This window comes from Artibeus jamaicensis, unplaced genomic scaffold, assembly GCF_021234435.1.
Source record: "Artibeus jamaicensis isolate MK-2021 breed Jamaican fruit bat unplaced genomic scaffold, CSHL_Jam_final scaffold_474, whole genome shotgun sequence".
Classification (NCBI taxonomy): domain Eukaryota; kingdom Metazoa; phylum Chordata; class Mammalia; order Chiroptera; family Phyllostomidae; genus Artibeus; species Artibeus jamaicensis.
In genome coordinates, this window is record NW_026522046.1 from 42,178,703 (window position 1) to 42,318,572 (window position 139,870).

The 139,870-nt window shown below is 53.1% G+C and overlaps 5 protein-coding genes across 10 annotated transcripts in view; 4 read left to right on the plus strand and 1 right to left on the minus strand.

Moving 5' to 3' along the window:
- Positions 1–7,562: 7,562 nt before the first annotated feature.
- TMPRSS3 (transmembrane serine protease 3) lies at positions 7,563–26,298 on the plus strand. Of its 2 annotated transcripts, XM_037144642.2 has the most exons (13): positions 7,563–7,671; positions 12,149–12,259; positions 13,113–13,229; positions 13,623–13,746; positions 15,691–15,816; positions 16,966–17,009; positions 17,679–17,844; positions 18,484–18,653; positions 20,651–20,746; positions 20,905–20,907; positions 21,762–21,904; positions 22,586–22,738; positions 25,676–26,298. In XM_037144642.2, the coding sequence occupies exons 1-13, from the start codon at positions 7,578–7,580 to the stop codon at positions 25,691–25,693; spliced, it is 1,365 nt and encodes a 454-aa protein (XP_037000537.2). In that variant the 5' UTR covers positions 7,563–7,577; the 3' UTR covers positions 25,694–26,298. The 2 variants fall into 2 exon arrangements, with proteins under 2 accessions (XP_037000537.2, XP_037000536.2); XM_037144641.2 differs by lacking the exon at positions 20,905–20,907.
- An 11,076-nt stretch (positions 26,299–37,374) lies between these two features.
- Positions 37,375–40,387, plus strand: TFF1 (trefoil factor 1). The gene is made up of 3 exons (XM_037144632.2): positions 37,375–37,573; positions 39,531–39,683; positions 40,130–40,387. Exons 1-3 carry the CDS (start codon positions 37,393–37,395, stop codon positions 40,144–40,146), a joined length of 351 nt encoding a protein of 116 aa, XP_037000527.2. The 5' UTR covers positions 37,375–37,392; the 3' UTR covers positions 40,147–40,387.
- An 11,409-nt stretch (positions 40,388–51,796) lies between these two features.
- TFF2 (trefoil factor 2) lies at positions 51,797–55,574 on the plus strand. Of its 3 annotated transcripts, none has more exons than XM_053657993.1 (5): positions 51,797–51,885; positions 52,691–52,791; positions 53,448–53,597; positions 54,493–54,639; positions 55,525–55,574. In XM_053657993.1, the coding sequence occupies exons 2-5, from the start codon at positions 52,719–52,721 to the stop codon at positions 55,536–55,538; spliced, it is 384 nt and encodes a 127-aa protein (XP_053513968.1). In that variant the 5' UTR covers positions 51,797–51,885; positions 52,691–52,718; the 3' UTR covers positions 55,539–55,574. The 3 variants fall into 3 exon arrangements, with proteins under 3 accessions (XP_053513968.1, XP_053513967.1, XP_037000528.2); XM_053657992.1 differs by having other exon boundaries at positions 51,832–51,885; positions 52,670–52,791; XM_037144633.2 differs by lacking the exon at positions 51,797–51,885 and having other exon boundaries at positions 52,635–52,791.
- Positions 55,575–75,231: 19,657 nt separating this feature from the next.
- Positions 75,232–77,797, plus strand: TFF3 (trefoil factor 3). Its single transcript, XM_037144563.2, has 3 exons — positions 75,232–75,328; positions 76,621–76,767; positions 77,633–77,797. Exons 1-3 carry the CDS (start codon positions 75,250–75,252, stop codon positions 77,644–77,646), a joined length of 240 nt encoding a protein of 79 aa, XP_037000458.2. The 5' UTR covers positions 75,232–75,249; the 3' UTR covers positions 77,647–77,797.
- A 9,975-nt stretch (positions 77,798–87,772) lies between these two features.
- The window catches only part of ABCG1 (ATP binding cassette subfamily G member 1), a 60,720-nt gene continuing 8,622 nt past the window's right edge, over positions 87,773–139,870 (minus strand). Inside the window, exons 1-15 of one of the 3 annotated variants that reach the window (XM_037144596.2) lie at positions 135,048–135,252; positions 128,624–128,867; positions 105,854–105,971; positions 104,733–104,865; positions 102,348–102,398; positions 98,367–98,512; positions 97,958–98,081; positions 97,393–97,507; positions 96,589–96,737; positions 96,318–96,419; positions 95,324–95,492; positions 94,406–94,506; positions 94,133–94,291; positions 93,267–93,385; positions 87,773–92,133 (exon numbers count right to left, since the gene is read on the minus strand). In XM_037144596.2, coding sequence (XP_037000491.1) covers positions 91,905–92,133; positions 93,267–93,385; positions 94,133–94,291; positions 94,406–94,506; positions 95,324–95,492; positions 96,318–96,419; positions 96,589–96,737; positions 97,393–97,507; positions 97,958–98,081; positions 98,367–98,512; positions 102,348–102,398; positions 104,733–104,865; positions 105,854–105,971; positions 128,624–128,867; positions 135,048–135,089 — 2,001 coding nt within the window. In that variant the 5' untranslated portion in view covers positions 135,090–135,252 and the 3' untranslated portion in view covers positions 87,773–91,904. Of the gene's footprint in view, positions 92,134–93,266; positions 93,386–94,132; positions 94,292–94,405; positions 94,507–95,323; positions 95,493–96,317; positions 96,420–96,552; positions 96,738–97,392; positions 97,508–97,957; positions 98,082–98,366; positions 98,513–102,347; positions 102,399–104,732; positions 104,866–105,853; positions 105,972–128,623; positions 128,868–135,047; positions 135,253–139,870 lie in introns of those variants that run through there. The other 2 variants (XM_037144595.2, XM_053657711.1) reach the window with 2 other exon arrangements.

A 139,870-nucleotide genomic window follows, 5' to 3' on the forward strand; every position in this document is an offset into this window, starting at 1 on the left:
ACCTCAACCCTGACTTCACATCATGCACAAAAAATAACTCAAAATGTATGGTGGACCTAAATGTTAAAACTTCTAAGAGAAAAACTCTTTGCTTTGTTGAAGTTTGCAAAGCTTTCTGAGGATGTTAAAAGTGCAAATCATAAAACATTTTAATTGGATTTCATCAAAGTAGAACATTTCTACTCTTTAAAAGATACCAAAAAAAAAGATGCAGCCACAGACTGGGAGAGACTATCACTATATATACACCTGAAAAAGGACTTGTATCCAGCATATTTATAATAAAACATAATGTATATATGTATTTATTGTGTGTATATATGTTCTTATAATCAATAATAAAAAATCCAGTTTAAAAAAGATAAAAAGCTCTAAATGGACACTTGACGAAAGAAGATGCATGAATGGCTAATGAGGATGTGGAAAGATTTCAACATTATTAGTGATCAGGAAAGTGTGAATTGAAACCACAATGTGGTGCCACAACACACTTGCTAGAAGAGCTAAAATTGAACAGCTGATGATACCAAGTGTTGGCAAGGCTGTGGAATAGTTGGAATACTCATACATTGTTGGTGGAAATGCCAAATTGTCAACAACCTTGGAAAATGTTTTGACAGTTTTCTTTTGAAGTTAAACATACATTTTCTATATGACCAGTTCACTCTTATCTGCTCACCAAGGAGACATGAAGATGTATGCCCATATGAAGACTTTTACATGAATGTCCATGGTGACATTATTCACAGTAGAGCCAAACTGGAAAGAAGCCAGATATTCATGAACTGGTAAACAGATAATTAAATTATGCATTTTCAATCGATGGTTAACATTCATCAGTAAAAAAAGCACACTGTTAATTCACGCAAAAACATGAGTGAATTCAAAAGAACACTATGTTGACTAAAAGAAGCCAGATACAAGATTACACATACCATATAATCTTATTGATATTAAATTTTACAAAAGGTAAAAACTAATTGATATAAACAGTAGGAAGATAATGGTGGCCCCAGGCTAGGGTCTGAGAGAGTTTTGGGTGGTGATGGGCATGCTCCGTAACTTGATTTGGTGGTGACTGTGCAGGTACACAGATCTTTAGGGTACATGTGGGTACATAGGTCTGGCTGAACCGATGGGTGCATTTTACAGTGTGAAAATTAAACCTCAGTAAAACTGATTTTAAAAAGGGAAAGGGAAGAAATACGAGGACAATGAAAAGCAGTATGTTAATTTTCACACAAAAAAAGGCCTACTGGAATTTTAGTTGGGATTATGTTGAATCTATAGATAAAATGAACAATACTGAGTCTTTCAATCCATGAACATGGTATATCTTTCATTTTATTTCTCTTAAAAATGTTTTGGAGTTTCCAGTGTCTTGTACTTCTGTCACTAAGTTTATGCCTATGCATTTATTCCTGTTTTTGATGCTATTGTATAAAATTATTTTCTATTTTCATTTGTTTGTTGCCAATATGTAGAAACACAGTTAATTTTTATGTATCAATGGCCATATAATCACTTATTAATTCTAATATTTTGTAGATTCTTTTGCATTTTCTATGTATACAATTATGTAATCTTCAAACAATGACAGTTTTTCCTCCCTTTCTAATATTTATAAACTTTATTTTTCTCCTCTTGCCATATTGTTCTGGCAAAGACTTCCAGTGCAATGTTGAAATGAAAGTGCCTTTTTTGGTAGCTACCCTTAAACAATTTAAGGACATTCCTTTTTGGTCCTAATTTGTTGAGGTGTTTTCAAAGATTCATTAGTGGACATTGAATTTTATCAAATGCTTTTTCTGTATCTATTGAAATGATCATACTGGTTTTCTTCTTTATTCAGTGAATGAGGTAAGGTATAGTAGTTGACTTTTGAATGTTAAATCAACCTTGTTCTCCTAAGATAAAACCTGCTTGGTCATCAGATGTTATCCTGGTCATGTATTGCTGTATTCAATTTGCTAATAGTTGGTTTAAAATTTTTGCATCGATGTTTATGAATCAGCTTGGCCTGTTGTTTTCCTTTCTTGTAATTTTTTTGTTAGGTTTTAGTGTCAGTAGAGTGAAAACTTAAAAATATATAATTTACAGTGGCATGAAAAATGACCCAATACCTATGCATAATCTAATAAATACTGCGAGACCTATACACAAAATATAGGTAATGGAATTGAAAGAAAATAAAGAACACCTGGCAATTCTATGCCAGGAAATTTAACAACTTAGATAAAATAGTCAAATTCGGTGGAAAACAACTTAACAGATACACGAAGAACATTTCTATATCTGTTACATAAATTAAATTCATAATTTAAAACATCCAAAGAAAATTCTAGGCCCAGATGACTACATTGGTAAATCCTTTCAAACATTTTAGAAAGAAATTATACAAATCTTACAAAAACTCAGAAAATTGGGAAATACATGGACTTTTGGCCAAGATGGAGGCATAGGTAGACACACTGTGCCTCCTTGCACAATCAAAAGAAGGACGACAACAATTTAAAAACAAAAACCAACCAGAACTGACAGAAAATCGAACTGTATGGAAGTTCTACAACCAAGGATTTAAAGAAGACACATTCATCCAGACCAGTAGGAGGAGTGAGACAGGTAGCTGGGCGGAGAAGACTCGTGGCTGGGCAGTGGCTGGCGGACCAGGCAGTCCCACATTCCCCTGCAGATAAACCAGGAGGAACAACTGGGGAGTGAGACAGAACGCGTAACCCAGGGCTCCAGCATGGGGAAATAAAGCCTCAAATCTCTGATTGAAAACACCTGTGGGGGTTGAGGTGGCAGCAAGAGGAACTCCTAGCCTCACAGCAGAGTTCGTTACAGAGACCCACAGGGTCCTAGAATGTACACAAACTACCCACCTGGGAAGCAGCACCAGAAGGGCCCAATTTGCTCGTGGATAGCTGGGCAAGTGACTAAAATCTGGCAGAGAGCAGAGCAAGCGCCATTGTTCCCTTTCTGACCCCTCCCCCACATACAGCATCACAAGGCAGCTTGTGGGTTGCCCCACCCTGAACACCTGAGGCTCCGCCCCCTCACTATGTAGCAGGTGTGCTGAGACCAAAAAAAAAAAAAACAAAAACAAGGCCCAAACAAGAGAACAGATCAAAGCTCCGAAAAAATGCAACTAAGCAAAGAAGAGATAGCCAACCTATCAGATACACAGTTCAAAACACTGGTAATCAGGATACTCACAGAATTGGTTGAATTTGGTCTCAAATTAGATGAAAAAAATGAAGGCTATGCTAAGCGAAATAAAGGAAAATGTACAGGGAACCAATAGCGATGAGAAGGAAACTGGGACTCAAATCAATGGAGTGGACCAGAAGAAAGAAAGAAACAAGAATTCAAAAAAATGAGGAGAGGCTTAGGAACCTACAGGACATCTTTAAACATTCTAACATCTGAATTATAGGGGTACCAGAAGGAGAAGAGGAAGAGCAAGAAATTGAAAACTTATTTGAACAAATAATGAAGGAGAACTTCCCCAGTCTGGCCAAGGAAATAGACTTTCAGGAAGTCCAGGAAGCTCAGAGAGTCCCAAATAAGTTGGACCCAAGGAGGAACACACCAAGGCACATCATAATTACATTACCCAAGATGTAAAGGAGATAGTTACCTACAAAGGAGTTCCCATAAGACTGTCAGCTGATTTCTCAAAAGAGACCTTGCAGGCAAGAAGGGGATAGAAAGAAATATTCCAAGTCATGAAAGGCAAGGACCTACATCCAAGATGACTCTATCCAGCAAAGCTTTCATTTAGAATGGAAGGACAGATAAAGTGCTTCTCAGATGAGGTCAAGTTCAAGGAGTTCATCATCATCAAGCCCTTATTATATGAAATGTTAAAGGGACTTATCTAAGAAAAAGAAGATAAAAAACCTGTTTACTAAAATGACATCAAACTCACAATTATTAACCACCACGCCTAAAACAAAAACAAAACCAGACTAAGCGAACAACTAGAATAGGAACAGAAACACAGAAATGAGATCACATGGAGGGTTATCAGTAGGGGAGTGGGAGGGAGAGGGGGAAAAGGTACAGAGAATTAGCATAAATGGTAGGTAGAAAACAGACAGGGGAGGTTAAGAGTAGTATAGGGAATGTAGAAGCCAAAGAACTTATATGTATGACCCATGGACATGAACTAAAGGGGAGGAATGTGGTCAGGAGGGGGGAAAACGAATTGGGAAATACTTCCTAACTCTTTTATGAGGGGCCAAAATAATTCTGATCCGTAGGGTGACCAACTGTGCTCCTGTACCTGAGACTGAGAGGGCTCCTGAGATGGGGACTCACAGTGGGGACACTAGGAAAATCACAGAAAAATCAGATGAGCTCGGTGGAATGGATTTGTAGGTGACCACTCAAGGGGCTCCTTTATGGAGGTGGCACCCTCATGGGTCCCCTCCCTGCTTCCTGTTGCTAAACTAGCTCCCTCCTTGACCTCACTTGACACTCATCCCAACATGGTAACAAATGTTGACACATGTTCATATGACCCCGCGACGGCTTTTGGTCTTCTGCGTGTTACAAAGTATTGTTAGCCCCCCTTGGTTTAGGACCACCTAGCGGGGGACACGGAGCCCCTGCTCACACTCCTTGCAGTGGCAGGCACCGGGAGAGCACCTCCGGCTCAGATGAAAGCAACGGAAGTCACGGTTCTAGGTTTCCTGTCCCTGTCTTTGAGGCAAACGTTCGTTCAGGGAACAGAGAGTAGTTAGGGAAGAGGTGAAGAAGGGTCATGAGTTGAAGGATGACCTGTATTAAATCCAAGAGACGGGGACAGGTGCCTGGGCAGGTGCTGGAGGCTGAAAAAATGAGGCTGAATTTAAACCATGATTGGCTGACTCTGCCTTTCTGGTTGTTGTTGCCACGGGCAAATTCCACCTACTCTGCCTTGGAAACAATCCCAGATCCAGCCTTCATCTTCATCTGCACCACTAGCACCTCTGGCCAAGTCACAGCCAAGGTGGCGGAGGTTTTCTGCAGCCTCCTCCGGACTCTCCCTGTGCTCATCCCCTGGCCCCGACCCCTGGCTCCTGCACTCACTGCACATGCGCAAATGTGGACTTCGCCCTGCTCCGCTGCTCCGTGGCTTTCCACAGCACAGAAGTCCATCAGACCCCTTCCTTCCAGGGGCCCGGGCCCTCCATGGCTTGCCCATCGGCCTCTCCAGGCACAGGGTCTTTCTCGCCCCAGCCATCTTCTCAGGGTCTTCAGTGTTGATGGTCCTGTGCTTGGAACACGCTGCCCTCTTAGCTTACCGGGCCCGCTGCAGCCCATCGCCGAGGCCTTGCAGGAAACGTCGCTTTGTCTGGAGGGCTGCCTCCTCCACCCTGTCCCATTCCTCACTAGCCTCTCCCAGCCTCGGTGTTTGTCATCCCCTGTTAGTGTTTGTCACCAGCAGAGACCACAGGTAAACGCTCTGATCACCTTGCCACCTGCCTTGAGTCCGCCTCGTGGCAGCTGGCCCGGGAACGTTCGCTGAGTAAATGAGAGCCTGGTTCACAACCACCCGCCTTCCACAGGGGCTCTTCTCGGTGCCCTGGCCCCCAACGGCAGGGCTGTTTCTCTCCCGATCAAACATCTTTAAGCCACATTGTACGAGGAAACACCCTCGGGACACAGAGGCCCCTGAAGAACGCGCAAGCAGTGTCTCTGCGGGGTGCTGGCTGCGAGGGCAAATCGGCTTCCCAGCTTTTGTCTTCAAAGTAGCTGCGGGTCTGCACTGGGCTCAGTCGCATGGTGGGGGTGGGGACAGAAACCCCCCAGTGGGGCGTTCTCCCTGTCCTCTCCGTGTGCTTGCTGGGCAGGGCCGGCCTGTTCTTTCAAATAAGAGCAGTGCCTGTGTTCCCAAGACTCTCTTCTGTGAAGTTTCTGCAAAGGTTTGCTCGCCTTACTTACTAATTAAAGGGAAGCCACATTTTCCCCTCCCCGGCCCCCTCGGTCCTACCCCCTACGGCTACCTGATACCACAGGCAGCTTGGGTTACACAGTCGCCCGCGATCTTGCCATTTGCTGTGATGACCGAGTCGACAAGGCTGAGTGACTTGGTGGAAATATTTCCCGATTGGACTGAACCGTTGGCAGCCTGCTCACCATCCCGCTTGCTTTTATAATGAAAAAGGAAATTATCTCTGCTTTTGATGATGGCGGCTCCGGAAATGGTGAGTAGATGTGATGAGAGAAGGTTCTACGAAGCGATGACTCTTCCACATTTCTCAGTGTGTGAAACCGGCCGGCTAAGGCCTATTTGGGGAGGGACTTCCTCCCCCAGGTTCCACGATTCAGGAAGCGTTTTGTCTTTCGTCGTACTCTAGTTATAAAGTTAAGCTGTCTAATTTGCTTCTTGCTGATAGTCCGTCAGCCAGTATTGGCAAGAATCAAAGTCAAAAACGCTGAGTGTGAACTGAGTAGCTTTCTAAGATACTCTCCAAAGCTGCTCCTAGGATGGGAATGAAATCACCAGTTTTAGCGTCCAACTCTTGCTTAGATTTTCCCGTGACCACGTGAAGCAGCATGAAGACAAAGTTTGTCTTAAATGGCCTGGTAGCTCCCTTTTCAGTTTCAAACATTACAACAGGGAAGCAAAAAGAAAATAAAAGGGGAGCTCCACGTGTCTACGTTTCTGGGCCTGTTGGAGCCGCCGGATTTTAGTGCCTTGAGGAAGCGGGCTCCTGGCCACGTCACACCTGCTGCCCTGGAGCGTGACCCGTGAAGCTGCCAGGACACTTGGCCACCCCCTCGCTCCCTCCGCCCCTCTTAGAGCTGCTGGGAATGCCTTCCAAAGGCTCTGGCCCCTGGGGCCTGGAGGATTCTGGAGGACACAGAGCCCCAGTGTCGCTCTGGTGCCTCCTGCAGCCGCCGGCCACTCCTCCCTTTGCTGTGAGTTGGGGCGGGGACCGGGCACCCCAAGGGCCCGGATACTTTCATCCTTAATTAGGTCATGGCTGTGGGAGCCAGGAAAGCTACAAATACTGTGGGCGAGTGTCCCTTCTCTGGTGCTGTTGACATTGGAGGGGTGCAGACATTATGTGAGTATCAGAACCTTGTACGTTGAGGGTGGGTGTATCACAGACACAGGCAAAGGGTTGAGTTGATGTGAGACAAATGGCAATGGCAGGAAAGGGAGGGAGTGTGCTTTGAAAGTCATTCATCTGCTGTAAAATCGGGGTTTGGGGACTTCTAACAGGCAAAAGGGCATTATCTCTAAAGATGTGTGCTGGGTTGATTTTAAGACGGGTGGAATGAATGTTGGGAAAGTTCTTGTTTTAGCAGAATTAAGTTCGCTGTTTTTCGCTAACTCTAGAAGTTTCTCTGTTATCTGCTATGGCTTGGGGAGAAAAATGCGTCTCACCAGACAAATAGTTTTGATTAAATGGTGCTGAGTTCCTTCGTGTGGATTGTCAGATTTCAAAGATTTAACACAACAAAGATGTATTTGATGCTGAAACTGTAAACAGGGAGGCAAACTCTTTCTGTTCTTCCCGGCCAAGGAGGTGGAGGTGGAGGCGGAGCCCAACCTCAGAGGCCCTGAAATAGTCACCATGGGGGAGAATGACCCGCCTGCGGCCGAAGCCCCCTTCTCCTTCAGATCCCTTTTTGGCCTTGACGACCTGAAAATAAGTCCCGTCACACCAGGTAGGTGGAAGCAGGTGTTGTCTGCACCCCGACCCCCATCTAGATGACGAACGTGGCTGAGGGCCGAGTCTCCCACTGAGGAAATATCTCACTAGGCGTCCTTACACCTCACATGTTGAACACGTGTGATTCTTTGGCTTATAGACTATGGGAAAGAAGGGGCATCAGAGGGGGGAGGGTTGTCCAGCCCCTCGTTGACTTTGTGCACACAGGGGTTTGTATTCTCTGGATGGAGATTTTCAGAAATGGAGGCTCCCGCTGGCCCTGGGGGTTGAGGGTCAGGGGCCGGCCAGACTCTCTGAGCCCCCCAGGAAGTCCTGGGAACATGCTGCTCACCAGCCCTTCCAGGAAACTTAAAATAAGCTGGACTTCCCTGAAGGATCTGATGCCTAGATTCAAATCCAACAGCTGTGCGACAGAGTTGGTTTTGTAAACAGGTTACAAATATTTGGAGAGACAGGGGACTCCATAATGCCTATGCGGCCGGGGTCTTTTGGGTAAGAGCCCACGAGGGCTGGTCACAGTGATCGGGGCTCGCTGCTCCTGGACGCAGTCAGGATTGCTGGCCCCTGGGGCTGGGAAGGGAGGCCTGGGGGCTCTGGCTGAGGTTTTAGAAAGCATGATAGGGGGTAACCCCAATGATTCCTTTTAAACCACGATTGATGGTGGTTGGGGGAGAGGAGAAGATGGCAGATGGGAGGAGATATTTCTATGAAAGATACACAATTTAAAAATACTCCTCCAAAATTAACACAAATGTGCATTTTAAAAGTACTCTGCAATCCCCTGACTCCCAGATTTTACCTCGTTTTTATATCTGCGTTCATTTTCTTCCCATCGTTGCCTATAAATATGCATCCATCCTTGGTGCTGGGAAGCAGGCATCTTCCATGTGCTGCCTGGCTTTCACAAACGTCTTTTTAAAGATGGCATTATTCCACAAGTATGTGTGTAACTTATGTAACCATTTTATCATCATCTGATGTATGATTGTTTCTAGTATTTTTATAATATCATCTGAACATGAATAGCATTATACATTTTTCTCTATGCTAATTTTTATTATTTTTCATGATTAGTTCCTGGTGAGGGAAGAAACAAAAGGTGTTTAAAACTTTTCTTTTTAAATAAAGCAATGTATTGTTCATTATAGAAATTTGGGAAAATATAGTTAATCAAAAAGTTTTTTTAATTACCCATAGTTTTACTGTTACTCAGGGCTAACTCTATTAGCACTTTATGTGGGATTTCTTGCCTTTTTCCTACCAATATCTTTATTTCCCTTTGGAAGTGACGTATACTATTTGTATCATTTTGAAGCTTTTTAAAAAACTTAACAGTATTGTGTTAATTTTTCCATGGCATTTAATACTTAAATATTCTTCGGGGTTTGGCAAACTATGGCCCATGGGCCAAATGTGGCCTTCTGCCTATTTCTACCACTACAGTTTTATGGGAACACATCGATGTACTCACACATTGTCCACACCTGCCTTCACGCCGTAGTAGAGTTGAGTGGTTGCGACAGAGGCCATATGGCCCATAAAGCTTACAATATTTACTATCTGGTCCTTTGCAGAAAAAGCTTGCTGACCGCCCTTCTCTACCACTTGGCGTCCATCCCATTCGGTATTTCACCAGGTTCTTCCCTTGGTCGTAGAGGCTGTTTTCCATGTGTAGATATTATCAATGCCACTCCCCTAAGTGTCCTTATAGGCAGGCATCTGTGTGTACCTATGGTGACATCATAGGATAAATTCCTAGAAGTGGATTTGCTAGGTCAAAAATTCCATCCAGTTTTAAGCTTTTGGTGCATGTATCAAAATTGACCATCAAAAGTTCCCACAATGCAAACTCCTGTTGACTGTAAGTGGAGGACCATCTCCTCTCACCTTGGGTGGTAGTGATCATAACAACAATAAACAGCAACAAGTGCAACACTGTGTTGGGGAGTTGATAGGGAGTTGTGTCTAACTTGTGTTGTGTCTTTTTCATCTCCAGAGAGGCTGAAGGGCTTTTTCTTTATGCTTGTTTATCATTTGCATTCCTCTTTGGAGGGATGCTATGCATCTTGCTTTTTATTCTAAGACCACCCTCAAAGACAGAGTAAGGGGGGTGGGGCCATGGCAGCGCCCAAAGGGCACCAGGGTGGAGTGGCGAAGTGGCCAACGTGAACCGATGCAGAGGTTCTAACTGAGCAACAATCTTTGACTCTACAATACGGGTTGTTTCCTAATTTAACTCTTAGAGAATAACTGGGATGATATGAGGTCATTCTTGGGGTTTCTGCTGATTTTTACATTGTAAATGGAGAGAACACATCTCCATGGGAGACATTTCTGGGGGGTGGGGGAGGGTGAACAGGAGGCATCCGCTCTACCAACTCAAGGCTATGCACTTGATACCTTGAGAGGAATTGGTCTCTGACCCTGAGATAAACAACCTTCGTTATCACGATCTCATCTGTCCATCCATTCATCCATTCATTTATCCATCCATCCATTCAATTTACCAGTATTTACCCAGAACCACCAGGTGCCAGGTGCTGTTCTAGGTGCTGAGAACACGACCTTGAACAAACCCCTTGAGCATCCAGGCCAAAGCAAAGAGCCTACTGTCCGTCTCTCTGTCTGTCTGTTCTCCTTTCTTGCTCTGTATCCCTCATGGTAACTGAAGACTATATGTTGCACGTGTTACCTTATTTCTCTTGGCGTCTTCCCTTTTCCCCCTTACCTTTTCTTTTGCTTACTTTTTCCTCCTTTCCCTCCTAATCCACCTCTTCCTCCGATATATTTGTATTTAAATTCTCTTCTTTTTAAGGCGGCCTGGAATGATAGTGACCATTTTATAATCACACTATTGCCAGAAGGAGAAGCTGTGTGTAGAGACAGGCAGGGTGAGATCCCTTTGATTCTTCCATGGGAGACCTCTTGTCTCAATGTCTCCAAGACCAAGAGAAGAGGGGCAGAGGCAGTCTTTGTCCCTAGCAGTGGTGTGACCCTTGGAAGGCTTTCTGCCCTTCCTCCATTCCAATCTTCCCAGTTTCAGGGAAGACAACTTGGGCATGGATGTATTTTCAGGATTGATGAGATCATTTGCATGAAATGGCCTGTTCTTTGGAGAGTAAAGGGTACTAGTGAAACCTCTCCTGGTTGCACAGAGAGACTTGTACTTCTGGGTATCTTAATGTTCCTCACATCTTCTTTCCCCCCCAACTTCCTGGTGCTTTAGGCAAGAACTGGGGAGGGTCTGGTGCAAGCTAACAAGCCAGCCTATCACGGTTCCATGGATGCTGGCAGAAGACACGAGACTCCTGGGTCAGACACAAAGGACTTTATTACTCACGGCACAGGTGGCACATGCATCCTGTTTGAGTTGCTGCTCTTGCCCACCTTGCCCCACGGGGGCGATGTGGAGCAGCCCAGGTACACGTTGCACACCGGTGGGTCTGCATTTCTGCTGAAAAACCCACAGTGAAGGGAACCTGAACCTCTGTAAGGGACACAGGCCGACCTGCACAGACTTGGCTCTGTCTCCATCTTCTTAGGCTTTGCCAGTGTCCTTGGAAAGGTGTTCTGGACTCAAGGCCATCGGTGCCTCTGTGCAAAAGACCTATAGAGAATGGCCTGCTACGTCATCTGGCGATTCTCTCAGGGGGCCCAGCTCTCCCTCTCCTGAAAGTATGCATTTTACACGTCACCCTCCTCTGTGAGAAAATGACCTTGAAAGCTGGCGTCCCACTTTCCCTTTGTTTTGGTTTCCTGGGGCCACCGAAACAAAGAACCACAAACTGGGTGGCTTAAAACAACAGAAATATTGTCTCACCATTCTGATGGCCAGGAACCTGAAACCAAGGCGCTGACAGGCCCCGCCCCCTCTGGAGCCTGCAGGGGAACCCTTCTCGCCCCTTCCTGGTTCCCAGTGCTTTGCTGGCAATCTTTGGTGTTCCCTGGCTGGGGGACTCATCACCCTAATTTCTGCCTTGACCTTCACATGGCCTCTCCCTGTGTCTCTTCACATCACTCTGTGTGTGTGTGTGTGTGTGTGTGTGTGTGTGCATCAGCCTCTGTGTTCAAAGGTCTTTTTGCAAGGACACCAGACAGGTTAGACCCCCATACTGATGATGTCATTTGAAGTTGATTACCTCTCTAAAGACTATTTCCAAGTAAGATGACAGTCTGGGGTGCTAGGGGTTAGAACGTCAACATATCTTTTTGAAGACCTGCAGTTCGACCTATAACACCATCCCTCAGCCCAGGGCGAACAGAATTGGGTCAGAGCTGGAGGGCGTGGGGCTGGGCTTCTAGAGAACGTGCCCCTGGTTGGTGCCCTTTTCACCACACGAAGCTGCCGTCTTTGAGCAGAAACATCCTCTTCATGAGAGAGAGGGAGAATGAATAGCTACTCTTTAAGTTTCTTTATTCAAACGCGTTGCTCTGTGGCTTTTGGCTCCTCCCACTTCTTCTTTGGCTTTCAGATGCGGATGCTGTAGCCGCACAGATCCTGTCCCTGCTGCCCTTGAAGTTCTTCCCAATCATCGTCCTTGGGGTCATCGCATTGATAGTAGCTCTGGCCGTGGGTCTGGGCGGTGAGTTCGATTCATTATTTAGCAGGCACTCGGCTACCTCTTCAGGCTCTTAAACTTTCATGAGCTCCCTGGCCCTTATGTGGCCACCTGGCCTTCATTACTGGAGGCAAACAGCATTCGGTTTTGCTGGCTTTGAGTTTTATTTGCCTGTGTGAATGTAAAGCCGACCTGAGGCCCGACAGGGGCTGTTGGCCATGCTCCGGGCTTCGTCACCACGGAACCTGCCCAGTTCGAAGCCTCCAAAAGCAGCTGATGAAATAGAACCCGCAGGCCGGGGTGGGGCAGGGCTGGGGGCAGAAGACAAGGAGGCCATTCAGGCCGGGCCAAGAACGCCTGCTATTTTTAAAAGCAGGTGCCTGTGGCTTTTGAGAAAGTGAGTCATTTGAATGGTCTCTATTAGAGAACAATTTCTCATTTTCTCTTTCAAATAACTGGAATGCAGATCGGTGTAATTCTCTACCTGCCCGGGTGTGCGCCTGCAGTCCCTTCACTTGCTGCTCTGAGTCAGCGACAGCAGGAGGCTGACGAACTGGGGATTCGAATCCTCACTCGAGGATTCAGCCAGCCAGCCGGTCTGCAGCCACCCACTTTCTCTCTTGACCTGGACCCCTGCAAGGTCTAAATTCACCTCTGGTTGTGTCTCAAGGCCACCTAGTGAGACAGTGGGGGGTGCGGGGGCAGCAGCTCCACCCCCTGGAGTTTGGAACAGACGCTGGGCTGCTGACACAGGTGCAGTTTCAGGGCGGCCTTGTTTCTAAAGGGCAGGCTCAAGGCCATGGGGCCAGTGGATAGTTGTCAGTGTTGAGCACTGCAGGGACCCTTTGTTCATGCCGCTGTCCTCGCCTGTCCTCAGTCCACTTCGACTGCTCTGGGAAGTACAGATGCCGGTCGTCTTTCAAGTGCATTGAACTGACGGCTCGATGTGATGGTGTCTCAGACTGCAAGGCCGGGGAGGACGAGTACCGATGTGGTAAGGTCGTGCCTCTCCACTGCGGACTGCAGGGGTCAGCACCACCCAGCCCTGGCCTTTCCAATCTGGGAAATGGGTCCAAGTCAATGCCAGAGTCAAGTCATGCCCTTGACTGTGATCCAACCAGCCCCCAGGAGACCCTGGGCTGGGTGCTAAGGGAAGGGCATTCCATGAAGCTGAGATTCGGTCTGGGAGACTCCCTGAGCAATACAAGGTCTCCGAGAGAGCTTGGGGGTCCCCGGCAGTCAGTGGGCCCTGTGAGGGTGGGATGCTGTGGGCAAGGAGCAGGCCCGGTTGGGCAGAGGAGGGTCTGAGCTGGCTGCAGAGGAACCTCTGCCCGGCCTCAGGGCTCTGCTGGCTGCTCACACATGGTCATGCCCGTGCGTCGGCCAGTCCGCGTGAGCGGTCAGAACGGCGTGCTCCAGGTGTTCACGGAGGCTACCTGGAGGACCGTGTGCTCTGACGACTGGAAGAGTCACCACGCTACCGTCGCCTGTGCCCAGCTGGGGTTTCCAAGGTAATCTGAAGGGCACTGCAGGCAATGGGTAAACATCTCTAGTGACCATGGTGAAGAAAGACAGCCGCTGTTCAGTTGGGTGCTCACAGGGTGCTTTATCTCCAGTCACGCTGCACCCTCATGGCAACTCCATGAGGCTGGACATCACCCGCACTTTAAGGTCACAAAGAAGTGGCATTTTGGGCTGTGTCTGAGGACAGACGTAGAGGCAAGCATGAGGTAAAAGAGCTTCTGAGAGGAAAATCCTTCATGAGGATGAGCCCCCGAGTGCCTCAGGCCACAGCCGCAGTCACCGCCTGACACCGCCCCTCTTGGTCCTGGGCGTCACGTCCTCATCCGAGCACACACTCCCCGAGGAGCCCCAGAGAACCAGGTGCAAGCAGTCAGCAACTTGGTGAAAACACCATTATTCGAACATGGTAGTTTCACGACACATGGGAGAAAGAACTGTTGGAGTGGAATCTTCGAATGGCACTGTTCTCTCTCGGCCGTGGGGCTTTGTGCATGGAGACAACCCGCTTTCCCCGTGATGCGGGGCCCCCTCTCTCTCCTGCCCCTTCCTTTGGTTCACGGCAGCCGCCGTCTTCCAGGAAACCCTGGGCTGTCTCCCTTCCCTCTTCGCTCTTGATTCTGGGTTCAGAACAGGGAGGCTCACTGCCTCCCAGGAAGTGAGCACAGTGACGAGGGGGAACATGAAAACCATTCCTGTTTGTTTCTAAGGAAACGAGTTGGGCGGCAGCACCCTCACTGCCCTGAGTCCCCCAGGAGCCCCCAGCTTCAAATCTGATGGGTCGTGTTCTGCGCTCCTTTCTCTGAAGCCAGTGAAACCCCCAAGGACCCCCGCCTGCACCCCCGAGATCCGCCTCCATCTCCCCTGGTGACTCAGAAATCAGCTGCAGTTCAGCTCAGCGACAGCAGCACACATCACCACTCAAGTGCCTGTAGACCCTCCTCTTCACAGACAAACACGGACACAAGCCGCACACGCTACACACAGGTCATGCACAATCACACATTACACACTTGTACATACAGAGGCACACCCCACACACATACTCACATGCCACAAACATGACACTGTAGGCACTATACACACATCACACACACTTTTGTGCACACACGTCACACACAAACATTCACTCGCTGACCCCAGCGTGTGCACCGCAGACACCTGTGTGCTCACACACACTCCACCCCACCACCGCAAACAGGGTGTGCGTTCCCCGTGGAGGCCCTTTTTCGGGCCCGCCAGAGGGCGTCCTCCACCTTGTCGCCCCTCCTCTCCCTCTTGGGGCCTGACCCCCATCCCCAGTCCCCAGGCCTCTGTTCTGCTCCGCACAAGGACTCAGTCACCCCTTCCTTCTCCACCTGCTCGCTCTTCCTGGGCAGCTCTCGGGTCTCTGTCCACCCCAGCCGCCTGGTGGGACAGTCCCCCCTGCACTGAACTGTCCTCTGGAGGGAGTTGTCCCTCAGCATCGCCCAGTTTCTTCACTGTCAGCTTGTCCCCTTCTTCCTTGACTGTTGCTTCAGTTCTGGGACTGGCTTCTGTGTTCTCTTTTGGTTCTTTCTCCTCTTTCTTTGGAGCCTGCCCTTGACCGCCACTGCTCTGCTGTGTCCCACTCCAGCAGGAGTGGTCCCAGGGGCCCAGAGCCTGTGCTCATGGGTGGAGCCATGGGGTAGGGGCTGAGGAGTCCACCACTCCAGACTCCATCAGGTTTGGAGTGTCTCCACACGTTGGCAAGAGGAAACCATTGATGGTTTTGAGGAGCGCAGTGACATCCCCCCCGGCACACCAGTAATAGGGTGACTTGGGCACACTGGTGGTTTGGGGGGACACAGGGGCGTGTCCCTCAGGAGGATCCTGTAAAGCTGTGACCGGGGCACAGGCTGATCTGAAACAGAGAGTGAATTTCACGCCACACCTGGGTTTCCCTGTGCTCGCAGCTACGTCAGTTCAGACACCCTCAGAGTGACCATGCTGGAGGAGCAGTTCCAAGAGGACTTTGTCTCTGTCAACCACCTCTTGCCAGACGACAAAGTGACCGCTCTGCACCAGTCGGTGTACCTGAGGTAGGCGCCAGGCGGCCTGCACGCCATCCCAGCGCGGCCGCGTTTGTAGGGCTGTGAGCCAGGGGGGCGTGTCCACATGGCCATACTGGGCGGGGCACCGGCTGGTCAAGGGAGGAGCCTGGCCCCGAGCCAGCCAATGGGGCCGACAGAGGAAGGGAGGAGAGGGCTAAGGGAGTGACAGTGGGGGCGTGTCATAAGCCAGCACTGCACCTCAAAAGGCAGGCGCTGCAAAGTGTTCGGAAGGAAGGAGGGAGGGAGGGAGGGAGGGAAAAACCAGGAAGAGAGATTTAGAAAGAAACATACCTGTCTTTGTTCACGAGACCCTGTCATGTTTTCCCCAACACTCATGAGGGAGGTAAGACGAGTGTCCTCGAATGACACTCGGGGTACCGGAAGCTCGGAGGGCTCCCCTGCCTGGTGAGTGGAGACACCAGGTGCGCTGGACCCAGCTTCCCGGATCCACCCACTTTCTGGCACCTTGACCGAACCCCAAGAGGAGTGTGTTCCAGGCTCCGGGAGACCACAGTTCATCAGCTGGTCCATCTCGTCACGGACAGCCACCCTTGGACACACGTGCATTCCACAAGGACAGCTTGTCTCGTGACAGGCCTGGGGCTCTGAGAGCAGGAAAAGTCACAGAGGGACCCGGGTGGCTTAGGAGAAACACAGGGGCCCGGCTCCCACCCACGCAGGGAAATGCCTGTCATTTCCAGCACAGTCACCTCTGGGTGGTGTCCTCCGCTCTGGGAGGTGTCCTCTCCCGGGTGCGTGTCCCAGGTTGCAAGGACTTCGTGCCAGGAGAACCTGCCTCCGCCCAGAGGGCACTCCAGTCTCCGGGGCCAGTGAAGAGCACGGGGTAAAACAGATACACAAATGCCCCAGTGCACGTGACAGGCTTGTAACGCGTCTCTGATCATCTGCTCTGCAAAGTCGAGAAATGCTCCGTGCCTGTCCCTGACACGGGACCGCACCGTCGTCGAGTGGTTAAAAAAAAAACAAAAAACATTCTGTGACTTAGACTAAAACTGTAATCTCTATTCCAGGGCAAGGGAATAGAGTTCATTTTTCTTTTAATCCAAGATTAAGTTAAACAACATCCGCTTCACAGGCCTTGGGTGTTTATCATGAACTCACTTTTTTTCACTTTAGGGAAGAATGCGCTTCGGGTCGTGTGGTCACCCTGAAGTGCACAGGTAAGAGTTTTAGAAGCACAGGGGCCAATGGGAGCAAGAGCTCGCTCCAGAGTCCTGCACCCCCCCTCTGGCTGCCCGGAGTCCCATCCTTCTAGGCTCCAGTGGGCTCTCTCTCAGAGGAGGGTGAGCTCCGTTAGATGGGGGAGGTGGCCCAGAGTGGCTTCTCAGCAGGAGACTTGACCGTGGAGTGTCATGTCCTATCACTGCAGTGGCCCTGGGGGCCTGACTTTTTCTTTGCCCTGCTCCTCAGGGGAAAGCTGTGACAGGCTGCTCAGTGACCCAGACTCCACCCCCGGGGCAGGCAGGCAGGGGGTGGGGGGAGTGGGGGTGGGGGGAGCGGGCACACTGCGGGGGTGGGGTCTGGAGGAGTCAGGCAGCTACACACCAGCACCTGTGAGGAGGGTCTGCGGGAGGCGCCCCGTACTCCTGGGCGCTGTTGTCATCCCGGCTCATGGGCATCTGGGGGAGGGGCACTGCCAGCGTCAGGCTATTTGCCCACCGAACCCCCACAAGACACCCCTGTCCCACATCTCAGGTGAGCTGCCCCCCCCCCACCCGGTGCTCCCCCTCCAAGCTCTTTTTCCGGGCTGGGAGCTCTGTGTGGGTGGCAGGATGTCAGGGTGCAGGAAAGCTCTGTGGGATGGACCCCTAACCCTGTTTCCCCGGCAGTCTGTGGTCTGAGGATGGGCTACAGCTCTCGCATCGTGGGTGGAAACATGTCTTCACTCGCGCAGTGGCCCTGGCAGGCCAGCCTCCAGTTCCAGGGCTACCATTTGTGTGGAGGCTCAGTCATCACCCCGGTGTGGATCGTCACCGCCGCCCACTGTGTCTATGAGTGAGTGCTCCCGACTCCTGGCGGTGCTCCTCGCCTCCCATAGACCCGTCCAGCCCGGGCCCCTTGGGATGGGGGTGGGGGATGTGAGTGGTCAGCAGCAGGTCCAGAGAGCAGGAAACAGAGCCCATCATCACAGTCATATTTGTGTGGGGGGACCCTCCCTCCTCACCAGGAGCCACCCATCACTGTCGGCTGTGTAGATCTTAGACAGCGGCTGTTAGAGAAAAGGTAGGAAGAGAGGAGGAAACCCAGCAACGTAGAGGTCTTACACCCACCACCTGTAGCTGCCTGTGGTGGGACAGGCTGTGCCAGGAAGGTGGGAGACTCTGCAGGGTGGGGGGGGGACAGAGTTGCCCCCGGGCAGTCTCTTTTTTGGGGGACGTTAGCATAGAAGAAAATACTCAGTTATTTTTACTCCCTGTCATTTTTACCTCCCTCAGAGCTGCAGGGGGGGGGGGCAGCCGCTGTAGGAAACGTGTGGGGTGGGTTTGTGCTTCTGCCAGGCAGCAGGGCTGATGTAGATTCGGACGTAGGCAAGCAGGACCGTGACACTTTGGCCACCTCCCTGGTGCTGGATGGGGGACACCGGAGGTCCAGGCTGGGTTTTTCCTGCGTTACCTCTCAGTCTTCCCATTGCAGCCTGTACCTCCCCAAGTCATGGACCATCCAGGTGGGCCTCGTTTCCCTGCTGGACAGCCCAGCCCCCTCCCACCTGGTAGAAAAAATTATCTATCACAGCAAGTACAAGCCGAAGAGGTTGGGCAACGACATCGCCCTCATGAAGCTGGCGGAGCCGCTTGCCTTCAATGGTACACCTGGGTTTCTTTGTTGTTCTGTTGCTTTCATTTGTTTCTAGAGAATTTGTGGCTGCTTGTGGAAGCATTGTGATGATAGCGCTTTCCAGGTGTCTGGCAATCCAACATCTGACTCATGTCAGTCTTGGCCTCAGCCGATTCTCTTCTCGTGAAAGTGGGGGTTCTCCTGGTTCTCGGCATGACGTGAAGCCCTCCATCGTATTTGGATGTTTGGGCGAGCCTGTTGAGAGGCACTGGTCCTGCGTACATCCTCAAGCTTAGCAGGTGGTGGCCCTGCTCAGGGTCACTGTGCAGGTCTTGATGATAATTTGGTTTTAGAGACTTGGAGGCTCTGTTTTGGTCAGTTTGGTTTGTCTGGTCCCTCTGGGGCTCCCACTGGTGCCACTTTCTCCCTGGGGGTGCTGCCTGGAGATAAAAGGGACATGCCCAGGGCAGGCCACCTGGTGTGCCTCTAGGTGGAGAAAGGGCGTCTCTGGCCTGTGGGCACAAAGAGCTTTGTGGTGAGGTCCCCTGCCAGTGCCACTCACTGGCCCAGCATTTCAAACTTGGCTGATACAGTGAGTGCTTCCCAGGCCAGCCAGCTGGTTGCAGTGCGATCCTTCCTGCAGCCATTTCTTTAAGATCTGGTGGATCCTGGGCATCTTCAGCTCAGTATTCAGTATACGCAGTATTCAGAATACTCAGGAACATGCTTTCCCAATTCAGCAGGCCCTGTTTCTCTTGACAAGGGAGATATCAAGACCTGACCTCTGGAGGTCACAAAAAGCCACATGGGACAGAACTGTCAAACCTTCTGCACCTGCAAACAAAGCATTATGAGCCTACTCCCAAATCAACTGTAGCCTCCCTCTCCTTCCCAAGGGTTACGACAGCTCTGAGTGCAGGCAGAGTGTGGTGCCCAGGCCCCGGATTGGAGTGGAGTCCTAGCACAAGACCAGGGGCAGGTTTGACCCGAGGGGAGGTCCTTCACGGGCTTACCGCGTGAACACTCTGCACACAGCACTCTGCATGCAGCACTCTGCACACCGAACTCTGCACACAGCAGTCTGCACACCAAACTCTGCATGCAGCACTCTACACACCAAACTCTGCACACGGCACTCTGCATGCAGCAGTCTGCACACTGAACTCTGCACACGGCACTCTGCACGCAGCAGTCTGCACACCGAACTCTGCATGCAGCACTCTGCACGTGGCACTCTGCATGCTGCACCGTGAGACAAAGCTTCTCGAGAAACAAAGAGGGATTGAAGTGGCGATGCTCATGGCTAATTATTATGCACGATGTTTGATCATACCAAACGAGGCATCAACATTTGGACTGTGTTAAATTAACATGGACCCTCCCCTTGGTCTCTGCCTTCCATTATTGTCATACCCAGAAAAGTGTAGCGCATGCCAGACTGTGTCCGGTGAGAGTCCCGTGAGTGTCCTGTGGCAGCCATGACGCTGATTGTGGCGGGGGCTTATGGGACAGCCCACAAGGACAGGCAAGCCTGTTGCCTCCAGGGCTGTCAGGACGGACAAGGATGTTCATGGAGGTGTGTTCTGTACCACAGCCTGGACCAGGAGTGGGCAAACTGCAGCTCATAGGCCAAATTTGGCCCTTTACCTGTTTTATAAATAAAGTTTTATTAGAACACAACCAGACCCACTTGTTTACCACTGCCTGTGGCTGCTTTTATGCTCCTGTGGCAGAGTTGTGTGGTTGCCATGGAGACCACTTGGCCTGCAAAGCCTAAACTAGTCAGCACGTGGCCCGTTCCAGAAGATATGCTGACTCCTGGTGCAGACTCGCTGAGGTAGCCACAGTCTAGGGTGGTTTTGAAGTTTTAGGGCTCTGGTGGGGGAGAGGTCCCTGCTCTGAGCTGATAGCTTTCCAGTGACCCAGGGCTCGGCCTTTCTTCGGGATTCGCCAGCGCCCCAGGGAGGTGAGCACTGATGAGGCTGGTCGTCTTCCCGGATCTGAGCATTGTTTCCTCTTTGCACAGAGATGATCCAACCAGTGTGTCTGCCCAACTCCGAAGAGAACTTTCCTGATGGAAAAGTGTGCTGGACGTCGGGATGGGGGGCCACTGAGGAAGGAGGTCAGTGGTCCGGAACCAGGATTCTGAGTCCAGGGCGCTCGGAACAGAGAGGGCCGGGGTGGACGTCCACACCGACCTGTGCCCTCCCCCAGCCTAGTGTCATGTCCCCGAGGGACACCCATGCGTCCCTACTGGGGGCTCTGAGTCCACTCGGTCAGCTGGTCACTGTGGGTCATGAGTCACGGTTCCATTTGTCCTGGGTTGTGGAATCGCAGATTTTCATAGGAGAGAAATAAAGCATGAAGGAGAACTGTTTCTAGGCCTCCGTGGGGAGGCCTTCGCCAGCGCGCCAGCGCCAGGAGGCTCTGGGGGGGAGTCGGTTCCCTGCCTTTGCCAGGTTCTAGCGGCCGCCTGCTCTGCTGGGGGCTCTGCCCCTTCTCCGTCTTCACAGCCAGCGGCTCAGCATCTTCCACCCCTCTCCTCTCTGACCTTTGCTTCTGTCCTCACATATTCTCCTCTGAAAGTTCCAAGGGTCCTTGTAATCACCTTCAGGGTCCACCTGGCTAGCCCATGATCATGTCCCTACCTCCAGGTCTTAGCACATCTGCAAAGTCCCTTTTGCCATGTAAAGTGACACAGTCGTAGGTACTGGGGATTGGAATGTGGGTGCTTGGGGGGCTGTTTTCCCTCTGACTACCCCGAGGTTCCTCCAAGAGCTGTGGGTGACCTTCCTGGGGCTCAGTTTCCCTTCTGTGACCTGGGTTGCTCTGAGAGCCAAACAGGCTGGTGTGATCAAGCATTTGACTCAGGGTGGGCCCCAGAGAGGTCCATGGTGGTGACAGTTGCCCCCACTGCTTCCCACATTGGTCCCCTTAGGGAAGAGGGGGACTCCAACCTGAAGCAGCAGGGACTGCGTGGGACATCGGGAGGGAGAAAGCCCTAGGGGCGGCTGGTACTCAAGGCAGACCCCTCACGGTCCACTTGCAGGCGTGGCTGTGTCTGCCATGGAAGTGTCAGGGGCGTGGCCCCAGCCCTCTGAAGTCCTCACCGCATGCCCCCTCACCTTCTGACACAGGTGACGCCTCCCCAGTCCTCAACCACGCAGCTGTGCCCCTGATCTCCAACAAAATCTGCAACCACAAGGATGTGTACGGTGGCATCATCGCCCCCTCCATGGTCTGCGCCGGCTACCTGAAAGGCGGTGTGGACAGCTGCCAGGTGGGGACCCATGGTGACCTCCAGGGGCTGTGGCAGTGGGCAAGGCGAGGCTCTGTTAGGGTGACCCAGCCTGTGGGACAGATCACTGCCAGCATTTCCCTGTGGCTGACTGAAAAGCAAATTTACAGGGTGTGGGGAGAAAGTTTGCTCAAGATACCACGTCCTTTCCTGGCCAGCCCGTGTTTACCCAGTGCTCCCACTACGCCCGGGTGCCCGGGGGGAAGGAGGGGGTCTTGAGGATGCGTTCCTCCTGACCCCGGTTCTCAGAGTTTGCAGGGGATGGAAGAGGCAGAAAGCAGGTGGGAACCCATGAGCGTGGGCCTGCAAAGCCACAGTGGGTGAGACCCCAATTCTGCCTGGGTCCAGAGGTCAGTTGAAGCCCCTGGGCAGGTAGACAGACCCTCCCGTGGAGAGACCCCTTGCTGCACACAGCTGCCCTGACCTACATGGGTTCAGTGCGTGGGGAATCTGGCAGGGAGATAGCTGGGGTGACCATCCTGAGGGATAAAGGGCCCACTGTCAGGGATGCTGAGTCAGTTCAGGAAGGGCTGCGGGGGTGAACACAGGGCCGTCCCCACGCTGGATTTTGCGACGTAGTGACAGGGGAATCCTGCACGAGGACAAGGGACAGCAGGGGTGGTGCCTGTTCTGTTGGCCTCAGTCTCTTTCCTTGCTGTCTAGGGAGACAGTGGGGGACCCCTGGTGTGTCAGGAGAGGAGGCTGTGGAAGTTGGTGGGAGCAACCAGCTTTGGCATTGGCTGTGCGGACGTGAACAAGCCTGGGGTCTACACCCGGATCACCTCCTTCCTGGACTGGATTCACGAGCAGTTGGAGGTGGGGGCAGTGCTGGCCCAGCTCACGGGGTCCCTCTCAGTTCCCCTCTGGCGACCCTGGTCCTGCTGTAGAGAAGCCAGGGAGGGACCAGTCAGTGGATGACTCATCGAGCAGGGATTTGGTGGCTCTGGGGTATCAGGTGTGAGCAGGTGCGCCCACGCCAGGCTCTGTGTAGGTGTGGCCCTGGCGGGGTAGGCACCAGTGGTGACTGTCTCCACAGATCTGGGAAAGGAGGAGAGGCAGCCCAGAGGATCTTGGGGGTGGGGACAAGCAGAGCTGGCATGTGCACACATGGAATAGAGGGTAGACTCGAGACAGACGGGGATGGGGGAAGGACCGCCAATGCCCACTGAGCGGTGGGAACCTTGCCAGGAGCCAGGGATGCAATGGAGAGTCTCTGACCGGGAGAAGCCTGGGCAGCTCCGTGCTTTGGGAGGGCCTCCCTGGAGGGGGGACCTGGAGCAGGGACGCAGGTCAGCGAGGCTGGCGGGGGACCATGGAGATGGAGGGGAGGAAGAATTCGCTACCCAGGGAAAGGGAGGGAGCGCCACAGACAACTGCAGGGGACAGGCGGTACGCCTGCCCCAGGGAAGCAGGTGGGGAGGCTTCAGGGAGGCGCGGCCAGGCGGAAGGGGAGCCCAGCACAGCGAGGTGCCCTCTGCCTCCAAGGTGCTCAGCAGATATTTGCTGGCTTATCTCAGACTCCGAGCCCCACATCATGCTTTGGACACATTTCAAGGACATTTTAAATTTTTTTCTTAAATTGAGACAAAATTTACATAGCAAAGAAGCGATCATTTTTAAGTGAACACTCCAGCGGTATGTAGCACATTCAGTGCCCGTGGCCACCGCCTCTCTCGGGTTCCAGGATGTGCCATCACCCCGACATGAAACCTCACGAAGCGGTCCCCTCTCTGCCCACACCCTCAGCCTCTGGCCGCCCGTAACCTGCTTTCTGTTGTGTGGACCCAAGACCTTCCCAAAGGCTCCTTTCCACCTGAAACGGGCCAGGAACGACAGCAGACTCCTAATGCGCCTCAGGAGCCCATTTCCATGTTTTTCTTGGGCATTTTTGCTTTAAATGAGGAGGTTCTAATGGTTCCCTTTGCACCAGGTGAGGCCCAGGCCTGGGACTCAGTGTGGTTTCCAGTCCAGCCCACTGCAGCTGGGTGCCCCCTGCTGGTGCAGACAGTTCCCGCCTCTGAGCGGCTGCAGGTGGGGGCTGGGGCAGCAAATGCTGGAACGCAGGCGCTGGGAAGCCTCTGCTGGTGCTCGCTGTGTTGCTAATGCACAGACTGGCCTGGTGCTAAGCTCTTTAGCACAAAATTCTGCCACAACCCATCAGCCTCTAACAAAGTATCAGAGAAGATGGATGGAGGAGTAGCTCCTCACTGCAGTGGCCTCGATGATGGCTTGAGTGCGGGGCCCTGGGGCACGGACAGGGGTGTGGGTTTGGTGGGTGGAGGGCAGGAAGGCAGGAGTGGGCGTGCCCTCCCTGGGGCTGCATTCGGGGGCCGGGGGGCCGTGTGGCCAGGCCACTGATCATGAAAGGTGACCTTCAGACGGGTGCCAGTGGCAGAAACCAACCCCCAGTCTTCACATTGTGGAGGGGGCTGGGGGTGCGGCGAGCTTCCCACGCCTCCTGGGGAGCTTTCCGACTGTGATGCTGTTTCCTCCCAGCATCATCCTGGGTGGCAGGTCCTAGGACTGTCCTCCTATGACAGATGAGGGGACTGTTTACGGCCCCAGAGACTTGAGGCCCTTGTTTCAGACTCCAGCCCCAGCACATGCTGCGCAGATGAACCAGCCATTCTCCGATGTGGGGGTGCAAAGACTGTCCCAGGTTGTTTGTGAACACTGAACCCCACCCCAGGAGCTTTCTCCAGAGGGTGGGGTCGGGGGTATAGGGTGAGGGCCCTGGTGACCCGGATGCACCTGGTCTTCAGGATGCACTTTGCGAACACACTTTCCAGCCACGTGGCTTCCCTTCGGGCGTAGAAAGAGCTTCCACTCCCCAGGACACTGGAGGAGCCGCTTTGTCTTGACAGGCGTGTGGCCCCCTTGACACCCAAGAGCATCACTGCAGCCTTGGGCCCGTGGAAGGCCAGTGAGAGACTCCTCCTTTTGCCGGTCTTTCTCTTTTTCACGTGTCCCCAGAGAGGCTTCCCTGCCCGTGAGAGTTTCCCCGAGGCGTCGGCGTGGCCAGCTGTTCCTTCGGAACGTGGATGCCAGGGCCCCCAGAGAGCTTGCATGTTTTTTTATTGTTTTTCTGTTACCATTTAGTCCCCTTATACTCCCCTCCCCCACCCCCATCACCACACTCACGTCCATGAGTTCTTTTTCATTTTTGCTCAGTCCCTCCACCCTTTAGCCTTCCCCCTGACCTTAGCTATCAGCCTGCTCTCTATCTGTGAGTCTGTCTCTATTTTGCTGTTTGTTCAGTTCGTTCATTAGATCCCACAAAGGACTGAGATGCTATGGTGTTTGTCTCTCACTGCCTGGCTTATTTCACTTAGCCTGATGTTCTCCAGGTGTTCATCCACGCTGTTCTGAGGGTAAAACTTTCCTCCCACACTTCTTAAGGGGAATTGCCCACTTATTAGCTCATGGGACTGCCTGCTAGGTCACCTTCATTTCCTCCACTGGTTTGCCCTGTCTCACTGGGGCTTCAAACGGAATTGCTCCGACCCAGGCTGGGACTCGGGCACACCATGGGAAAGGTGGCAGGCAGGGTGGTACATGCAATGAGTGAGCTGTGGCACACTCCTCCGGGGATGCTAGGCTGGGGTCTGCGCCAAGGTGGCAGCCCCCTGCAGCCGAGGCCGACTCTGTCCCCACTAATCGTGGAGAACAGTGGATGCTTCACTTGGGGTAAAGTGCAGGTGCCCCCTCGCTCCTAACATGTGCTGAAAAGGGTGCTTATGTTTTTATTTCTAGAGGGACCTGAAAACTTGAAGAGAAGGGACAAGCCACTGCGCTGAGCTCCTGCCACAGTGGAGAAGTCCCCGTCCCTCGGTGGATTCCCAGCTGGAACTTTGGACACGAGCGAATGCTTTCAGTGCTCCGCTTTCTGGCACCACCGGCAGAGCCGAAAGGTGGAGCGTCCCTGCATCTAGAACAATTTGCTTCTAACACCTTGGACAGGCCACTGGGCCATTGGACTAAAATGACCTTGAAGTGCCTTTCTGACCTTCACTAAGAACAAAGACAGGAATGCCTGGGAGGGCTGCCCTTTCCCATTGTCCATTAGGTTTTCTCTACGGCCTCCCTCCAACTCGAGTGACGACATCAGCAAACCTGCCATGCAGACTGATGGACGGTCCAGCTGCTCGGTGAGGGAGGGCCGGCCCGGAGCCGCAGGAGCCCGCCACTGCAGACACCTCCGTGCCCACACGGTTATCCCTGCGCAGGTGTCCCGCTTCTGAGATCTGTTGCGGGAACTTCATCTCCAAATGACTAGTTTTAAGGTGTATTTCTATTCTATTTTGTAGCCCGTGGTGCCTGATGTATTAGTGTCCCTTTCTTCCACAGGACACATGCCTCGGTCACTCGGAGCCTGTCTGAATGTCCGCCCACAGACAATCATAAACTGAAATCATAAGCGTGGTCGCAGAGGCTCGGTCACTTCACTCTCTTTCACACGCACCGTGGGTCTTGCCTTTTCTTGTTGGAGCAGGTTTCTCTGCAGGTCAGAGCGATCTCCTGCTCCAGCCTGAGACTCAGAGCAGAGGGAGGAAGAAACAGAGGAGTGAGATAAGGACCCCCTACCCCCTGCACAGCGGGTCCTAAACAGTAGACCAGGGGTGTCACACTCATTGTCACCAGGGGTCACATCAGCCTTGCAGTTGCCTTCAAAGGGCCAAATGTAACTTTAGGACCGTATACATGTAACTGCTCCTTAACAGTTAAAACGAGAGCTCGGCACTGCTGTCGGTACAAACAAGGTGCTGGCTGATAAAACAAGGTGAAGGTCAGGATTCGGCCCTGGGGCCTTGTGTTTGCCACCTGTGGAGCAGGTGGTCCTGTGTTGCTAGGAGGCCATAGGTTTCCACACCCCTCTGCAGGCACCTGTAGGATCAGGGACCCCCGCGACCCACACACCTGTAGTCCCCACAGTGCACATAGGTTACTTGGTAGGTAACCAGTGTGGTGCTTTCTCAGCTACGAAGTCATGAGAATGTGAATGTGCCCCTTTGCCTCAAGGCGACAGTGGAGAGGGGGTGAGTGTCTCCACAGAGCCTCCGGGGACCCTCCTGAGTGGTCTGAGGCAGAGGGGGGGATGCAGGAAGGAAGAGGGGTCCCATCCTGCAACCGTACGGGAGGTATGCCGCCCTATCAGAGTCGCTACACGGGCCTCGGTGTGTGTTGGAAAGGGACAAGATATTTGTATTTTAAGTAGTTTTGCCTGGGTCTCTTTGAATGTTGTGCTAGCTCATGGACTGACGATCCCAGGGGTGAAAAGACGCACCTTCTGTGTGACGGCAACCTCAGCTGAGAACGCCTGACTGTGGGGTCTGCAGACACGCGTTTCTCTCCTGTTGCGGTGTCATTTGTCATTGGTCACTGCTGCAATTCCAGAGGAGATGGTTGCTGGCTTGCAGTCTTCTTGCGAAGGGCCTTTGGTGATGCCGAGGGCAGGTGGTTCTAATCGGCGTGTGCCATGCGCTGGGCACCGCTCTTCTCGAAGTCCGTCTATTCTCCTGCTTTGGCGTCGCAACCACCCTGTGACACCGGAACTGCCATAGTCCCGTTCTGTAGGAGAAGACACTGCGGTGTGACAGTGGGATGGCTTTCCCACGGCCAGCGGGGCACCCAGGACTTGCACCAAGCACATCACACCAGCGGGAATGAAAGCAATTAGCTAATTGCAAAACCACACTCTTTGGTACTTGTGGCACCAGTTTGAACTCCTCTGAGACATATTATTAATCATCCGAGTTCGTGATCCACTTCTCCTTCCTCCAGAAACTGGTCCCAGTGGGGACAGCTGCTGGCCTGAGAGGCAGCATCGTGGCCGGGCTCTTCGTTCCTTTTCCCACGGACTCTGCTAGGCCCCCACCTCATACCTCACGGCCAGGCGGGCGGGAGCCCGAGTAGACAGTCACGGCTGCGGCACTCCTGGTGTGCAGCCTGCAAAACAGCTGGCACCGTGTGCCACGGGTGGCTCGGGCTGCCTGCCCTGGTGGCCTGGACCTGAGAAAGCAGCACCGGGGACCCCATGTTCCAAGTCAGTGAGTGAGGGGGCCCCACTGCCCCCGGACAGCCAGGACAGGACCGTGGGAAGTGCTGTCTCTCTCTCTCTAGCACTTCACCGTGGTGTTTGATATGGCCTTATTTAAACATTGTTAAACAGTTGTAGAAGGCCTAATGATAGCATAGAAAGTTTGGGGGAAAAAGAGCATTAAAAATTGGCCAGCAACTAAAATGCTATAGTTGGCCATGAACACTGTCCCTTGCCTCCCTCTTTTGAGAGGAGATCTTCTGGCTGGGATCCGGGACACCTGCTGACACCTGTCTCCTCCCCAGGAACGATGCAGGAAGGTCCTTGGAGGTGTACAGACCCGTCCCCTGTCACAGCCACCCACCAGGAGCCCAGGAGGGCCGGGCGTGGGGGGCGTGGGCCCATCGTCCTGCTCGCTGTGTCCAAAGGCCGGCGCCCTCTGCCAGGACTCCCCGTAAGCAGCAGGGGGGTGGGATTCATGGGTTGGAACTGTGTCCTGTTCAAAGGGGCAGATGCAGAGCCCTGATGACCCGGCCTCAGCCACGGAGAGGCACAGGGCACAGCCGTGATGAGGAAATCGGGGGAGGACTGAGAAGAGTGAAGCCCCCGCTGTGTGACATTAAACAGCACTGGCTCCGACTCCATCGACTCAGACACGTCTACCTGTCGGGCCACCTTTTCCCCACAGTGTGGAAAAGACAACCTCCCTGGGCTGCTGCTGTCTGGGTGACTTGGGACACCACATCCTCTGTGCCCGCAGGGCGCCTGGCCGTGCCCAGCCCAGCCAGCCACCACCCCGTGCGCATGCTCCCGGGCGGCCTCTGCAGGCAGGTATGTGCAGGCAGGTGCGTGAACATCCCGGTTCGAGTACCTCTTCCGTGTCGCCCAAACAGTCTGGATTTTCCTGCAAATCTGCGCACCCACAGAAAGAAGTGGTTCTTCAGGCTCCTTTAGGACGTGGTCTGTGTGTGTGTGCGTGTGCGCACACTTAGTGTGTGTGTGTGTGTGTGTGTGTGTGTACACCTGGCGGCCCTTCCGTTGCAGTCATTTATTTCTGCATCTGTCTGTCTGAGCCGGGAGCCCCTGAGGTGGGGCCGTACTGGTCCTCTGTCACTATGAGGCCAGCACCCAACGCAGGGGTGGGACTGGAGCTGCCCGTGAACACGTGTGGATGAATGGTGACAAGATAAACATGCCACCTAAACGGACTTGGGTCCAAATTCTGTTGTTCCATAAGCCAGCACATGCTTGGTTTGGGAGGGGGTGGAATCAACCTAAAGGTAACATTTATAATTGAACACCATGATTGGTTTTAGGAAGTCTCCCTATTTGTCCCCTTACAAGTACAAAAAACGACTCTTATGTGTGGAAATTGCTACATTGCCGTTGCTACCCTGTTTTCTGGTCTGTCTTAGAGTGGCCAACATCACATGAGAAAACGATTCCAAGTCTCATTCACAGCAAAGTGGTCGCAGTAATATCCCTGAGAGGGGAGAAACTGCAAAATGGAGGATGTTTAAGAATGAAAAGAAAACAATAGCCTTAAAAATCTATCTACTAAGAATCAGCGTCACGCTTTCAAAGCTGGGGAGAGGGACTCTGAAGACACATTTTCTCTAAAAGTGTTTTTCAACTTTCCCCCTTTTTCTTTCCTTTTCAGCTTGGGTGCCAACTAGAAGCCCCGCCCTCCCTCCTTGCCTGGAGAGGTGGGGGCCACTGGAGGGCCACAGGGAGAGCTGGGTTTGCTGTGGCCCTTCCCACCAGCCTCGGGGGCGGGGTGGGGCACTCACAGACCCCTCTGTTCCTGGGAGTGCTGGTGAACAGATGTGGGGGTGTGGTGCCTGCACCTGCATGGTGTGCTCTTCTCTGTCACCGGTCCCCCCAAAGGTAGTCAGCTCCAGGCAGGGTCATTGGCCAGGTGGTGCCCGAGTTAGAGCGTCAAACATTGTATATACTAATGCTTCCCAACCCAGTAGTAACACTTCATGCTCGTTTCCTGAAAGCCCTCGTGAACAAAACACTTTCACAGCCAGAGGCTTTTCTAAAAGAAAGGGTTTACTGAGCCCCACGATGGCCAGAAAGGGACCAGAGCAGGGGGCATGCAGTCTGAACCACCAGCAACAGGACCCGGAGGGGGGCACAAGCATGCCCCTTGTCCTGGAGTTGACCGGAGCTTTGATGGAAACGGTCTGGGGGAGAAAGGCATAACTTGCTTGGAAAGGATTTCCACTGGCTGTAGATAAAGCAGGTGGGAGAGCGGGGAGCAGGCAGTGCTGGGATAGGGGCTCGTGCAGAAGGAAGAAGTGTTTGCTCCTTTGGATCAGTGATCACAACAGTCTGGAAAGTTCTGTGACATGCAAGCAAGAGGTGGAGGCTGCGGGGACTGGTGGTGCCTGGCTATTTTACGTAACCACGGAAACAGCCACCTGGGAGTTAGCGCAGAACTCCAGCCCACACTCAGGGATGCGGGCAGGGTTTTGTTGGCTTTGCTCTGCCGCTGTGAACTGATTAACCTCCCTGGTCTCTTCCTTGCACCCTCTGGCCTGCTGTAATATAATTTAGAGCATCTCAGATTTTTTTTTTCTTGTCACACCAGAGGAAAAGGCAAGGAAAGTGATGGGGCAGAATCAGGGACAGTCTCTGGGTCCAGCTGCCCATTGGTTCATTGTGCCCACACTGAGAGCCTTCTTCAAAAGGAAACTAGAAACTTCCCAGGTCTGGCCACCAGGTGGGGTCTGGGGAGGACAGCCACACCTGGTCTCCGGAAAGTTCTGGATTGTTTTCCAGAGGGTGGAGGCCAGCTGCCTCCTGGACCTCTGCCCTTGGTGCCCTATCCCACCTTCTAGAGCCAGAGCTCCCTGTGGGGAAGAGCACGGGGGGGGGGGGAGTGGAGGGCTGATCGCTGCGCTGCCTGGCCATGCCTGGGGGGACGCACCCCACCCGAGTCACAGCCAGCCACAGGACGTGGGTGAGACCGCCGGCAGGCATCAGGGCCCCAAGGCAAGAGTCGGCCTGTGGCCGGGAACTGTGAGAACGCATCTGCAGCCCTGGCTTCCTGCAGGCCGGGGCGGGAGCTCCCGGGGGGGGGGGGGGGGTCCTGCGTGAGTTGGGGTGGGGTGCAGTCATGCCCTGGGGGCGGGGCGGCAGGGCTGAGGGTGCGGTTCAACCACTTCCGGGCTCGTTCTCACCCCCCAGAACAGGAGTCCTTGCCAAGCAGAGAAAAAAAGAACCACGAGAATGATTTTGGAAATGTTCTTATTGGACTAATACTTTTTTTCAAGAGAAATTTTACATTCAGGCACATGCAATCATAAGGAATGACACAGAGATCTCATAAATTTTGTCCCATTTTCCCTATTGTCACAAGCAGGATACTGACATTGATAAGGTCCACTGACCTACTCGGAGCACTTCAGTTCTACCTGTACTTGTGTGTGTGTGGGTGTGTGCGTCCAAGTGCGTTTGTGTGTCCGAGGGTGTGCGTATGTTTTAAGGAACACAAATGAACTATTTATTTATAAATGAGACAGGAAATAGCCACAATTCATACAAAATAAAGTAGGCAAAAGATATGGACAGACATCTTACCAAGGAGAAACCCGATGACCACTGAGCACACGACAAAAATGCTCAACGCCTCGATATGCAGTTAAAACCACCGCTGGTTTATTAAAGGGGTCACTTCAGAAGTTTGACTCTGCCAAGGATCAGCAAGGCTGTGGAAGAAATGGAGCTCTTGCACACTCCTGCTGGGTGTGCAAAAGGGAATAAAAGCTGTGAAAACTGTGATCACTTTAGATCACAGTTCGGTGATTTTCCACAAGTTAAAGGCCCACCTGTCTCATCATGATCCTGTGTGTGTGTGTGTCTGTGTGTGTATGTGTTTGAGTGTGCCTCTGTTTGTGTGAGTATGTGTGCATGTCTGAGTGTGTGCCTGTTTGTGTGTGTCTGTGTGGTTTTCGAGAAATTAGTCCCTGTCCTCCAGGCTGTCAAATTCACGAGCATCTATTCTCCATCCTATTCTCTCACTGTCTTTTCAATGTTGGCAAAGAAATGAAGGGGTGGCGAGGGAGCCTGGCTCCAGGCCCCGCCCACCTCTGAGCAGCGACAGGGCGCAGGTATTTCTAACCTCACCCCAGCCCCCAGAATCCTCCTGTAAGACCTGCATTGGGCACATTTTGAGGTTGTTAGGGGGAGAAAGCAGGACCCTTGCTGGGGGAGACGCTCTCTGTCATTTCGTTTTGAATAAACTCCCAGCAGCCTCTCTGACCATGAGAGGGGTGTAAACGTTTTCGGCTTTGTCCCCGACAGATGGGAAGTTTGCGCAGAAGCTGGAACACCAACCCAAGCTAACTCAGAGAGGTGGCCTGATCCACGGCCTCTGTGACCGGGGCCACACCTGCTGTCAGGGCTCTGTCCTCAGGAGGGGACTGCACAGCAGGGTCACAAAGGCCGGACAAGGGTGCAGCCGCTGAGAATGGACCTGGCCCAAGAATCACGACCCTTTGTACATCACCGCCCCACTGGCAGACACGCTGCCAGGTGCGCCTGAGTTCTGGGGCCCACTCTCAGCAACTTTATCTAGAAAAAGTAAGTGAAAAATGGGAAGACATGAATGAAAGAAAACAGAAATATAGTTTAGTGAGGATTTTCAGTGATCTTTTTTTTAGTTCAGAGCCTTTCTTCAGTCGATGGAAGTCGCTATGGGCCAGTCGTGACTGCTCACTAAGCCAGTGGGCACTCTGGCCTCTTCTTTCCCATGCCTCTGTCCCTGGACATGCAACCATAGAGCACAGGGACTGGTGACTGCCAGCCTACTTACGGGTCATTTACACACACCTGGAATTCTTGTCCTTTTCTCAGCAGGATTGCTCACCATCAGTCCAGGCCCGACAGAACATCCTCATGCCTGGAACAAAAAATGTACCACATACCTACGTATGGGGTAGACGTGGATTAAAACGGACCAAAGAGCCACCTCAAGGGCTCCATCAGGGTGGGGCAGCTGCAGGAGGGACACTCAGGACATGGGAGCAGGAGACTTTGGGCTGGACCAGCCAGCACTCAGGGTCCAGAGAGGTGAGGCACCGGGGCCCAGAGAGGCAAACTCCGAGAGGGCCAGCAGGAGGCGGCGAGGACCATGGTCAGTGTCCCAGGAGCCTGCTCAGCTTGGGGACTGACAGACAGATTAGGGAGGGGAGGTACAGTGCCCACGCTCACCCCAGGTTTCCCTGGGACCCACAGGAATGAGCAGGTGAGTCCCAGGCTCACCTGCTGGGAGGAGCAGGCCCTCTTTGTTCAGCCGGGTGGGTGCCCTGCTGAACTCTGGAGAGTTAAGTAACTGTAGGTTGGCAGAGTCAGGGGGTCGGCAGGGCTGGCTTGGAAGTGAGGAATTAGGTCTCCATTTCCCCCTCTCTCACGCCTAGTTTAAATCCCCAGGACCCACAGTTAGGACTGAACTATGGTTTTAGAGCCTTGAAGGACTGCTGGGCCCTGGCCCTGCCACACTGGGCTGAGCGAGAAGGGTGGGGAAGCTCGAGCTTGGTGAGTCCAGGAGGACCGTGGAGGGGCTTCGAGAGAGGTCCCTGTTTTGACCATTGCTGGACCGAGGGGTGTCCTGCTCCCTTCATGGTCAAGGCTGCGTCTCTCCAGCACGCTCCGAATGGGTCCCTGGGACTTGCTGGGTGGGGCGAGGGCTCACTGGGTGGCCTCAATCGTGGGGTTGCTGGAATCTAAGATAGCAGGAGGCTCACACCAACCCCACTCCTGTGTTTGACTTCAGGGAAGGTAGGAGGAAGTAGGGCAGAAGTGGCCTGGGAGGAGCCCCTCCAAGGTCAAATACCGCTCCTCCGTGGCTGACTCATAACTCACCCACTAGGGGAGACAGGGGAACGCTCCTCCTTCTTTCTCTTTGGCAACAGCAGAACCATTACATTTAATTTTTAAGAAAACAGTATTTTTCAATGACAAAGTGATTGCTCGCTGCAGAAGCCTTTCAGTGACTAGGAAACGGGGTCCAAGGAAAATGGGGGGCATCTTTTTACCGCTCAGTGCCACCCACTGGTGCGGCTTCTTTCTTCTCCTTTTTCTCCTGAGCTGTTTGCAAACTTCTATCCTGTTCTTTTTCACTTAACACTGGAGCGTGAGAATTCTCCAGGCTCTGACAAATGCCACAGGTCACAGCCACGGGTGGTGGCCGGACACCTTGTCGGGCAGCATCACACTGACATTTGTTACGGACGTTCTGCTGTCGGTGATTTGGTTCTGTCTGCCAGGCTTTACGGTCGGTGAGATTTTTGATGCCGTCTTCGTGCAAAATGATTTTTCTGTGTTTAGAAAAGTCCTTTAGGGCAGAGTTAGTGGGTCAGAGCGTGTGCCCTTTCTCAGGCCCCTGATGCAAAGTGCTGTGCTGACCTAAGGTGAGCCATTTCACTACTGACCTGGCACATACTGCCATGGTTAATGGACACTTTTTGCCCAAATTTCGAGGGAAAAGTAAGGATGTGTGTTATACATGGTAGTACTAATTCTGTATCTATATAAATGTTTTTAATTCTTTTATTTATGCTTATGCATTACTAGTGTAACTTTAGAAAAAAATAAGAATATCCATATGCAAAAGGTTACCTTAGAATATGATAATTGGTTTTATTTCTAAAAATAAATAAGTAAATAATTGAATTAAAAATTAAAAGAGCCGACTGGTATAGCTCAGTGCACTGAGTGAGGGCCTGTGAACCAAGGTGTCACTGGTTTGATTCCCAGTCAGGGCACATGCCTGGGTTGCAGGCCAGGTCCCCAGCAGGGGGGCACATGAAAGGCAACCACACATTGATGTTTCTCTCCCTCTCTTTCTCCCTTCCTTCCCCTCTCTCTGAATATAAGTAAATAGAAATCTTTAAAGATTTTATATTCAAAGTTTAAAATACTTTACATAGTTAAATTTGCTACCTACGTGTGTTATATACATTTAAATGATCTGTTATTGTTACAAGGCTTAGAAATACCTAAATCTTCTAGAAATTAGCCAAGTATTTATTGCTATTTTCTTTAACTTATGTAAAACAGCTGCTCCAGCAACTGCTTAGGTTGTTGGCCCAGAAGCCAAGGTTGGTGCTCGTAGCTCCTTCCCATTTTATCACCTGCTCTCACTTCATCTGGGTATGGTCACTGGCCTGCGGCGGTGATGGTGACCCAAGTGTTGACTTCTGTGGGGTCTGAGCCCAGGTGTGTATTTATTGGGCGCCTCGGTTTTCCATTGGCCAGGACCACTGGGTGAGAGGGCACCCACAGGAGCCTCAGTGACTCCCTGGGCTACAAGCTTTGTCTTCCTCATCCCCGTTCTATGGCAGTAACACAGGTTTCCCCTGGCACCGAGGACCAACCTCTCTAGCTGACAGTCCCCCTGACTGTTGGTTCACTGGCACATAGAAGTCAAAAGGGCAAGTCTCCCCTGCTGGGTCAATAGGCCTGGGTCTCTCTTGAACAACAGCATTCTAACAGGTAAGAAAGACCACAGTCATGGGGAAGGGAAGCAGAACTTCTCCCAGCAGTTACTCCGTTCACTTATGAGGAAGACCACTCCTACTCCTGCTGTTTGCTTCCTGGGCACACACACACAGGTTGAGAAGGAGCCCTGTATCACTCTGGTTTCAGGCTTATGCCGAATTAGGATGCACCCACTGGCTACTGAGCAGACGAGTCCACCCTTCCATCCATCTATCTGCTCCTGGGTGATGGGCTTGTGGGAAGGACAGAGAATTGCTTGGCCGTTGTGTTTCCTTGCACTAGAATGTACTGTGATGCATCCTGTGCACTTTTTCTCTTTTACAGGTAATAAATGCTTATGAATAGTTATATTTTCCTTCCTTCCTTCCTTCCTTCCTTCCTTCCTTCCTTCCTTCCTTCCTTCCTTCCTTCCATCTTTCTCTTTATTCCTATTTTCTCTGTTATTATTCTATTTATTTTCTTTTTTAAAAAGCTGTGCAAACAATGCTGCAAAGATGATCTCCATCTGTGAGAAATGAGCAGGGTGGTTCTGCTCATCGTGAGCATCGCCCGGGTCTGGTGGCCCCACTGTCCCTGGCAAACAGTTCCCACCCCCACAGAGCACTCTCTGGGCCCTGGTCCTTCCCTGGGTCCTGCATGTCAGGTGGCCCCAGCTTGGGACTGGCAGCCTGGAGCGCAGGGGCCACCGGCTGGGCCAGCAGTGAGGAAGAATGTGGTGGCATGTGTCGACCGGGAGCAGCTGAAGCTCACCTAAAAGTAATACCTCTCCCAGATGAGATTCACTTGCCTCAGAGCCTAGCCTCTCACTGAAGAAACAGATTCCTTATTCATTCATTCTCCTGTGGCTACGTATTGAGTCGGGCCCCATCGGAGGTGCTGAGGCCCCCGCAACGCAAAGAGCAGACGAAGCGCCCTTGGCAGGCCCTTCCACCCTGTGGCGGGAGGGACAGCCAATGATAAACATGCTCATGCACGTGAGCGAATGCTTCTGCACATCCACAGATAAAAAGAACCATGAAAGAGGAAGAGCCAAGCTGGGCAGAGGCCCAGGGCACCTGGGGTGAGGTGGCCTTTGTGACGCTCTGTCCTGGGGGTCTCCCTGGGAGGATGTGCCCGACCCCACAGACGCAGGGAGAGGGATCCCGTTAGAGGGGAGAGCACCCCCGCTTTATCAGTTGCCATGTCTGCTCTTGTGTACACAGCCTCATTTTTTAAAGGAGAAAGGAAAGAAATGAATTTAGATAAGTAAAGTGCTCACTCGTCCTGTGAATGAGATGCCAGTGCCAGCTGGCCCGTGAGCCCCCCCTGCAGGCGCTTTTCCTCGGTGCAGGACATTGAGGACTCTGCTCTCATATGAATTTGCCAGGGAAACGTCTGACAAGGCAACACCAAGGGGAAAAAGGCGAAGTTTCAAGTTCAAGTCCTAGGCAGAGGAAGTGGGGAGGGGGCCAGGCCTGTCACTCTCCTGCTCGCCTTGTCCAGGCCCCGTTCCCCCTGCCTCCGCCCCAGCCTTGGAGACCCAAACTAGTTCAAAGTGGCGGCGTACCCACAGGGGAAGGACCAGGCCAGGCAGGCGGGCCACGTCTCCTCCTCCTCCTCCCCCTGAACTGTGTGGCAGGGACCCCGTGAGCCACTGTTGACACAACTGTGCCTTTCATGGGCCATCACTGTGAATCACTTCCCAGTGGGTGTGATGTTGACATTAGCCGATACGGTTGGGACCCGGACCCAGTCACGACCCAGGAGACTCCCACGGACAAGAGCGCGATGTGCTGACTCTCACATCCCTCACCGATGACGGCGTGACACGGGTCTCCTCTATCAGCAATCTCGTGCGTACGGCTTGCCCATGTTTGGGAAACACCTTTTAATCAGTGGAGATTACTTGGCGTTAAAGGCATGAGACCCTCCTTAGGCAAATGGAATGCTCTTTTGGCAAACAGAGACTGGACTTAAAATCAAGGGCTCTGTCTGGTTCTCACCCCTGACTTGTAGTCCCTGGGGAGCAGAGGAGAAGGCGGCCGCCACCATGGAGCCCAAGGTGATCTGTGTCCTGCTCGTGGTCTTCCTGCTGGCCCTCAGCACCCAGGCTCAGGGCGAGACCGGTAAGACAGCACCCTTCCTGCTTCTGGGTGGCCACAGAGAGCTAGCTTGATGGGGTCTTCATTTCACAGTGCGAATCTGTGAGCCAAGTGCTGCTCCAGGCCCTTGAGAGGCTGTAGAAGGCAAGGGCAGGCCGTGATAGCATCAGGGGACGAGGTCAGCAAGCCCTCTGAGAACTGCTGGGACAAGGCCGATTCCTAGGTCGGTGCCGTCTCCCAGCGCCAACACGGGACTACAAGGCTCTCCTTGAACATTGCACTTCAAAGAGCAAGCTCCGATGTAGGGCATAAGAATAGCACTTCTAAATGTCCCAGCCAAACTCCACCCCAGGGGGCGGGCCCACTGCAAGTGGCCACAGGTGTCCAAGTGCCTGCTCCACGGGTGGGCATCCCGAGAACCCCTCTGGCAGGTTCGCGGGCTCTCCTGGGTCCCATGTTCGGCGGAGCCCCACCCCCCTGTCCCATTGGTGCATGATCAATATTCATCTACGGGTGTCACCCAGTGAGAGAGGGCACTATTGCTTTCTTTGAACTTGTTGTATTTCGATGCCTTTCTCTCCAGAGTGTGATCAGTTATCTGCCTTAGAGGGTTGCCAAGAAAGTTCGGTGTGATAATGTCCGTGAAAAGTGCTTTGCAAGCTCCAAAGTGCTGAATAAACATTACTTCTTATTGATAGAATGCTTTGCTGGATGGCCCCTCAAAGGGGGGGCCACAAAGGAATAAACTGGGCATCCTGGCCCCTCAGTCTAGGCAGGGTGTCCCACATCCGCCCATCTTCGCAGGGACTGTCTTTCCCAGGGTCTGATGCCCCAGGTCAAGCCCAGCTGTGGCCACCTCTGCCCTGACTCTCGGTCCACCTGTCTGTCTGACCCTCCTCTCGCTCCTGTTCCAGATCCGTTCTGCCCCTTTGCTACCGATGCTCCCGAGGCCTCGCTCCTCCGCCTCCTCGTCTTCTCACTCATGGCGCACAGCCGGGAGCATCTCCGAGCCCATGTGATAGGAAGGGACCTCTCACCCTCCTCGGCCCCCCACTGCAAGACAGAAAGAGGGAAGCGGTTCCAGATGCCCCTCCCATTCCCCCGCCTTAGCCTGCCTGGTCTGCCTTCTCAGAGCCCTAGACCCTGACCCCCACTGCAGCCCCCGGCCTGCAGATCTCGCATCCAGACCGCGTGAGAGCTCTTAGCTGGCCTGTCTCACCCTGCGTGTTCTTGGCTTTGGGTCACTTCATCGCTCCCCCCCCCCCCCGGGGAAAGCTATTGCTCTTCGGCTGAAACAGTCTACCCTAGTCCTCAGCTTGGCTCCTCCCAGACCACTCCCACCCCAACCCTCGTGTTGTACCTGCGAATCAGCTCACACCTCCTCCAAACCACTTGCTTTCTCCCTTCACCGCCATTGAACACATAGCTCCTCTTGCTTGGAACACCCACTGCCTCATCCTCACGTGGTCAGCCCCCTCCTACAGGAAGTGCTCCCTGCTTTGCTCAGGCTTGTTGCCCATTGTCCCTTCTGTGCTTGCCCTGGACACACTGGGATGGTTTCACTGTGCTGTTTTGTACGCATACTTGGCTTTCTCCTCTACTTGACTTCCGGTTTCTTAAGAAGTCTGTCTCTATTTTTGATTTCTGGGTCCTCACCACCTGCCAGAGAGCCTGGCATGAGCTGGATTTCTGAGGGACCTGCGCTGTCTGATTTTGTCGGGCTAGCTCGTGTTTCTAGCACACACGCGCGGTGCCAACAGATATATGTTGACTGAGCAAGGAAGTCCAATAGCTGTTGAAACTAACGAGTGCTTGAATACATTGTCCAGGCAGGTGCAAGGTTTAAAAATCCCAGGCACCTTGTGTTTTCCCTGTGGTTACGTGATTTCATGTCAGGAAATGAGGACGGGGTGTCCCTCTTGGACCCTGAGTCAGGATCAGCCTATGACTGACCTTTGCCTCTTGCCTCGTGTACTTTTAGAGACATGTACAGTGGCCCCGAAACACAGAACAAATTGTGGTTTTCCTGGTATCACGCCTTCCCAGTGTGCAAAAAGGAGCTGCTGTTTTGACGACGCCATCCGGGGTTACCCGTGGTGCTTCTATCCTTTGAAGGTGGACAACGTTCAGGAAGGTACGTCCACGACACACTGCGGGGGCTGATGATGGCGTAGCACTAGTGAGGAAAGCCTCCTGGGACCACAGGCCCCTGGTGGGCATGGCCAGCTGCGTTTTTACCCAGAGCAGCGGGCTTGAGGTGCAGATGGAGAAGTGGTCCCGACTGCCTCGGGCTGAATTCAGGTCTGGGGGTGACAGGCAGGGCTGAAAGACTGTTTGGGGAGGAACCCTGGCTTTTTTTCGGCTCTTCTTCACATCTCTAACCAAACTTTGTGAAGAATCATCCTTGAAATGCTTCCCTTGGGGTGGGAGTGAAAGGAAAGAAAAAATAGGAAGACAGTCCATGTTTTCTAAGGAAGCTCCCCATTGAAACTTTCAAGCCAAAGCTTCTGGAATTATTTAAAAGTGAAGGAAGATCCTTATTCTAACATGTCTCTTCTCCTTGTCACCTTCCCCTTTTAGAGGAATGTGAGTTTTAGCCACTCTCCCGGTGGGACCCACGTCAACACCTACTTAGGATGCCACCCCCACCCGGCGACTGCAAGTTGGCCCCACTGCCCACAATCCCAGGCCCGCTGCCATTGGCCCCTCACTCCCTGCGAGGATGGACCACTCCAAGTTTTTGTGTTCAGCGTTAGCCTAACAGTGAAAACAGATGAATGCTAGTTTGCGCTTTTAGTTCTTTCAGAAAATACACACAATTTTCCTTTCTCTCAAAGAGCAGTGCCTGATTTCCCGAGGTTTCTTGTCACATTTGTGCACTGATTTACGCCATCTCAGGCGGGGTGCGGGGCATAGGTGGGAGGACAAAGGGGCAGTGGGGTTGCAGCGGTGGACTCAGCAGCTGCCGGCAGCCGGGCTCCCTGCACAAGGCCATTCATTGCAAAGCCTGAGAAGCAACTCCATCCACGCCGCACCCCCGTCTAGTAGGAAACAGACCCCAAACTCTATTAACACTCCTGCACGATTCACTGTGGATGGCCCACTGCTGTGCAAGAAAATTGCCTCCGGTTCCTTCCCTCCCCAAGGCGGCAACGGGCTCAGGAGATAACACCTACTGCAGAGTCTGGCAGTGTGAATAAAACACTGCAGAGTGTGATGTGAGGTGACATCTTAAAGAATCCCCCCACCACCCCCAAAGAGAGGGATATGAAGGGCACACGACCCTTATTGCTGACACAGACAACATGGAGGGACGGGGGCCTCGTGGTCCTGCCGAGTACACCCGGGCATTGAATGGTCAACACAGCCCACCCAGGAGAGAGGTCCCGGCAGTCCCGGCAGCCTCAGGTGGCCCGGCCCCCACAGGGCTGTGGGGAGAGTGAAGAGAGGCCACAATTCTGGGCTGTCCCTCTGCCCCTGGAGCTCAGCAAAACAAGTCCATCGCTCCCCAGATGCCTTCCTCCTCTCAGTGTCCTTGCTCCAGGCACAAACTGGACAACCGTCCGTGGGGTCCCAGGAGCAGCGGAGCACTCCTGGCCTCCACGGCCACCGGTTCCCACGGAGAAGGAGGGGCACTGAGCTCTGTGTGAACAGTGTGTTCCAAACCAGCTGGTCCGGTCAGTCCCTCCCCGGACTGGGACCAGCACGCACAGAGGGAGGCCACAGGGCCGGGAGACCTGGGCACAGGCAGGGATGGCAGGACGGCAACCTCAGCACATGCACCCAGCAGCATCCACGTGAGTGCAGTCGTGTTCTGTGTGCTGTGGAACCACCGTGGCTTTTCCACACTGGAGAACCCGCAGAGAGGTTTTCCCTTCTCTTCCGTGTCCCTACCATGTGACCTCCCTCACAGCCTCTGCCGCTCCCTGTAGAGGTAAAAAGACACTGACTGTCAGTCCAGCCCCCTGTGGGGGGGCAGTGCCCTCTAGTGGCAGCCTCTGGAGGTGGCAGCCCTGGGAATAAACCTCTGTCCAGGCCCACACGCCTACTGATCCTCTCCCTGGGGAGGGGCTCAGGGTCCCCTGGGGCTGCCAGGTGAGGGAGTCCTTGGGTCCATGGGTGTCCCTTGGATTCTGTCTGTGGAGTGAGGCTCAAGCTTTCACAGGAGTCCAGCTAGTCCTGTTCCCTGCGCCTTCCCCTGCACGCCCCCCAGTGCCAGAGACGTCACTTTTCCCTGTGACCTCTTGTGGCAGACTGTTTCCCAGTTCTGGCCATCTCATCTCTCCTTCCCTTACTTCTTACCTGACTTCTACTCCATAAAGAAACAGGGGAAGTGCCTACTTTCTCCATCTCTCTTCCAGCGAGAGGTGGCCCTGTGATTCCAGCCCACGAGGCAGGAGAGGGCGTCGACTAGGGGGCTCCTGAAGAAGACTTTTCCTCCTTGGTAAAAGGAGGGCTCCCTCTGACCACCTGGTCATACCTGCAGCCTGCCTCTGGATGTTGTGTGGTATGAAGCTGTGATGTGGTGCTTCGGGCAGCCATTCTGTGATAATGAGGGAAAGCCGGAGAACTAGAACCTTGACATCCCTGGGCTGCTGATTTGACCCATCACCACCCACCTCCAGACTGTGTGCTGAGTAAACCCAAGTGTTCGTATGGGTTAAAGCACTCCCCCTGGGTTTCCCTGACAACACACGACCAAGGTCTGTATCTTCCCTGCACCACAGAACAATCACCCTATGGCCAGCCATCATAGACAGGGCAAACTCTTGCCCAAGGTAGAAGTCCTTAGAATGAGTCTTCTGGGCTGGGCCCTTGATCTGTTAGAGGAATTTAGGCAGCCGTTCTCCATACCATGCCCTGGTGGCCCCCCACTTCTCACTAAGCCATTCGACCACCTTAGCCCTCAGCGGGAACCTCTGTCTTGGCATCAGGAGAGAGTGGGCAGGGGGAGCTGTGTGTGAGAGAATCTGAAAGCCTCACTTTAGGTTTCCAAAACCAAAGCCATCACAAATGACACTGGGTGCTCACCTCTGCCCCCATTTTGTAACAGAGGACCAGGTGCTGACAGGTGGGGGATGACCCGCTGAGTGAGCAGCCCCACAGATCGGACGGCTCAGCAGACTGGAGTCGGAGAGGCCCCAGGGTCAAGGTCCAGTAACAATGGACCTTGTTAACAATGTCAAAGATGCAATCGAGAAAGCGGAGAGAGGGTTCTGGGACATGGGCTCTACCCCCCACCCCAAAGCCCAGGGACGGTGATCATCTGGGGGTGTCTGGTACCACAACCCCACCCAGGCCCCTCCACAGCATTGTGCTGGTGGGCAAGGAAGTTGAGGGGAAGTGGGGGGCAGAACGGGTGTCTTAAAGAAGCAATGGCTGACTTCCCTGGGTCCCCACAAAGTCCTTGCAGCATTCGGAAGTGTGGTGGGGAAAAGACAAGTGTGGTGGTCATGCATCTCGGTAACTTACAGCCCAACTTGGGGAATGCACACACACATGTGCACACTCACACACGTGCACACACAGCCCCTGAAGAACCTGAGCCCCTCTCCGTGCCCCAGCCTTGGAACACAGGAGGACACCTGTGGGACAGGTCACCTGGGGACCAGTGCTCTTTTGCACCTAAACCACTGGGTTTTGCAGGGGGTGGGGCATGAAAACCACCCTTACAACTTTCGAACGTGAATACGTGGCTTGGGGGTGAAAAGTTTTATATACTTTCTAGTTTTGTTTTCTGGAAACAGGCTTTTTACTTCAGCACAAGGCAGTGGAGTGATGTGTAAGCTTAAAGGTCTCTTGGTTTTAGCAGACATGAAGCTAAAATGCTAATCTGCCCTGTTCAGTGCCGGACACCAGCAAAGCTTCCCCCAGCATCCCACACGCTGCCCTTTGCCCACCGGCCTGGAAACTGCCAAACCGGGGGACTTTCTAGAGCTTCCTGCATCCTTGAAGAGCTTCGAGCAAAAGTTCGGGCAGTCTCTCATAGGAGAGGCTTCTGTTCACGGGCAAAGTGGGGGATTTTCTGGTAGATAAATGGTGTGGGGAGAGTCGCAGCAGCTTAAGGCCTGGAAGGGGCTCGGAGGGCACGATGGAGGAGCCGAGAGGGAATGCAGCTGGCCACGCGGCCTGGGAGGCAGGGAGCAGAACAGGCAGACGTGCGGAGAGGGGCCCAGGGAAGGTGGGAGTGTGTCCTGGCCCCTGAGGCCGGCAGTGCTGCTGCCCTGGGGTTCCACTGACACCCCACACCCACATCATAACCCCCACTTTTTTTCAGCTTGAGCTGGTGGATTAGTCAGCTTGGGTGACCATCATCCGCACTGTGTGGCTGAGACAATGACAGTCCTTCTCTTTCAGATCTGGGGGCTGGAAGCCCAAGATCAAAGGGTCACCAGGGCCGGCTTCCCACAAGGCCTCTCCCTGGTTGGTGGATGGCCGTCTTCTCCCTGTGTCTTCACATGGTCTCCCTCTGTGCACTTCTGTCCCAATCTCTCACAAGGACACCAGTCCTGTTGGACTGAGACCCACCCTAAAGGCCTCATTTGCACTTAATCACCTTTCTAAAGACCTCATCTCTACTGAAGGTCACATTCTGAAATAGTGAGGGTGACGGTCTCAGACTTTGTATTTGAGGGAGACACAATTTAGCCCCAAGTAGCGTGTACCTGTTACTTGCGGACAGAGAGGTTGAGTCCAAGCCAGTCACCAGTGTGCAGGTGTTGGATGGTTTGCTGTTATCTGAGACCAGTCAATCCCGCTACCATGGCGAGAGGACAAATGGGATACATGAACTTGAGAATGTGTCAGGTACAGATGGCGGGAAACTAGCTGCTGAGATGTAGGTGACAGTGACCTATAGGGCACAGTACCTCATCAAAAGGATGAAATAAGCAAAAGCGTTACTACAGGTGGGAGAGGGTGGGGAGGCCACCCTTCAGAAGCAGACGGTGCACGTCTACGCTGATGGCTCTGTCGCCCGTCATCTCCAGACTAGGCATTCACCAGTGATCCCTGTCACGGCCCCATTTGGGCCCCGGGTGTCAGCCCCAAAATGCAGACCAGCAGCAGACTGACTACCTCTGTGGGTCACCATGGGTTACAGCTGGTCTAGCAGTGCCAGCTCTGAGTCTCCCCAATAAAACCTGAGCGTGGAGGACTTCTGGCCAAGATGGAGGTGTAGGTAGACACACTGTGCCTCCTCCCACAACCAAAACAAGGACAACAATTTAGAAACAAAAAAATAACCAGTACCAACAGAAAATTGAACTGTATGGAAGTTTAACAACCAAGTAGACATATTTATCCAGACTGGCAGCCGGGGCGGAGTCGGGTGGTGGAGCAGAGAGGGGTTGCGGCAAAGTGGTGGCTGGTGGACCCGGGCGCACAAGATGGCAGTGGGCAGACGCAGTGAGGCAGCGGGTTGTGGAAGGGGGCACGGCACACAAGGCAGCCAGAGGACCAGGTGGTCCCAACATTTGTGCACAGATAAACCAGGTGAAACTGGGGAGCGAGACCACACAACCCAGGGCCCCAGCTCAGGGAAATAAAGCTTCAAAACATGATTGAAAACACCTGTGGGGGTTGAGGTGGCAGGAGAGACTCCCAGACTCACAGGAGAGTTGGAGAGACCCACAGGGTCCTAGAATGTACACAAACTGCCCACTCACCCGGGAATCAGCACCAGAAGGGTCCAGTTTGTTTGTGGGAAGTGGCAGAGGAGACTGAAATCCAGCAGAGAGCGGAGCAAGCACCACTGTTCCCTCTCAGACCCCTATATAGTGTCACAACCCAGCAACTGGATTGCCCCACTCTGGTGAACACCTAAGGCTCTGCCCCTCACTATATAACAGGCATGCTGAGGCCAAAAAAATAAAAAATAAAAAAGGCCCAAATGAAAGAACAGATCAAAGCTCCAGAAAAAATACAACTAAGCAACAAAGAGATAGCCAACCTATCAGATACATAGTTCAAAACACTGGTAATCAGGATTCTCACATAATTGGTTGAATATGGTCTCAAATAGGATGAAAAAATTAAGGCTACACTAAATGAAATAAAGGAAAATGTACAGGGAACTAATAGTGATGGGGAGGAAACTGGGACTCAAATCAATGGAGTGGACCAGAAGAAAGAAAGAAACAAGAATTCAAAAAAATGAGGAGAGGCTTCAGAACCTCCAGGACAAATTTAAACATTCCAACATCTGAATTATAGGGGTACCAGAAGGAGAAGAAGAAGAGCAAGAAATTGAAAACTTATTTGAACAAATAATGAAGGAGAACTTCCCCAATCTGGCAAAGGAAATAGACTTCCAGGAAGTCCAGGAAGCTCAGAGAGTCCCAAAGAAGTTGGACCCAAGGGGAACACACCAAGGCACATCATAATTACATTACCCAAGATTAAAGATAAGGAGAGAATCATAAAAGCAGCAAGAGAAAAGGAGACAGTTACCTACAAAGGAGTGCCCATAAGACTGTCAGCTGATTTCTCAAAAGAGAACTTATAGGAAAGAAGGGGCTGGAAAGAAGTATTCCAAGTCATGAAAGGCAAGGACTTACATCCAAGATTGCTCTCTCCAGCAAAGCTTTCATTTAGAATGGAAGGACAGATAAAGTGCTTCTCAGATAAGGTCAAGTTAAAGGAGTTCATCATCATCAAGCCCTTATTATATGAAATGTTAAAGTGATTTACCTAAGAAAAAGAAGATAAAAAACATGTACAGTAAAATTACAGCAAACTCACAGCTATTAACAAACACACCTAAAACAAAAAACAGACTAAGCAAACAACTAGAACAGGAACAAAAACACAGAAATAGAGATCACATGGAGGGTGAGGAACGGGGGAGTGGGAGGGGGAGAGTGGGGGAAAAGGTACAGAGAATAAGTAGCATAGATGGTAGGTAGAAAATAGACAAGGGAGGGTAAGAATAGTATGGGAAATGTAAGAGCTAAAAAACTTATATGTACGACCCATGGACATGAACTAAAGGGGGGGGAATGTGGGTGGGAGGGGGTGTGCAGGGTAGAGGGGAGTGAAGGGGGAAAATGGGACAACTGTAATAGCATAATCAATAAAATATATTAAGAAAAAAGACCTGAGCGTGTGGGGGCTCCAGGCACCGTCCAGGTTCCGGCCCCTTGCTCAAACCCCAATTTTGGTCCTTGTTACCACATATTGTTGGAAAGGCCAAGAGTTAAGACAGAATACCTCGTGACCCAGGATCCAGGTGTGTGGTCATTCCACTCACCTGCACCCACAGGGAGTGTTGACCTGCCCTGTGCTTTTCACTCTGGGCTGTCGATTGATTTAATAAACTCTGGCTTAAATATCCTAGTTTGATCCTTGAACGTGCTTGTTCTGTGGCTGGTGGTGCACTTGGAGGTCACTATTACTGCGAGATCCTGTCCCACACAATAGGGTTCTGTTCAGATACTGTTGAACCAAAGATCAGGGCAGGAACCAATCTCCAAGCCAAGTTGTGGGTTAAGATCATATTTGTAGGGTCATAGAGAAGGATACTGTCAGCTTAAGAAAACTTCCCTGCCTTTCTTCGGGAGAGTGGGAGGGGCAGGTTGTGGAAATAACCACTAATTATGAGTCTGGTAGGAAACATCAGTGGCTGTTAGGGAACAGTTAGATATTTGACCTAAATGTCAGTAGCTCGGGGAATAGCCATCCATTTAAAGGTCCGAGCAGACAGAATATTATAGTTAATAACAGAAAGATAAATAGCACTATGGTATTTTAAAGGTATTTTCTTTATTTTAAAATTTTTTAAAATTTTAATGGAGTGTATTGAGGTGACATTGGTTAACAAATTTGTGTAGGTTTTAGGTGTACAACTCTATAATATATCGCCTATACACTGTATTGTGTGTTCTTAATTATTCTCGGTTCTTAATATTGCTCTGAGTTGGACATTGGGGGCAGCAAACAGATTGTTAGGCAGAACTACACAAACCTATGAACGTCTTGAGGTATAATGAGGTTGAATGGACCTGATTAGTTGGGGACATCTATGCTAAAGGGGAACATGGAAGGGATATTTTTGTATTTAATCTGTTCTACTTCATCACTGTCAAGGACTTGGAAGAGCTCAGCATCTACCCGACTTGCAAGCTAATGGTTTCCCTCCTGGACGCGGGCGGAAGACGGGCGGGTCAGGCTCAGAGATGAAGGAGTTGAATACTCACAGTGTTGCGAGCAGCAGGCCATCCTCGTGCCTGCGCCAAGTCCTCCTGGGGCGACACAGGCGGGCCCCAACGAGTGCTGGCACGTGCAGCAGGTTGCCTTACGGGAGAGGAACGCTGACCTCCTTGGGGACGAGGATCTTTTAAGGGGCAGTAAGCTCGCCCACCCGCGGCTCCGGGCACAGACACCACACCTGCTTTCTCAGCGTGTTTGTGCCACAGGCCTCCTTGAAAAGGGAGCCTGGGGCGGAGGACTGTTCCGCTGGCCTCCGCCTCGTCTCATTGGTGGTCGGGGCGGATATATCCGCCCAGGGTTATGGGGGCGGTCAACACTGGCCGTAGATCGCCCCAGCGTGTGAGTCACATTCACTCACAGCCTAGGAGAGGAGGACACCGCATGCCATGCCGGGCCACCTGGGGTGCACTCAGGAACGGAGTGAACAGCCCGGGGTCTATGGGCGGGGGCTTTGCTGTATCACGGGGGTGGGGGTGGGGTGCCCGTGGTTCCCACGAGGGATGTGGTTGGCTTGTTTGAATCATTCTGTGGGCTGGTCGGAAAGTGAGACACCCCCCCCCCCCCCCCCCCACTTAGGGGCCAGCAGGAAATCCCAAAGGAGGGCTGTTCGGCTGGGGGCCTTGTCGGTGGGGAGGCCCGGCAGGCCCCCTCCGCTCAACGAAGCCAAGGCACACTCAACGCGGAACCTTGATTTCAGGTCCCCCACCATAAGGACAGTTCCTGAGGCATGCGCAGATGCGAGGGGCGCATGCAAAATCGCCTCCCAACAGTTTTCAAGCATTTCAAGTTTATTTTTAGAGAGTTTTAAGATGATAATATAAGGGCAGGCAGATTTTGTTGTTTCTCAAAGGACCAGATGGTAAATGTTTTAGGGTTTGTGGGCCATTCAGTCTCGGTCACAGCTAACTGGGCCATCACAGTGTGGAAGTAGCCATAAACAAATGGGTAAATAAATCGGCATGGCTGAGTTCTAATAAAGTTTTATTTAAATAAATAGGCAACAAATCCATGGGCCATAGTCTGCCAGCTCCTATCACTACTATGACATATGGTAACCTAAATAATTTAAATATTTTGAAGTTTTAAGATCCACCAAATTTTGGCTTTTCTCAGCATGATGTCAAGTAAAACAAACCAAAGCAGACATTCAGATACCAAAGAGACATCTTATAATAAGGCAAATCTTGAATAAAGTCCCTCAAAGAAGTACAAGGAGGCATCACTTTGATTGACGCATTGCAAATGTGCTCACATTATATTCATCCAATTCTATTCCCAAATATAACTCACTAAGAATTCCTGAATTTCATTCCCTCCCAAACTCTGTACCAAAATTCTCATCAGCAGGGAATTCATTCCCTGCTGACTAGTTTTCATTAGTTCACCTGTTCCTGTCTCCTCCTAACTTTGGCCACGTTCCTTATTAAGTAGATAAACTTGGTCTGGGCTCTCAGAGACTGTGATTTGCTCACTCTGCGGCTCAGTGCGGCCACACCCCAGAAACGGGGAAAGCTGGGGAGGCAATGGGATCGTGTGGCGTCCCCCCCCACCCCTCTGCTACACTTGGGGGCACTAGGCCTGCATCTGCTGGCAATAAAAATACTTCTCACCTGATGCTAGTGTAAAAATGAGATCTTGTCCTGCTCGGGGTTTAGGAGGCACGAGAGACTTCAGGGCACACTGAATAAGCCCCGCCCCACCTCCCGTAACAAACGAGGGCACTGTACCCCAGAGGCGTGAGGGGGTTTGCCTTGGTTATGGTCGTACATCTACGTCTACATGTTACTTTATGAGTTCCATCAGTGATCGGGGTAGCGGGCCACGTGCGGTGGAAAGTTCCCATTTCTCAGCTCCCGGGGTGTGGGTTGTCCACTTCTCCACTCTGTCCCCCCTGTTCCCCCCCCCAACTCATTGGGGAAGCCCAGGATGTGCAGACACTGGGTCTGGTTCTGGGACACGGGCACAGGCCCAGCTCTGGTCTCACCCTGCACTTATTCTGTGGAGTCCACCAGACGGGGCAATAGCATCAGCCCTTCCTTTGCGTTGCTGTAAGGATTAAATGCAACCTAGCGTGTGAAGTCCGTAGTCGGCCACCTGGCTCAAAGGTAGCTTGCAGTAAGTGCTGGCTCGTACCTTCGGTACAATTAATAAAGAAACCAGAAAAGTAAAAATCTCCTTTAAACGTAGGTTCGGCTGGTGTTCTGAATCAGGTGAACAAAGGGTGCTTGTGCGAGAGGTGGAGGGCACCTGTCACCTCTTTGAGGGAAGTCAAGGAAGTCTTCCTGGAAGAAGTGACTCCTGATTGAGAGCAACAGCATGGAAAGGAGTTAGCAAGACGAAGAGTGGAGGCAGAGCCCCGAGAGAGAGATGAGGACACACGAGCAAGGGCTCCAAGGTCAGGGCGTGTGCAGGCAGGTGGGACATGCCTGCTCCGTGGGGGACACCCAGCTGCAGAAGAGGCTGACGGGGCACGCGGGCCCAGCTCACAAAGTGTCTTGCTTTTCCTACTCAGGACGCTCAGAGCTGGTTTGCACCTCACAGGCTGTGAGAGGCAAGGGAGTGGCATAAGAGGGGCATGTCCAGATTTTTTGTTTTATAAAGATAATTAAGGCAATTGACTTCTGTCTGGAGAGGGACAGAATTATTTGTGGACGAGAGGCCAGTTAAGAGACAGGTGTAGCCAACAAGGTGAGAAGTAACAAGGACTAGTCCAGGTGTAAATGCAGCTGCTGACGGAGGCCACTCAGGTGCCGTAACCAGACACATCCAGATGGGGGGCGGGGGGACCCGGCCGCAGCGGCCCTGAGAGCTCGCCCCTGCACGGGAGGACCGCTGTGGCTCCAGCCTTGAAGGCTGCCTTCCAACCTCCTTGGAGAACAGGTTTGTGAGTGACTTCCAGTCGTCCAGTAACCCAGCCCCTTCCTCCACAGTCACCACCTGGTCGAAAGCCCATACAGAGGAGTTTTCATTTTTGATTTTTTTCATGTCTAGAATTGCCATGTGGTTCAATGTTAGGTTCCATGTTTTAACTCAAATTTAAACATTTTTCTCATCATCGTTTTATGTCTCCCTTGAAATATTTGAACACTTCAGTGCAAAATCTGGGTCTGTTCCTACTCACCAATTTTTCTAATGGGTCACGCTTCTTCACACCATGAGTGAATTTCGGTTTTGTGTTGAACATTTTTGTGTGTCTGGATTTTGCTGTCTTCCTCAACAAATGCGAAGTTTCGTTCTGTCAGGCAGTTGATTTACTTGCAGATCAAATTTATTTTTAAGACTCTAAAGATTTTCTAACAAGGAGACGGGAGGAATCTCTGCAGCTGACAGGCGTGGGAAGTGGGATGGTTCACAGCCCGCATCTCCAAGGAGCATGGTTTTTGAGTGAGGACAGAGCTCAGGGTCAATGGGGTTGAGCAGGGCTCGAGGTCAATGTCCAGCCCCCTTCCTGAGCCCATGTGACGTCAGGCAGCATGGATAGACGACACAGGCGCAGATGCATGCCCGTGTACGGCTCTGCTCACGCGGCAGACACCACATCTGCTGGAATGGATGCCTCACAGGCAGAATAACCTGTTGTGAAGAAATGTGTCTTTTTCTAACTTGCCCCAGAAGCAGTGTATGGGTGGTTGGTGCCCAGGAAGATGGCGCTGAGCATCTCTGCCTGCGGCGGATGCAAGGGAGCGTCTCAGGGAAGACACAGACTTCTGCTGGGGCCGGAGGAGGGTGGGAGCCTCGGGGGCTGAGGCTGATGATCTGTGTCATGGGTGCGCATCAGGGGTTTTGGCTAGACGTCTGCAAGGGCCAGGCTGGGGACAGTGGGCAGTCGGGTGCAGGGAGAGGAAGCAGAGAGGACAAAGGGGATGAGAAGCCAGGAGAGGAGAGATAATCCAGGGCATTATGTCTTCGTGGTGACAAAGGGCGACAGGGACATGGGGCAGGAAAAGCTGACTTTGCGTGGTTTTCAGAGATGGAGTCCCGTTGGTTCTACACAGAGGACAGTCAAGGAGCTCGTCTGGAGATGTGCTAGCTGGACCCCCAGAGGCCCTGAGGACCCAGGGTTTGGATTCCCTGAACACTTGGGTCCCTGGCTGCTCAACCAATGAGGGATAGATTGGCGAGTCCTGGTAAGTCCTCTGGTGGGGGGGAACTTCACAGCTCCTCCCGGCCTCCCCACCGGCCATCCCTTGTGTTCTGGTGGGGTGTCTCCCCTCCAGCTCTCTCCTCCCTCTTTCTGTCCTGTCCTCAGACTCCCTTACCCAGAGCACCTTGCCCCAGGCACAGCTGGTTTGCAGGCGGCATCTTTTAGGACCTGCGAAGAGTTCCCATGGGAGAGAAAATGAGCTGATTTTTACACTCTTCTGGGCCCCTCCTTTCACCTGGTCAGATGCATCTCCACAGAGAGAGGCCGCCTCCCCAACATGGAGAAAGGAGGTGCTGGCAAAGGGCCAGGAGAGCCCCTACCCGTGCAGCCCTGGAGGAGGGTCTCCTGTCCTCCTTGGAGATGCTCCCATTCCAGAAGCAGGGGTCTTCCTCTGCTGACAGCCGGCCTGATCATTTTCCCTGATAGCCTTGGGCCCAATATATATATATGTTTTAATCCTGTGGTAGTCACCTGTTGAAATACATGGCTTATCCCTTCCTGGGTGTGACGCTGTGAGCACCCAGCTCCAGGCGTGTCTGTGGCCAGCACTCCACCCCACCCTCAGCCCAGGCAGGGGTGGCCTCGTGGGTGCCCAGGGAGCACAGCTCCTGGCCCGGAAGCCTGCCTGCGTGGCCTTCTGTCTGCTGGCTCAGCTGTCTCAGCCCCTTTCCAACAAAGGATCGAAGTGTTGGGGCCAGGGCGGGAGAGGAAGGTTATCTCCGCTTGCTGAGCAAACAGAGAGAAGATGATAAAACCCCCACCGGCAGTGGGAACCCTGCATTTTGCAGGCGCCCCTGGGTGCAGCTGAACTTGGACATGGCAGGCACCCGGCTCCTGATGGCAGTCCTTGTCCTGGGCCTGTGTGTGCTGGCGGAGGCTGAGAAACCTTGTGAGTATTTCTAAGGGACCCTCCGGGGCTCAGTGCTCACAACTGGGTGGTGAAGCCTCTGGGCCAGTGAGCCTGGAGAACCTTCCAGTGCCCCGAACACAGTGGGGGTGTGGAAGTTCCCTTTGGTGGGTGTCCATTCTTGTTTGTTTCTCTCAAGGGAAAAGGTAGGTCTATGAGTGAACTTGAGGGAGGAAGCAGTGGGAAAGGCATCCTGAGACTGGTGGCCTTGGCCACAGAGCCAGCCCCCCGATTTATGCTTGCACTTGCTTCCCTGCTATTCTGGGAGGACTCCTGGGGTCCGCGTGACCTCCAAGAAAGGCCTCCCTCTGGTTCAAGTTCAGAATGACCACAGGAGCTGGGAGGCCAGCTTGAGGAGAGGGACTGGGAGGAGGCCCCACCAGGGGCTCCTTGGGGCCTGGCCCCGATCGTCTCTCACCTGACCGCTACCTGGGTCCATCTGTCCATCTCTCTCTAGGAGGTTATTTATTTATTTACTTACTTATTTATCTTATTAATAAAACCGTTTCAGCAAAGCCCCATCAATATGGGTGAGATAAGTCTTCACATTTCCCTGTATGGGCAGCAAAGGGGTCCTAAGCATGCCCCTGTGAGCAGGGGGTGCAGGGAGGGGAGAGCTGACCCAGGTGTCTCCCCAGTGCCCTGCCAGTGCTCACGGATTAGCCCCCAGAACCGGAAGAACTGCGGCTTCCCCGGCATCACCAGCGACCAGTGCTTTGACGCCGGGTGCTGCTTTGACACCACCATCCCCGGGATCCCCTGGTGCTTCAACCCCCTCCCGAAGCAAGGTAACCGGCAGGAGAGCTCCACTCTCTGTGCCCTCGGCTGCCAGCCCAGGACCCAGCTAACAGTGTTTGAGGACAGGTGCCCAGGGCCACCAGAGGGAAGAGAGAGTGCCCCCTCGCCCTGTGTCCACCACGGAGGCCCAAGTGCAGGCCCACTGTTCCTTTTGGCAGACAGGTCCGAGGCCCCATGTACGGACAGACCCCGTCTTCCTGTACTGGGAGAGGAAACGACCCTCAGGCCCTGCCTACCTGTGAGAGTGTGGCCCCTGAGGGGGCGTTTCGTAGGACATCAGCAACCTGGCAGCTCACAGGCCTCCGGGGTGAAGAAGTTAAGACGTCTAGGGTTGCCTTCTCTGAGCGCCTGTGACCATGGGAGTAGGTTGTTCAGTCCAAGGCATGCACAGAAAATCCTGGTGTGTGGGAAGCACACCGGTGGGTCTGGAACTCAGTGCCCACAGCCTCCCGTCCACACGCCCTGGGACTGAGCAGGAGGCTCCCGGCTCTGAGGCTGGGGGTTGGCCAGGGCTGTCCCTCCAGGGGAAGTGCTGTGGGGTCAAACACTTGGGCTGAATGCTCTGTAATCTTACATGTCACTTGCCACCTTGTCTCACTGTGGCCTGGTGGGCCACCCCATTTTACAGAGGGGGACGTTGAGTCCAGAGAGGAGGAATGAGTTTCTCGAGACCCCAGGACTTTAGACCTTCTGACTTGTGCCACCTGTGGGGAAGAAGGGGTGGCCAGTCGCTGGTGGCCACACGTCTGCCATCCACGGGTGTCACGCCCCGGCTGTAGATCCGGCAGTGCTCCCTGGGGAGGATGGGGACAGAAGTCTCTAGGTAACTGTAGCGGGCCTAACGGAGTCCCCGCATTCTCTCCCAAACCCGGTGACGGTGACCAGAGTCAGAGGAGTGTGTCATGGAAGTCTTGGTCCGCAGTGACTGTGGCTACCCGGGCATCAGCCCCGAGGAGTGCGCCTCTCGAAAGTGCTGCTTTTCCGACGACATCCCGCAGGTGCCCTGGTGCTTCTTCCCGAAGTCTGTGCAAGGTAACGTCACGCGGCCGAACCCCCACCTGGTGCCCACTGCACACAGAGGGCTTCTCAGGGAAGGTGGGAGCCGGGGCGGGGAGGGCCCCGGGCTGGACTTCGAACCTGAATGCCACAGAGGTCAGGGCTCCTGAACCTGGGGTCGCCGTTTCAGGAAACAAGCACACTGATCAGTGAGCCTGCCTTTATTGTGAACCAGCTCTGAAGGCGATTCCAGAGTGTGCTCACCAGTGGCGGCTTCCTTTAGATACGTTCAAAGCCACACAGCATCATGCGTCTTTACGATGGTTTGAAAGCATCGTGTTGCCAGCCACACCCCAGGATCTTGGCCCACTTTGGTGGCCTCTCCCATTCCACTCTAGTTCAGTCACCGTGTGGGGGTCCCCCTAAATGCCACCGCTGTGTTGGGTGCTGGGGATGGGGCCCAGAACAAAGCCCACAGATGTGGCTTCTTCTCTTGGGGACCTCCCTGTCCTCTCCCATGTGACCAGCATAACAGCTTCTGCCCACAGCGTCCTGCTTTAGGGCCAGTGCTGGGGGGGTCCAGTCCCCTCCCCAGCCCCTCCATCACAGGTGTCTCCAGACACTGAGTTGGGCAAAATAAAGGAAAAGCAGGCATTTTCCAAACAGTGGGGGCAAGGCACTGACCCGTGAAGGCACAGCTTCCACTTGCAGAAGTTTCCAAGTGGGACCTGAGGGTCTACGTGGACAACGTCCCCCTCCCTGAGGAAGCCCCAGCCCTGGGCATTTGTCCTGGGAGGGGGCTCCTTCCTCAATGGGCACAGCCTGGCAGCTGGCTTGTTGTCAGGTGGCTCAGAGCACCGTTTGCTCGGGCCCCTGGGCTCCCTGACCTCCCACCAACCGGCTCGCATTTTCCATTTCTAGACTGTCATTATTAAGAGGCAGAGGCTCCAGAGGACCTGCCAGCTCCTGGATGCTCTGACACCAAACCAGAGCACACCCACTTGTCAGTTTCCCGGCTCAGCTTCCTGACTTCCTGGGTTTTCATAGTCACTATTTATCCCATTCGATGGTTTAACATTCGGTGTCTTGAAATAAAGAAAATCCTTAAAACCTGCTCAATTTTACGTCGGCTTCATTGACACAGAGCTGGAGACACCGTTGTGTGTGCATGTGTGAGTTGTGCGTGTGGTTTTAATGCTCTTTCATTTGCCGTAAGAGTGGCGATTCACAGATAGGTGCAGCGACTCTAGCGGCAATCAAGTATCTCGGGTAAGTGAATGTCGGATTCCACCCCTCTTTGCAACGCCTGCGCCCACCCACTCGCTGCCACACTCACTCAGATGGCTTCAGCCCTCACAGCTCTTGCAGTAACCTGCAGTTTCAGACTGAAACGATGAAATCACATCGCTTTGACCAAATGCATGGCAGACCACCTGCTTTGGAGCTGAGCGCCAGGCCCCTTTCCCGAAGGGCATTGGGAGGGGCTGAGGCTGGGCTGGCCGCCAACACCTGGAGTTTGTTTGCCCCCTGCCTCGGAGTTTGCTTCCTTGTCTTTTGTTATCCCCCTGGGAGCAGGAGGAGGGGACACACCAACACACCAGCTCCCACCGAGGTCCTCCCGCCAGCGAATGGGCAGGTGGTAGCAGACAGGTGTTTCATGTCTACGGGAAGGGGCCAGCGTGGGGCCGCAGTGCACCTGTCTGTCTGCAGCTTCTACCTGCTCCTGACACGTGCTCCAGCTGAGCCCACAGGCTTAGTGCGCCTTACCCCACCCTCACCTTGGAAGCCCACGGCCTCCCCTTCCTGAGTGGGCAGAGGGACCGGGGGCACCGACTGCTTTGGAAAGTGGGGATTTTGAAAAGTGTTTCTTCAGGGAAGCGACTGGGCCCGCTTTGGTGGCCTCTCCCATTTCACCACAGTTCACACGGTGTAGTTTGCGTGTTCCAGACTCAGCCAGGCTGGCCACACCCAGGGCAAAGCCATGTCCCTCCCAACACCCCAGGGCCGAGAGTCCTCCGGCGCTTCTGCTCCCGGAACTGGCACGTGGCTGTCTTGCCCGCTGGGTTCGGTGGCAGCCCCTGGTTTTGTGTGGCCCTTGGGCATTTTCTGGTCCACAGACCTGTTGCTCTCAGGCTGAGTGAGGGCCACTCGGCAGTGACCTCTGGGTGCCCACACTGCAGCCATTGCCTCAAAATTCTCTTCTCTGGCCCCGGGCCCTTCCCACTTCCTGCCTCGGGACTCCCTGCGCAGGGAGCATCAGCACCCTCATTGCTGAGCTGGTTCCTGCACTGCCCTTCTGAGGACTGAGTGGGGCGTTAGGGGATTTCAGCGGCATTTGCTGTGGGCTTGGGGTCCTTGTTCCAGATATTGTAACCCTTGTTCCTCCAGAGCCACCGATGGCAGTTCACTGCTGTGCATCCGGTATGGCTTGGATTGCGCTGTCCCTCTGTCTTCCTCCTCTAGATGGGCCACCAGAGGGTCCTCACTGCCCCCGGAGCAATGGTTGGTGACATGCTAACCCTTTCCCAGCAGAAATGCGGACTTTTCTTTGTCCTTCTGTCTGTCTTCCTATCCCGTTCCTTCCCCTCCTTTTCCTCCAGGGATGAGTTACTTCCCGTCTCCCCTGACTGTTCCCGCTTCCCTTTCCTCCACCCCTGTCCCTTCAGAGGCGTCCCCAGTCACTGCCGGGCTCCGGCAGACACACTGCTGATGGTGCAGGAGGGTGAGGCTTGGTGGAGAGTCCCGTTAGGAGCTGGGGCAGGCGGAAGGCCCCTCATTGTCTCCTGGCTCCTGAGGTTCATCCAGGCCTTTGATCGCTGGTTCAGGTAATTGCGTAGAAGCAGTCACAGGAGAGGGGACAGGGCAGCACATTGGCGGAGTGGACATTACAGTGAGAGGGGGGTGATACCCAGGTTGTGACATTGGGGAGCTTCTCTTATTGCTCAGATTTTCAGCTGCCCTGTTTGTAAGTGTGGGGAATACCTACCTTCCAAGCTGGGTGCGGTGGGAATCACAGTGAAAGTCCGTGGGCTCCCTGGTGCCCAGTGGGCCACCAGTGGTGAGTCTGGGCCAGGGAGCTTGTCTGCCCCTCTTGTCCTGACACCACGCAGGGCCGCTCTGTGGCCCCTGTGCAAAAGCCTCTTCCACGTGGCACAAGGGCGGCGTGGCTGTGTTCAGGAGGTGGGTGCGTCCCGAGGCCGTGTACTCACTTGTTCCATTCACTGCACGTCCACCGCAGACTGAATGTAGTCAGTTCTCATTTCCCGAGGTGGCTTTGTTCTAGAAAGCCACCAGCACTGTGTAGGCAAATACGGAGCCCCTGCCAGTGGGGGAAAAGCAGGGCCGGGCTCCAAGCAGCGTCTGGACGGATCTCATCAACCCGTCCACATGTGATGTGGCTGGATGCATGTTTCTGTTGACAGAAAGCTTATTTAATACGTATTATCCATTCACTAACATGGAGCTCACAGCCAACGGTGCTGCAACCCGCTCCACAGCCAGCTGGTCTCGCAACCCTGCTGTCTCTGAGAAATGTCACAGCCTTCTTGCCCTGAGGACAACAGAGAACCCTTGGCTGCTGTGCCATTTAAATGGCAAAACCACCATCAAAAAGTACAAGAATGCCAAAAAGGTGACACTGAATAGGCTATGAACAGAGACGCGTTTACAGTGGAAGAGCAGAGACCAGGAGGCAGAGGGTCGCCGGCTGGACCTCGAGTTTTCACTTCTCTGCACAATCGCACATCAGCTGACGACCACAGACAGACGCAGCTCTGGGAGGGGCAAGTGAGTGTCAGTGGGTCGGTGAATTTGGAACTAGGGAGTCTGTGAAGAATAGGGAGCTATTGCATTCTCATTACAGGTAATCGTGATACCTATCTGTAATATGATATGCATTTTGGAGTTGTGATACATATAGGGGCCCCAAAACCCAGAACTTATTTATAAGAAGTTGTGTATTTATTCTTACATGTTTAAACGTTAGTCACCTTCAAAGTGCTCTCCATTTTATGCAGTACACCAACGAGACTTTTTTCCATTGCACAAAACAGCCTTTGAACTACTCGACTTTGATGACTTTTAGTACTTCTGCCACTTTTTATTTCACCACTCTGACATCAGCAAAATGTTTTCCTTTGAGGACTTTTTCCATCCAGGGACACACAAAAAACTCCCTCAGGGTGAGATCAGGTGAATAGGGAGGGTAGGGCCTAGGGGTCATGCCGTTTTTGGTGAAAAGCTGCTGAACACAGTACAGTACGGGCAGTTGCACTCACAGACCGCCCATCATGAAATGGGCACATGCATTCAAAAAGTCTTTAAAAAAATTACTGAAGCCAAACACAGCCTCTCACAACAACACCAGCTGGTACGCTGATACAGATGGGTTCCTAGTACACCCCCCCCCTAGTGGGGGAAGCCTGTATTACCAGGGCCTGCCCTCCAGAAGATAGTGTATTTTTTCAGACCATAAGACTCCCCTAGGTTTTAGAGGAGGAAAATAGGAAAAAAATTTTTGAAGCAAAAAATGTAAAATATTTAATAACATAAATAACACAATATTTCACCAATGTCAATGTAAACAGAACTCAACAGCAGCATTAAAAACCATTATTTCTCCCAAATTGGGGGTCCATCTTATAGTCTGAAAAATACGGTAATTCTGGTTTTGGGGGGATCCCCCTTCATACACATAAATACCTCTGGCTGTTGCTTCAAGGGTTCAGGGGAGTAGCCCTTCTGTTGACACCCCTTTTGCCTAAATAAGGAGGAGGAAAGGCCACAGGACCATCTCGACCTTCCCAGGGCCCTGTGGAATAAGGGCGTCACAATAACATGATATATGTTGGATCCCCCAAATACACGCATTGCATCATGCTGTATGACAATTTCTGTATCAAAGTCACTTCCTGGCTGTGCCACCTTCGGCAGGTTACTTAAATGTGCTGTGCCTCATTTTACTGATGTGCAAAGTGAGGGTGTTGACAGCACCTTGTCTTACAGGCCTTTGACGGGACTGCGTGAGTTAATTCATGAACAGCACCAGGTACACAGTGAGCTTCCAATGAGAACAAAAGGCGAGTTATTGTTACTTACACACCCACTTCCCAACAGTCCAGGCCCACTTGTCCGGATGGCAGCATGGTCTCCCTGGTCTCAGTAGCCAACAGCCCCTCCAGGGTCCCACCCACTCATGCAGGAAGGCCAGTCCCTGCCAAGTCCCCTCCTTGGGGTTCTTCTGTGGCCCTGGCCACTGGCTGTGGTGTTAGTGGGCAGTGGTCCCCCTTGCAGGCTGGAATGCTGAGGCTGCCACCTCATGGAGAAAGCCCTGGGGGTCCGCCCTGGCTGACAGCACTCCCTAGAAATGGGATATGATAAGCTTTCTGTGCCCTTCCCTTTCCGAGCCTCTGTCCCTCCCTTAGGCTAGCCTCCATCTGTGGGGAGTGGTGGGAGTTCCCTCCCAGTGCATCCCAGGGAATTTCTGCAGCTTCCCTGCCACCCCGAGGGATTGGGGACAGAGGCATCGCCTCATTGCACGGCTCCTGGAAGCCTCTGATCCCAGCTCCATCCCAGCCAGGCCTCCTCGGCAGCTCCAGCACAGGTGACCAGGTTTCCACAAGGACCCTTGGGTGACAGCTTCTACGTTTATTTCCTGTGATCCAAAGAGAGCTCAGCATTCAGGTACTCAACCTTAATCTCACAGTCATAAATGTGGCTTTATGGAAGGAAGGACCCTCCCATTTGTCCCATTTGGGACGTATGGCTAATGAATCTAAGGTGTTTTTCCCCCATAAAGAACCTGCCAGGGCTAAGGATGCTCAGGAGGCTGCCTGTCCTGCAGTGCCCTCTGCTGGCCAACAAAGGAACAGAATTCTCCAACCTGCACCTGCCCCCTATTGGGCGGGCACCTCAGGCAGCAAAGATTTGGTGTCTGTGTATAGCTTCTTAAGGTCAGGAGATGGACTTCACCAATTATCTCAAGTTGCTAAACTTACCAAGTCTGATCAGGATGATTGTACTGATAAAGGCTCATGAAGCAAAGATTCGGCATTTAATGTTGCACCTGGGGTGGTGGGGGTAGAAACAGCTCTCTCTCGGGCTTGAGGTCGGCCACCTTCTCCCTGGGTCCCCACAGGAGCAGTTCTGTGCAGGTGGAGAGAGAGTGGAGAGCGAGCCTCTCTTCCTCCTCTTGCAAGGACACTGGTCCTATCCGAGTAGGGCCCCGTTGAAGCTTATGTCCCGAAGGGCCCGTCTCCATGCACCATCACGCTGAGTGTAGGGCTTCCACACGTGAATTTGGGGGGTGGGCAGCACAAATCAGTCTCAGAATCACCCTCTCATTGGTCGGCCCACTGTCTTCACAATAGAAATGTCACACTGGTTATGGTTATAACTTGAGGGTTTTTAAAAAATTACCTTTATTGACGTATAATTCAAAACAATAACAATTGTCCATGTTAAATAAATCAGCTCAGTGAGTTTTGAAAAATGTATACAGTCATCTAAGTGCTACTGCATTGAAAATGTGGAGCGTCTTCACCCTCAGCCCCAATTTCCTTCTGCTGCGGTGGTCGGTGCCCCTGCCACACCAGCGCCAAGAGACCCAGGTGTTGCTTTCTTCACTGAAGTTCTGCCTCTTCTGGAACTTCACAGACACTCAATCTCACAGCACGTGGTCTGTTCAGATTCACCCAGGTCCCCCCATCCCTTTTCCTCACTGAGTAGTACTCCACAGTCAGGGGAGTTTCCCCCGTGTCGGCCGCTCAGCCCCTGTGAGATGTGGGAGTGGCTTCCAGCTCTTGGCTGCTGTGAACAATTATGTCCGAGCCTTGAGTGGACTTGGGTGAATGCCTTTGGGCAAATATCGGCGGGGTTGTGGAGTAGCATGGTGAGTATCATGTTGAACTTGGTAAGAATCTAATTGTTCTTCAGTGTGGCTGGACCATTTTGCCTTCTCACCAGCCAAGTAGGAGAATTGCAGCCCCGTCCACAAGGGCTCCAGCCCTCGCTGTCATCCACGTCAGTGTTTGTGATACAGTAGCTGCTTTTCATGTAATTTACATTCCCCTAGTAACAAGTGACACTGAGTATCTTTCCACAGACGTGCCTTTTGCAGGTACCTCTTCTCTGGTAAAGTGGTCACACATCTCACACCATTTTAATCAGGTGTTTTGTATTCTCTATATGGGGTCGTAAGAGTCCTTCATTGGATACGTGTTGTACAAATATTTTCTTCCAGTCTGAGACTTGCCTTCCATTTCCTTAGCAGCGTCTTTCAAAGAGCACACACTTTTAATTTTGAAAAAGTCTAAGTTTTTCAATTTTCCTTTGATTCACACTTTGTGTCCTAGCTTTAACAAAATCTTCACCTAATCTAAGGTCACAAATATTTTCTTATATTTTCTTCCAGAGTTTTATAGCTTTGGCTCTTATATTTTAGATTTGTGACACGTTTAAAATTCATTCTTCAACCTGAACTCGGGCATTTTCTTTGTTTTTTTCCCTATGGAAGAGTTATTTATATAGCATTGGGACAGTTTGGTATTTTTGGCAGTTGGAATTTCCGTGAGACCATCAGGGCATTTTACAGACTTGCTCCTCAATAAAGTTCTCCATTTCTTCTATGGTTTATTTGAGTTTTATGTCTCTATTGGAAAATTTTTGGTCAATTGGGATTTTGCTAGAAACTTCTCTATTTCATCCAGATTTTCAAAAAATTGTTGCGTAGACAGAGTTATTCAGAGCAGCCTCTTATAACTTCTAAAGTTTTCTCTGTTTCAATAGTGTTTCCCCTTTCCCAATTAAAAAAAAATTTTTTTTAAACAAATTTTATTTATCTTTAGAGGGGAAGGGAAGGAGAGAGGGAGAGAAACATCAATGTATGGTTGCCTCTCGTGCGTCCCCTGCTGGGAGCTGGCCTGCAGGGAACCGGTCTGCAACCCAGGCATGTGCCCTGACTGGGAATCGAACCTCGATTGTCTGGTTCGCAGGCCTGGGCTCAATCCACTGAGCTACACCAGCCAGGGCCCTTTCCCAATTCTTGTTTTGTATATTGGGGGTCTCCCCTCCTTTTTTGTTTAGGCTAGCTAGTGGTTTGCACATATTTTTTAAGAAGTGAGATTTTAATTTATTACTTAATTTTACTATTTCTCCCTTTACAACTTTGACAGACCCAGGCAGGCCTAGGAGGAATGGAAAATCACCAGGCGAGAAAATGGCCCCGTGGTCAGCTGCCTGCAGACCCCGCCTGGGAAAAACGGTTGAAGATTGGGGTCTGGGGTCGGCCTGTCCACAAAACAGGCTGCGGCTTTAACTTGAGCCTGCACCCGGCAACCCGCTCTAGCCAGTCAGACTCTGACACCCTTCACAGGCTTCTGTGTTTAAAAGCCCGACCTAAGATCAGCTGAGCAAGTCCCAGCCTCCCTTGGTTGGTCCCACTTTCTCTCTTAGTCCCTGTTAATGAGCCCTGTCTCCCTTAGCGGGCTGTGTCCATCTGGTTTCTTGAGTGACTCCGACCTAACAAACTTCAATAATTTTTGTTTATTTCTCTGTTATTCTGTCTTGAGTTCCTATTCTTTTCCTAGCTTTCTGAGTTGGGCACTTATAATTGATAAGTGTTTGAAGCTGTACATTTTCCTGTGACCCCTATTGTAAACATTCTTCATAGACTTGGAGACCTGGTGCTTTACCATGAATTTTAAGAAAGTTTCTTGTTTGGGTTTGTAGTTTATCTTTTAGCCACACATGTTTAATAAAAGATATTTAAACATCCATGGGCAAGAACCTTCCCAACACGCTGTCGTGATTTCTGGCTGTGTTGTATTTGACCCCAGGGCTATGGTCACAATTCTACTTTGTGGAACAAAATGCTTCCTTTGTGAACAAACAGATGATTAGCTTTTGTGAATATTTCCTGTGCACTTAAGAAGAGCTGGTCAGGACTTAAGGTTCGACACCCCTAGGTCATAAGACCTGCTGTATTGATTATATTGCCAAGGCTCTATTTTCTTAACAATCTTCTTGTTCGCACGATGGCCGTGCAGCCAAAAGGGTTCCCCGTAGACACCGCACGTTTCCCAGGGCACAGCAGCTGGGTCCGTACAGGTTTCTGCCTGGGCCGCCTGCCCCTCCGGGTTTGGAAAGTCGAATACCTTTGCCCAGCTCCGTCTGGGCACAGAGATGTGTCTGTTACACCTTTGCGGTGAACCGTGGTTTACGAAGCGTCCTTCGTGTCCTTCTTCATGTCCACGTGCTATGGCCTGACCTCCGTTCTCTTCTGTCACACCCCCTGCTCTTGGCTCAGCATCTTAGTACTTAAACCACTTTTGATGGTTAGTGTTTTAAAGTTCTACGTTTTTAGCAATGTATTGACTAATTGTAATCATGATGATTATTGGTTAAAACCAGAGAGCAAAAGGAATACTGGTGAAGAAACAAAGGAACCTAATGAAGGGAATAATAGTACAAATAATAATACTGAAAAGTTCTTTTCAGACCTTTGATGGGTAAGTTATCTGAGGACTTGATTTTGAAATCTTGTAGACCACACCAGTGTTTCTTTGGAAAGTAAAAGTGAGGTTTTACATCAGGATCACAGTGTAAACAACTGCATTTTTATTGAAATGCTTATCCAAAATAAAATACTTTTGTAGCAGTTCACGTTGTCTTCTACCATGCAAAATTACCATAAATTATTTTTGCGGCTCCTGAGAAAGGTTGGGGCCCTATTCCTTTACTGTGAAAAGTGTTCATAGTCAGAAGGCTTAGGGACCATTGTCCCCTCCTGCTTCATACCCCTTATCACGCTGGAACCTCCTATTAATTCTGAGTTATTAATTAGCTCCGGAATCTCCAAACTTCCCTGCTTTATGGCTGCGTTGTTCTGCAAAGTGTACCTTGGCACCCGAGTGTATTGAATCATGCCCCAGATGATCCTCATTACGGCCCATAAAACCAGGGCAGGGAGCCTACGTGTCTGCCACGGTTTGCTTTTCCAGGGCCTATAAACACACAGCAACGGGACGTGTCCAGCCTCCATTGCTGCTTGGTCTCCACTGATTCAGTAGCTTCTCGACACTCCGAGAGCCAAGCAAACTATCAGATAAGCAACTTGGCCCCAGGGTGTAGCATTGAGTTCTGGAGTTCCCGTCCTGGGCCAGGGTCAACATGCCTCACCCTCTTTGTTGACCCGCCCCTCTCCCACAATCACCCCACTGTGCAGACTTCCATCCTCCAGTGGCTGGGGTCCCAGGGGCTAGAGCAGGCAGCCGTGTCCAGTGGGCAGAGGCGGCTCGGGAGGCACCGGGAGGGTGGCTGAAGCCAAGGCTCGGCCCCAGGACCGGGCAGCTGCCCCGGGGAATGGGACCCACTGTGAGAGGCAGTCCAGGAGGCCGAGCAGTGCGCTGGACCAAGCCAGGCTATAGCAGAGTGACAAGGGACTGAGACTGTCTCGGAGTTTGCATCTCAAGATCACTGCAAATGCCATGAAGAGGTCCTTGTGTGTGGAGCTCCTGTATCAGTGGCACTACACCTGCCGGTAGCATGACGACTGTGCTTTACACACTGAATACCCACTGTGGGGCGCCACGGTTGTCCATCAGGAAACCATGACTCCCACGGAATTTCGAATACCATCTGTCTCTGACCCCACAGGGCCATCCTCTCTCGACTTTCCTCCACTCCTGTAACCGCAACCAAGGTCTGGCTGCCCTCCTGCTGCTTCGAAAGCCAGTGCTCGAGAGGCAGGTGCTGATGTAAAGGAATGCGGTTTTATTGGGCTTCCCCATCACACGCACATACTACACAATCACTTCAGACCGTGGATCTTTAACGTCAGCATCCCGGAACTGGCCGGTGCCAGCCGAATTCCTGCAGCTGGGCCATCTTGTCACCCACAGTCATGGTCTAGGCCATTTCTTGTACAAGCAGGAACCAGAGCTGCTGGCACCGGCCATATGCTCATAAAGAAATTGTCAGTGTGTGAGTTCTTTGTATCAGTGTGTCAGTACATCTCATCGTAACTCTGTGTCCTGGTAAGTCAGAGTAGCATAAAGTTTTTACACTCTGTTAAACTACAAGGTGAAGGTGAAGGCCCCAGGTCATGACCACTGTGCTTGATCCTTGAGCAGCTTCCATCTAGAGACCAAGTACTGGGGGCTGGGGACCCTCCTGCCTGGGATGGAGGAGACCCTGGATAGCCCAGGGTGGGGCATCCTGTTGTGTCTCAGAACAGTCTTGCTCTGCCTAATGCCCCAGAGAGAGGCGTGCTCTTGAATCTTCGTTAATTTATTTCCCTGTTTTCTCAAGCGACACCTCCCCATTGACATCACTTCCATCTGGCTCAAATCAGAGCCTCCTGTTCCTTTAAGATTCCCTCTGTGGGGAGGAGCAATGTGTTAACATCCAGGCCCCTGTGCCCACAGATCTCAACATCCCACGCGAGTGCGCGCTTATTTGTGGATTTAGTTTTAAAGTTAGCATATCCACCTACTCGACCTCAATGGGCTGATCCACTAGAGGGCTGTCGCTATAGCGACGGGACCGCCTGGTGGATTCCACCGTGAGTATGAGTGGGAGGTTAGGACATTCCCTCCATGACTACAGCTTGCTGATCCAGGCTGACCACCTCGCCTTCTCCCTCTGCAACCCCCGCAGCACCTGGACGGAGGCCTGAGCACACAGCGGATGTTCAATAAATACTGACCAGTTAGTTGTTCTTTGTTCGGTAATGTTTCCACCTGTAGGAGCTTCACCAATAGCACTCCGGGGAAGCTCCTGAGGACATTCAGAAGCGAGATCTCACGTGAGGGCCTGTAGGTGCGACTAATCCATTAATGAGCCTTGGTATTTAGCTTCTTGCCATTTGATATGCAAAACAGGGCTATTTTGAGTCTTGAGCATGGTGGGGGGTGGGGGCTGGGCCTTTATAACAGAGAGCTCAGGGCTGCACTGGCCACAGGAGGCTCTGGCCCGTGGATGTTGGCATTCTTTGCAATCTCACCCTTTGCCTTCAGCTCCCCAGTGGGTTGGGAGTCCCTTACAGCAGGAAAAAGGCATCCTCTGAAACAGTGAAATGCTGGGAGCCCGGAAAGACTCAACGTGAGAGATGGGCTTGCTGCAAACCCAGCAAACATCCACACGGCCCCTTAGCACAAGCCAGCCATCCCTCAAGCAGCCCCCTGAAGAGGTGGCTGGCTCTAAGGGCCCCTCCTCCATGTAGAGAGGCGGCCCCCCCTTGTGTAGACGGCCCCTCCCCATGCCTCCTGGCCAGCATACAGCTGCCCGCCCAACTTAAGCGTCAAGGCATGTGGAGACTACACTCTGCGTCTCCTTTGACCTCCTCTGTAATTTTGATAGAATGTTGTGTTTGTTTTTGGCAATGTTTCTAATGGGCAGAGTCTGCTTTCAACTTCCAGAGTTGCCCCAAACAACTCCCTACCAGCTGGGCTAACCCCTGCTGGAGACTCAGCAGAAAAAAACCAAGCCGGAGATGAGCTTGCATTTTCTGAGGCGTAAAACACTTTCCATTCTAATGGCTCTTATTCCTCATTTCAGAGACAAATAATCTAACAGATCTTTCCCCCCATGAGCGGTCAGCAATCACCCACCTGTAGCTGAACAGGTCAGGGGTCATTTCTCAGAAGTCGGAATCACAATGTCAGGTGTAATTTCTCTGTCAGTCCACTGCCCGGAGGGCACGGGGGTGGTGCCTCTGGTGCAGAGATGGACAGTATGAAACCTCGACACTCAGGTGGCACTTCCCTGCTGAAATGCTGGGTCACGCACGCTGGGCCATGCACGCTGGTCACGCATGCTGGTCACGCCCCTTCCCCCGGGACGCTGCCTGGTCTTCATCCTGCACGGATTTGGTGATGACTCTACCAATGGAGACACACAGCTGAGAAGGCACTGCAGGGCCAAGGATTGAGAATTAAATAAGACAACTTGAAGCAACTTGAGACTTTCATTTATCATCAAGCTGGATGCGGATGGGATTAATAAGTGGTCCTCTCCCCCATCCCCGGACCGGATAACCCTCCTGGACACTGACCAGGGCTCCAGGAGCCCAGGGCTCCGGCCCAGACCTCGGGCTGGCATCTCCCAGGCTGGTCCACACCCAGAGTCTCCGCGCCCCACCCCCACTACCACTCTAGGATTTTCTCATAAAATTTTGAAATGAGCACATTTCAAACTCTCCACAACACAGACAACAAATAACGTTACGGTCATCTATATTTGCACTGTCCAGATTTACTGGTGTCAGGTTTTTTGGTTCTTTTTGCCTCAATCTCTCACATTCTATAAAAGGTAAATAAAACCATACGTGTGCCTTCTTTACCCGCACTTTCCCTCCTGCTCGGAGTTCCCCGATGTTCGGGAGTCAGTGTAATTTATTCTCACGCATATCTGTAAACACATAAAATAGTACTTGTTGTTTTTGCTAAAGTAATCAGAAACAGAATCCTAATAGGCAGGGTTTTGAAGGGATGTTTCACTGTGACCCCCGCTCAGGGAAACATCCAGAAAGAGGGAGTTTTCCCTCCCCTCCCCTCTTTTCTTCCAAGTGCCCGCTTCCCTCCAGGGCTGCACAGGGCGGTGGTCTTTTCTGTTTTTACTCTTCTGGGCCTACCGGTCACTGTTTTCATGTATTTTCCAGAGTTTTCATTCTTATCTTCGGAAGTGCTGGGTCTGGTAGGAGCTTATTGACTATATTTTCTTTCTAATGCTTTAAGGTTTGCTTTTGACTTCTGGCCCTTATTTCATCTGGTAATTTGTTAATGGGTTGTAAGCTGTGGATCTAAGTTTACCGTTTTTCTGTACGGATAATGAAAAGATGCTCAGTGTCAGCAGGTTGGAAACCCAAATTTCTCTCTTTCCAATAAGGGCGATTGCCGCGACCCCGTGGATTCAATGGTCCCCTCGTTTCCTCGGTGGGCAGTGTGCTTCTGACATCCCCCAGGTGTGCTGGTGCCACGGGCCTGCCTCCCACTTTCCACTCTGTGACATTGTCTGGGATTCTGTCACCGCATTGATACTCGCCTAGGCAATGGGATGGTTTGGTAACGTCTTTTTTTTTTTTTATTGTTATTCAAGTACGTTTGTCTCCATTTCCCTGCTCCTCATTGCACCCATCCCCACCTGCCACCCTCATCCTTCCCCCCTGTGGCTTTGTCCATGGGTCCTTTACACAGGTTCCCTGATGACCCTTCCCCTTCTTTCCGTGTTATCTCCCTCCCCCCTCCGGTTACTGTCAGTTTGTTCTTTAGTTCAATGTCCCTGGTTATATGTTGCTTGTTTGTTTGGTTGATTAGGTTCCACTTACAGGTAATCAGTCTTAACACGTGTGTAGACAGACACCTTCCGATTCTTCTCTGCCCCTTTTTACTCCTTGTTCGTCAAAGATCTACTGGGCGTTTCTGGCCCTTTCCGTGTACATTTTAGGATTCTTTTCTGGTGTCTCCTAAGAACGTCCCTCTGGGACTTCAATTTAAAAACGCATTGAACATATAGTTTACTTTTGGGAAATTGCTGCCTCTACAGCAGGGGTCTTCTCGTCCCGCTGGGCTCCTCCCTGCTCAGCTGGCTTTTTTTTCAGGAGCTTCCAGAAAGTCTGAGAGCCCTGGGCGGAACTGCCTTCGCCCGCACTGGCCTGTCCGCAGAGGAGGAAATGAACATCGTCTCCCTTCGGTCCCGTCCCTGCGACCCGCCGTTCACGGCTCTCAGGAAGCACGTCTAGGCCTCCTGTCATTGGGTTTTACGTGAACACAGAGTCCAACGAATAAACAGGCAGAACCGCTCCCCGTATGTAGGGGGCTCTCAGAGTGGAGGTTCGGCTGAGACGCCCAGAGACAGCAGGTGCCCTGTTTCCAAGTGCAGATGACAGACCCTGGCATTTAAAAATTCATTTGGCTGAGAACTTGGGAGGATACTGACACAGGGCCACTGTACCGAAGCCATGAAAGGCTCGGGGGAGGAGAATTTTGGAGAAAATGCTGTGAGAGACCTTAGAACTGGGGACGCGCACCATTGAAGCCACACGGTGTTCAAACAGACCCGTAAACAACTGGCACCTGGTGAGGGGCAGGTGGGCCTTGTCCCATGGGCTCGGTCTGTCCCCATTCACAGCTGGGGTCCTGGCATAATCGCTAAGAGTGCCCAGATACTCTCTGAAAAGTGTCCCTGTTTGGACAATTCTTACACAGTCACCTCCCTGTTGGGCTTCCCCTGGCATGGGCTGCCACCTGCCCGGGCTTCCTGGTGTGGAGCCTGGCCAGGCCCCGACCGGGAAGAGACCGTCCCACGAGGCATGTTGTCTTAGCCTCCGCCGAGACCAGGAACGAGGAAGAAAAGGCTGGGTGGGGATTCCCGGGGACGAGGAACAGAAGCGTTGACTTCAGCCAGTGAGTGATAGAGACTGGCACCTGCGCGGGCCCAGAGGTGGGGGCGAGGCGCGGGTCCCAGCGCGGACAGCGTCCTGGGTGCAGACCTCCTCTCCCTTCCTGGGAGCCGGGTTGGGACAGCGCAGGGGAGGGTCCCGGTGGGACAAGCTGTTGAGAACTTTACCAAGCCTTTCCCCTCCCTCACTCGAGAAAATGCAAGTTAAAACAGATGAACTCTCAGAGCCGGGCCTCCCTGGGTGGACTGGTTTCCTGGGGCTGCCATGACAAAGGGCCACACGCTGGGCAGTTGAAACAACCGGAATCTTCTCTCCCAGTTCTGGAGACACAGGTGCTAAGTCCAGGGCCCGCAGGGCTGGGCTCTCTCCGCAGGCTCCAGGGGAAGGTCCCCCGGCCTCTCTCAGCTCTCTCTCAGCTCTCTGGGGCTGCCGCAGCCCTGACACTCCTGGGCTCTCAGCTGCGTCGCTCCCATCACGGCCTCGGTGGTCACGTGGGTCTTCCTGCAGGTCTGTGTCCCCATTGTCTTCCCTCTGCATGTCTGTCTCTGGACCTCTTCCGCTCTCATAAGGACACCGGTGAGACCAGAGCGAGGGTGCGTCCTACTGCAGTCTGCCCTCGACTTGACTTAAATAATTACACCCAACAAAAGCCACGCGCTGAGGTTCCAGGAAGGACGTGAATTTGGGGAGGGCACTGTTCTGCCCAGCGCACTTGGAAGTCACTTAGTGGCAATGGCTGCAATCACAGGAAAGAAGTCTTAGGCCCAAGAGCATGGTGGCTTATCCCCCCGGGCTTGGCAGGCTGGTGGGAGGAACGGCTCCCTGGAGTCCCCTGCTGCTGCCCTGGGATCTTGGGGACTGTCTCTGCCCTCCCTGCTGTCCTGCTGGGACAGGCTTGGTGCAGGGCCTGGCAGGCCCGAGTAGAGGGCACACCCAGGTCCCCCGTCCGTGTGCTGCGAGGACCTGTCTTCCTGCTGCAGCGCCTCCAGCTCCAGAGGCCCGGCTGGGTCCCCAGGGCGGGGCTGTCAGTGAGGAGCCTGGTGTCCCCACACACACCTGCTGCCCAGCTCCCAGCTCTGTTTGTCTACGACTTATCTCCACACTTTTGCGTTCCTGGTCGTAAGTCCGCTCATTCCTAGGGGCGCCTCTTTGCTGGAACAACCTAGGCCGATGCAACAGTTCCAAACCCCAAGGAGCTCTGGTTCTAGAGGCCGCTGTGGCCAAAATCCCCTCAAGTAGACCTTGAGCCAGACATCGGTTTGCCTTGAACTCCCAGGGACTGTCCTATGCCCCCCGCCAAGGATGGGCACTGGTTCAGCACTGGGGGCAAGGGGCTGGGGCCCGTCAGGGGCATCCCAGGGCCCAGGGCCTCTGTCCTGACTGACTCAGCAACACCTCGTCCTCTCCCCACTCCCAGTGCGCAGTTGGTGGCTGACACATTTGCATGGCTGGACCCCTCCCCCATTTGTCCTCATCAGAAACCTCCCTGAATTGGTCACACCAGTGGCCACCTGCAGGTCCTGATGGCTTGGGCGGGACAGGTCAGGCAGCAGGAAACAGTGTGGGACCCAGAGAGAGGGGCTCGCAGCCAAGGCAGCTGCAGGATGATGTGACATCTGGTCGGCAGGAGGCTCCCAGGAGACGTGTGATATCAAGGCCCACCCAGAGGTTTCAGTTAACAAGACCTTGTCCTTTCTTCCTCCATCTGGCTCTCTTTGGGCTTTAGAAGCCAAGAGTGACCACGTCAGAAGCCGAGAGGTGACAGGGAACATATAACCCTGTGCAGGACACGTGGGCTCCCTGATTCCTGCAGGTGGTGAGTTAGTACTGTCCGCCCGCCTGCAACACCCTCCTGACCCTCACCCATCTTTGAACTCCTATTCATCCCTCAAGACTCCATTCAGATTTCACCCCAGCAGAGAAGCGTGCTGTGCAGCATTGTGGCGGCTCTCATATCACACTGCATCACAGTTTACGCTTTAAGGCTCATCCTCTCTCGCAGGGCTGCGGTCTCAGAGGTCAGGGACCATGCCTGGGGGGCTTAGGGCCTAACATGTGCCTGGCCCGTGATCCACACTTAGCCTGTGCTTGCTGCACACACATGCCAGGGTCCCTGCCTCCCGCAGGTGGAAGGCTGCAGCCCCAGCACTCGGACCCGTCCAAGGACACCTCCCTGGGACACCTACACACCTGGGACACCTACACACCAGGCCTGGGGTGGGAGGGACTTGCAGGGGAGGGGTCCCAGGACAGTCCAGACACACAGCCACCCTAGGTCTCAGGGGTTAGGCCTCCCAGGGCCGGGCCAGCCCCCTGCCCTCCAGGGAGCCCGTGCTGGCAGCCCCTGTGGGAACCCGGGCCCGAGCCACGGGGCATAGCTGCCGCTTCTACACACTGGGGGCTCGAGAATCTGGACCCTCTGCCCCCATAGCTGCTGCTGTGCCACACTCGACAGGTGACCACTGTGTGTCCTGGCACCCTGCTCGGCTCTGTGTCGCCAACTCAGAGAGCCTTGGGGGTGAGGGGCTGTGTGACAGGTGAGGAACCTGAGGCACAAGCAGTACAATGACGTCCCTAAGGTCAGGGAGCCCAGGACTCCAGACCAGCTTTCTCTGCTTCCCCACCTATGAGACAACCGGTTTTCCTGTGGGGACTCTTCAAGGACAGGGACTGGTCCCCTCTGACATTCCTTCCTCGGCCCCAGCCCTGGGCGCAGTGGAGACGGCCTGAGTTAAACCAGAGCAGACCCCAGGTGGCGGTTCCGGGCCATGGCCGCCCAGGGCAGCACTTGGCCAGCTCTGAATTACCCGCCTGGGGGCGGGGCCTGGGCGGGTGCACTGCCCCAGCCTCCCAGTGACCGTGAAGGCCCCCGGCAAGGAAGCCGTGGAAGCACCTCAAGTGCCCATCGACAGACGAATGGGTAAAAACACAGTGGTGCGTCTATACGGTGGAATATTACTCAGCTTTAAAAAGATGAAGTTTCACCCTGGCTGGTGTAGCTCAGCTCAGTGGATTGAGCCCAGGCCTGCGAATCATACGATCACGGTTCAATTCCCAGTCAGGGCACATGCCTGGGTTGCAGGTCAGTTCCCAGCAGGGGACACATGAGAGGCAACCACACATTGATATTGCTCTCCCTCTCTCCTTCCCTTCCCCTCTAAACGTAAAAAAAAAAAAAGAAGTTTCACCATTCGTGACAGCATGGACAGACCCAGAGGGTAATGTGCTCAGAGAAATAAGTCAGTCGAGAAAGACAAGTACCATATGATTTCACTAATATGTGGAATCTAAAGAACAATATAAATGAACCAATAAAACAAAACCAGACTCACAGACAGAACGGACAGTGGGCTGCCAGAAGGGAGGGGCATGGGTGGGAGGAAAAGGTAAAGAGATTGAGAGGCAGAGCTTGGTGGTTACAAAGTAGCCACGAGGATGGAAGGGACGGTCAGTGATATCGTCATTACTGCCTGCGGTGCCAGATGGGGCCCGGAAATAACGGGGGTGGGGGACAAATACATAGTATATGGTTATCTTATCGTTATGATATACACCTGGAACTAATGTAAAATCATATCAAATGTAAACTGTAATTAAAAAAATTTTTTTAGAGCACGGGAGGAGACCAGGGCCCTGGGGGAGACAGCCTCGAATGACTGTCCCCTCGAAGCCCGTGTCCGGGGTGTTCACACTCTCTGAAACCATCTCGGCCCGTGGCTTGGCCTGGCCTGTGTTCTGGAAGCGGCAGGCAGGGGTCTGGCCGGAAGAGGCTGCCAGGAATGCCCCCAGGACGCCGTTCTTCACAACGTGAAAATCACGCCGCCTGTTAGCGCGGGGCCGCCGGCCTCTGGGAGGAAAGCGGACGCACTGAGAGCGGCCCGGCTCCTGCTCCTCCCCGGCGCTTGCCTCAGAGGGGGTGGCAGACCAGTGGCAGTGTCACCCCCCAAACCCGTTCATCTGGGGCTCACTGAGGACACGGGGCTGGGGCGTCACAGGGTGGGACACAGTTGTCCTCCCCATCAGTCACTCGGTGGAGGACAACTCTGTGGACAAACCTCGAGCAGTCGGTTCCCTCAATGCCATCCCCGGGCCCCCTCGAAGCCAGACCCAGGCGGTCAGTGTGACCAGCCAGATGACCCACTCGGGGGATGATATGCAAAACCCACAGTTAGGTAAAGTGCCGCAGGCAGAAGAGAGACGTGAACATAAAAGGACCCCGTACTGTCCTGCTCTCCCCAGGCTGTCGCCTGCCCAGGACAGAGGGGCTGTGTCGGACAGCTGGGACTTTGGGTCCCACAGAGGGCATGTGAACTTCACACCACCAGGTCTACTAGGTTTCAAACTTGTGCAGCCAACTTAGTTTCTGAACCTTAGTTTATTCCTCTGAGAAATGGGAATAAGTATTCCCAATCATTTAGATAGGTTATTATAGAACAATTTCCCAGATATAGCCTTCATTTAAAGAAAATGCAAGCTGGGTAAAGATGTATAGCAAGCTCCCATTTGTGTTAGAAAAAAACCACATGCTTAGATCTAGAGAGAACTTTTCTGGAAAAACATCTAAGAAAGTATTCAACATGGACATCGCTAGACCGGAGGGGTCTTTTGCACTGATTTTAAGCACGAGCTGTATGTATTATCTGTTTATTAAAATGTATTGAATGAGTTTACTTAATACATTTATTAAAATGTAGTTCATAATAAAAATATTTTTTGCTGGAACAAAAAATAAGAAAGAAAGGGAAGGCATGTGTACCTTCAGGAGCTGCGAGAGACATGAAGTCCCAGTTGCGGTCCCCGAGCTGGGTTCGCTGCTGGTCTTCTCACGACCAAGGGTGGGCCTGGGATGAAGGAGCCCTAGTCATGGCCTAGGGAACCTTCGGGACTCTCACTGGCTGGCTTGTTGATACTGAAGCCCAGCCCCACGCTGAGCCTTTATTTTTCCCTCCTGGCCAGGCTGGCATGGCGAGGACACAACTCTGTCCCTGACAGAGGAGTGTTAACCCCCCACGTTACCAATGGGGTCCACCCGGTCAGCACCACCCTCTCTGCTTCTGGGAGCTGAGCCTCTGGGGGCTTTACCATCAGGTCCTGGAACTGGCAGGCAGGGCCAGTGAGCAGGGAAGGGCCATCCCCAAACAAACAGACTCCAGAGCGCCAGTGCAAACACAGGGGTGGGTATAAAGGAGCCTTCTTGGCCGACGCAGCGCATCCTCTGAGGGCTGGGTCCCCAGCATCTGTCTGTGACCATGGAGGCCAGAGCGCTCTGGCTGCTGGCAGTGATCCTGACCTTGGTGTCCAGCTCGTCTGGGCAATATGTGGGCCTGTGTGAGTACCACCTTCCCTCACTTCTCTCCCCTCCACAGGGACATGGGGGCTGTGGGCAGCGAGGGACCCAGGACCAGGGGAAGGCACAGGAGAGAACCAGGCTTGGGGGCTTTCTGTGGGTGTGAGGAAGGTGACCACGCCCCCACACTAATTTCATAATTTCCATTGACCAAACACACACATCGTCTCTCAATAGCCCGGCCGACCAGGTCCTGCTGTCCCGTCTTAGACAAGGAAGCTGAGGCTCAGAAACTTAGTACAGGTCCTAAGGTACCTCTCATCCACCATCAGCGTGGGGCTCAGGGCTGGCCGCCAGGTCTGCCTGACCAGTAGCCGGTGCCCAGAGCACTGTCTCATCGCCTTCTTTGCTAGAAACAAAAAGGAAAGACAAACCACAGGGACCACTTCCAGAACCACTGGCAGCGTGGCAGCCCCAAGTGTGGATGTGTGGGGGCTGCAGCTGTTTCATTAACCCACGTTTAAAGAACTTAGGGTGTGGCTTTTGTCTGGTTACCTACTGAGCTGTGTCCAAGGCAGCGGCTCCCAAACTGGGCGCCCGTTAGACCCCTGAGCCCAGGATGCACCAGCTCTGTCAGAAGGTCTTCGGGTTGGAGGGGGACCTCGGTGCGGTTTAAAGACTCCCCGCAGATCCCGAGGTGTGGGGAGCAAGGGGTTAAGGAAGTGCAGACCGACAGCCATACTTAGGAGAGGACTTAGGTGCTCTCTGCTTTGCTAAGCAGAGCTCCAGTTGGGTGATGAGGCCAAGTGGACTCCTGCTAACTTCAGACACACAGGCTTGCCTGGAGTGTGAACATCGGAGACCAAAGGAGCGACAAGCCCAACAAGATTGGGGGGTAGGGAGGGGCAGGAAAGAAGTGAAAAGCTCAGCGTGCGTTGTGACTTTCTGTACTGAATATATATATCCTGTTATGCTTTTCATTTAAGAAGGGGGGGTAGTAGTTTTTCTGGATACAACAGGGAACCTGGAAACAAAATTCCAGGGGACCCTGGATGCCCTGGGTGGCTGCCAGCCCCAGGGAACACAGGCCCGTACTGAGTTCCTGACAAGTGCGGGAAGCTTCCAGGTGGTCGGCCAGATCCCCTACAAAATGTTTCTTCTTAAATATTTACACAGAAAGAGGGTTCCCCTCAGGCAGATGTTGGGGAAGGGGTGCTGTAGACTTTGAACTCAGGAGTGGGGAGGAGGTGGGTGCAAAGGAGCAAAGTGAAGCTAGCAGACCAACCCCAAGCCAGCAGGGTGCTGGCCGCTGACTGGGCTTTGTCTGGGGCAGCGGAGAGCCAGTGCGCCGTCTTGGCCACCGACCGGGTAGACTGCGGCTACCCCGAGGTCACCTCCGAGCAGTGCAAGAGCAGCGGCTGCTGCTTCGACTCCAGCATCTCCGGGGTGCCCTGGTGCTTCAAGCCTCTGCAGGACACAGGTAAGCCGGCCCGAGTGCCCACCTGGGGCCCTGGGCAGGACACCCGGTGCGGTGGCCCTCCGTTCCTAGGGGCCTCAGTCAGCCGCCAGCGGCTGCTCCCTGCTGTGCTGTTGCGGAGCAGTTAGTGCAAAATACAAAAGCGATTGTTTCCAAAAGGTGTCAAAGTCAAGGCAATCTGTAGAGAGAGAACTAGTTTAAAAAACTGTCCTGGAGGGAAATGGAAAATATGGAGGCTTGGAAAGCCAGGCTGTTTCACCAGCCACGTCCAGCAGACAAACTGGCACCACTTGTGACACACAGGCAGCAGGCGGGGGTGGGGGTGGGGGGCAGTGCTGGTGTGGGTTCCTCTCCATGCCTCACCACGAGGGCACCCCTCCCCACCCCTCCCTTCCACCCTCCCTCCCTGGTGGTGCAGTGGGGTGCAAGACAGCCACCCTGGGGAACCCAGTGTCAGCAACAGATGGCGTGCACACGGGGGTGGCTGTCCTGGTTCCGGCGGCCCCACCTTGCACATCCTGGGCGTGGACATCACCATAAACCATCTGGCACCCCAAGTGCCAGGTCATCTTCTAAGGAGGATAGCTTCCTGGAACCAGCACCCAAGGGGTTGCTCTTGACCTTTGTCCCAGGATAATTCAGAGGGGGGACTGGGAGGTCCTGCAGAGTCCCATCTCACTTATCACCTGGCCCCTCCCCCCTCGGCCTGGTGGGGCTCGAGGTGGGGGACTCGGCACTTCCCCAGTCACTGTGGGAATAATGCAGCACAAGACCCTGACCTTGAAGCCTAACTTGGCTTTGAGAAGCTGGGCAGTGGGTGGTGGAGGGAGACCTTCTCCCAGTAATGCATCCTATGATTTGTTTCCAGAATGTACCTTTTGAAGCCATGCCCACCTCCCCAGACACATCGGGAGATGATTTTCCACCCCCGGAGCCCTGTCTGCTCATCTCTGCTTTTCTGCTCCAGGCAAGGCCTTGGCTGAAACCTAATGCCTGGGCCTGAGACTCCCAGAATAAAAATCCACACCCAGCATGAGCACGGGTCTTCAGTCCCGAGAGTTTGTGTCGTTCTGTTTTATTTCCACCAAGTCACTCTCACTCCCTTGTCAGCCTGTCACAGACAGGGGACAGCAGGGGGTGTCACATCATCTCTGAGCAGAGGGTCTGTTCCAGCCTGGGGGTCAGGGGCAGAAAATAGCCCCGAAGGAGCCACATTGCCTGTGGCTTTGCTGCAGACCTCGGGCAGGGTGCAGATGTGATGGGCGGAGGGGACAACCTCCCAGGAGGCCACTGCCTCCTGCAAGTTGAGCGAGCACATTTCAAATACAAATAAAGAAAAGATCATGTCTTTCTTGGTGAAGGGAAAGCCAAAACCAAAACAAAACAAACAAAAAACCCACAAAAACCACCGTCTTACAAACTGGCACTTTTTTGGTATTTATTTGCAAGTTTAACGTATGTTTCACCTTGGGTGGCCACCTTCTCCTTTTTTCTTCTAAAAATGGACCCGGGTATGTGAATAAAGGAAGTAGGGTCACCTCGACGTTCTCATGGAGTTTTAACTACACTCCATGGAGAGCTGTTCCTGCCTGTCTGGGACACGCAGTCCCAGGGACAGCAGCAGGGGCTCCAAGGTGGGAAGCCCATTTACTCAGGCTGAGTGTCCTCTGCTGTTGCCATTGTTGGGACCCTCTTAAGGGCATGAGGACATTTTACCGCTCGCTTGTTCAGGCTGCACAGTGGCCAGAAAGTGCTAGGCCGGGGGGGGGTGCTGTTTCTCGTTCTGAGCTGTCCTTCCCACTGGAAAAGAGACACCGGCTGCCTTCGGAACAGCAGCCTTTGTTTTTGAGCTTGTGCCTGGGACCAGGCCCCTAGAGATATTTCTACCCTTGTCTGGTAGATGAGGAATCTGTCCAATAGCCCCCGCTGAAAGGGACATTGTCAGGATGTCCAGGTCTCTAAATCCTAAGCCTTGTGTGATCCCTCCAACACTTTCCAGGCCATAAGGACGAGCCTTTCTGGGGACATCTTGGACCAAGGAGCACAGGTCTGGAGTGGCCTCCTCACTCAGGACTATGCAGCTACCCATGCAGTTCCCACCGCTGTATCCCTTTTCCTGTCCGGCCCCAATGCCAGGCCTGAGCTCAGCCGGAGGGGTTTAAGGGTCACCTTGGACCGGGCATCAGCCTCGGGTCAGGCCACACAGCTGCTGCTTGGACGTCACCCTGCTGTCCCAACAGGCTCTGCTCATCGCCTTGCTGCCTGCCTGGGGCCTTCTCTCCAGGGCGGTGCTCTGCTGCCCCCTGGTGGTCTGGCCTCATCCAGGATGACCCCCTACTCCACCTGTGCTCCCAAAGAGCCCCTGGCTCTTCTCTGCTACCTCTGCCATCCCCGAGAGCGCTGCCCTTTCTGCCTCCGACAGCCACGCCCCCACCTGCCCCTGATGTCTGCCGCTGTGTCGGGAGGGACGGGTTCCACCCCAGAATCTGCAGCCAGGGGCCCCAACCTCATCCACTGCAGAGCCGGACCCATTTCCCTGCCCTGCCTGTCCCTTCCTTATGACAATGTTCCAGAGTTCAGGGGTGGCCAGACTTTCGGTGTCTCTGGCCACACTGGGAGAAGAAGAGTTGTCTTGGGCCACACATTAAATGCATTATGACACATAGTCACCAAGAAATCAAATCTCATCATGTTTTAAGTAGATTTATGGCCTTGTGCTGGGCAGCCCTCACAGCCCTGCTGGGCCACAGGTTGGACACCCTGCAGGACGGTTCACTGTGTCCTGCTGTCGCCCTGGGTGTGGCAGCTCAGTTTGCTCTCACCCAACGGGGGAGTTTGACACAGGAGGTTCACGTCACATGTGGTTGACAGAGCAAGACCCCCCTGAGCCCGGCACATGGCTCCCCATGTACGAGTCCCTGTCCTTCCTCTCTAAGGGCCCGGGTCCACCACTCTTCTTGGTGGCTCCCCTAACCACCCCACTTGTTCAAAGATGCACAAACAGTGCACAGGATGGCAGCGCCACCCCCTCCCCGGCAACCTCAGCTCACGGTGCCATGGCCCTGGGTGTCCCTGTGTGCCAACCTGTGGCTGAGGAGTCACTGCCCTGTGGCCCAGGCACCCTGAGGCCATGCTCTGGTGGTAGCGTAGCTCCTGGGTTTTGGGGCTGTGGGCCATGGGGGCCCTTGGAGGGGGTGCACTGCCCAGGAAGGACGTGGGCACTGGGCACCACATTTGCTTCCTGCAGTTGGCTGCATGGCCCCCCCGGTGAGGAGAGAGCCCAGGCCTGGGCTGTGACAAGGGACAATCCCACCCTGGGGGCAAGGATCCTGCGGCTGCTGCGCCCCACCTTCTCAGACAGACCCCGCAGCCTAGGGGAAATGCCATCACCCCTCACAGACACTGCTGTCACCAGCTACCTGTGATTCAGTGGCCAGAAGGATTCTTCATGGAGGCCACTGGCACCACCACAGGGGACAATCCTGGCACCCGACCCCAGACGGCGGTTTCCACTCCGTCGTATCCACTCCGTTCAGGGCCCCGTCCTGATGGTGTGCTTCACGGGGTCTCAGGAAGACCCCAGGCCGGACTCAGAGGCAGAACACACCTGCTTCCTAGCACAGGAGCCTCTCATCTGAAAGTGGGGGAGGGGCGTGTAAGGAAGCGGGGTGGGGAAGGTGAGGGGCTGAATCTTCCTGTCCCAGGGCTCAACCGTCTCTCTCCACACTTTCCTCTGTTGTTCCTGCAGGGGTCATGGGGGTCACCATGCAAGGCAGCCTCTGGCTCTCTGCCCCATGCGCCCTGGGCCCCGGTCAGTGCAAACGGTGGCAGCCCCACCCCCAAGGCCAGTGCTTCAGGGGGTTCAAACAATGGACCTGGACATGAGCATTAGAATCACCTGGCGAGATTTTAAAAATCTCAGCGCTCTGGAGAAGAGATCAGAGTCTGTCAGGCGGGCTGGGCCCAGCGATGTCCACATGCAAGGTGGACACCTGATAGAAAAACCAAGTGGGTGGGGAGGGCAACGTCCCTCCCCGCGGCATCAGGGAGGGCGAGAGCTCCAGGCAGAGAAGTAGCCACAGACCTGGGGTTCAAGGTTGTTACTCTTCATGCGAAATATACCAGCAGCTCAGGGTGAATTGGAATAATTCACCAGGTTTTGTAAGATCGGGGGATTGTTCTGATATCAAATAGCTTCCTTGTTGACTTAAACATGGTATGCATTTCTAGAACCTCCCAGAAACTATGGAATGAGAACTTTGTTTTGCCGATCAGAAGCCAGACCCCCGCGCTGCTGCTGACAGGGGAGATAAACAACACCCCCCCACACACACACATGTGCACTGTGGCCATTAAACCTGTTAATTACTTCCCACGCTGCTTAAATGCATGTCCTTGCCCCCTGGATTTCAGTGCAGTTGGTCCTTCAAGTGTTGCTTTGACACTTCTTACTGGGCAATGGTCCCTTCCCTGTTGGCTGGATGGCTGTGTGTTGTTTCAGAACATGTTGGAATTTGCTGGAGTTTATGACTCTCTTCCAAGAATTCTTCATCTTTCCATGGCCTAGAGAGAAGGGGCTTTGCTCCCTTCTCAGATGCCAGAATGGGGTCAGGTGAGCAGCAGCGTCCCTGGGGGGCTCTGCAAGGGCAGAGGGCAGACATGGCCTCTCTGCCCGTCTGACAACCGAGAACGGGGAGTGGGGAGGAAGGACTGGGTGGGCAGAGCTGCCGGCCACGGCCACGTTCAGATCGGGTCTCCTGCAGGCTGGAAGGTCTCCCCTTGGACGCCGTTCTTCAGGACCACAGAGGCACTGTTGTGTATTGGAAAGAGGTGGAGACCCTTGAAGTCCCCACTGGTACCTGGGGACAATTGCAACAGCTGTGTCCCAGGGCATTTGATGGTCTAATGCAGACCTTGGTCCTGATGCTTTGGTGTTGGGGTCCTCAGCCTTTCGGCACTGCAGCTCCTCCCTGTGCTCCTGAGGTTGTATGTTGCTTTTGAAGTCTCAGTGTACTTTCTGAAAGAAGCCAGACGCCTAGGCCACACATGGTGTGAGTTCGTTTATATGACGCATTCAAGTCCACAGAGATGGGATGTACATTAGCGGTTGCCAGGGTTGGGGAAGGGGGTGGGGAGTGACTGCGGATGGGGTCTGGGGTTCTTCGGGGAGTGATGGAATGTTCTGGAATTTCAGAGTGGTAATGGCTGCACAAAACAGCACATCACACAATTCAACAGGGTGGCTTTTGTGGTGTGTGAATTCTCTCTCTCCTGTGTGTGTGTGCCCATCTCTGCTGATTTATTGACTTAGCCTGACTTCCTGCTGGGAATCAAGAGTTTAGTTCCAAGGCTTTTGCAAGGACCAGGCTTGTTCTGTCCTTGATGCCGCTGGGCCTGCCAGGTGGCCTCCTAGGGGACCTTGATCCCTTCCAGGTCAGGCCAAGCGCTCTCTCCACCTTACCCAGACCCCACTCGGGGGCAGGAACTATCGGTTGCTTCTCTCTGGGAAGCTCTCTCTGCTCTTATTGGTGTGGACATTGTGACCTTCCCCTCGGGTTTGTGGGGCACAGATGACCCCTGTCCTCCCTCTCCGTGCACCCACACAGCTGCTCAGCTTTGCAGGATGGCGCACAGCCCCAGGGCCCTCTAGAGGGCGCCCTTGGACAGCGTCCTGAATTCTTCCTCTGCTGCTGCTGCTCCTGCCAGTGGGGAAGCCTCCTTGGTCTCTGGATGGGCAGAGGTCCCCTTTCCTTCTTCAGCCTGTGCTCACATATGATAATGAGGTGGGAAATTAGGAGAAACAAGTCCCCTTTCAAGGTCCCAAGCCAATAGGTGGCTGCATCAAAGTCTTCTGAGCCAGGAGGCAGCGCTGGGCACAGACTCCCAACGGCTACTCACTGGCCAGCAAAAGGGGGTAGGCACTTGGGGAAATCAGTCTATTCTCCATAGTTTTATTTCTATTTCTTACTACTTCATCTTTGTGTAGAATGAGGCTGCCGACAAGTGGCATTGTTTTACTGTCAAGGCCATGGGCATGTCCTCAGTGACAACCAGCACCCTTGGGTGAAGTGGGTGGGATTCACTTGGCAAACCTTTTTTGGCAACAACCCTGAAGCAGCCTGCAGCCCAGAGAATCACCACTTTCAGTGGAACCGGAGGCCAGAGGCCTGGTGGCGGCGTGTCCGAGCTGGGTGGGGTGGCCTCAACAGCCCCTCGGGGACACTGTGAGAGTCGGCGGGGGGCATGGGGTCTGCAGGTTCCCACCTTCAGTCAAAACACTTCTCAATGCCCACACTTTACATTTTGGATTTCCTTTGCTGGTATCCAGAAAGGTTTCTGTGGTTCAAATAGCAGGTTGTAAGGATATCAGTATAAGGATGTTTTCCAAATTTTCAAATTTTTTGAAGTATGGTTGTTACTGAAGAAATGACCACATGCCTACTGAAAGGGAAGTGGCTGCATGGATTCTGGAACATTCCACAAAGGTGTGCTGTGCAGCGGGAGTGGGGAGCGCTGTTGCTTCTGGTCTGCAGCGCTGCCCGCGCTACGGCACAGGGGAGGAAAGCGGGTGTGAGCTGAGGCGCGGCGTCCCCCTCTTCCTGGCCTGCTGACCCAGGCACAAATGGACTGTTTGTTACCTGGCCGTCCGCCCTTGATGGGGCGTGTGTGGGTGGGTGAGGGCGAGATGATTAACTTTTGTGTTATTTGTGGAAGCAAGTGCACAGGATATTTGTGATTTAAAAGTTCCAATGCAGATCATTTTGGTAGAAGTGGGGACGGAATGGGGACTGTTACGGGGAAGGTGGGGATGGTTTGGAAGCACAGGGGCGCACCCGGGACAGAGAAGCTTGGGCAGGAAGGAGGGATGGGAGCGCTGGGTCACCAGGCTTCGCTCTGTCCTGCCCCTGTGCACACTCCCTGCTCCACGCGGACAAAGATAGCCCAGTCTTCCCCATCACAGCCACACCTGGGTGGCCCAGGCCCACCCAAACCACACTGTTGACCCATATTGGGCTCGTAGACTGTAAAGAGCCCAAAGCTGATTCCTGGGGACATTTCTCCATCATCTTATCCGTTGACCACCCATCTGGGAGGAGTTTCTCCTGGTCAGGGGGACACATTCCGCCAGGCCGCTTCCCATGACAAGAAGAAATGATCCTTTGCTCTCAATGTCTCTTCCCAAGACAAGGAGTGAGATGAAGGGGTTGGGAGCCCTGGCTCCCCAGCCACAGGGTCACCATTACAACTCCGCCTCTACCACTAGCCGCAGGCAAGGAGTCTCATGTCTCTGAGTCTCAGTTTCCTCATCTGAGAAATGGGGCTGGCAGTGGTTCTGTGGCCCCAAGGATGGGGGTTACATTAGATCAGTCATGAAAAAGCACTTGACCCTGTACTTGCCACCACATTGTCACCAGGGGCTGGTGGATCAGCATCGTCACTCTTAGCTTCCTTCCCAAAGTCATCTGAACCCATTACCATACCTACTGAAGGAATGACTGGGTTAAGAGCTAGGGCCATGCAAAAAGGAGAAAACCACTCTCCCAGGGCTCGGCCAGACCCAGGCCCATTCTCCCGGTGGGCCAGAGGGCTGGCATTGTTGAAAGCCAGAAAGAGAGAGAGAGAGATGAAATCTGAAAAATAACAATTTTATTTGGTTTATGTCACATTTTCATAAATGGCATCTAATTTGAGAAAACAAAGTTCAAGTCTGCAAAAAATGCGTGTACAAATCTAAGAAGGCAACTCTACAGAAACATACAGAGCAGGACGCAATGTGTTTGGTAGAGGTGGGGCTCGTGTCCGGCGTCGGCCCAGGCCTGCGTTCCCGTGGAGTGGAGCAGTCCAGGGTTGCGTGCCCATGGGAGCCTGTGTCAGTTTTAAATACACATATGTATATATGTATGTGTGTACGTGTGCCGAGTTTATCTACAACAGTGCAGACCTCTCATAGCGTGCAAGCAATTATTTCCTAGGTAACCTAATTCAAAGTTACCTGTATAGTGTTATAAAAAAACACAGCTTATATAATCACATATTAGATATACAGATATACACATGTGTTTGCACGCTGGTTAAAAAGGTTACTTGCATTGACTCTTGCTTTGGAAGGAAGGACAAAGGAAAGACATTAAAACAGCTGCACATCACAACAGTTGGTGACAATCAGGGCTGCACCCGTGGGAGACAACCCAGGAGGCCGGGGCACTGGGCACGGAGGTTCACTCTGAAACACGCATGCTCCTCTGCTGAGAAACTCGGCTCCGTTCCCCCTCCCACGGGGGTCAAGGCGATAAAAATGAAAACCTCAGGTGTGGGGGATTTTATTAGCAATTTGACTGGCAAGACCTTTTCACTTTTAATTAGCTGAGGACGTCCAGATGGGGGATTTATGACTAAGCTGGAGTGGTCTGCGATCTAAAGGTCATGGAAGGGAGACCCCACAGGTGCTTGACGACGGAATTGTAAAATGCGGAGAGGTATTAAAACAAAATAGTCACCATGGCCAGTGAAATGCTCTCAGAAAAACCAAGTCCGCATGTGGTGTTCAGACCAGGCCGCCCCAAGGCCTCCAGGGACCCGTGGTGAGCAGGAGCTCCCCCACAAACCCACAAACCCACAAACCCCGGGCTTCCTGCCTTCCCCTGGAGGCTGATCCAACTCTCCCAGCAGCCGATGGCCCATCAGGCCCCCGACAGGGAGAGCGTGATGTGCCTGGTGCTCCAGTGAAGCTTTGCTTGGCAGGCGCCGTTTTCTCGAAAGCTCCCTGTGCTGGGCCAAGGGCTAGGCCAGGAGGAAGGGCTGGTGCAGACCAGGCCTTGGGGCAGGTAAAGCAGAAGGACAATAGTTCACACCGGGTCCTGGCAGCACGGGCTCCCTGAGGTCTCCTTCAAGGGACACCCGTCTAGGGGACCTGAGAAAGGCGCCAAGCAGGCCAGCGGGGGCGTTGCACCTCACCACTCCTAAGCTTGCCTGCGGGGCTTCAGCATCCTGTGGCAGCTCATGGGCCCCTGCTGCCATGACCCATCACCCCCATCGTGACGGGTACAGCAGGTGGCTTACAAGAGCCCCCAAATCAGGTCTCCTACATCAGCGAACATGAGGAGATGCCATTTGACTGTATCCAATATCGGGGCCATGCTTAAATTCAGGTGCAAAGTGCAGGCCAAAGGTGCCCACGGGGGATCAGCCCGACTGTCCCGTTTCCTTGGTGCAGACGCAGCAAACGGGACAGTGACGCTCCTCCAAGAGAAAACTTCCACTGAATGTAGTCATCTTGAATTTTGCCGTTTTTTATTCATGTGGCTGGGGTACGTGCTACTCCCAAGATCTGGTTAAAACCACAAAGCCCCATGAGACATTCACACACACTTGTGGCCATGTCCTTGACTTGGACTGCAAGGTGGTGGCCGTGGGGGTCGGTGCCCCAGCCATGGAAGGACCACGCGGAGCTGGCGAGCTCCCACATGCCCTCCCAAGGCCCAGGCCCAGCTGCAGGCTCTGCCCGGGTGGGGGACACGGCCGGGGCACTTTCGTGCCTCTGTTGCCTTCTCTTCAGCTTTGCAATGGTCACTACATGCTGAAGAAGTCACAGAGCGGTGTCCCCACGCACGACAGTCCCCCCTGGCCTGAATGTGGTGGCTAGTGTGTGTGGAGTGTTTTCTGCTGTTCACCGCAGGGGGACTCCCTGAGGGCAGAGGAGCATGGGGTCCCTAAGCCTGGCGTACGCCCACAGGAGTCACGTGTGTGCCCCAGGTTTGTACAGGTGCGGAGCAGACTTCCTGGAGGGGCCCCAACACGCCCGTTGGAGGAAGATTCCAAGTTGGCATGCTCAGAGGGAACGTCTGAAGTGGGGCAAAGGTCAAACCCTTCCTTTCCTCAAAAGTGGGAACAGGAGCTGGGAGGGGTTTGCCCTGGTCTGAGAAGGTCTAGCCACAGCCCAAAGAAGGGTGGGCATGAGAGCACGCTCTTCACACTTGCCCCTGCCTTCCTGCCCCGGAGGCGTGGGTTTAAGTACAGGCTGGAGTGAGCTTGCAAGTGTGAAAATTAATGCGCACGCACTAGGGGTGGGGGGCGCCCGGCTCCTTCCCTGCTTCTGGTCCCGGGGCAGCCCCGATAATTGTCGCAGAGGCATCTCCCTGACATGAGAGGCCAAGTGCAAGGACCCAGAGCGACCTTGACTTTCACATAAACTGGAGTGAGGGAGGGCCCATTCTCTGCAGAGCGGGGAGCTCAGTCAGCCGGCAGGCATCGCCATCACGAGCTCGTCCCGCATCTGGGGTGCTCTCTGATTGTGCATGCCACTCCTGGCTCCCTGTCACTCAGGAGGATGGCGGAGGCCATCAGTTCTGTGACTGTGTGGCCCTGCTCTTTGCTCTATATCCCAGGTGGGAGGGAAGCCCCGTGTGACAGCCTGGCCCTGAGCACCACTGCCCTGGAAGCTGCAGCTGGCTGAAGCTGAGAGACCTGGGAGCTCACGCAGTGGGTGACCCCAGAGTCCTGCTGGGTCCTGCTCAGCGTGACTGGGGGCCAAGCCCGATGGCGGGGGGCACTCTCCCCAGAGCATCCACCCGCGAAAGCCACGGCCTGAGAAGTGGGTGTCCCAGATGCTTGGAGCCATGACCGAGGATGACACCCTGGTGGGATACTGCCTGGTGACCATTGCAAGGATGAAGGGGGCCAGAAGGTGCAGACCACCTGCTCTGGGGGCCTTGGCACTTCTTGAGGTCACGGCCAACATGAACAAGGCAGGAGAAGGTGAGTGAGGAGTCTGGGAGGACGGAGGCCAGCCACAAAACAATAAGACAGTTCAGCACAAAACACAAGCGCTCCCAGGGGACGAAGTCGATGGTTTACAGTGTTGGACCCAAACCCCAAGCAATAAACCCAATTCTCTGCTAAACACACAGCAAATACATTCAAAATAGAACCTCAAAGTGCATTGTTGGGAGCCACATTCGAGCAAGTCATTTTGAACTGGAAGCATTTAACAGTGACCATGAGAAAAAGCTGTATATAAAATATTTTATTAGCAGTCTTCATTTCTCAAAAGTATCTAACTCTATAGGCATACACTCTGCAACCCCCCCCCCCCACTTTGAGTGGTTTCACTTTAGTTTTTGCCACACTGCAGTTCAGTGGGCGTGGAGGAGCACCTGGGTGGGCGTGGCCTCGGTGGGCCTGACGGTGCTCTTAACCGTCTGTACTGCAGGCACGGAGTTGGGGGAGGTCTTCCCTTCTCAGAGTGAAGGATGGCTGAGGATTCGCAGATGAAGGAATATGCTATGACACACAACCTAGCACAAGCCTGCACATGTGCACATGGGTGTTCACATGCACACACACACTTACTCCAGCTCTCTGACCAAGCTCCACAGGTGGCACCCCTTGGCAAGGCACCTGAAGGGGTGAGGCGTGGCCCCCCTCCCGTCTCAGCTACCCGTTGGGAGCTAGAATTCCAGAATGGCCACTAAGCTAGCACTGCATTTTATACAAAGTACTGTCACATACACTGTACACTGTGCACAGGGGGCAATGTGGCAAAGCAAAAAAAAAAAGGAGACCATGGGGTCAGACTGGGGATCGAATTCCAACTCTGCTCTTTCCTGGCCCTGGGACTGGGGACCTTGCTGCCCCTCTGCCAGCCCCAGTGTCCTGCATCTCCTGAATGAACAGAGTGACATGGTCATGGGTCCCTTCCGGCCTCTCTGCCCTCGGGGGCTGGCCCATATCGTCTGAGCTCCCTCCCTGAGCCCAGCACCTGGGCAAGCACCAAGCTCAGGGACGGGACGGCCAGCCCACCTTGGCTGAGTAAGCAAACAAGAGGAATTTGTAAGGCATCAGTGCGGTAGCCAGAACACTTGGCCAAGGAAGATGCTTGATCCACTGGACTCAAGTTTTTCTCAAGGACACAACCAAAGTGACTTCAACCTTGCGGATGTCGCCAGTCCCTGCCTGCCTGGCGTGCCTTTCTCAGGGTGGGAAGCCCACCTTTCTGTGAAGGAGTTTCCACCTAAAAGCTCATCAGTCCGAATCATTTCCTGGTCCCGAAGGCCCCTCCACCAAGGCGGCACAAACTGATTCCAGCATCTCTTATGTAAATGTTCATGAGGGGTTTCTTCCCATTCTGGGGCAAGCTTCCCACTTCACCCACAGCAACTTTGGAAGAATTTAATGCTCTAGCTGATATTCAGCGAGCGTAGCAGAGGGGGCGGCAATGCTGGCCATGGGGACAGAGGCGAGGGGCTCCCCGATGCGGTCTTGGGGCCAGGACGGTGGTTAGAATTCCAAGTGCCCCTTATTCTCCAGACACGTTTCATTTGAAAGCAAAATTCTCCAAGCTCCCATCTCCACTCTGCCCACCTCCAGAGGAAGGGTGAATCCTTTACCTGGGGGGCTCATCCTTCTCTAAACGAAGCGGTGAAAGGCATGTTTGCACCCCTGCATTCAGAAACCACTGAAAAGCCTTGGATTTGGGAAGCTGGCCTGCACATCTCCACCTGCCTCCTAACCACAGCCATTTAGAAAAATCAGTCAGTAGGTTGCCTGGATGCTATCTGAGGCCACTGGAATCAGGTATTTTCTGAAATGACCCTGAAACAAAAGCAGAGGGAAAATACCTAGAGATCTGAACAGAACGGCTGCATTTCAATAAAAGCTGGTAAGGGTTTCTAATGAGCATGTACAAGCAGGGGGCACTTGCTGACAGTTAAGTTGGGTGAAGGCAGCATCCTAGGGGTGAGGCTTCCTCACTCGACATGGCTGTAGGTCTTCTCAGGCAAATTATCCTGGGGTCCTGACTTAGTACACTTGCTATACCCCGCTCAGCATCCTTTAAAAGTAGCCCTGGGTTACTCTGCGCATGGGTTTCCCTTCTAGCAGACCGACAGCCATCGCGTCCCCAAAGATCCGCCCCTGGGCAGTGGGCAACCTCCATCAGTTCCTCGTCTATGAAGGGATGGATGTCCTCTGCCAACAGTGAAAAACTGAAATGCAGGGACCATGAACCCCTATAGGAAAAACCCCTTCTGAGGGCTTAGGAGTTGAGATTTTAAATCTAAAGGAGTCTCACAGTTTCCTTACAAAGTCGCTGAGACACACCGCCGAGGGCTCTCGGGGAATGGGATGCAGCTGCCCGTGCAGTGGAGATGGCCGATCCCACTCAGGGCAGTGCCTAGTGTGCACATTCTGAGTCGGAGCACAGAGCTGACACCGGAAGGGCTCGCCTGGCCGGGGGTGGGTCCTTAAACACTGACCTCACCTGACGCGGTGCTGAGGCACGATGGGTGACTTTCTCCTCTCCCCAACTCTGTATGTGCTAGGCTGTTCCTACGTGGGTCTGTCTATGTGTGATGTCTTACAGGCAAGTCCACCTTGAAATTAAGAGACGACGTTCCATAAAGGCTAAGTCTTACCCTGGTCACATAACACGGTCTGGGAGGCAGTGCCGTATTTGCATGGAACAAGCAAACCTAAAATTACATCTTAATACACCTTGACGGTGTTTGCTGATAAGGGTCTAAGGGTGAAAAAGTGACCTTGAAGAGTTCGACAGATTGAATTTGTGGGCAAGTAAAAATTGAATTCCTTTTGCTCTCAGAAGTAGGAATTAAGAGTTTTGGGAATAGAACCGAGGGATCTCTCAAAGTGGACGTGGCCCAGAGACTAGCTAGTGCTTCTGTTTACAGAAGAGGAAGCTGAGGGTCAGAGAGTTTGTGAATTCACCCACAGACACGCAGTCTTTCATTAGGGGACCCTGATCCCAGGGCAGCAATGTTCTAGCAGGGAGAACAATCCTACTTCCCTTCTGATGGCCGTCTTTGGCCAGAACCCCTTCCTGCCTCTGGACACACCGCCTCTGACAGCTGACAGGCACGCAGTGCCCCGAGAGGAAGCCAGAGGCTGTTCACTCTGCTCACGCTACAGTTCCTGCCCCAGAGAGACTGACTCTGCGATTACGTCCCCAGGAAGAAGGGGCTTCGGTCTGCGAGGCCTGCACAAGGCCAACACTGAGAAGGTGGTCCGGCTGGGGCGCCACGAGAACCGGCCCCTGCAGGCGCACTCACCCACAGCCTCGCTCAGTGAGCTGCAGACACCTCGGCCACACCGAGTGTCTGTCTGCCGGGCTCCTGCTCGGAGCTCGGGTCCTAACGAGGTCTCAGCAGCTTCCAACTCGTGTGGTCAGATCACCTTGCATGGCTGCACCTGGGACCCCTCAACGCCCACACCTGGATGCCCCTCAGCCCGGCATTCCCAGGTTCAGTGGAGGTAGTTGAAGTGAGGAAAGAGGAAATGGTTGTAAAAATGCAACAGGGTGGATCTTCTAGAATTTTTTAAGCAAAATTAAGGTGCTCAGAAAGTTAGAAAGAAACAATATATTTTGCTTAAAATAAGAAGCAAAGGGAAAATAAAATACTTTAAAAGACTTGGCCAATTTCACCTTCTTTTTGTTTGACTTCTTAAAATTTCTGCATGGCTCCGTGCGTACAGTTCCAAAGTCTCCTCTCAACCTGGAACCCACGTGTGCAGCCTTCCCAAGTTCATTAATGAGGCCAGCTCACCCTGAACAATGCTCTTCAACCAGTACTAAAAAGATACAGTTTCTTAAATACGAATGCAATTCATTGACTTTTGGCTTGGAAAATGACTTCTCATTGCAAAAAGAGACAAACTGTAGAAAGAAGGAAACTACGAAAAACAAGTCATAAAACGGGACCACTTCCCCCTTTGCCTTTCTCCCCCAGGATGCAACTGCGCAGTGCCCAGCTGAGAGGCAGCCTGCACCCCCCGTCCGGGACCAGAGCGACCTGGTCGTGAGGAAGAATGCCACCGAGGGAGCCTCTTGTCACCAGCTTGCCTGCAGGTGTGAGTTCTGGCCCAGCTCCGGAAGTTTTACATTCTGCATGTGAAGATTATCCTTTCTATATCTTCTTCCTAGTTTAAGCTGGAAAGGGTGATGGACAGAAGGCCTGGCCCCACTGGGCGGAGCCGTCAGACACTTGGCACCCACGAACCAGACGTGGTGGTTAGGGGTTGGGTCACAGTCATCCCTGCGTCCTCGGGCACAGGCTGGCCGCCACGATTCTACAAGTTGCCCCTGGCGGCCGTGTCTAAGTTTCCTCACTTCTGGCACTTCCAGCGCTTTACCTCTCAGCCCGGATTTTGTACCTCAGGACAAAATAGGCGATGAGGCGCAGCGAGATGAAGAAAATGCCCAGAACGATGAAGTCCAGGTAGAGTTTGGCGTTCTCCACATCCAGCTCTCGAAGAATGGCCTCTGACTTCTGGAAGTGGCAGGTCTCGTCGATGTCGCAGTGCAGGTCCTCTCGGTCCAGGCCGTAGATGGACAAGATGACCCCTTCAAAGCCATACCTGCAGAGGAAGGAGCCTGGTGTGAGGACGGCCCTGTCCCGGTGACCCGGTGACTTCCCCCCATCCCTGACTCTGCCTCCATTTGCTGAGGGCAAAATAACGTCCACTTGTCCGTGGTGCCCAGTCGGCACCCTTCCCATGGCCCTGTCCTCACTGAAATGCTTCCTCTCCGACAGCCTCACTCCCTCTTCCATTGCTGCCCCCTCCAAATGGAATGAACCGTAGGTATTCGCTCCGTGGTTCAAGGACCTGAATGCCACTTTGACTGCTTCTGATGGCACACACTTCCTAGCAGCTGGACATAATAGAGAGTCCGACAGCCTTCCGCGCACCGCAGGGCACTCTCACTAAACACTTCTGCCCCACCTCCTGCTCCTGCCACTGTCAGAACAAGAACACTAGTTTTGAGGAGAAAGACCAGGTGTCGGGTTTCCTGAAGCTGCACCGGCACCCTGTTCCCCGTTTGTTTTCCAGAACATTATGCCTGGGCCCGAACTGGCACAGGAAAGAAAAGCTTGTCCCGACCTGGGAGCCGTGTGTCCTGTGAAATCGCTCTGGCTGGGCAGAAATGCTCAGGAGACTCATGCAGCACGCCCAGGACCCACGCGGCACTCCCACACGCCTGGTGGGCCCAAGTGCAGAGCACGTGGTCCAGTGGTCACAGCCAGGATGCGCGTGCCCAGACGCTGGGATGCTTACGTCAAGACTCGTTTCTCACGGGATTGCTCATTAGGGTTCACAATACTCAGAAATGTGTATGGGCACCATTTCTTCCAGGGAGGAATGAAGTGCCTTAAAGTCAACATGCGCCCGAAGACAGCTCTTCAAAGGACTGGAAATGTGGGCCGAGCTGGGCTTCTTCAGTAGACGGGGAGAAGCCCTGATCCTACCCTGGGGTGTGTGTGTGTGCGTGTGTGTGCGTGTGTGTGTGTGTGTGTGTGGCTGGGGGGGAGCACACAGAATTGGGACAAGAATAAGAGGCGCAGATCTTGGATCCATGATCTGGGAATCATGCTGGCATTTAGCTGACAGCCAGGATGTGGCTTTTGTGAGTGTCTGCGCATGAACAAGAGTCCCCCCTCCCCCTGTCACCGTACAGCCCCCGAGTTGTCGATGGCATCCCCGACAGCTACCTGACATAAGAGATGTAGGACATCCACTGCAGGTAGGTTGGGATGGTGTCGAAGCTGACGAAAAATCCGGAGAAGAGGAGGACGGGGATGGCCGTCACGGGGCCCACGAAGGTCGCCACCTGGGAGACAGAGGAGAGCTTACAGTCCTGCCCGGCTTCCTCCACAGGCGGCTCCCAGAGGCCCGACTCCCGGACAGTCCCCAGGACCGGTTTTCAGGACGTGTCATCCGTGGGCCAAGATGCCGCGGAGAAGCATCCGGTCTGGGGAGTGAGCAGCCTGCTCTCGGGTTTCCTGATTTGCCCGAGTTCTGGCTTTGCTTTTAAGGAAAGGTCTGAGCTCCCTGAAGCCACAGAGGCACAGGAATGCATGTGGGTTTGGCAGGTGGTGGGTGGGCGGTACCAGGAATCCACAAGGGGGCATGTGGAGGGACTCAGCTGGGGTGGGAATGTGGGGGTGCAGTGGGGGTTGAAGGGATGGGCAACTGGATCCCCCAAAGCAACAAAACCTGGCATCCAGAGCTCGGCCTCCGAGCTAGCTGTGGGACCCTGACCCAATCACATGCCTCTCTGGGCCTCAGTGTCCCCACCTGGCAGATGGGGACAGCACAGCACCTAATTCAGGGTGTGCTTGGGGCTAAATGAGCTACTGGGTGGGGAGCACTGAGGACAGCACCTGGCATACATGAGGCGCCACATAAGGGCATCTGCGGCTGTGGTTATACCAGTCCTGACTAGCTGGGACAGTGTGAGTCCTGACCCAGAGACTGACCCAGGGAAGCCAACCTAGGAAGTCAGGGCGGAATGAGGAGGGGGGTGGTGGTGCTGAGCCCCGCCAAGGTGGCAGGGGGGCGTTTCCCTGGCTGGTACCTGCAGGGATGTGGAGGCAGCTCCGATCAGGAGGCCCAGGGACTGCGCCACCAGCGAGGTCATGGTGCCCAGGGCAGCGAACAGGACAAACCGCACAGCGTCGGATGGCTGCGATGTCATCCAGTACACGATGCTGCAGTAGGCCACTGGAAACATGATCTGGGGACACAGGGTCTGTCACTCTCTCGTGGAAACGGGGTCTTCCTCCCTGGGTTACGGGGTATGGCGAAGAACTCTTGCCCCTCTTCCAATACATGCCCTTCGCATACGTACCTGGAAGGGGACGTCGGCCATGGTCTTGGCCAGGTAGTAGGCCTTCAGGCTGTACCAGTAATTCAGATGTTCCCGCAGAAACACTCCCATCTCCAGGGGAACTAGGGGGCAGGAAAATGGAAAGAGGGTCAAGCAGACGCACTCAGTGCGCCAGATACTGGCACAGGGGAGCTGGCCCGGCCGTTCAACACTGTGGTCCCTGGGGTTTGGGTGGAAAAGGTAAGGACCGATTCACTGGCCTGGGAAAACTGCCCATCACTTTTATAACCTGGGAGCCACCAAGGGGGGGATATCTACATGAACATTGAGTATTATTTTAGTGATTAATGTAAACAGTTCTTATTCAACTGGTTCTCACTGAGTAACTAACAATGTGGTTCCTTCCTGTGGCCAAGACCTCACGAGCTGGTCTTGGAAATTGCAGGAGATGTGGGGAAGAGGTGTCGTGGGGAGGAAGTGTTTATGCTGGAGTTTGGCTGAAGCAGTGGGTTTCCACACCATCAGCCCACAGGGACCGAGGGCAGCTTATTCTGCAAACAATCTATGCTTACACGGAAACCCATTTGTGATAGCCTTCCCCGCTCACCAGCCTGGCTGGACCAGGCCTGTCTCAATAACTGAGTGAGGTTAGAATGCCTTTTAGAAATCTCTCTTTCATTAGCCTTCCACCATGTGTAAAAGTCTCCCATTAGTGATTCATTCCTTTGGCTTAAATTATGGTGTGTATTTTCTTGTCTAACAAAAAAATACAACTGTGTATCTGTCTACAAAGAAAATGGTATTTTAAAAAACAAGACACTGTATGTTGAGAAAACTCATCTCTCGGCTGAGCCATGACCTTGGTCCCCAGTTCGTGGGCTGGAATGATGGATAATGGAGGAGAGGTGGGTGGTGGCCAGGTGAGACTCAGACACTCACAGGTGAGCACAGTGGGCATGAGGGCCGCGAACATGAGGAAGAGCATGGAGAAGAAGAGGAAGCCGGAGTTACTCAGGACCTTCTTGGCTTCGTTCCCAATCCCCAGGTACAGCAGGCCGATGAGGAGGCCGATGCCAATGTGAGAGGTGATCCGCAGGTGTGTCAAGACCTGGGGGCAGACATGGCTGTTACTTGCGTGCCCAGAAGTTGGGGGGCTAGGCAGTGGCGGGACAACGGGGCCAAGGCCTCCGGACGCATCGACCATCACAGACCTCGTGCTTCATCCTGCCCCTTCTCCTCCAGCAAAGCAAGCGCCCCGCCCGAAGCCAGCTCTCACACATGCACACAGAGAGCAGTTTATCACTGTTAAAGCAGAACTGTCCAAAAGGAGAGGACAAGTGACGACGAGGGTGGAGAAAGGGACAATGGGTGGGTACATCAGAGGCCCACCCTTAAAGAGCTCCATTTTTCACACTAGGTCCCAGAGGCCCACCAAGTACCCAGCCCCTCATGGGCGGGTTGTTAGACTGTCCACGTTAAAGGTGGCCATCACTATGGTTCTCCACGGCCATCCCCTCCTTCCTGACAAGCCTGGACCCTGTGCCTGGCTGTTTCCCTGAGGGAGGAAGATGTGCCTCACATCACACATGGCCCGATGACCTGCTTTGGCCAGAGGAAGGTGAGCACAAGCGACAAGTTGCCACCAGAATTTTTACATTTGGTTTTTCCTTTGCACTTTCCCTGCGCCACATTCTAGAAAGAAGCTGGGCGTCCCCTCTGAGCCCCAGGATATGGGCGGGGTCACAACACTCAGCCATAAATATTTACTGTCATAGCTGCTGGCATTTGGGGCTGTTTGTTGCAGCAGCATCACAGAGTAAAAGCTGACCAATGCAAATGGAGGGACAACAATCTGAAAGGTCTGTCAGAACAGATACCCCTGAACGTGACCAGCAGCTTCCTTTGCCTAGGAGGCGACTGCAAACCCACTTACCGAATCCCTCATGATACTCAGGAACGTCCTTTTGAAGAGGATGCAGAACTGGGTGAGGCAGCTGGCGGAGAAGCTGTGACAGCCTTCCATGGAAGTGGAGTCCTGAGGACACACCGAGCAGGGAGAGGCGGTGAGAAGCCCGCCCCCAGGATGCCCCTCCTCTCAGCTCAGACACAGGGCCGCACGGTGGGACCACAACACAGCGAGTGCTCTCCCAGGCCGGGGGTGGGATTACCTTTCTCAGCCCCTTCAATCGTTTTGCCTGCTTTACCTCTTCAGAGGGCCGGTGCCAAAGGAAGGGGTTCACCTCGGCATCCCCCCCAGGCTCTTTCCTGTAGTCCGAGTCGCACACGCCCTCGCTCACGGCTCTCACCAGGCGCCCGTTCTGGTCGCCGTACTCGCCAGATGCCACCTCCATGACTGTAGGGGACACAGGTGCACGGGATCAGCCAGACTCCGGGACAGAGCCCGAGACCACTGACACAAACCGTGGGCCTCCTTCATTTTTGCAACGACAGAGCCAGGAATCGGGCAGAATATTTTTAACTGACTGCACATGAGCTGCATGAGGATGATGTTAGGATAAAATCATTTAGTAACTGATGTTCTTTTGGCTCTAAACCCCCAGCAAGGCCACTTCTCATGTCAGGAGCCTGGAGATGAAAATAACAAGTATGTTCTCTATTAACTCAGGCATCCATCCAGTGTTGGCTGAATGCCTGCCGTGGGTGCCCACGCCTCGGAGCGGAAGCTGGAAGTCCAGCCGCATTTTGCACGTAGGGCCGGGCGTGAGCGATGAGACCAGTGGCAGTTCAGTGGGACCACAGAAAAGGGGGTGCTCGGGGCCCTGAGTTGTGCTCGGCATCCTGGGGGCATTGCAACTTGTCGTTCCCAGATATCTTATCTGGATGAAAACAACCTCTTTTTCTCTACTCTTCAAAGTTCCACCATAGGATGGCCTTGAGCCCTTTGAGAAATAATAATTCCTGACTCGGGGCCTCAGGTAAAAGAGGAAACCCACCCAGACTGGCAAACACACACGATTTCTTTCCCTCCCGGTCAAGGCCCTACTTACCAAAATCGGCTGGGTTGTGGTAGGTGGGGCAGTTCAGACCCAAATCCCTCAAATACGGGACAAGATTGGAGACTTTTCCCCGGTACACGCACTGCCCTTGACTAAGGACATAGAGCTGGAAGAAGCAAGGAGAGGTGAACGTCAGCCATGCCTGCCTCCATCAAGCAGCGGGTGCTTCCAGGCCACCCACCCACCCACCCACCTACCCACCATCCATATTTCGACCCTCGGGACTTTTTTTTGCCCATGATAATATCAAAACCCAAGAGTTATAAAACACAATATTATACAAATAACCTGTCACTTGATTCTAGAAAACAGGAATTCCCAATTGTTGCAGAGAAGGTAACAAAGCCACAACAGTATCAGCTATGCGCCCAAAACCCCGTGCCACACACCAGCCCCGGAGGGCGGACCCTGGCCGGCTCTTCCCAGCCCCTTCACCAGCTGCTATGGCTCCTGAATCATATGAAACACAACAGTGAAGACAGCCCCATGAACTAAGGGGAAGCTGAGTGAACAGAATCTGGGTTCACCGGGGCCGGTCACGGCAGGGCCCGCATACCTGGTCGAACATCTCGAAGAGCTTGGCGCTGGGCTGGTGGATGGTGCAGATGATGGACCGCCCTCCTTGAGCCAGCCCTTTCATCAGGGAGACCACCTGGAAGCAGGAGGCGCTGTCCAGGCCACTGCAAGTCAAAGGTACCATGAGACGCTTGTGGGACCCCCCAACTACACCCACATTCACAGTGTACTGGGTGGTCTGTGTGCCAGCCCCGAGCCATGGTGTCTCCTCATCTCAGAGCGGCACAGTGGGCAAGTCCGATCTCTGCTCTGTGACCCCGAAATAGAGGGAGGAAAAGACGAGACATCTGGGGCTCATGCTTCCCCAGCCTGATGCTACAGTAGGGGCCCCAGAAAATCTGCAGGTGGAGAGGTCAGGGGCTCTTTCCCCCACTGCTCCTGAATAATACCTGGTTGGCTCATCGAAGAACATGACGGGGGGGTTGTTCACCAGCTCCAGCGCGATGGCCAGGCGCTTGCGCTGCCCGCCTGAGAGGCTTCCGGTCCGTGTGTTGGCACAAGACAGCAAGCCCAGAGCCGTCAGGATCTCCTTGACCTGAGGGGCGGGGCGACAGAGTCACAGTGGCCATCAGGGACCTCTCATCACATGTCACCACCTCTGGTGTCCCTGTAGAAACCTGCTGCCTCCCCCACTTCACTCCCAGACACACACAGACCAACGCCAGTGACTCCAGTCCCACCCCAGGCTGCCGGTTTCCAAGTCTGAGGCCCTGGTTTGGGTCCCGGAGGCTGAGGAGCAGTGGGGACGCTAGGTCCCCTGCCTGGGCGGAGTCTTTGCCCTGACTCCTGCTGTGACCTTCACTTGTAAGCCTCACCCAGGGCCCAGGTCTGTAGAATGGGCAGACTGATGGGCACACAGATGGACAGATGACTGGGTTTCTGACCAGCACAGAGGAAGGGCCACCAGGACAGTGACACGAGATAATGAATGAAAGTGCCTGGGCCACGTGAGTGTTAAATCGACAGCAGCTGTTGACGATGCTATTCCCGGGAGGCCGCTCCTGCAGACACACAGGCACGCAGGCCAGCCCTCTCGGAAAGCAGATGGGAGCCCCCGTGCGCTTGCCAATAGGAGAACAAGGTCTCTGAAGGGGCGGCTGGATGAGGGCCCTGCATGAGGCAGCCAGTCCCTCCCTCCGCAGCCCTGAGGCCCTCTGGGACGCAGGTTGGCCACTGGGACACAGACATCCACTGCACACGGAGCCCTCCCTGTGGGATAGGATGGCTGGTCCAGTGTTGACTCAGGAGCAGAAGGGTCAGCAGTCTTCAGGGCTGGCAGGGGTTCAGCTGCAGTGTTCGGGTGCAGTGTTGGGGGCGCACTGTTTGGGGCGCTGCCCAGTATCTTCTCAGGGGCCAGCTGTTGGCCTCCCTGCCTCCACACAGCCTCACCTCCTAGGGCCCCCCGAGAATTCTCCTGGCCATCGTCCCAGACCCTGGTGGCTCCTGGGTCCATCTGGGTGAACCCAGTCCAGCAGCTTCTCTGGGGAGATGAGGTCATCCCAAAGGAGAAAGAACTCACGAGGAAGAAAATTTCCGTTCTGGCGCTTGGATTACTTAAGCACAGTGGGTATGAAACTTGGCTTTGGTGTCAGAAAGACCCAGAACACTGCTGCTCCGTGGGCTGGGAAGCAGCTGGTCAGACAGGCCTGGGTTCAACTCCTGATCATCCTCTCTCGTTGATTTCAAACCCCACTCCACTGCCTCTTCTGGAATGCCATGCCTTTGAGGGACACTAATCCAGAAAAGAGGTCAGTGAGGTCACTCAGAAAAGGCCATCGAGGTGGGTCAGGGGGACAGCTCCTCCTGGCACACTCCCCCTCCTGTGCAGACAGAAGCACAGGCCAAAGTTATAGGATGAAGAGCCATGCCGGCCGGTCTCTGCTTGCACCGGGGTCATCGCAGTAGGGCACAGCACAAGCCCTTTGCCTGTGCACGTTTCCTCCAAGGGGTGGCCCCTTGCAGCTGAGCGTCTTCCTGGAATGACACTCTGCAGGTCGGTTTCATTTCAAAACTTCTCAGCGAGAACAATATCTGGCCCTGGGAACTTTGCTCCTGAGGAAGCCCCCTCCCTGGGGGCTCTGGAAGCCGAGGCTGCGTTTCTGGGAAACAAGGAAAGCTCGACAACACATTCCATTCCGGCGAGAACATTCCAGTCTATTGTGTTTCCATGGTGGGAATTGGAGGGAAATGAGTTAGGACATGTGATGGGCTTCTTATCCTTAAAATAAGCACACAATCCTGTTGATGGGTTCCTGTCGGGGATGGGCTGTAGACAGGAGGACGGGTTGGTGAGACGCGTGGGCAGGACCTGAGAACACCTGTCGGCCGCGCAGGCGTGGCTCACTGCCTTGTTCCATCGACATCGCGAACTCGAAGTGAGGGGCGAGGCTCTCACTCCCTGGGGGTGGCACAGCCACCCAGTCTAGCGGAGAACAGCACGGGGCTCCCTTCGGGTCTGTGTCCCAGGACGTGCACCGGGCAGGCCCTCCAGGGGGACACCTCTTTTCCCTACCAAGAAAGCCATCTGGCGCCTGCCCCTCCTGCTCGGGCTGGCAGCGTGGGTGCCGGTGGCCCTACCCTGGCCTCCGGGGCTCTGGGATTCCATCAGCAAGGAGGGAATGGAAGGCCAGGCGCCACCTGCCTTCAGGGCAGCAGAGGCTGAATCAGGTGATGCCGCCAGCTACCTGGATGGGGCTGGAAGCTGCCTCTGAAGGTCCCAACAGAACAGACTAGCGGCTGCAGAGGACTGCGCTCCTCAATATAGAAAGTCAGCTGAGCGGCACGCACTTGTCCTCCCGGCCCGACAGTGATGGCTGCCGTCCTCAGCAAACCCGCCCCTCTCAGAAAGACTGGTCCCTGCAGGTTATGGGTCAGGGAGTCCTCCTCGGCCCACTCACTAACGGGTGACGCCTGCTCTGGGCAGCTCATACACGTTAACAGCAGCGTCTAATTCAGGATCACACTGCCCCGGAGGCAGGTGACGCCTGGCCTCCCACTGCCTCTTTCGAGACGGAAGCCCAGAGCAGCCGGAGGCAGGGGCCCCTGGTTACCCAGTGGGGGGGGACACCCCTTTGCTGTGCTGTGTCACAACTGAGCTGTTTGCCCTGGACCGTTTCCTTCTTCCCCACACCCGAGATGGGGGGCTCCTGCTGGTGCAGCGTCGACGCCAATGACCTTCATTGACAGGAGACTCACATGCCATCCCACGTTTTTTACGTCTCTGCTTCAGGCCCATGAAGTCCACGCGTCCCTTTCGATCTCAGAATATGAGTTCCAGGTGATACATCTTCACCCAGACAAGCTTCGCTGGCCGCAGAAGCGGGGCCTTCACACATACTATGCAGTTAACCCTCCCCTCCCCCGATTCAAGGGCTGACCCCTAGGGGTCCTGGAGGGCACAGCGGGGTGAAGGGAAGAGAACGGGGAGGGTGAGGCGGAACCCTAAAGATGCCGGCCTTTCTTTTCACACCGAGGTGATTTACATCGAGGCAACAGGAGCGATTATGTGAGACAGGAGAGCTAGCGGATGTAAACAGAATCGTTGCTGGTATTTCCTCCACATATGTCTGTGCCCTTGATATCATCATCTCCACCCCGCCAGCAGATGGAGGGCCAGGCTGGGCCCGCGCTGGGGCCCTCCCCTCAGTGAGGGCCTCGCCCAAATTCTGTTCTTATACCGAAAACTCCACTGGCGCCCACGGCGGGAGTGGAGAGGAGGGGAGCTGAGTTTTCCTTCGGTGTGTGCGTATTCACTCACTGGTCCCCCAAATGGGGCTCTCTGGGGCTCTCCCCTGGGTCCGCTTGCCTACCACCCTCCCTGCTCCCTAGAGTTCTGGGAAATGAGGAGAGCCATGAACAGGATTAGAAGAAGGTCTTACTCAGCTTGGAAATGTGTTCATTTTATTTTTAAAAGGCTGGTTAATAACACGTGAGAATCAAATTTCTTCTTGCAAGTGTGTGTAGGTGGAGGCTGAGTATTTTTAACTGAATGACTAGGCACCCTCACGGTTAGCATTTTACAAAAAACAACTGCGTATGAAGCATATTAAACCCAAAAAGGGACGGTACTTGGGCTGACCCAGAGGCCGGGCCTTCTGGCCACCGAAGCTCCCAGGCTGGTGTCCTGCTGCATCCTGGCTGTTTGTGGGGTGGTCCCAGGACATGAGAGTCAAGGCTGTGGCTCTTGCAGTGCAGGGGCTACTCCTGGCTGCCAGGCTAGAGTACAGCACACTGCGATGTCCCCAGGTCCCCCACAGGAGGCAAGGCGACAAACCAATAAAACCAGTGCAGAAAAGGTCCCTGCCCAGGTGTCTGACCAGCGGTGCTCATGCACTTTCTGGACCACCTGCGGCCCCAACGCACACACTTACCATTTCTTTTCTGCCTTCATCTTTCTCCTGGAGCTTCAGATGTGCAGACACCTGCAGGGATGAGGGGCACCGTGTCAGGATAGAGTCAGGACAAGTGGCCCTCAGTGGGCAAACCTCACAAGACACACCACAGGCCAGGAGCCCCAGGGGCTGGAGGAAAACCCTCGGAGGGGGTCTTGGCCTCCCACCTCCCTTGGCTCAACGGAGGTGGGGTCTTGGAGAGCCGTGAATGTCTGTGGTGCTTCCTGTTCTCTCCATCAAATTGCTGCTGTGCCCTTGAGAGAAGCTATATGTAGGCAGCCGAGAGATGAGGAGACCTCAGGCTCCAGGGCCCTAGGACTAGTGGTTATGTTTAGGGACTTCACAAGCCACTTGTTAAGCCGCTGGTAGCTTAAAACTCTCCATTTCTCATCACAGCCTGTTGGAGAGTATTTACACCACAGAAACTGGCAAGTGCTATAGATCAGGACTCCAGCTGGGTTGTTTGGTTTGAGACCCTGTTTGCCACCACACCCCTGGGCCCCTGACCCTGCTGGGTAGAATCCTGTGTTACCACCATCACGTCCAGTGTCAGCCTTGGTTCTGCTCTGCTGACTTCTGCGGCTTTGGGGACCAAGGAGCCTCGGTTTCCTTATGGCCACCAAAGCGAGGTCAGAACCTGCCCATCACAGAGCTGGTGAAGTTGCCATGGGGATCAATGACAGACTGAGATGCAGGGGAAGCAGCCACAGTCCCAGTCAGAGAGGGGCAGGCCGAGGTCAGCTCGGTCAGGCCAGCTGCTTGCCTGGTGACACCAAGTGGCACTTCTTGGTTGGCCCAGTGGTTGTGAGGGTCAGAAGCAGCTCATGAACATGCACAACCCAGAGCTGGTAGCCAATATCATCCCGACATGTGTGACAAGACCTCACGATAAAATCTCACTTAATTTAATTCTGAAAATAAACGGATTTCACAGCAGAGCCTGGTGAGAGGTTAGGGGGAGGAGGCAGATGACAACACAAGTCACCAATCCTGTTTGCGAGAGGAGGCAGTGACTGAGCCAGAAATCAGAGTGCGGCTTCTCCCTGGCCACCTGAGAGAGACGAAGGGGCCAGCCGGGAGTCAACAGGGGCGCGTGGAGCTCGTGTCTCCTGAACTTGCTTCCGTGCCTGCGGTCCCCTCCTAAGTTCCCTGTGCCCTCGTCGGAACGTCTGCTTGGAGGCCAGATAAACAACTGGGGCTGCCTGTGCCTCTCTCTCGGGAGGCCGGCCTGGGGGAGAGGTGTCCCCTGACCTCCAGAACACTGAGTACCGGGGAGGACGACAGGAACAAGCCCGCAGAGCCCTCCTTCCCGTGTATGCGCAAAGCAGGTTAGGGCGAGGATCGCACATCTGATGCCTTACACCGCTTCCCTTTGCTGAGATCCCCTCGGAATTGCCCTCGGGATGCAAGGCTGGCGGCTGCCACCCTGTAATGCCCGGGCGGGGGAAGAAGCTTTGCCCAGCCCCAATGACAAGCACAGGGTGTGACCTTTCCAGGCTGGGAACCAAGGTGAACTCCGTCCACTGACCAAGGGCTCCAGGCAGACAGGCTGCGGACAAGGTGTCACGGGCCAGGAGCAGCCTGGAGCCCTGTCTTTTACGACGGATGAGGACAAAGCAGGAAACCGAGCAGCCTTGCCACAAACGCACCATGGTGAGCACAGGGCGGCTGAGCGACCTTCCCGTCTTCTCAGTGGGAGACACTGCAGCGGCTCCCGCTGCCCGGAGCTGGGTCTGTGTGGCCCCTATTGGCGTGGGCTGGGCCTTTTTAAAAGTGGCTCCAGGGCAGGGCACTTGGCTGGGTCGGGGGTCTGCTCAGGGAGCATGGTGGCCCAGCCATCCCGGACCCCAGAGTCCAGGACACCCTGGGCTAACAGCTGGACCTGGAGGCTGCCGTTCCCCTGCTTTTGCAAGACTGCGTGTTTGATGGCCGTCGGCTACCTGTGCGCGTGCAGGGCCTGGCAGGAAATGCTGGTTCCACTCCCCGACCTGGTAGGCAGGTGAGTCGGAGGAGGATGAGGCCCTCGGGCCCTGATTCGGCACCAGGCTGACTGGAACTTGGGTCCAAAGCCACAGATGCTTGAATGACAGGTGACAGGAAGGGCAGACCCTTGGCCCGAGGGGGCAGGACTGTGGTCACCTTGGAAGGGGTCACCCCCATCAATCGGGTCAATAACTTTCTCAGAAATTTGACCTGGATGTTGCCATCCAGGGTCTGTGACAACCCAGGGTCCAGAGGTTTGTTTTCATGAAGCTGTCGAAACAGCGCGGCTGGTGTCAGCACGCCACAGGAGAGAAGGGCCTGGACAGCCCCCGCCCCACACTGGGCGCCACTCCCGAGAACAGAGAAACGGGGGTAGCTCACCATCATGGCCTCCTGCACAGTGAGGTGCGGCAGCAGCATGTCATCCTGCATGATGTAGCAGGACACCTTCCGGAAGCAGCGCAGGTCCCGGGGCATGCCGTTGATGAGGATGGCCCCCTTCATGCCGGTCTCCCTGCAAGGCCAGGAGGGGCCTTGTCAGCCCAGCCCCTGCTCCTCCTCCCCAGAGGGCCCAACAAAGAGGCAGCCCCTCCCATCTCCCTCCCAGGGGGCAGGAAGGAAGGAGACCCAAGACTCACAGGAAGGAACCACATGGAGCAAATGCCCAGCGCAGAGAGGGGAGGGCATGTTTGTAACACGTGCTTGTAAACAGAGATATGCATGGATTCTCCTACACGTAGCCACAAGGTCACAGGTACACCCCTGGCTTTTCGGGGGGTTTCTAAGATGGGCTTCTGAGCAGTCCTGTGGGTAGCCCAGGTTACACTGGCTGCCCCCTAAAACAAGCCTCTGCAGCAGGGCATCTGGCTGCTAGACAAGAACTAGTTCCTGAGGGTCCGGCTCTGATACTGACAGGGAGGGGACACAGCAGGGTCCCTGGGCTCACAAGGCTCAAAGAGGAGGGGGCCAGTGTCCTGGACCCACTCAGTCAAGTGCATGGTTCTTCTCTACCAGGAACGCTGTTCTCTGTGACCATAGTGGACGGGTGGGGCCCCCCCATGTGTGCTTGGAAATGGGGCACAGCCTGGCCAGCCACACACACTCACCCCCTACCTCCCAGACCCATGTGCATCTCCACTGCCCAAGGCTCTCTTGGGCACCTCCGCTCAGCTGGGGAAGCGGCAGGGACCAGCCGTTCTGTCCCACAGCCACCCTCCCGAGTGCTGAGTGGGCAGCGTCCACTTCCACTCTGTGATGCAGTGACCAGGAGCTGCCTTCTGATGCTTTCAATGTCACTTTCTTCCCTGGGCTGTTTCCTTCACAAAATCAAAGTCTCTTAAGGCTACCCACCCCCCAGCCCCACTCCCACCCCCAGGCTTCACTGCAGCCTGCTCAGAACCATAAGAAGAAGTGGGAGGGCCGGAAGCAGCTTCACTATCCATACTGTTGTCACGATGCCACACCAGGTGAGGACCTGGTTCTCCTCTGAGGGGTGCGCTCACCTGTACCCAGCCAGGATGTTCATGAGCGTAGATTTCCCAGCCCCGGAAGGGCCCATGATGGCCACCAGCTCCCCACTGTTGAATTTCCCAGAAATGCCTTTCAGAAGGGTCTTGTATCCTGCAAAACAGCAGATGACATTCACTTTCCAACGATCACAGGACTGGCTGGTCTGATCCCTGGTGCCACACAGACAAGCGCATAGCACACCCAGCCACGGGACCCAGGTGGGGGGCCAGATTCGCCTCTAGAGCATTTCCTGGGCGATGTTAACAGCAGTCGCCGGTGGGTGTGCGATGCCTCAGACCATGCGAGGCACTTTCACACACACTATGGAGGGTACAAGGGCTCTGCCATGCTCCTTTCAGAATGAGGACATGGGCGTCTGGGGCCGGGGGGACGCGTCCTGGCCCACACACCCAGCGCGAGCAGATCCTGACCCAGGCCCCCACGATGGGTAAGCACATGACTAATTTATTATTCCTTTTGTGAATTTTTATTTATAATTTATACAAATATAAATTATTCATATAGGATTTATTCATAAATCATTACTCCATATTAATTAATTTATCATTAGAAGTTTATTGTTTTGCGGCCACATCGAATTGCTGTGGAACCCCTGCCTGGTCTCCATCTGGGAGCTCTGCAGAAGCACGGTCATCTACACATCCCGAGCAGCGCCACGCGCGGTTTTCTGAAAACACTGTTCGGATGTGCGATAAGGAACAAAACAGGAGAAACCGGGTTTGTGCACAAAGACTTCTAGTTCAGAATCAGTTCTCGGTGCCTGAGAAACAGAGCACCCTTAAATGACCAGGGCCACGCAAACACGTTTCAGCTGCTGCACAAGGGGAGGCGAGCACCCCGCCAGAGCCCACTTGCTCCCCAGGACCCCACACCGGTCTGTGCAGTCAAACCCCAGCCAGGGTCTGGAGAGCTCCTGTGTCTCCCAGACAAGACGCCAGGACACCCAACCTGTCACCAGGTGCCACCTCGGTTTAGATGGGGAGTCCCCAAGGCCTTGTTTAGTCAGGCAGAGAGAAGCGGAAACAAAGGCAGGAAACTCGTGGCTCTGAGTTCTGGCTCATTACGGAGAGTGACAGTCGCCTGGGGAGGGCTGAGATGGTCGTCCCGGTGGGAGAGGGGCAGAGAACAAAGAGAGGGTGTCGAGCAGAGCAGCGCAGAACTGCCACTGAGCCAGACGCCTGCCGCTGAGACGTCCGTGACGCGAGATCAGCAAACACCGGCCGGTGAGAGTTAACGGAGGCCCACGGGGACCCAAAGGACTGCATCAGTCCTTCAGTGGACAGACAGACAGAAGGGCTGTGGGACAGCAGAGACCCCTCCCCTGCAAGGTCAAGCTGCCAGTACAGCAGGCTCTGAATCAGGATGGAGCTGTGTTGGCCCAGAGCTCTGGGACCTGGGCCACAGGGGACCCGCCTGACATCACTGAGGGAGCATTAAATGCCAGGCCTGCCAGACATCTGCTCATTAGCAGCCTCTTGTGGGCTCAGATCCTGAGCAGGGTTACTCCCGAGCAAACTCCCTATAAGCTGTTCCTTCTCAAAGTTCAAGGTTGATCCCCAGCTGGTTCCCTGTAAACCAGGAGCTGCCTGACGAGGCAGATGCCTTAGGGAGATGGCCACTGGCCACTTGGAGGCCGCCTGCAGTCTGCACAGGGGTCGTGACAACCGGAAAGCAGCCTCGCTCCTGGGACTCTGGGGGGATGCTCCCTCCGGGCAGAGCCCACAGGCACTGCTCTCGCTCTGACGTCACCTGGTGTTGGCCCCTGGGGCTGGGGTCCACACTGGGACACAGATAACAATAGTGGCTGCAGGAAGGTCACAAGCTGTGATGCCGGTAGCTAGGAAGCCAGGAACAGCCACGGGTGTGGCAGCCGGGGCAGCATCCGGCCCCTGCCAGGGAAAAGGCCGGAAGAGTGGGGGACAGACTGTGGTGTCCTCCCTACAGCCACCAGACTGGGATGGGGGGTCTGTCTGTGAGCCCTGGCTAAACAGGCCCGCTGTCCAGTCATGTGAGCTGCAAGGCCTCCAAGGCCGATGACTCATGCCTTAGAGGGGACAGCGGTTCCCAGGGTGACACGGAAAGAGGGGGAGTGCGTGTGTGTGACATCTGTGCGACATCTGCAGGGCCAGCCAGGAAAGGCCACCCTGAATCTCAATGACCTGAGGCTCCCGAAGCTCCGTGATGGCGGGAACACAGAAGATGTCCAGTGAGGCCCCTCCCCCTAAAGGCCAGCCCGCCGGCCCCAAACTGAGTGCCCGGCACGAGCCTGGACAGCTGCTGACCGCCCCGCGTGCACCTTGTTTTCCTCCCCGTTCTCCTTACTTTTGCCCCTAGAACCCTTAGGACGTCAGCTCCATGATGATGTGACCAGAATCACCACGTCCCGTGGGTAGAACAGGACTAGGTCACTTAATAAAAGTTTATGGAATTCACAGAGAGAAAGTGAACTCTGCAGAAGTGAATTTAGTCACAGACACCGTCTTGGGCGCCACCATTTGGCTGAAGCTTCTTTCCGAGCCATTGCCCCTCAGGCTTCAGACCAGCGTGTGCTGGGTCAGCAAGAAGGTCCCAGAAGCCCCTGGCAGCTCAGCTCCTCCGCGGTCCCTGGGGTCAGCCCACAGGGTTGAGTGCTGCTGTGCAGTGCATTTTGGAGGGGCCGCTGGTCTCCCCACATGGATGTACAAAAGTCACCAGTAAATCCTTACATAAGCACAAGCAAAATGCACAATATGTATACTTCAGAGTGATTACTTTCGGATGCAAATGTTACTAAAGTCGTGCATACAGAGATAGAAAAATGCACAAATTGTAAGTGGGTGCAAACTTAGACACTCCCCCAAACTGGCCTTCCTGGGGAGCCAGCCCCCAGGTCAGAAGTGGGAGTGAAGGGCCCTGGGAGGCCCCTCCCACCATGTCAGTGGGTAATCGCTTTGGAATCTTAAGTATAACCCCAGGGGTGTTGATTTTTAGACAGAGGAATATATTTTTCCCAAAGGAGAAAGAAGTTATTTTCTTTTCTCAGAAGTGAAGACAACACTCCTGTGCCCACTGTGGAACACTCCTTAGATGGGAAACTGCGCCCCAATAATCCCGGGAGCCTGCCGTTTGCCCTATGACCCTTGCCCGGGATGAGCTGACTCTTGTCCATAATGTATGTCAGGAAGTCACAGAGAAATGGAACGACTGACCACTGGCACGTCCTATGTGAGCTAGCAGCGTCTTAAAGGGAAATGGTGCCTGTGAACACCCACAAGGTTTTGGGGACACACAGCAGCTTAGGTGCAGATTTTCTCATTTGTAGAAATGTACCCTCGAAGGACAGTCCTGCCGGCTCTGGAAGGGCTCATGTGGGATACTGGGTGTGCCAGCTTTGCTCACATCCCCCCCAAATGCCTCACAGCAAGCTGAGGACCAGGTCCTTTTCCATACTTTGCAGATGAGAAACAAGGGCTCAGAGAGGGTTAACAACCCGCCCAAGGCCACCCAAAGGCTTAGCAGAGGTGCCAGGATCCCCACCACTTCTGCTCAACTCCAGAGGTGGCCCTTGCACCTGGCCGCCCTCCAGCCTCTGCCAGCCCGGGAAGCCCCCGACCCGACCCAGCCTCCTTTCTCATCAATCGCTGTGGCCAGCTCAGCTCAGCAGGATGCATTTAGTCCACTGTTGCAGGAAACTCTAACAGGGGATTGGCAGAAAGTACACACCCTTCCTTCCCCCCAAATGGAATCCCCTTGGTGGCCAAAGGCCGAGGCTGCCGCCTGAGTGCGGGCAGAGTGGCTCCCAGTGTGGGTGTGGCAAGGTGACCCAAAAGCTAAGGCTTGAATGCCCTGCGTGCATCCACAGAGCTCTTAACTCATCCAATTGTCCCTCGACCTTCAGTCTCATTTTCTTTCCATGAAACATTCTCAAGTCAAAAAAAAAAAAAGAAAAGAAATTCTTGCCAGCGAGGGTCCAGGCGTCTGCCCTCCAGGGCAGACTCGAGCCCCAAGCTGAGCAGGTCCCCTCTGTCTGATATTAAAGACGTCGCCTTCCCTTACAGTCGTGAGGAAAGCACACCCTCTGACCCACACACCGCTCCCATGGCTCCTTGTCATAAAACCACCCCTGTCGCCCGCCGCTGCTGGCGGCCCAACCACAGGGACTGGAGCAGACGCGTTTCAGAGCAGCTCCCGGCACACCGGACCCCGTGGGAACCGTGAGGCCCGGTTCCGTCCCTCCAACTCCAGCAGCATGTGGCTCACTCACTCGGGTGTCACTTAGTGAGCTGCTGTGTGAAGTGGCAGCAGTTTCTAAAGCGACGCTGGGGTCAGGCATGGCTTTTGTGCATGGGCTGCTGTGGGGGCTGGGCAGGGGCGGTTGGAGTGGGTGCCCCCTGAGAAGCAGGCTCAGGTTGTGCTTGTCCAAGGGTCAATGCCAGGCTGATCACTGGGGTGAATGTGCTGTAGAAGTCACTGTCACAGACAAACGAGTCACTGAGTAGAGCTGTGCAGGCAGAGGCTGCAAAGGGGTCCTGACCCCAGCTTTGCTCTCTCACCTGGGAGCTGGGTCAGGTGGCAGGACCACACCAAATACTCCTCCTCTAGGCCTCATGGGGAGTCTCGTCGCGGACGAGGGGCCCCCAGTGCCCACGAAGAGGCCTGGTCTTCAGCAGAGATGGTCAGGGAGCTGTCTGCCTTCACACGCCCCCCACCACCATGTTCCCCTCCTTTCCTCTCCGGGCCCCCTGCACCTGTCAGCCAGGGGACTGGAGATGGACTTCACATCCTGCCTGTCCGTGTCCTCATCGGGACCCCTTCTCTCACGAAACTTATTTCTCAAACGTTTACAATAGCTACCATTTCTTACCTCAGTAAGAAATGATGGCTATTCCCTGATGCAGTTTTTAAATCATGGTCAAGTTTACAATACAGTGGCTGTATTGTAATTGTAATGTTTTGCCTTTAAAAAAATTTTACCCTGATCTGGTTACATAGGACTTTAGTATTGAGCAGAATTAAAGAAACCACCTTCCTGTTCAGGACAAAACAAACATTCACATGTAAGATACAAAGTTGGATATGGGAAAACGAGGTTTGGTCTCAAAATCCAGTTTGTCCTGAACAAAAAAACCCTCTCAACCTGGGCCTTGGTTTCTGATCTACAAAATGAGAAGAGTGGACCATATGAATCCTTGAGAGCGCTCCCTAACGTTAAAAAATACTCATATATAAAAATAATCATCCTGCTCATGTATAAACATACAAGTGCACACTTCTACATTTGCCATTGGTTCTCGAAATGCCCTTTCAGGCTTTCTGCAAGGCAAGACGATGAAGAAGAAACTAAGAACTTATATTTCATTCCTCTCAAGGAGGAAGGGCTGAGGTGGACGGGAGGCAGGCTGCTGAGGCGGCCTCTGCACCCAAGCGGCTGGGTTCACTCCCTTGTGCTGAGTGAGCTGCAGCCACTTTATGGAAATATTCACTAACCAGTGATCATCTATCAGAACGGCTTTCTTGTGTTTGCCAGTGTCTCAAGTGAGGAATGTCTCGAAAGCAATCACTCCCTCTAAAAGCTACTTTACCTCTGTCGGTGACTATTTTTTCCCCTTAAGAAACTGTCTTAGATGTACACATTCAGCCTCTGAAAAATCCCCACATTGACTCCTTTGAGCTGCTCGGATGGTAAATTCAGTTACTGCCATCTCACAAAACTAGAAGCTGACAGCGGCAACTGTGGGATCGCTAATCCACCCTCCTCGCCTGCCCAGAGCAGCCATGGGCACCCCCACCCACCCTGGCCTCTCTGGGACGTCCTGGAGAGCGAGGGCCACTGTCCCTGATCTAACTTCAGGGTGTCTTGTGCTGCCCCATCCGCTCAACAGTCAGAGCTCCGCCGAGACACTCAGATGCGCAGGTATGTTCCAGAAAGGGTGGGACTGAGGAACAAACAGGTAAATGCTGGAGCGGCCTGGTTCTCCCACAGGTTGGCCCCTCGAACGTCTCACCCACCCAGCTGGCCTGGTACCAGCCCGAGATGCTCTCTCTCCTTTGCCTGTAATGAAACTCCTGTTCTCGCACGCAGCCTCCTGGGCCTTTCTCTGCCCCCCTCACACAAGGGAGCCCGGCTTCAGTCTACGTGTCTGCTGTGCCATCTGCTGTCCTCCTCCTGTCGCCTGGGCCTATGGCAGGATTTTCTGCAAACTACAGCTTACAGAGGAAAGGACCCCACCCGCCCTCCAGGAGAGCGCTTTGTCCAGGCAGTTTTGTGAAGCAAGTTGGGGCCCCCATATTCCGTTTTCCGAGTTTGCCAAGCCCTTTATTTGGGCTGAACTTAGATCAACAGGAGAAGAGCGCGACTCCTGGTTCCTTTATAACTTTCATGACCACAAAATCCCCACCCCCCAGCTTCCTCACAAGCAATGGAAAGGCCTATGCTGTTACATAAACCCCTCTGGGTCTTTCACATATAGACTTTCAGAAGCCCTCTGACCCACAAGTTTGCCTCGTCCTGTACACTCTGGCACAGAGCGCGGGGTCCAGAATTCCCTGCAGAGGTGGAGGCAGCCCCGGGGATGCAGGCCCAGGAAACGCAGCTCTCTACTCCGGATGCTCGGATCCTAACACAGGCCTGCACTGCAGGGGCCACCTGGGGGACAGAGCTGGGGCAGAGATGGGGGACCCAGGACCCTCCATGCACAGGGACTTCTTACTTGGGGGTCACTCTCATCCAGCGACTCAGGAAGTGGTGAAGTCCACACTTCTGGTTTCTGCCAGCTAGCTGTTCCTGGTAAGACTCTGGCCAGGTCAACAACCTTCTGAACCTCAAGTCTAGTTAGCCAGCTGGGGGCTTTCTCTGCTTATGGTTATTCTGCATGTGAAAGTGCTTCCCCCAAGGTGAAGGTCACTGCCAGCTCTCGGCAGGTGTTTCCCAAGCATTTTTGGAGAGTTGGTTATTTTGTGATAGAAAAACAGATGCCATGTAAACAGTCCTGCCCCTCAGCTCAGAGGCAAGAAGTCTTCATGCGGCTGGTTCACACTCCAGCCACTAGAACCCCTCCGAGTTCCAAGTACCATTCTTAAAATTCATGAACTACGACCCCTGCAACTCAGAATCTGCCAGCTGCAAGAGGAGGAAGCAGTTGAAGTTCTTTACCAAAAAGACAGTGGGTACCGCACAGTTATTTCTTTTATTTTCACGCAAGGACATTTTTTCGTTGCTTTCAGAGAGGAAAGTGGGGGAGGGCAAAAGAGAGACAGACAGACAGACATGTTGACTGGCCATCTTGACCGGATATGGAACCCTCAACCATTTTGCTTTTTGGGAGGATGCTCCAACCAACTGAGCCAGTCCAGCCAGGGCCAATTTTGAAGTGTTTTAGATACACTGGTTTATTTGCAAAGCTATCTCTGTGTCAACTGCCTTATCTAGTTTCTTATCTGCTAGTGCAGAGGATTGTGGCCAGGGCAACCTCATTCCGTCAGGGTCAAGTACAGTACTAAATATCGAGAGAGCGGCCCAGGTGGGTTCCTGTCGGAACCTGGCACCGGGGGAGAGGGGCTGCTCAGGGTCTGGGCGGCCCATCCTGAGCACCTGTGAGCCCCGAGTCTGCTCTGGCCATGCTCTCTCCACCCCAGGCTGACCCCAGGCTCCAATCTCTGCGAGTAACTTTGCCACTTCCAGTGACGTGTTGGCCGGAAGAGAGCAATGTTTTTTTCTAGCCAGAGACAAGGAGGGTTTGCAGACAAGGAAGAAAATGAGCAGATTAGACCTCTTGGTTTTCGGCCACCTCGTCGGTCTGGATGGTGCTAGATCCTGGGACTCGCACCTGCCCCTTCACACCAGCCCTCCTACCAGATTTCACAGAGGAGCTGGCTAGTGGACAAGTCGGCACTAGAGTTCAAAAAGCTGCATTTGGGGCTTCAATAGGTTTTACAAAGAAGCAGAAATAAACCTTATCTTTTTACCCCACACAGGTGATACTGCCACCAGCAAGTATAAACACACACACACACACACACACACACACACACACACACACACACATACACACCCCTATCTCAAACACAGTGCTCAGGTCAGATTAAGATACAAATACAGGCTGCACTCTCTTAAATAAGAACAGAAACTGCAGCACCCAGGCACTCCTGCCCTATTATCCAGCATCTGGAAGCCTGCTGTCCCCATAGAGATGTCCCAGGGGACAGCAAGCTTCTCCTCAGGTCCCTGTGGAGGGGAGAAGGCTGACAGGTGCCCCAAGGGCACAGGGGGCTCAGAAGCCAGTGCCTGGCCCTGCATCCCACACAAAGCAGTGCCTGCGTTCTCACCCCACCACCCCAGCCCCAGAGAAGCTGACATTGTGCTCTGGAGCTGCTGAGATCCTGAGACCACTGAGCCTAGACCGCTCCCCTCCATCCTCCCCAAGGGGCCAGCAAAGCCATTTCCCGCTCCACCTTTAAAAAAATATTATTGTTATTGTATTACAGTTGTCCCAATTTTCTTCCCTTTCCCTCCTCTACCCTGCCCACCCCCTGCTCTCACAGGCAATCCCCACACTGTTGTCCGTGTCCGTGGGTTGTTCATACCTGTTCTTTGACTAGTCCTTTCCCCTTCTTTCCACCCTTGTGCCCCTACACCCTCTCCTCTGGTCACTGTCAGTCTGTTCTGTGTTTCCACGACTGTGGTTCTATTTTACTCGTTAGTTTATTTTGCTCATTAGATTCCTCTTATAAGTGAGATCATATGGTATTTGTCTTTCACCACCTGGCTTATCTCACTCGGCATAATGCTCTCCAGTTCCATCAATGTTGTCACAAAAGGCAGGACCTCCGTCTTTCTTTCTGCTGCATAGCATTCCATTGTGCAAATGTACCAGTGTTTTGACCCCCTCATTTACTGATGGGCACTTAGGAGCACTTGGCTCCAGCTTTTAAAGGGCCAAGTGTGGCTTTCAGGTGGCCATCTGTTCCTCTCTGCTCTAGCTCAGCAATTCTCAGAATGGGGTCCCCAAGCCAGCAAGGTCAGCATCCCAGGGCACTTCTGGACATGCGAACTCTCGCCTGCCCCAGGCCTGCTGAATTCAACCCTTGGGTGGCCCAGCCCCCGGGTTTCACAAGCCCTCAGGGTCATCCTGGTGCTCACTGGGGACTGAGGCCATTGCCTCATGTCATGAAGGCTTCTGGGGGTGTGAACTAGCACACCACCACCACTTTCTCCATCAGCTCAGAGGGGAACTGGGGGGTGGGTGGGAAACAACACCAGAGCTAGGGAAGGGGAACCAGCCCCTAAAAGGTCAGCATTCTTCCTGCAGCTAATTCACCTGACTCATCGCTTAGCATTTATCCTGTCCTTAGATTTACCATTTGGTTCTGGACATTAGCCCCCATGCCCTTAACTGCTACAGCGCCCTCCTCCCCTCTCATAGCAAGGTTGCTAAAAAGCCAATATCCCCTGATAGAAACTCAGAACATCAACATACACTAGTAAGAGTGGCACATGCTCTGATAACCTTGCTTAAAGTAAAACGCACTAGGATCTACCTTAACACAACACAGGTCATTGCTCTGTGCTTTCAGTGACAGGCATGTTCGTCAAGCAAGTAACCAAGCAGCACAGAGCATTCTTAGTAAAGTGGAGCTCCTTCAGCAACAGTGTGAAGTTATGAATGCCCTCTGGACTTGCAGGCTCCCCACAGAAATGGTCTCCGTGTGCAGTGAGCTCACCGACGTCATGATGACGGAAGAATGTCCACTTTCACTCATTCGCATGAAACCCGGTGGCCCAGCATCCCGAGAGGCAGTCACTTTTTTTTAATCCTCACCAGAGGACATGCTTATTGATTTTAGAGAGTAAGGGAAGGAGAGAGATGGGGAGAGAAACATCGATGGGTTGCCTCTCATACACGCCCAACTGGAACCAAACCCACAACCTAGGCATGTGCCCCGACCAAGAATCGAACCTGAGAACTTTTGGTCTGTGTGACGACGCTCCAACCAACCGAGCGCACCTGCCAGGGTGAGGCAGTCACTCCTGAACACATGCTGCGCTCTCGTGAGTCTGCGAATGTCAGAATTACAGCATTCCCAGAGATCACCATCCTGTTTGCTGGGCTGCAGACAGCCGGTGTGGCCATTCCACACCCCCAAGCCCTGCCTCCTTCTGCCCACGCCAACCCTGTGCTGACAACAGGACAAAGCAGCAGACTTTGCCCCTCACTGCCCACCTCTGCCCCCAGTCACCTGGATGGCACCAGCGGGCACAGCTGCTGCACATGAGCATGTGCTGTGTGCATTTGTCACAGCCGTTCAGTGTCCCTGAAGCTGGGCAGCAGGTTTGACCTGGGCCAGGTCACGAGACCTGGCTGCAGGCCTCCATGCTGCTCAGTCCACCAGGCTCCTCAGATTTCTCTCCCATGATGCTGCCTCCGACTCACTGAAAACATCGTTTTAAGGCACAAGCCTGGAAGAAGTGAACATTTTCATGTTTTGAGTTCACTAAAAATGGCCCTGGGCCTGGGTGGTTGCTGGGTCTGTGTCACGTGACAATGGGCAAAGAGGAGGAGCATGGAGGTCAGTCAGTCTGCACTTGATCCTGGGGTCCTAGTGGCCCTTGGAGGAACTCTGAACCTATTGCTTACCCTTCTCACGGATGATTCGGGAACAGTGCCTCACGCAGCTGTCGGGGACCCGATGGGGCAGGTCGGGCCACTGACTTCCTCTTCTACCCACACTGGGTGCCTTGCAGCCCAGGATGAGCACACAGGGCTGGACCCTCCTTCTAAGACAAGGCATACAGCCCTGTGACTTTGGGCAAGTCTCACACATGTCCCCTCTCCTCCTTCTTCACGGGGGCCTGTAGGGACGAGGCATTTAGAACAATGCCCGGCACTGAGGAGACGCTCAGTTAGGCCGATGTTTACCATGCCTGTGAAGTAGTTCTACTTCTTTCTTTTTAAAAGTGTAAGATTTTTCTCCAAACCTACTCTTAGAATGATAACTAAAAGGCTTCGATTCACCCTGTTGATTCTAGGCTATTGTATCACACATCACATTGTTCATAAGGGCTGTTTATTAGGCAGCACGGCAGGCATGGTACTTCATGATGCCAAGTTATTTAGTCCAAGAATATGGGTATTATCATCATTAATGTGCCCTTTTTACAGGGAGGTTAAGTCCGCCACCCAGTTTCCTAGCCATGAAGAGCAGGGAGAGCGGGGTTGTGCGGACTCTTACTCTGAAGCCCACACTCCCAGCCCAGCCCCTCCCCAGTGAGCACACGCTGCCCTAAGGTGCTGGGGCCTGGAATCATCTGGTTAAAAGAACTGGAGAAAGAGGGAAAGAAAGAAAATTGTGACTTAGCCCCATGTACAGTTCAACTCATCTTAACCTCCTTCTTGTTACATATGAACTTAGTATTCCTGCAAAAGAAGGAAAACAGCATTTTCTACAAAAGTACAACCTGACAAGTTTCACATTAAATATGTGCAATTCTAAGAACAGCATCTGTGCACCGGTGAGGCTGCTGCCACAGACTGTGGCCTGCCACCCACGTCCTCGAGGCCACCGGGCCCAGAGCAGCTGCCAGTGGGAGCAGTGGGCAGCGTGAGAGCCTTCCTTTCCAGCTGTGAAGATCCAGCCACAAGGCTAAAACGCACGGCACCTGATGCCTCTCACACCCTCCTGAGATAACCTCGCTGAACCTTCCTCCTGGGCCAGATCCTGAAGTAGACTTTGGCTGAGAGCTTTGACCTAGGGTGGAAATTTCTACCCAGTGACTGCAAAGGTACAGAAGGTGCATCAACATAAATAGTCTCAACTACACAGCTCTCATCAGTGGCGACCTGAAGGTCTTGAAAGACCTCCCAGAAAGAATGAAACCTTTGCCTCTCTGGTCCTGGGAAGCGCACAGCCTTCAAGAAGCACCATCTATTGACATCTCTGAAATGAGATGTCGAGCCCTCATAGCAGCCATGACCAAGAAACCTGGGCAGCCTTAGAGAAAGAGAGAAGGATCAGTACAGAAATTCTCACAGAGAACCACTTACCAGGCTGATAGTATTATTATTATTATTATTATTATTATTCAGTAAAATCCTTCATAAAACCAAGGACACAAAGTCCGACCCTTCGGTGACCTACACACTAAAATGCACTGAGCCCACTATAGTATCAGTAAGTGGCCCTCAGCCATTCCCCACTTTGGGCTGTGCTGTAGGAACAAGGAGTAACTGATATAGTCTCTATTCGAAAGCTCAGAAGGAGGTACCCGGGAAGGACTCGAGCTGTAACAGGGTGCAGCCAAGAAGGGGGTCCGAAATAGGGATTCGTAATGGGGTCCGTAAGGACGAATAAAGGCAGGCTCCTTCCCCCAGCCTGGGAGGTAAGGTGGGCTCCTGGCAGAGGGTGTGGCACAGGCAAAGAACACACAAATCCTGACTGAACAAACCCCTTTCTTAACAGGCAGCCCACCTGGCTGGCCCGAGGGGAGAGGCTGAAGAGAAAGGAGGCTGGGAGACAGGCTCTTCTTGAACCCTTTCTGCCAGGCTAAGCACTTTGAAATTTCTATTACAGAGACCTATCCAATTCTAAAATCAAGGGACATAGAACACCCCTGGGAAGAGAGAAACTGATGAGATAAAAATCACCACCCTCCTCTAGTAAGCCAGACAAAAATTAGGGACCAGGAAAGGTTGCATCGTTTGGCCCAGGACACACACACCACACACGGCACATCTGTGACAACTTAAGGAGGGCAGGACTAGACACACACGGCTATAGGGCCCACCATTTAGGACCTAACCATTTTCTGCACAAGCTGATAGGCAGGTCTTTAGTTTTAGAAACAGGAAACCCACAAGCTTCCCCTACAAGTCTTAATGGGAACTCTGATGAAATATGAAACTAAAATGTAAGGCCTCCCACTTTTCAACCAGACTTTTGTATAGAGTACGTTCTTAAGTTAGCAACACAGGTGGTGATTATAGTAATGGACCACCTCAGTTGTCATACTGTGCACTGCCTTCCTTTTGCAAAGGTTTTCACTGGCCTCACCCGGAACACCTCGGAAAGACAGAGGGAATTTATCACGTCAGTTTCCCACCGCCACCACCTCTAACTTCCTGTATTCCGCCTTCAGCTCAGTCTCGGACGCTTGAGAACTAGAATCTCCACATAGGTTTACAAAAATGTCAATTCCATAATCAAATAAGCAAGTACAACCCAGGACTACGAAAACAATTATTAGCCCCTGGCAACTTGCATTTATTCAGGAACCCCAAAATATATAAATGATGGCGGTTAACTTTTCCTAACTCACAGGAATTAAGCCCAAAGTAACCAGATCTGCCAAGTGTCTATAGAAGGCCCTGGTCCCAGGGAGAGGCAATGCATGGTACCATCAAGGTGGTCCCATGTCTTCTAGGCATTAGAAAGCAGCCCAAGTGGCAGAAATCATGTTTTATCACATCTGTGGAGTCACCAAAAACTATTCCACAGAAAACACACCTGGGAAAGAGAGATTATGATACAAAAAAAAAATAAAGCTACACAATAATGAAAGTAAAAAAAAACACGCTAATTTCAAAAAATAAAAAATAAAAATAAAAACTCTATTTCTAAAAAAAAAAAAAAAGAGGAAACACACCTGGCCTCTCCTTGCCCCGCCTGCACACCCAGGATGGAAGTGACTTGGCAGGGAGCAGGCGGCCTTTCGGCTGGATTCCAGCCCACTGACTGGATCCTCAATTCAGATCCCTGAGGGGAATTCCAAGATTCCAGAAACCACCCCGGTCATTTTTAAACACTGACATGGGAGAAGAACAGTGGCTAGCTGCTTCCTGACTAACCTGCTTGGCCCAACCCAAGAGGCCCTCCTGCCTCTTGTCCGTTCACCCACCTGGTGAACTCAGAACAAAACAAGAACACTGGATTTGGATATTGTTTGCCTCATAGAAAACGGGCTCGACTTGCCTGTCCCTATGGCGCTACCCACCGCTGTAAACGAAAGTCCAAGCTATATGATCCTATTGACCAATGTGGCCGCAATAAATGTAATTAAAAGTTTTAAAAAAATTAATAGAAGTCTGGGAAATTGTGAAGCCTCCCCATTTTGATGAAAGCTACAAGGACACAGACACCAGTGTGATGCCAGCCATCGTCCTTAGGGTTGGCTCAAGTATCTGTGTGCTGTTTCCATTCCAGAGAAGTCTCCCAAATATGGTCAAAGAGACATCAAAATAATACTAATCATATTTAAAATAATACTAATAATACTAAAAATATCTCCGTCCATCACAACCATTTTAGAGACATCTTTTGGAGTAAAATTAGGCTACAGGAAAAGTCCTGGCACTTTCAAGGCCCAGGTGTTCCACGGACCTGGGGTAGATCAAGGGGATTGCACTCCCGGGGTCCACAGGGTGGCCCCAGGCCAGGGGAAGGAGAGACCAACACCCAGGGAGGCCCCAGCACCGGGACTCCAGGAGTTCTGCACCCTCTGCTCCCGCTTAGCAACAGCGCGCTGCGCCCAGCCAATCCAACCCGGCCGCCGGGGTTACTCGCGAGCATTGACCGAGAGTAACCTCGTCGCCGGCGGCGGCGACAGCGGCAGGGCATTACTGCGCAAGCGCAGCCGCGCTCCTGCCCCGCCCGCACAAGCTCCCCAGCACCTGCGTGCCGGCCAGAAGGCTGGGCGGCGTTACTCTTCTTTTCCAAGCTGTCAGGTTTTAGGGTTCCCAAGGTGTAAGAAAGTACCCGCCTGGCAAGGACAAGGCAAGCCCCTTCCCTCGCCTGGAGGGTCAGCGTGGCACCATACTGGGAAAGAGGTGGGGGTTTACTCCATATTTAAAGCCCGAGGAAGAGTCACCTGAGATTCCACTAAGGCCTGCTGGTGAATGAGGCTAGGTTGAATTGGCCCCTTGGAGGTAGGAAGTCCCAGCGCCCTTGGAAGGAAAGTCGGGATGCAAGACAGGTGGCCCGATAATCCCATCCAGGAGGGAGAGGCCAGCGGAGGTGCTCAGCACAGCTTAAGCCTGGTGTCCCTCCCAACCCTGCACAGCCCATAAGGGCATCTGGGAACACCCTCCCCAGGAGAGGTAGGGAGGCCTTTTGTGGTATTTCTGCTGGCACCAGGGTTTGGGATTGTGTATGTCATGGGCACAGTAAACCTAACACAGCTCATTTTAGGGACCCTGTGACATGACAAAGGGGGAGTTCTCAATGGAGCTTGGTGAGAGGCAGGTCGGTAGCACTAGAGGTTACAGCCAGAGTCTGAGGTCTGCCTCCCTCCAAGACTCCCTCCTGGGTAAGATGCAAACACTGATATGCGCTATGTCTTTCCCATGATGCCTTAATGATGCCACGTGCTGTAGCTAACAGCATTTGCCTAGTAAAAACAAAACAAAAACACATTTAGTTAAAAAAAATAAGCACTCTCCCAAAAAAGTGGGAAGAGAGAAATAACAACCGAGAAATCCCACAAAACTCCTGCTAAAAGTTTGCTTCCAAGACAAGACAGTCCAGCTATGGGGCCAGGGACTTTTTTGTCTGAGCGCACAGGACTGCCCGAATGTCACTAACGAAACAGAAAACGTGACTCACATCTGCTCTTCTATGGTGCTCCACCCTTATCAGTTTACAGAGAACAAGCACAAGGCAGCAGGGGTCCCTGCCCCGTGCCCTTCCCCCACGGATGCCACGCTGATGCCTGCTCCCAGAGCAGCATTCGGGTTTCACTTCCTCCAAGGGCCATTTGCTTCTTACAGCATCCTTTCCAGGTAGCTCTGGCTCTTGACACACTTGGTTACTATTTTGCACTTGGTCAGGCTCCCTCCTTTCAACTCGTGAGCTCATTTCAAGACCAAGACCGAGGTCCATTCTGCAGAGTTGCAAAAAGTAGACCCTGCATCAACTAATGAACATTACTCGAATTCAGATTTCACCTCGACAGGCAGAAGCCTTTTCTAAGAATTCGATTGTGCAAACATGGGCCTGGCTTCCTGGGGAAGTGTCAGGCCCTGGTTCCTAGAGGTGCTCAGATGGAGGCTGGCCACCCACTCACTGTTGGGGATGGGGCAAGAAGGACCGACTACTCCCTGGGTGAGAGGTCAGGCCAAGGGAGCTCTGAGTCCCCTTTGCACTCCAAGAGTCGGATTCTAAATACAGGTTTCAGTTGGATATAATCAATCTTGAAGTCAGTCTGGAGTGTCTCAATTTTGACACTGAATGCCACTTACCCTACAAAGCAGAAGGGTGACTGACTGACAACATCACAGTGGACAGGGAGAAGCGAAACTGTTGGCAGCGATCAGACTGGACTCCGCGGGCGCACCAGCCTCCATCCTGGACTCTGCAACCTCCTCTTGCTGCCTTCGTTCATATTATGGGCAGCCAAAAATTTGTATCTGATATATTTTATTTGAAGGTAAGCTTTCCTCTGAAGGTTCTGGAACTTCATCAGCATGGGTTTGATAGCGAATCACCCCCATTCTACACACCCCTAGCTTGCACGGTGTCTTCTTTCTAAACAATTTAATCTGATCCATGTGGTACCTTTGTTTCTTAAATAAGCAAATCTGTTGATTCTGGAACTGAACTCAAAAGGAGCAGGTGTATGGTTACCAAACATTTTTTTCCTGCCCATTTATAAACAAAAGAAATGGTTTCATGTTTAGCAAAATGTCACCTTGGGTTATTTCTTGGCCTTGGCAGATGAGGTTCTGGTGTGTAAGAGAGGACTGCAGTTCGAGAATGTGAATTTTTCAAGAGACAAGCATATTTGAAGTTTTAAAAGGAGGCAGGAGGGTACCCACCCAGCAAGTGAAGGTAAGTGTGGCAAGAACATCCTCAGAAAGTGAAACAGTGACACCAGCCCCCCACTGTGCAGAGCACAGGCCTGCAAAGTCACTCTAAAGAGGACAGATGGCTCAGGAACAGGCACACTCTCCGGGTGAGAGAGTGTGAGCTGAATAAAGAACCTGCCACTCCGAAGGCAACGGAGGTGGCCAGACACTGAAGCAAAGGAGGAAAGGAGACCTCCAAGCCCCCGCTGGCCACCTGAGCCGTTTCTATGGGGCCAGGAGCCTGACAGTGGCACTCTGCAGGTCCCAGGGACCAGTGGGAGGATGGTCTGGCTTCCATGCAGCGCACTCAAAGGGAGAGTGTGTGTTGGTTGGAGTAGGGAAGCATCTAGACTCCTTGTGTAAAAGTTTTCCTTATAAACTGGCAAACCCTTTGGTTTTGTACAGTCGCTCTGCATTCATCTGCCCAGAGTCTGCGGCCAGAGTGGGCCCATCCTCAGCAGTTTTTCAAAGCCTCTTTCAGAGCCTCTAAGCTAAACAATCAGAACTATTCTGGATGACCCGTCATCAAAGGGCCCGGAGCAGGTGTCCTGCCTGCCTGCCTACCTGCCTGCCACTGGAAGCCACCAAGAACTGAGAACCTGAGAACTCCCCCAGAGGGGAGGAGGGGCTCTCCATTTGTCTCCATTTATTACACCTGAGCCTCAAGTGAGGCGCCCTTGTAGGCAGCAAGGTTTAGGCTCACCACGCTGCCCCAAATAAAAGTCTATGTTTGGCTATACAGTCTAAAGACTATAGCCTTTGAAAAGACTATAAAAGGCTATAGCCTCCAATAAAGACAAAGGCAGAGTATTTAAAAGCAATTTCCTTTCGTGCACAAAAGAAAACCCACCTTAGCATAATGGCTCCCAAGAAACACAAGAGTAATCCACCCATTCATGCTGGGGAACAGAAATCCTCGCTGAACTCGAGCAGCCCCTCCCCCACAAAACCCTTTGCTGCCTCGGGATTTCCGAAGCCCCCACCGCCCCGTAACTGGCTGCCCTTCCCATCCCTGCCCCAGTGAGTTGGATCAAGTCACCTAACACTTGGTTAGACTCCAGTCTTCCCTTCATGGAATTCCTTAAAGGAATTTATTAAAGGCACATTCCACTCATTTTAACCAGCCTGTCACTACAGGCCTTGGGAAATAGTTACGGACATTAAGAGAAAGCAAACGAATTTGAGAGGGGTGTTGAAATGCATTTTTATAGCTTAGAAGCAAACCAATACAGATAAGCTGGAGCTGCCCAGATTGTTTAACTCCTTCCTGGCATTTGGCGAGCAGGAGGCTGCAGGGTAGGGTTTCAAAGCAGGAGATGCTATTTCATCCCCCCGGAGTGTTACCATGTTGAGACAGCAGCCTGGCTGAGGGAACAGTAAAGAACGTGCTAAAGCCCCAGATATGATTACTTTTGTTCTCAGCCTGAACTTCATCACAGCGTAATCCTGGGACTTGTATTTAATTTCTAAGAATCTTGTCTGTTTATGGGAAAGCATGCCACACCACGCTTCTACCTTAGCCTCACCTCCCCGGTGATGGGACAGACCAGCTAGAGACTGCCCCAAGGACGAGGGGATTTCCTTATCAATGGCAGAGGTGACTGACATCCATGTAGGTCTATTAAAAGGAAAATGGGTCAGAATTGTTCAGGCTGATCACTGATAGTTTCATGAAATGGGGCGAGGCCCATCCGTGCTGTGGTGGTCCAGTGGTGGGCCCTCCTCAGGGTCAGTGGCATAGCAGGTTCCTTGTTGGGTCTTAGCCTCAAATCCCACAGGCCAGCTCTCAAGTCCCACCATCTGTCCTCCTGTGATCTGGGACGTGACTCTGACCTCATGTATTCCATGGGTATGAAGGGCAGAAGTGGCCCCTGAGCCAAGTGGGCCTGCTTTAATTTCACAAAGGGGAAGTGCTGCGCTCTCCCTTGGGGCTGGGGCCGGGGGTTACGCACTATCCAGAGGACCCCAAGCACTCCACTTGTGTATTATGAGCAGTCACATCCTAAGAAAAACAGAGACCCCCATATGCATGAGCCCTGAAAGCCACGAGGTGCATTTCAGAGTCAGGTGTTGTGGCCACCCACATCTTCATCTCAGAGGGTCTGGATGTGGACTCTCTTCTTAGCCTGGGGTCCCTCATGTTGGACCAACAGAGCGTCTAACTGCAGGAAGCAGAAGCTGCTTCCCAAAGTAAGTCCCCCTGAGAACTCAGTGAGGACGGCCAACCTGGATTGTTCAGGTGCGCCCCCTGACACAGCAGCTGGTATGCCCCCACGGAAGTCCATATTGTTCCGAACCTTCTGTCCTATCAGCTTAGGCTACGGGAGTGAATTCCTTGAGGGAAACTCATTACTGTGTCAGAAGCCGGTGAAATCATCCTTGGGGTGCACTTTTTTCTCTTGGGAATAGTTCCTTTCATAATTATGCTCTCTACTAGGAATCTATTACATGATCAAATTTTTCCTCACAAGACATCATTAATCATATGGTGTCTACAGTGTAACTTCAATTGAAAATGCAAGATGTTTTGTTCAATGCCATGTTCAACACTTGGCAATCGTCAAGCTCCAGATGCTCGAGACCCAGCGCCTGGCCTCTCCTTCCGCAATACTGCACTGATCACTCACACCTTTGTTCTGAGGATCATGACGTTCTCATTCTCTATCTTCTTTCTTTAAGATAATTATGTAGGAGTTTTAAAGAACATTCTAATCACAATGCAAACTTTTCTGCAGCATTCTAGTTAAGCGGGCGTCATAGCGGCATTGCTACGGTGCTAAATTCATGGCAGATATTGTGGGAGAAAAGGGCTTTCCTGGAATTTACTGGAGCCATCCAGTGTCTTTGTGATGGAAGAAACTGGACTGGGAGTCAGACAGCCAGAGCCCAGCGTCAACTCTGATCTTGAGCCATCATGTCTGCTCTGGGGTCTGCTCCCTTTGCTACACAGCCAGGCACTGCAGCTGTCATGTCGGAGATGCCCACGCCCTGTGAGATGCCCTGCCATCCAACCCGGGTGCAGTCATTACAATGAGCTCCAAAGGCAAAGCTGAATTTAAAAAATTAAAAAACAACCAACTTGATAAAGATGGCAAAACTGATACAGTGAGAGAGATCAGAGAAAGAGCTCCTGCCCCAAAGGCCAGTCACCCTGGGTGTCACTCCACCGAGGGGAGGCCGAATACACGATTGCCGCGTAGAGAAAAGGGGATCTGACTTCTCCACTTACCCTCATCGTTGCTGGGGATGGAGACAATCACCAGCAATGGGAAGGACGAAGTGGGGAAGGCCACATCGAGGGCAAGGAGCCGGACCTGAGGAAGCCGACAGGGCAGTGGACTGGTGGGAAACGTGCAGGTGGGATTCACAGGTATGAGCCCCATGCCCAGGTCCAGACTAAATGCTGACTTGTGCTGCTCATCCTGGAGGCAGCTCTCAGTTGGGGAAATATGGTCCCCAAGTTACTAGCTCACTGGAGAGGTAGCACTGCAGAGCCTGCTGGTGATGAGGATACAGTGAGAACTGAGATGAACCTCGGCAGCTGATTCCCCTCTTTCAGAAAATTCCCTGGGTGCATCCTCCAGCCTCATGGCAACCAATCCAGCAAGCAGCAGCAGAGCCGGCTCAAGCCTAGAGAAGGAGCACTGCAGAGACCCTGGCACCCCGAGGCCCTGGGCCAGGCAGCAGGGCACCGGCACCTAGTCAGAATGAGCATTGGGAATCACCCCCCACAGTACCAGGCCTGCCTGGCTAGCTCACGTGCATGGGCAAGCCTTAACCACTTGGGTTCCTTTCTATTCAGTGAGAAGGTAGATAATAATGTCACACCCGGAATTTATGCTGGAGTGAAGAACCGCCTAAAGTCTGAATTGCAGGGTACCACCAACAAAGGCTGGGGAAGGACAGGTGGCATGAAGCAGATACAGGAGCTGCTGCTGAGGAGGGGGCCTGGGAGGAAGCCAGAAACTGGGCCTCGCCTGTCCGCAAGCCAGCCACCCAGCCACTGGGACACAGGGCCCCACCGTGCCTAGCTTCCTCTGGCCCTAACCATCTCTGACTCATGGGCAGGTCCCTCTGGGCTCACTTCCTCCTCCCCCTCCTCCCATCCTGAGCCAGCAGGGGTTACTATAGGGCAAACTTCTATCTGGAAGTCACCGGAGCTGAACTTGCAAGTGGTGGCCCCTCCCTTGCTGGTTAAGATGCCATCATCATTGGCCAAGTTGGACAATCAGTGTGACTAGTTCTAACATTCAGAAAATACAGGGTAGACAAGCCACACACCTGACTGGGAAATGCTATTCCTCACTTACAAACATTGGCTGAGCCCCTGCCTGCTGTGCTTGATTTCAGACCAAGATTCTGCCGCGGTTTTCAAATGTTTGCATTTCTGTGTGGCAAGCTATCTTCACTTTAAACAAGAGCCATCCAAGCATTTCCAACCACAAGGACAACATTCCTAAGGCCACATGTATCAGATGGACAGAAACCAATCCAGGCTGCTCACGGGTTTGTCGACGTAGACAAGCTGAACATACCAGGGCCCTCGTGGTCACTCAGTGCATTTTTTTTGGTAAAAATCTTTTTTTTTTCAAGTTCAGGAGGAAAAGGCTAAAACCCTATGTTGACATTTCAGCAGGTGCGAATGAACGAGCCCAACGCTGAGCCTGTCACAGAATTTCTTAACAGAACAGGCTGGATGCTATGAAAACGTGTCAGGTAACAATGCTACACAACCAGGCTTAGGATCTGTCCCTGGTTGTGCAAACACACATAAAGTCATCCAACAACCAGCATGGCTGGCGGGTCCCAGGCACCAGTCGGTCCAGGCTCTAAAATGATGGTTACGGGGAAGTCCAGAGTGGCCAGCCCCACAGCCTCGACGGCTTAGTTTCCAGAAAGTAGGAGAACAAAAGGGAGGCAAGAGAGAGGAGAAAAATAAAAATAAAAACTAAAGTAAGTCTTGGTGGATCTTTTTCAAAAATTAAAAAGGGTCAAATCTAGATTCAATTTAGGGGTTCTAAAAATATTAGTGTTTCAGTGGTATGGGAGTCTCTTCCACTGTTCCAAATTCCTCATAGATTTTCAAGATGTTTTAAGTGATTCATTAGAAACTAGGGACCATTGTTTCAACGTGTCCTCTCCCAGCGTGTCCCCCACCTGAGAGCCGGGTGGATGATGGGCACGCAGGGCAGAGGGTGGTGAGGAGTGAGCACCAACCCTGGTGGCACTGACCCCACATGCTTCACAGATCTACAGCTGGCCAAGGAGTGTCCAGGCTGCTAAGAGAACTCAAAATACCGTCAGCTGTCAGTTCAGCTCAAGAGCAAAAGCTGGCAGCAAACTCCTGGACCATGGCTTTCCAGAGACCTCAACTTCCATCCTCCCTCTCTATTCTACTTTTATTTCTATGGTTCATTGACCAATAGTTTATTTTATTAATATCCCATCAATACCACCCACACGAGTCCTTTCAAAATCCTCAAACGTAAATGATTCCTTTCGAGAGAGGGCTTGCTAAGTTGCCAGCTACCTTTTAACACTTCAAGCCTGGGAGGGAGCACTTGTCTTCCATTTTGCTCTGAAACAGTAACAAACTGTCTCATCTTGAGAGACTAACCGAACCAGCCCTGAGTAAGGAGGACCCAATGGGTACACTGCTAAAACCAGCCACAAAGATGTGGCCAATCTTAGTAAATTCTTTGTACTCAATCAGAAGAGCCACCATGAGTCTTGAATCATCTATCCACCTGTTCATAGTACAGGGGAGAGAAAACTCGGGCGAAGAGTAATCACATAAATTCACGGTGGCAGTGACAGAGTGGGAAGACTCAGCCTCCCAACTTCAGACCCAGATTTCCGCAAACAACCTGCTGCTTCCTTCATGGGACCCTCTCACCTCCTAACACCCACAGCGGCCGCCCTCCCTACCTTTTTTCCTCCACCAGGGTCCTTCTGGAACGGAGTAAGAAAGGTCCTTGAATTCAATGTTGACAGCCGCCCTCCTAGGCAAGGAGGACAGCCGCTGGGCCTCCGTGAGGTTGTTGTCCACTTTTTTCAGGTGCCCGTTCAGCAGGTCCTTCTCGGTGGTCTCCAGGTTGCCGGAGACCACCTCGTCCACCGAGACGCACACCGACTTGGGCTCCGTCATAGCTGCAGTGTAACTGCTGGCATTCTAGAAAACACAGGGAGGAAGCACCAGGAGAGGATATGAGCCACATCAAGGAAAAGAGCACAGGAGACTGGCTACTCGGTTCAAGGTCATTGAATATTCATAACAACGCTTCTTAAATTGCGGAATGACTTTGTGAGAGCTGAGAGCTTCCCTAGAGGAATCTGTTTTCTCTGGCCTTCACTTTTTCTCCTATTAAAACAACGCTTAATGTAAGATAGGAAACTCATCTAACCAGTCTTTCTTTGTAGTCATAAAATCTAATCACAAACCACAATAAATAAATTGTTGTTTCAAAGAATGAAACACTAGCCACCATGAAACATTCTCTGTGTACAGTCTACTCATGAAAAATCCCAATAAAGGCACATAAGGCTACTAAAAATCTATAATCAAAAGTTTTATTTAAAATGAGCTTTTCTGGCGTCTGTCTCATGTAACCTCATCAGCATTTCTCAAGAGCAAGGTCACGTGTGAGCCTCTAGGCTTTGTGGGAGGCGGCCTTTGTTTCCCTTGTAAATTTTTCAAATCACTTACAATTCTTCTCTTTTGTTATAACTTAATAATAGCACTGAAAAAAAGTTAGAAGGATTGATATATTTTCTCTATGATGCAGATGAGGTAACTGAGGCACAGACAATTTAAGGAACTTGAACTTGCACTAAGCTCTATAGTTAAGGGAGGGGCAGAAGTGATCCCAGAATCTGACTCATAAAAAACAAAACAACAAAAACCCCCTCAGAGGCCCCTTCTGCTACATCAGGCCAGCACCTAGCATTTTGTAACTCAGTGGCTTTCCAGCTCCAGTTGGAGTCAACTGCACTGCTACAGATATGCAGAAAACCAGAAGTATCTATGCAAAGAAAGGAATATCTTTTTCTAATGGCTTGGCAACCCCAAACAAATCAATATGCAAAACTCAGAAGAACCCTGGGGTGGACAAATATTATGCTGTGCTTTCTCTAGCTGTCTCTTGAATCAAGAGGGAACATTCTGTGGAGCCCAAAGCGTGGGCCTGTGGTGACACTCCTTCACACCACTGAGGGCAGTCAGCCTGGTTGGGAGAGGCTGTGGATAGCTGTTGTGGGTCCTTCAAGCCCCTGGGACCATGGTAGGGTCGGGGACCCACTGCAGGGCAGCTGCTTGTCCTTGAGAGCAACAATGCCACACTTATTTTTCCACAAAGGTTTGCTAGGCATTGCTTTCAAGCTGATAGCTTTTTGATCATTATTGTTTCCAATCAAAAACCCAAAACAAAACCTGTGAGTGGGTCATCCATAAATATTCCTACCAACCCAGCAACTCATGAGGCCAAAACAAGCCCTTCTCCCATTGGAACACCCTCTTGAGGGCACTAGACTGTGTCCTTGAAGAGCTGGCATTTTTTCCATCATGGTACTGAAGAGCTCAAAAACCTTGGAGGGTGTGGTAGTTTTGAACATTACAGCACAGAGGGATGGGCACATGTGGGCATAGGGGTTTCTGCTTCTTGTGATGTTTGAAAACGTTGCTTTGACCTTTAAGAAGAAGGCACTGTGCGCACATAGTCACACACGCACCTCTTAGGCATCTCCTATCTCTGGAAAGCTTAACCAAATCAGAGCTCGGCTCACTGACTATAACACTCTTGTGGATAAAAATTAAAGTGCAAAATAAAACTGCCAAACTTAAGCTTGGCTTGCTACTGGCACTGAGCCTGTGAAATGTTTCCAATGCAAACATAAGTAAGTTCATACATTCTGGAAGTCAGAGAAGATCTGTGTTAGCCCAGCATCGGGGCTCCTCAGAGCCTTGGCATGACAGGTGTCTCTCCAACTCCCAAGAGACGGCCACAGGACCCACCGCCTCTGCCTCCGAGCCTCTGCTGGCCCCAGGCCTTCTGTGTTGGGACCCCTTAGAGATGCAATAGCAGACTCTGCCACAGCTCTGCAAACTCCTAGCTCTGGGTGATCAGGAGAAAACGTGCGACTTCAGCTCTGGCACCCAGAGCAGGCACTGGATGCCACCCCTCTGCCCACTCGTCTTGTCCTTCGGGGCACGTACTGCTGTCCCAGGCTTACAACCCACTTGGACTCCATAACTTCCCTGGAAGCAGCAAACCCTGGCCGTGGGGGGTCGTGGAGAGAACGATGGGCAAACCAAGCCCCAGGCCTGCCCCCAAGGTTCCTTCTCACCCCACCATGGGGAAAAAGGCTGACCATCTGGTTCCAAGCCCACATCCTGCGGGAAAACTTGGCTCTAACCTGGAATTCCCAGTCACCATGTATTTGGTTGGGGGCCAGGAGTACCCAGCAACTCCTCTGCAGTGGTGGTCCCCTCAGCTTCCACTGTGGCCAGCGTTCCAGCTGCCACAGACCATCCATGCTCTCCCCCAGAATCCACCACAGGCGTCAACCCCTGAGGAGGCTCAGGGTAAGCCACAGTTTTCCCTTCTGATGAACACACGGATGAACAGCCATTATTCCAACCACCCACTCACCACTGGCTATAGTAGGTGCCAGACCTGTAAGGGCCTGACTTTCCCTCTAGACCCTAAGCTTATCTGTTCTCTCTCTCACTCAATCACTTAACAAACTGAGCACCAAATACAGCCCTGGGGCTGAGCGCTCAGCCATGCAGACATGGCCTATGGCCTCAGCAACTCACATTCAAGATCGGGCCCCAAGCAAAAATAGGGGCAATTAGTTACAATACTGTGAGGCCAGAGCTATAATGAGACCACACAGAGACTCAGAAGGGACATGCAATGCTGCGCAGGACAAAGCTGGGTGACTAAACTGATCTGGGAGTGAGAGAGGCAGAGAGAGGAGCCAGTGTTCACTATTTAGAGAATTAAACAATAACACCCCTGCATAGTAGGTGAGTGACTGTAAACAATGACTATTGATTCAGCCAGTACAATGTGCCCTTTAAACTCCAGGCTGAAGAGAGTATGCTTCTACTCTCTCCCCAACTCTAGCAGGGGGTATTGTCATCTCCCCTCATCCATCTCAGAGAAGGAATTTAAGGCACAGAGAGACTGCCCAACCTGCCCGAGACCCCGAGTTGGGTGAGTAGCCAAGCTGGGCCCAGCTCTGCGTGGCTTGTAGATCTACACCCTGTCCTCCCAGCTGGCACCCTTAACAGTGCGGACCTTTTTACAGACAAATTGTAGGGGACCCTGGGTCATCCTAGCCCCTGTCCATTATAGGGAAAGCCACAAAAAACAACACAAGAAAACAAAACCTGGGAAAACTATACAACCCCAGCCCCACATAAACGAACACCAAAGCTATGCACACCGTTATCCACCTTGCCTCCTTGGGCGTCCACTGGCCTCGCCCAATTAATAAAATCACAGAAGCCTGCATGATGGGAGGCGGTGGCTGTCACTCCAAAATAGACCAATTCTCTGGAAACACATCCTTAGATGAGAGAGACCTGCAATGTAGGTTACAGCTCACTGTCCTCAACCTCCTGAGCTCGTTAATAATGAAACAAATACATCTTCCTTCCTCATTGGTTCCCTTTCCTGGTATGTTCCTCTACTCCAGTGAAACGTTGTCTGGACCTCACTCCCCCCCACACACAATGTGTGCTGCATGATAAATGGTAAATAACAGTAAGTCCATTCGTGGGTGTTGCATGCCCGGGAGCTGCTGTTTGGAGCGATCCTGCCTGCTCTTGGTGGGAGCACTTCCTTTGGTGCTGCTTTCAGTTTGAATGCGAACATGGAGAGATTCCTATTTAGCTGGACCGGGTCCCTAACAGGCAGCAACTGCTGCCCACCGGGCCACTGTGAGGCTGGCTCACTCTCCTGACCCAGGGAAACAAAGTTAGAGATAGAAACACACATGCACACACACACACACACACACACACACACACACACACACACACACTGGCATCATGGGGAAAGGAGGAAGAGGAACGTGCAAACACCAGGTGTTGGCATGTGCTGTGACTTCTCTTTTTGGTTTTGGTTCATCACCACCAGCCTCGGTTTCCAGCTAGGCAGTTCCTCCCTGGTACCCTGGGCACATTAGAGGAAAATGTACAGACAAGAATTCTCAAGGCCACTGCCTGTGGAAACACAACCCAAATAGCATACTCTCGACTAAGCAAAGGGCAGATGCAACTTGGGTGGTCACTCAGGAGGCCAACTTCACCAAAAGCAAAACCCAGTTTGACACAGCCCCAGATACCACCATCCCATAGGGAACCAACCCATGCTGTCCCCGTCCACCAGCTCAGAGACTCCACTTCCCAGGTGGTGCGGCTTTCTTTAAACTCACACCTGGCCTGGTCAGCATGGACTAAATCCCAGAGTTGGAGAGATGGTCAAGACCAACCTCAGGATCCTAGGGTGCTCTCCAGGGCTCATTGTTTATGACTTGAGTAGAATTCTTTTAATTAAAAAAAAAGTACAAGGTTTTCAGAGAGGAAAAGAATTTTTTCAAAAGTTCCCTGGAAAAAAAAATCCAGCCACTAGCATTGCCCTGAGAACAACACACGTGCGTTCTGGGGTTGCGCGTCAGCCCTAACGTAACAGGAAAACGATCTTGACATCAAAACCTCTGCGCCCCAAAGCATTCTGATTCCTTATTTCCCAACGTGTATAAGACACTTCTGCAGCTCAGAAAGGACTTCAAGAGTTACCCAGAACCTAAAAGACTTGAAACTTTCTTTACTTACAACTAACAATAATCATCTTAATTTTCCATTACCAGCATAATTTAGGAATCCCAAATACGTAGGCAAATGTAAAAGGTAGGATTGCCAAGTGTGACCAAAACACCCAACCAGATCAAAGCAAATGTGGTGAGGAGGGAATCGCCTTTCCTGTTTTTTTTTTTTTTTCTTTTTCTAGCCTTATCTGTAAGAAGCCAAGTGATAAAGGCAGAGGAGCCCAGAGATAAGATCTGTCCTGTAAGTCCCCTGGCTCCCCCCCTGCTCTACCAACCTCCTTAACATGCCTGTGGCCCCATTCTATCAGTTTACACAAAATCATTATATAATGAGCTGGCGAGGCGCGGTATGTTCTACAGTAACCTGTTTGGAATCATAGGATGCAGTTGGCAGAGCAGAGCATGCGCAGAAACCCAGTTACTTTTTTTTTCTCTTGAGCTTAAGGCAAGAGGTAACTGTCGGTCAAATACTGCTGAGCCCTGCTGACTTCAATACAGGATGCTAAAAATGAAATAAGGCGAGGGGTGGAGGTGACAAATTGGTGCCGCTATGCTCTGTGGGCTTACAGCTAGGGAAGAAACTAGCAGGATAGTAAATACATAGACGGAGGGTACAAAGAGGGATGGATAGGGAGAGCAATATGGGTTGGAATACGTAATGTGCTCAATTTGTACTTTAGATGACCTGAAATCTAGTGCATAAGTACCTAACTGCAAAGCCGGCTTGCTAGGCATAGAAATGAACGAAAGGCCCTAGCATGGGTGGGCCGATGGTTAATTTGTTTGTTTTGTCCTACTGTGAGCTTATGGAGCTACAATAAATGAGCGAGAGGAGACTTTTGACCGCCCCTGGGAATAGCACTTGCTGCGTCTAGCAGTGCATTCGCCGACACCGGGTGGTCCCCCTGCGGAGCTGGTCCCTCCTGAGAGGTTAGAAGAGCGCCTCTGTCTCCACCCGGTCTCTCTAAAGGGCGCAGAAAGGTGGCCTGCAGGTATCCAGGCTCGCCCTTGTCTGTCTCCCCGGGACTCCGCCGCCCCCTCCCGAGCAGGTCCCAGAGAGTCAGTTCCCCGGGGAGCTCAGGGGCAGTGCAAGGCTCTGGCTTCAGGGAGCAGCTCCTTCTTTTGTTCCCCCAGATCATGCCCGGGGCTCCGGAGGGTGGCGCGAGAAATGTCGGCTTCAGGAGCCCCGGCCGCGGGAGCCGGCAGGAGATGGGGCCCTCCCCCCCGCCACCCCGCGCACTCCAGGTCCTCGGGCCCCATGCCCCCTCAGTCAGAAGCGGACGAGGTCAAGGCCATCTGTCCACTTGCAGAGTGCTGGCCCACTCCTGGCCCCCAACCTTCCTGGCGACCTCCGCCGGTGCAAGGAGCATCCCGCAGCGCCGGGTTGCCAGGACATGAGCGGTGGGAGACTGGGACCTAGCGGCAAGTGTCAAGGTGAGGGTGCGGGTCTTTGTATGTTTCTTGCTCTCCTGGAAAACAGAACCGAGCCCCGGGGGCGTAGGATGCGTTCACTCACCATGGCGGTGCCGACCGAGAAAGCGGCCATCAAACAGGCCATGCCCCGGGGGCGGGGGCGGCAGCAGCGGCGGGGACTAGGCGGCCGCGGCGGCGGCGACGGCGGCGACAGCGACCGAGAAAGAGACCGGCGGTGGGCCCGAGGCTGCGCTTGCTCCAGACAGAGCCACTGCGCCGGACGCAGGTTCCAGCTCCGGCAGTGCCGGGGCTCGCCCCGCCCGCGTAAGCCCTGCCCACGCCCCGCCCACATCCCGCCATTGGCCACTGTGCGGGGTAGGCGGGGCCGGCAGGTGCGCGTGCTCTTGTTTTGCTCCTGCTGGGGGCAGTGGACCCAACACCCCGGCAAATCCACTCCCAGAGCCGCCTGCGCCCCTTGGCCAAGCAGGCGCTGTAAGCCCTTTTCAGCCCCAGAGCCGCCCAATCCGGAAACTCGCGGGGGCTAGACCAGCGGCCCAGGGCTCCGACAGACGACCCGGGTCCCCCTCTAGGATCCCCACCTCCACGCCTGCGCGGATGTATGAGTTCAAGAGTCCTGGGAGGGAGGAGAAAGGACAGGGGATCTTCTCTTCTCTTTTTTCGCTCTTGGACCCGTATCTGCCGGGTAGGACCTTGAAGACTAATCAGGAGATGACCTGTCTCCCTCTTCCCCACTACAGCTCCGTATCTGGGATGCCACCTGTCCCACCACTACACACACACCGAGGCAAATTCGTGCACTGTGCCAGTTGCAAGCTAAGTGCTGTTAGCAAAGGGCTGGTGACTTAGGTGAAGAGGTCCAGCCCTCTGTCCTCCTGCTCCACTCCCGACCCTGCCCCCTAACACGATGAGAAATAGGCTTGCTTTTGCAGAGTGGTGTTTCCACTGCCTGGCCCAATACCTGGTACACAGCTGTGTTCCGGTAACCGAATAAGGAATGACACTCCAGACACCCTCTCATTTGGCCCCAGACTGGAATATCAGATGGCCTGGCATCTGCTAAAGCCCTTATTATATATAAGTGGGACCATTTCTTGGTAACCATGGTGGCAAGGCATTCTTTACTCCCAGTCTCGGAGGCTAACGTTTTTTTGTTCAGTAGTTTTCATGTTGGGACCACACACAGGAATGTATCTATTTTCACCTCCAGCACAACTGGGTCTCCCCTCCCCTCCACACCTCAGATAAACGAGTCTGTCTTCTCACCTAAAAAGGGGGTACAGCTTTTCATACCAGGGAGGTAGACATCATACCCACAGGTCTGATGACCACAACCAAATTCTTTCCTCGAATCAAAAGAGTTATGATGTATGAGTTCAAGGGGGAAATAGCTCCGCTTTCATCTGAAGACTTTCACTTGAAGAGTTGATGCAATCCCTCTACTTATCTGCCTGCTGTATTTCCAGGTGCCCGTCTCCAGGCACCAGGCCCAGGAAGCCATGTGGTGCCTTAAATATACTGAACGGGGAGGTCAGCAACCTCTGAATGTTCTGGAAAGAGGATTAAAATCCGCAACATCTTGGCCAAGAGTTTAGGCCAAAAAGCAGAGACCAGGGTGCCTGACCTCTGGGGCCTGGAGTTGTGACTGCCCTTTTGCCATCCCCTGCTCCAGGGCAGACAGGACCTAAAGCAGGAGAGGATGGCACGGAATGCAGCCAGGGAGGGGGCATCTTTGGGAATCTGGGGGAACACTGCCAGCTGTGCGACAGGACGAGTGACATGACATTGTGGTCCTGCTGCTCTGGCATCTAGTCTCTGTCCAGTATCTAGTCCCCTCACTCCTAGGAACATGTCCAGAGATTCCTTCCGAAAATCCCCCCTGTGCTCCCCCACCCCAGTTCTATGCAATGTGATGTGCAGCCATGAGTGGTCAGGGACCAGAGATGTGAGGCAATGTTTGCATGCTGGCTCCTGGGGATGGCCAAGGGGACAGTGAGCAGAGGCTGAGGATGAAGCCCAACAGGGGAGGGAGGAAACGTGGTTCCCTGTTGGTGTGCCTTGAGCTGCTGGCTTTTCGGTTACAGGCCCTGAAGGGCCTCCATCTGTGTCATCCTTGGTCCCTCCAGCCTCGTTTCACAAAGATGCCCTTTCTTCCTTTCTGCGTCTGAGCATTGTGGTAATAATAACCTCAGCCCCATGGGAAACAATGCATGTCAAGCCCTTCCCACCATGCGTGGCACACAGCAAACACTGGAACTCTAATCCTCAGGAATGTTACCCTCTTGTGCCAAATCAGGGGATAAGCAAATGGTAGAGTAGGTCAGATATGTGACATTTGTATCGGGACTCTTGGTTGTAAAGGACAGAAATCCAAGTTTCCAGGTGCACAGGTTTCAGGCCTGCCGGTGCTGAGCCCCCATTCTACGTCCTCAGCCCCTGGTCTGTCGCTTTCTCCATAATTCTGCTGCCCGTCTGCTGGCTTCTCCCTCAGCTTGGCTGTCTCTGCACCTCCCTCGCAACAGGTCCACGCTTGCATCCTATCAGCTGGCAGCCGGCCACTGCGCCCAGGGGGTTGCCAAACACCCAAGGCCTGGCCTGAGTCACATGTGCCCAAAGAGCCAAAGGGGAAAGTCAGTCCCAACAGAACCATGTCGAGAGACTGGCACATGGCTCCTTCGCCGAGGCCATTTCAGGGCACTCTGAGAAGTGGGTGCTAAGCATGTAAACACAGGAGGCGCTCATCCCAGGACTGTCCCTTCCAGAACCCAGCCCCAGTAGGTATTTCTGCTAAGACATCACTGACCAGGGAGTGGTGGGGGGAGGCGCTGGGCAGGGCTTGAGAAGTTCCAGTGGGGAGGTACCTCCTGCCTCAACCAGCAGCCTATTCCAGGATTAAGTAGTTGTCATTGTTAGCAAGCAGTTCCTGTGACTGATCAAGTTCCCTGTCACCCCCAGTGCTCTGGGTTCCACGGTTAGAGTCAGTTAGCCCCTCCTCCACACAGCAGGCCTTGAGCTAATCAGTCATGGCGCCATATTTCTCTGGAGGCCTTTGCTTCCATGACCTAAACATCCCTTGTCCCTCCAGCCTTGTTTCACAGAGATGCCCTTTCTTCCTGCTCACCTTTCTCTGCATGAATTCCCTTTTCTTACCACTGAATGCCTATTCAGGGTACTCCCTCCTCACTAATGAGCAAGCTCTCCCTGGGCCACTCCCACCCACCGTTCCACAGGACAAGCCTCCCTGTGCATGCAGGCACGTGCGCTCCATCGGCAGTCAGCTACATTCACTTCCCTTATAATTATGTAGTTTCAGGTGCCTGCTTTGCACCGTATCCCTCAAGGTTCATTTTTAAAGCCTGTCCGCTTTACCTCTGCGGACGCCCAGCCACTGAGGCTGGGAAATGAAGGGGAGCCGGGGCACCCTGAGGACTCCGTCTCTGGTTTAAGGATCGCGCTTTTGGGCTGACTACCATGGTGTTCTGTCTCCAGTGCCCAGATATCCCCACCCTATTGCCCCCTTTAGGGACCCCTCCCTCCCCAGCCTGCCAGGAGGAGGTTGGGCGGAGGAGGAGCTGCAAGGCGAGAGTGCAGGGAGCCAGAGGAGAAGTGCCCAGAGGCGGAGATGGGAAAACAAGATTAATGAGAGATGTTTACAGGGAAAGAAAATGCAAGTGACTAGTTCATAAACTAAGTTAGGAAGAGGCAAAGTAAGTATTGCAAACAGATTATTTCTGTTTTCTTCCATTAGCCAGTGGCATGAAAGATCTAGGAAAAGTATTTCTACAAAGGAACAAGGAGGAAATAACATCTGGCATTGAGATGACCTTCAAAGCTGAAGATTAGGACAGAAGTCTCAGAGACAGATACTGGAAAATTACTGGCGGCCTCCTTCCCACACTTAAAGGTAAGAAACTTCCAAACCTGTAGAGGATTTTTACAAGTTTATTTGAATCAAACTGGTGGCAATTGCCAGGAAGCAAAATCTCGAGGGACTGAGAAAACGCCCTGGGAAATGAGTTTTACCACTTACTTTATAAATCAGGTCAAAGGGGAAGACATGAGGGGTTACCTGGTGACAGACTGGGGGGGTGGGAGAACACAAGGTGGGAAATCTCTGGGACTAGATAAAAAGTAAAGGGGGTAGACACACATTTCTCCATAGGTGGGCACAGGACAGTTAACAGGTAACAGCACTGTAACCGTGGCGATGAGAGGTCCTGTGGTCTGGGTTCTGAGGGATCTGGGGACAAAAATCTGAAATTACCCTGACGTTCCAAAGGTGTGTTATTGTAAATGCAAGAAGACAGCAGATAGACTCAGTTAAGGTAAAGACTGACCTTTGTCGGGAAATACTCCTGCCCAGGACAGGCCGACCGGCCGTGAACTGCTGATGTACTAACTGCTAGAAAGTACTAATTTCAGACCGTCCTCTGTGGTTACTGCAGGTCTCTGAGTCTGTAAGTTCACCATGCCGGCGTCCCTGGAGCTCGTAGGATTTAGTGAGCGGCCCCTTTTTCATCCATGACGTGAAAGCCTCCCATCCCCCCCACGTGTCTCTGTGCTCCCCACTTTCCCTCTGAGAAGCCGCTATCCCCTGAGCTGTGTGGTCCATCCAAGAACACAGCCCCGGTCAGTCAGAATGGTCCACCCTCCGACCTGTTCTGTTGCAGAAAGGACTTACAAACCCAACGGGACTGTCCGAGCTCTCACGGCGACCTGCCTGGGCCCGGGGGGAGTGGGCAGTCACATGCGGCAGCCATATTTCTTGTGGTAAGGAGAGTGTCTAGGTGAGAATGATGTGACCACTTGGAGGAGGCAGCGCTGAGGGCCAGGGAAAGCCACCACCCAGTGCTTTCTAAGAGGCTGGGCAGCCTGGTGGTGAGCACAGGCCTCTGGAGCCAGGGGCTG

Excerpts from the sequence above, each read along its gene's own strand:
- TMPRSS3 (XM_037144642.2), top strand. The coding sequence starts at position 7,578 with ATGGGGGAGAATGACCCGCCTGCGGCCGAAGCCCCCTTCTCCTTCAGA. Across the intron at positions 17,845-18,483 it reads GCCGCCCACTGTGTCTATGA|CCTGTACCTCCCCAAGTCAT; the intron begins GTGAGTGCTCCC and ends TTCCCATTGCAG. Across the intron at positions 21,905-22,585 it reads GCGGTGTGGACAGCTGCCAG|GGAGACAGTGGGGGACCCCT; the intron begins GTGGGGACCCAT and ends CTTGCTGTCTAG.
- TFF1 (XM_037144632.2), top strand. The coding sequence starts at position 37,393 with ATGCTCTTTTGGCAAACAGAGACTGGACTTAAAATCAAGGGCTCTGTC. Across the intron at positions 37,574-39,530 it reads CCAGGCTCAGGGCGAGACCG|AGACATGTACAGTGGCCCCG; the intron begins GTAAGACAGCAC and ends GTGTACTTTTAG.
- TFF2 (XM_053657993.1), top strand. The coding sequence starts at position 52,719 with ATGGCAGGCACCCGGCTCCTGATGGCAGTCCTTGTCCTGGGCCTGTGT. Across the intron at positions 52,792-53,447 it reads GGCGGAGGCTGAGAAACCTT|TGCCCTGCCAGTGCTCACGG; the intron begins GTGAGTATTTCT and ends GTGTCTCCCCAG. Across the intron at positions 53,598-54,492 it reads CAACCCCCTCCCGAAGCAAG|AGTCAGAGGAGTGTGTCATG; the intron begins GTAACCGGCAGG and ends GACGGTGACCAG.
- TFF3 (XM_037144563.2), top strand. The coding sequence starts at position 75,250 with ATGGAGGCCAGAGCGCTCTGGCTGCTGGCAGTGATCCTGACCTTGGTG. Across the intron at positions 75,329-76,620 it reads TGGGCAATATGTGGGCCTGT|CGGAGAGCCAGTGCGCCGTC; the intron begins GTGAGTACCACC and ends TGTCTGGGGCAG.